Raw genomic sequence first — 144,179 nt, forward strand, 5'->3', positions numbered from 1 at the left:
TGGCAGGCGGATTCTTAACCACCGAGCCACCAGGGAAGTCCCGTTTGTACTTTTCAAGATCATAAAAACTCTCTTTATATCTCCTTCACCACGCTTCCTCTAGATTTCATGCTATAATTTTATTTGTTTAGATGTGTCAAATTCTTTTGTTAATACTCATAAGAACATGGATATCAGTAACAATAGCAGTTAAGTTTACCAGATCTTTCGGGTACTCCAGGATTTTGGATAAAATCTTTCCTTTTTATAAAAATATAAATCATTATGGGACTTCCCTGGTGGCCCAGTGGTTAACACTCAGCACTTCCAATGCAGGGGGCCCAGGTTCGATCCCTGGTCAGGGAACTAAGATCCCACATGCCATCCCACATGCCGTGCAGCATGGCCAAAAATTTTTAAAAATATACTATATATAATATATATTTATTTACATATATAAAAATCATTAAGGAACTCTTTCTTTGGAAGAAGACAGACTGTTTTGTTTTTACTTTATTGTTTACGTCCAACTTAAGCCTAAATTTAACACTGAAAATAGAATCTTCCTGGAGCATATGTAACTTTTTGTCTTTTCTAAACAAGGAATTATGGGAACATTTAATGACAAACATTCTCCTCACAATATGGTCAATAAATCTCTGGCAACATTGATTTGGTGCCCATTAGAAGCAGAGAACAGCAATAATAGGATGTGGAAAATTTCAGAGGCAAAGATACAGTTGGTACTTTTAAAATTCTTATAGTTTAATAGAGGAGACTGAATAATCCCTAATAAGTACACTGCAGCATATTCACTACTAGAGGGATTTAGCATGAAGCAGTTCTTCTTGAACATTTTTCATTGCAATTTAGCTTCTGGAGTAAGCAGAAGAAACGGGAGGGCCAGAATCAATAATATACCTAAGGTGACAGAGCCAGTAAGTCATAGAAAGGGGATTTAAACCTAGGTCTCTTAATTCCATATACGAGACAGTCTCACAACGTTTATCTTGAGGATAACATCTTTTTGAGATTCCAGAAGATCGATGACATTTGTTTTCACAATTTAAAAAAATCAGCCAGTAAGACTGATTAGAACTCAGAGGATAGCAATGCTCTAGTATTCCACCCTATTTCTCTCATTTTGGGAGAAGGCAGCAACTGTGACACCCCAAATTCAATGAGATACTTAAAAAAATGGCCTAAATAGTTAGGGTTTTATTCTTCTGAAATATCTAGGGTTGTGATTTTCTAGTATTCTTCCAGGACTTATCTATAAAGAAAATTCATAATGTCATTTTATATCATAGGTCTGGATAGACACAAGATTTTCTTTCTCTCTTTCCTTCTCTCTCTCTCTCTATCTTTGATATTTTTAATGTTTATCAAGGTAATACATGTAAATACTTTAAGTCTTGTGGTTTAAAAAAAGTCATGTGGAACTACAAGGCTCATAACAAAACACAGCAGGAGTATATTTTAACACACACACAGACTTAAAAAAAAAAAAGCAGTGGCCTCCCCAAAGCCTGAGATACCCTCCCAGACTCTTTCACTGGCTTTTTTTCTTTTCATATTTACTAACATTTTCCTAAATTAAATATTTTTACTGCTTTCTTTTTTGATTTGTAAATTTTAAACAGTACCTGATATAAAAGATAAAGATCCAACACTTTATGCTTTCCCTCCCTTCAGCCTCACAATATTGTTATATCACATTTAAATTAAATCAATGTTTCATATTAACCTTACTATGACTCTATAAGTGTGGTTTACTTCTGGATCAATTAATTGTATTATGATTACATTTCCTTTCTTATGTAACTTTTTGTTTGTCTTGCAATTAATAATTGCCTCAGTTTGTTTGCCAAATTTTCTGTATCATTATCACTAACTGTTCTAGACTAACAGAAATGTAAAAATGCCTTAACTATTTTTAGCACACCCGAACATGTCGTATACTCTAACAGTTTTACTGGAAATACTCCCCTGGAGCACTCCTTCCCCTTTAGTCTGGACTATCCCTCACAAGGTCTGCTGTACAGCTATCACCTTGGGACTTCCTTTTACCCTTCTTAGGTTGATCCCCTCTTTCCTAAAACCTCTATCTTTGTCGTTCTTGTTTCAGTAGAGCACATCCTCCAGTAGTGTCCCAGGAAAAGCTTGGGGGTTAGTAAATTTTTTTGATCCTTGCATCTTTAGTTGTGCCTCACACTTGAGTGATAACATGACTTAGTATAGAATTCTAGGTTGAAAATAATTTTCTCTCAGAATTTTGAAAGCACTGTTTCATCGTCTTCTAACCACAAGTGTCAATGTTAAGAAATATGCTATTCTTATTACCTACTCTTTTATGAATAATCCATTCCCCTTCCCTGCTCCCTCTTCACCTCCTATCAACAAGATTTTTGGATCTTCTCTTTATCCCTTGTCTTAAGAAATTTCATGATAATGTCCCATACTTCTCTTGGTTTTGGTTTTTTTCCCTTCATTATGCTGGGCACTCAGCAGGCTCTGTCAATCTGGAAACTCGTGTCCTTCAGTTATCAGAGATCTTGTAGTTTCTTTGATAATTTTCTTCCCTTCATTTCTTCTCCATTTCTAAAACTGTAGTTAGCCTAACATTGGACCTAATGGATTCATTCTCCAATTATCTTTTCTCTTTTTTTTTTTAAGTGGTAATGTATATGAAAATGATTTAAAGTTTTTTTTTTTAAATTATTTATTTATTTATTTATGGCTGTGTTGGGTCTTCGTTTCTGTGCGAGGGCTTTCTCCAGTTGCGGCAAGCGGGGGCCACTCTTCATCACGGTGCGCGGGCCTCTCACTATCGCGGCCTCTCTTGTTGTGGAGCACAGGCTCCAGACACGCAGGCTCAGTAATTGTGGCTCACGGGCCTAGTTGCTCCGCAGCATGTGGGATCTTCCCAGACCAGGGCTCGAACCCGTGTCCCCTGCATTGGCAGTCAGATTCTCAACCACTACGCCACCAGGGAAGCCCATATCTTTTCTCTTTTATTTTCAGGTCTGTCTTTTTGTTCTATTTTTCTGGGAGATTTCCTCAATTTTATACATTAATACTTCTATTATTTGTTTTTGCTATTAAAAAAATTTCCCAGAGCTATTATTCTCTGATTGCTCCTTTTTTTGGAGCAACTTGTCTTTGCTTTATGGATGCACTATTTTATACTATCAGAGGCAGAGGATGCTTATTGTTTTCAAAAAAATATTCTTCTGCTCTCTATATTGCCTCTGTTTTCCATTTCTATTTGATGCTGTCTTTCTTGGTGAAGGTTTATCTCAACTATCTGGTGATCCTTTGCTGTCCCTTCATATTTAAGAGTGAGTCATTACAAAGGTATTTGGAAGGTCTATGTTAGGCGGAAGAGTTTGTCAGTTGGTGGGTTTCATCACAGGTTGATAAAGTGGGGACCTATTTGTTTTGCTGGGAGACCCTCAAGTATCATTATCTATAGATATTTCTTCCGGGGTTATCCAATTTTAAGTTTCTCCCAAAATTAATCCTCTGCTCTCCTGCCTCGAGAATATAAGCCTTGCTGTCAGCATCCTTGGAGTGAAGTAGAGCAGGAAAGCTGGGCGAGTTTCATCATTCAGCATGTAGATATTCATCTGATCTCTGTTTTCAGTGTGGTATCCTCCTATCCCAGCCTCCTCAGCTATGACCTTTAGCTGTACCTGGTACCTCAGTCTGGAGCTTCTCTGATTCAATTTTTCACAGAATAAACCAGGGAGATAGAGGCGTAGTTGCCTAACTGAGCAGGATGAGGAAGGAGCCTGGTAGTTTAACTTCTTATATAGACTCTCCGCCAATCTCCCTCTTTTTGGCCCTTCACATATCTCTGCTGCTATAGTATCTGCTCCTTTCAATTCCTGATGTTTTAGTGTTCTGCAACATGAACCTGCTTGCCTCTCATTAGTATACCCCTCCCCAGTATTTGGAATTCAATTTTCTCGGCTCAACTTTCCATCTTCCAAAATGTTGCTGATATCCCTCATCTGCTGTTATCTTTCTTATTCCCTTTGTCCTTGTGGACTGATAACATTAAAAATATTAACTCAATGTCATTTTAGTGAATGGGGGAGAGAATAAGGATGAAGATGTGTTTAATTTGTCCATGTATACTGAGAATTGAAGGACTTTCAAGATGCTCACTCTTTCACTCCCATAAAAAAATGTCAGAACCAGAAAATTCAGAGATAAAATTCTGCTCTCATGAGGCTGATGTGGAAAACACATGGGTCTGAGAATTGCAGTACCTATTTTCAAGTCCTGCTATTATTATTTATTGGCTGGTTGATGTTGGTGTTAGGTAAGTTAAATTTTCTATCTGTTTCATCATCTGTAAAGTGGTGATAATTGTCCTTACCACAGTCTATCTTACTTGTAATGACTAAGTTAAGATAATTGATATAAATGTATGAATATATATCAAATATATAATATTTACCATTAACTCTATTACCAAGAGGCATAGTCAAATATATTTTGAGAAGCAGTGTAACAGTAGAAAGAGTATGGGCTTCAGAGTCACACAGACCTGCACTTGGTTGTATCTCTGTCATTCATTGTGTGATCCTGGGCAAGTGACAACCTCTCAGCTTTGTTTTCCCCGTTTATAAAACGAGTATGATGTTATTAACCTGACAACACTGTTGTGAGGACTAAATGAGATAATGCATGTAACACATCTGTTATAGGGCCTAACACTTATTAGGTACTCAGCAGATGTTCATTCTTCCTCTTATCCCCTTAATTTGGGACCAGCTTTATTATGTTCACATGAGAATCCTAAACTTGTATTTCCTCAATTAATGCTAAACCACATTAGTAATTAGGATCTTAGGTCATCAATAGCCCTCATAAAGGCTTTTTATTTGCTGTTTTCCCAGGACCAAATTATAAGTTGAGCAGCCCAAGTTGAAAGAGTTCAGCGTATATATCCTTTGAAGTGGTGACAGGTTATTGCTAAGACATCTTTAGGAATATTTTGTTATGAAATAAGACATAAAATTTGTAATGAATATTAAAGGAGATCAGGGACACTGGAATACTGGAACTACTACTCAAAAAAATTATCTTAAGAGTTATTCATTTTTTGGGTTTTTTTTTCTCTCTGATCCTTACATAAACCCAGAAGCTGGGAATGTTTTATTATCCTGTTTAAAGATGAAGAAATCAAGGCATGAGTGAAAAAGTGACTTGCTCAAGATTCATTAGTCATAAAGGAACAAGGAACTCCAACCTTGGTCTTTTGACTCCCTATTCAGTGGTCTTTTGAAAAAAAAATTCTGGTTAAATACACATAACATAAAATTTACCATCTTAACCATTTTTGTGTGCAACTAAGTACATTCACCACGTTGTGCAACCAGTCTCCAGAACACCTTTTATCCTGCAAAACTAAAACTCTATACCCATTAAACAACAATTCTCCATTCTCCCTCATCCCCCAGACTCTGGCAACCACCATTCTACTTTCTGTTTCTATGAACTTGACAACCCTAAGCACTTCATATAAATGGGATCATACAGTATTTACCTTTTTGTGACTGGCTTATTTCACTTAACATAATGTCCTCAAGTTTCATCCATGTTATAGCATGTCAGAATTTCCTTCTTTTTAAGGCTGAATAACATTCCATTACATGTATATACCACATTTTGTTTATCCATTCATCTATCAATGGACATTTGGGTTGCTTGCACCTGTTGGCTATTGTGAATAATGCTGCTATACATATAGGTATACAAATATCTCTTTGAGACTCTGCTTTCAATTTTTTTCAATATATACCCAGAACTGGAATTGCTGTATCATATGGTAATACTATTTTTAATTTCTTGAGGAACCACCATATTGTTTTTGGGAACAGCCATACACAGTGGCTGCACTATTTTACATTCCAACCAACAGTACACAAGGGTTCCAATTTCTCCACATCCTTGTTAACACTTGTCATTTTCTTTCTTTTTTTTTTTTCCTAATAGCCATCCAATTGGTGTGAGGTGGTATCTCATTGTGGTTTTCTTAAGAGTTTTGAAGTCTTCTGTAGAGAAGCCAAGACACTAAGTAACCCTGTAAATCACAACACAATTTACATCAAGATCCTACCAGATTTAACACACTGTAGGAGGCAACAGTACACATAGTCATTGCTTTCAAGGATTTTATAATCTAGCTGGAAAGAAAGGACATATGCACTTAAAAGTAAATAACAGGACTTCCCTGGTGGCACAGTGGTTAAGAATCTGCCTGCCAATGCAGGGGACACGGGTTCGAGCCCTGGTCCAGGAAGATCCCACATGCCGCGGAGCAACTAAGCCTGTGCACCACAACTACTGAGCCTGCGCTCTAGAGCCTGCGAGCCACAACTACTGAGCCCACGTGCTGCAACTACTGAAGCCCACGCGCCTAGAGCCTGTGCTCTGCAACAAGAGAAGCCACTACAATGAGAAGTCCACACACTGCAATGAAGAGTAGCCCCCGCTCACCACAACTAGAGAAAGCCCACATGCAGCAACGAAGACCCAACGCAGCCAAAAAAAAAGAGATAGATTTTGTACCTATCCTCAAGCACTTTATATACATTCTAGTAGTGAAGTGAGATTATTAAATCACAAGTAAGAAAAACAGACCAATAAATTAAACAAATTGTGGTAAGTGTTATGAAGTAAAGGGGAAAGAGGTGACTGTTGCAGTATCCAAGAAAGAGATGACTATCGCCTGGACCAGGCTAGTGGCAGTAGAGAAAAAAGTGGTTGGATTTGAGATTTATTTTGGACATTGAATCAATAAGACTTGATAATGAATTGGATGAAGAAAGTAAGGAAAAGGAAGGAACTGAGTTAACTCCTGAGTTTCTGACTTAAGCAACTGGGTAGAGAGCAGTGCCTTGTTAATTAAGATGAGGAAGATTTGCAGTGGGACATACCCAGAGTTCTGTTATAAACACAGTAACTTTGAGATCTCTGTAAGACAAGCAAATGAAAAGAAACAGGCACTTGGACATGTAAGGCTAGAATTCTGAGGAGAAGTTTGGATTGGAAATAATGGATTTGAGAATCATTGACATAATGATGTTATTTGGAGACAGTATTTCCATTAGACTAGATTCCTAAATCTCCCCATTGACACATTATCTCATAAGTCGTTTCTATATATGATTAAATAATTAAGAATTCATTTCTGTTGGTTTAGTTCTTAGAGGATAAACTATTCAAGACTTCTTTGGGTAAGGGGGCGGTGCTCACTATACCTCCTGTCTACCTCATCAACCCAAAGACAAATTTAATTTCAGAGTTACTAAATGCTTTTCATTAATATCTCAGTGACTTTCTCTTTTACTCATCAAAGCTAACTCGTAAAGTCCCCATGAAATGAATGAAAAGGATTGAATAGGTCTGGATTTCCCTGTGGATTAGAATTTCTTTCTTATTTATGTTTTCTGTAAGTTAAACATCACCTACAAGGATGTATGGGCTTGCTTAAGTAGACAGAGTACTGGACTAAAATCATGAGATCTGGGTTCTAGTTCAAGTACTGTCACTATTTAAAGTCATAGCCTCTATAGGCCTGTTTTTGTGGGTCAAGTGAAGAGACTAAGGAATATTTTAAAGCCTATGAAAACAAAATTCAGTAGCTTACTACTAGGAAGCTGGAGATCTGGGGTGGTGCTGAGCATCAGGAATGGCCCAGAGTGAAGATTCCAGGAGGCTGTTCCGGATTTCTCACTACTTTTTGTGGACTCCATAATTTGGCTTCTGTATCTATAAAATAGGAGAATGTCAATGATTTCCCTCACCATTATGAGAAGAAAATTAATAAATGTCTATATGTTTTACAGATTCCTGGATGAAACAGGTTAGGAAAATACAAATAACTATTGTGTTGATGTTCTTATTAGCTTAATCTAAGTACAATCTATCTCTTGGAAAACCTGGAAACACTTAGCTGCCATTGCTTTGTGACTTTTGCCAGCTCCCCAGGGAATCTTGGCTTTCCCAAGAAAACAACTACCTTGAGGGTAACCTGAAATCTCTGAAGAAAGTCTCTTGCAAGCAACCAGTTCAGGGAGGTCATATCTGGTACCATGCTGTAAAAGAAAATAAATCTTTTCACAAAAGTGGTCAACACTATTTGCTAATCAGACCAGCATTTCCCAAACAGGGAGTGGCAGTACAGCGAGGCCTCATTAAGGCTTTGTCTTTATTAATGTGAACTAACTTTGTTAGTGTGAACTAAGTAATTTAAGGGTGATTTCCTATGAGCTCCTCTCTGCCTCTATCATTTCTCTTCTACCTTTGTTTTTTCCCACTTGTCTTCTCTTTGTCTCAGTCTTCATTCTCCTAGTTGGATGGGCTTTTCAAAAACGTAGGCCACATTGTTTCCTTCTCTCCTCTTCAAGGCCTCCCCATTCAAAGTGATTTGGGGACTGTCATGCCCCAAATATTTGTTACCTCTCAGAGACCAGGAGAATACAAATGGTATTCACCAGTGGCTTTTGACCAGGGGTGATTTGGTAATGGCTGGAGACATTTTTGGTTGTCACAATTAGGGAAAGGGTGCCACTGGCATCTAGTGGATAGAGGCCAGGGATACTGCTAAACATCCTACACTGCACAGAACAGCCACCAATAACAAAGAATTATCTGGCCCCAAATGTCAAGAGTGCTGCTGTTGAGAAATCCTGGTATGCACAGATATCAGTAGCTGAAAATTACTGAGGAGGCAGTGTAGTCCCCTTAGGGATACAGATTCTCAAGGTGGTAAAGCAGCAGCCACTGGCATCAGATTGCCTGGGCTTGGATCACTCTCACTGAGCTATAAGCTCCTTGGAGGCAGGGACCTAATTTTACCTACCATATTTACATTAGGGACTAGTATACAATGGAGAGTACAAACTATTTGTGGATTGTCTCACACAGTTGTTTTGAGGCCCAAAGCAGGGAATATATACTAAGTGATATGAAGCACAGTGAGAGGGAGAAAAGCAGCTCCTGAATAGGGGGAGCTAGGCTGGTGTGATCAACTAGGATGTGCTGCCCTACTGAACATAAACAATTTCACAAAACACCAACATCAGACAAAGCCACTCTGTGACCATGATGGATAAGACAAAAACAAAACCACTCCATAAACATGTTTGAATACAAACAAACAAGAATACTGTCCCAACCACAAAAGAAAAACAAACAAACAAAAAGACCAAATATCCCCCTATCCTGGCTAACACGAGGGTTCTTCTCCCTTTTTAGATAAGAATTATTAAAATACCCCATCATAGAATTACCTTCACCTCCTAATAGCATTCAATCCAGAGAGAAGGCCCGCTTCCTGGAGCCCTCCTCCAAATTACCTAACACAAGCCCAAACCCTGTAAATTCTTTCCAGCACCCTCTTTCTGAGATGTCTCCCTGTGCCTCATGCTGTGCCTCCCCTCCTTACAAGGAGACAATAAGCTCAGGTTTTTGTTTAATTTATGGCTGTGTTGTGTCTTCGTTGCTGCGCTAGTTGCCGCGAGTGGGGGGCTACTCTTCATTGCGGTGCGCGGGCTTCTCAGTGCGGTGCCTTCTCTTGTTGCAGAGCACGGGCTCTAGGCGCCTGGGCTTCAGTAGTTGTGGCACGCAGGTTCAGTACTCGTGGCGCACAGGCTTAGTTGCTCTGCGGCATGTGGGATCTTCCTGGACCAGGGCTCGAACCCGTGTCCCCTGCATTGGCAGGCGGCTTCTTAACCACTGGACCACCAGGTAAGTCCAAGCCCAGCTTTGTTCAACTAGACAGGTGATCTCGGTGGTATTTGGCTGGAGGGCATTGACAATAGTGAGAGCCCCCTAAAGGGTAACTGCTATTATCATGCCTCAAGGGGAATTGCACCCGCAGCGTTCAAGCAGAGACTTCGCAAACAAGGATTTCGAGGTTTCGCGACAGAATGCCTCTTGCCAGGCCGCTTCTCCTCAGGGGACGTCTCCTCTCCCGTCTACAGGGAGGAGCCGACCTCCCAAGTTGAAATCCAGCCTGTTGAGTTAAATTTCTCGTGAAGTAAAACCCTTTAGTGAGGTATGCGCCTCTAGCTCCAACTTCGAGTTCCTGAAACACTAGAACACCCCAATGGGGCACGGTGGAGGGAGCAGCAGGGAAACGAGCCCCGACGGGTTCATATTACTGAGTGCCTTACCCACCGCCCTAACCCAGCAGAAACCGCCTCGAATTCACTCCGCAAGCGACGCAGAACAGCGCGGGTTCTCCACGCCTCCAAAAGCTGAGGTAAGAGCAACCCCCGGCAAAATCGAACCTTCCGTGCCGGCTTCCTCGACGTCGCGCACGCGCACGGGTCGCTGGGCGGCCGCCGCGCTAGCGCCCGCCTCTTCTAGGCGGACTACAAGTCCCGGCTTGCCTGTCGCCGCGGCGTCGCCTGGTAACTCGCGCCAGTTAGAGCGCGCTAGGTCGGCTTCGCCGCGCGCCTGCGCCTTGGTGGTCTCTGCGCAGGCGCATTTCTAACTCTTGGGAAGAGTGGGCGGGGTGTTGTTCCCTTTCGCTGATGCAAGATCCTAGTGCGGTGGTGGGAGAGGTGTCGGCAGGAGCAACGCTGAAGCCTGGGCCTGGGGCTGACCTGTCAGACTTTCCGTCCGTGCCGAGCTCACTCGAGCCGCAGCCATGTCCGGGGACGAGGTGAGGGCCTGAGGCTGGTGCTAGGTCTAGGGACGGAGGCAGTGAGGCAGACCCACCCCAGTGTGGGAGACTGGGCCTGCGGCCTAGCGGCCGGCCGCCGCCATGTGGGGCAGCCGGGCCTAGGCGACGGGGAGCGGCAGAGCCGGCGAGGGCCCCGGAGCCGCGGCTTGGCCGTGCCCCGCTCTCCTCAGGGTGGCGGCGCTGAGGCCGGCGTCCTCCCGTGGCCGGCGTTTCCGGAGTGGAGAGCACGTTGAGTCGCTCTCCAGAAGAGGCTTGAATGCCCGGTTAGTGCCCCAGCTGAACGAGATTGGGGCTGGCGGCCCCTGTATTCTTTTCGATTTGACGGTGCAGCTCCAACTCTCACTCTCTGGGCGCTGGTGGTGCCGAGAGGAGCGTCTCTTGGCTCCGGTGGAGCGCCCTAGTTTAAAACTTTGCAGGCTGGCTTGTCCTGCCCGGCACCCACCCTTGTTCTCATGTAGAGGGGGATAGGACGAGAGGAAAAGATCCTTCAGCCTGAAAAAGTGATTAACCTTTTTGGAAAGTTTTAGGGCGGGAGTCCCTGAGCCTTCCTTAGCAGAGCTCTCAGCGACGTCAGCGGGAAGTCTGAGCTGCAAAGCTGCCTGGGTCTTTTTCTGTCGTGCTTGTACCTCAGCAAATTTCCTCAGATCCCTTTTTGGCCAGATTTATCCCAGTTTATTTAAAACCAAACGACTTAAAATGAAATTTGGCTTTAAGCGATATCCGTAGGTATAAACACTGCGGGGAGAGCTACCGCTTACCGGCCAGCTCTCCCCACCAGAAAAACCCCCTTGAATTTATAATTAATTTCTGTAAGCATTCGAGTGCTTGGCCAATAGGGCCTCGGAGAGAAGGAAGAGAAAAATTCGAGGCTTTTTCGAGCTTTGGCTTTTGAGGTAGGCCCTGGAAATGCTTTGAATTTCCTCAAGTAGTGGAAAGGCCTGATCCAGGGCAAGGGAGTAGAATATTACCCACTTTGGTTAGAGTTAATCCCTTGAAATATAGGTAGTAGCTAGTTCATGGAGGGATTTGAAGACCAAGTTAAGGAATTTGGATTTTATTTTGGAGGGGATTCTGAGCTCTCATTTGATTCTCATGACAACCCTTTAAGGTGGGTATTATTGTTATGCCCATTTTAGAAATGAGAAAACCGAGGCTTTTAGAGAGTTGTATAATACCCATGATGAAATAGTAAGTGGCTGAGCCAGTAGTAGAATTCCAAATCTCCATTTAGGTGACTAGGAGGGTCTTGCTCTCTTAGGAAGGAAAGTGAGTCTAAGGGAGGTACGTGGTTCTTGCTTGGAGGTCATGGTAGACATTGCTCTAGGCCACTATTTCAAAAGTTCTGAGAGTGGCAGTGTCTCATGCTTGTTTTGTTTCTACCCATTTTCTAAGCTTTTCATAACCTTTAACAAATAAAGTACCTGTATAGTGCAAAGTTCTCTGGGGTGCTCTTCTGTATTTGGTTTTCTATGGTAAAGTACTTGCAAGTATTGTAAGAGATTTACTACTAGTTGGTACAGGAGGTAGAAATAGAGCAATTAACGGCGATTTGGAGGGCTGGAGGGTTCAGTTTTAGCAGTGGGATCAGATGTCGAAGGAAGTGGAATATTACTGAAGGGTGAAAAGGATTTCGTCAAGCAGAGATGTCAGAACTAGCATTCCAGCAGAGGACTTTGGAAGCCCATAAAGTATTAAGCAGCTTTGCATTTCTCAGATCTACCAGTCCATTTTGTAAACAGGAAATTAGGGCTCAGGGAGGTTAAGTTGCCCAAGATCACACAGCAAGTTAGTATGACTAGAATCCTGCCTTTGGCTTCCACTCTGAAGGTATGTGCAGGTTCTGGTTCCTTTAATACTGCTGGATAGATAAGTTTTCTTAGGCCAATCCTTAACTTCTGGCTACTTTACAGAATTGTAAGAATCGAGTGAAAATCTGTACATGGAAATGATTTATAAACTGTGAGGGATTCGCTTCAGTGGAAGTAGTCCTACCTGGTGGCCAGGATAGAGGGTTAAAGAACCCACTATTAAAAAGTAATTTATTTCTTTTTTCACATTTCCTTTTTTGCTTTTAATAGTTTTTTAATGTATAGTTGCCATAAACTGCACACACTTCCTTTTAAACCTGGCAAGTAAGCCCAAAACTCACATAACATAATTTCTTTTAAACTAGTGGAACCATGATCTCTAAAAAGCAGTATTCTAGAAATATAAGTGCTGTCTTGTGAGGAAAAATTCCCTAATCTGCAGGCATTAAAGTGCTGTCAATAGCTAAGATTATTGCTTATTACCAGGCCTCATTCACAAAGTATCTGAACGTCAGGTTTTCACACAACATAGTAAGGTGTTTTACAAAAGAAACTGATTAAAAATGGAATATGTGTTGTATGACATATACAAAACGCAGAAGAATACAAAGAGAAATAAAAATCTCCCAGAATCCTGTCACCCAGAGATGACGACACATTTGTTCAGAGCATTTGTTCTGCTCACCTTGCTTCTCTGGGTTCTTTTGTAACTCACTCCTGCCTTCTGGGTGGGGTGTGCTGTGGCCTTAAAGTTAACATCCTGAGTAAGGTATGATAGATGGGAGTAGGCTTCCAACTTGCTGAAGCACTTTAGGCTATTGTCAGGGTAACTTTTGCTGCTGTCCCTTTTCCTCACTTTCTTCAACCCAACCCAGTGTGGGAAGTTGAAAAGAGAAAACTTTTGAAGGCTTTGTTCTATCTAGAGTTAAAAAAAAGAAAGCTCAAAAGAGTCTGTGATTTTCCATAAGTGTACCGTGAGCAACTGTTTGCGTCTCACATCCCAGCTAGTTTCATAAACAAAACATTTGGACTGTGATAATTTGTTAAGTCAGATATGAAAGTCTTAAAAAAAAAAAACACACATTTTTTTAAAGGATTTATTTATTATTTATTTATTTTATTTTTGGCTGCATCAGGTCTTAGTTGCCGCACGCGGGATCTTCATTGGGGCATGTGGGATCTTTCATTGCGGCACGCGGGCTTCTCTCTTGTTGTGGTGTTGGGTTTTCTCTTCTGTAGCTGTGGTGCCCGGGTTCCAGAGCTCATGGGCTCTGTAATTTGCAGCATGCAGGCTCTCTAGTTGAGGTGCGCGAGCTCAGTAGTTGTTGCGCGGGCTTAGTTGCCCGATCCCCACATCCCCTGCATTGTAAGGTGGATTCTTTACCACTGGACCACCAAGGAAGTCCCAAAAACCACATTTTTAAAATTAAGACTGATGTGACCTTGTGGTTTGGGGGAGGTCTGCTTTGGGCACTATTTTGGAATCCCTATTTCCATATTTTTAAACTCTGGTTTTGCTGAGTGGTGTGAATAAAATGAGGCAATGAGTATATGTCTTAAGTATCCAGAGAGAGTAATTGAGAGAGGTGTTAATTACTTCAGTGTACAGTTCTTCCATGTTTATAACCCTTTACAAGGCTACAACCGTACTATTTCACTGTGGACCTATATGAATGTTTTTCAGAGCATAACAGGGCGGTTGTGAGGATGTCCTTTGATGATTTTAGGATCCCCCTTATCTTTAGTCTGTCTTGCTGAATAATAGTTAAAAGATAGTTAATATTCTAAGAAACTTGATACTTGAAAAAAATGCAGTAAGTGAATTGTAAGCCCTGCCAGACAACCAAATTTGTAGTGCCTGGAGTGTTGTCTGTCCTTTTGCCAGACTTCCATATTTCAGGAATAAGGATGAATTATAGCTTCTTCCGTGGAACAGATTACAACACTCCATGTAGGGTGACTCAAGACCCAGTAGGTCAGCAGTGGGGAACTCCTTCCTCCTGGCTCTTCTATCCTCTTCTCTAAGTTTGCCAGATTATGTTCCTCACACTGACTGCTTTTCAGAATTATTCATTTATACAATTAGAGCCTTCTTAAGGTTGGAGGGGATAACTTTGAAATGAGGCTGTATCAGTTTCCAGAATGTCTTGCAAATCCTTCTCTATTGGGTGAGGATGATACTTACACTACCCTACCTTATTACAGACCATAGTTTGGTTTCAGTGTAGCTCAGTTTCCTTAATGTACTTGGGACATAAAGGAATTTAAGTTAATCAGAATCAGTTTTGGGAATTTTTTTGAGTTTTGTGATATGTCTTGGAAATTAGATCACCTTGAGTTGATGAAGTTTTAGTGATAGGAATCAAGAGATACCATGTTTTGTCAACTGTAAAGCATTATATAAATTGTATAATAATTGCTAACATTTATTGAGTACTTTTGTGCCAGGCACTGCGCCAAGTGTTTTATATTTATGTACTTATTTAGTCCTCCTAATAACCTCGTGAGATTTGGTTTTGTTTCTGCTACTGATCTCCATTTTACAACTGAGGCAGGGAGAGGGCAGGAACTTACCTGGGGTAACAAAAGTAAGAACCAGAGTCAGGATTTGAATTCAATCAGTTAGGTTCTAGACTTGTGCTTTTAAAAACTTTATCTGTATTTTTTTTAATGTTCCAGAAACAAAAAGCAGAGTAAAAGGTTGTATAGAAGTTTCTTTTACTCAGAGATTTGCTACATGAAGGGTTGCTGATCGATTTCCTTAAAGGCTTGTCTGAGTTTCAGGATAAAAATATTTTTTAAGTTTTTTTTTTTTTATCAGTTCAAGTCTCCTGGTATAGCAACCCCAGGTTACCAACCTTAAATAAAACATGTATGACTTGTCTAGGCATTGGTTTTCTCATTCATAAAGTGAGGGGTGATGCATGGGTTATTGCTAAGATGCCTTTCCTAAATTCTGTTATCTTGTGATAATTTTAAATTAAAAGACATGTACATATGTTTTGGGGCAGCACCCCCTCAACTTTTAATAGTATAAGGAAGGTTGCGTGTGTGTATATATATATTTTTTTTTTTTTTTTTTTTTTTGTAAAATCCTTTTAGATACTTCAATGCGTCAGATACTCTTTCTTTTAAGAGTATGCCTTTTGAGAATACAGCATACTTGGAATGTGAGTATCATTAAAAATAATCACGTGGTCCCCTTTTCTTTTTTATTATCTTTTAAACAGATGATTTTTGATCCTACTATGAGCAAGAAGAAAAAGAAGAAGAAGAAGCCTTTTATGTTAGATGAGGAAGGGGATGCCCAGACAGAAGAAACCCAGCCCTCAGAAACAAAAGAAGTGGAGCCAGAGCCAACTGAGGACAAAGATGTAGAAGCCGATGAAGAGGACAGTAGGAAAAAAGGTAAGTGGTAGACATGAGAGAGTCACTGTTGTCCTGGGAGACCTGGTTCTCTTCCATCAGTGTGTTTTGGATTTTGTGTACACAGTGGCCTCTCAACCTGAGAGGCTATCTATTACAGTGAAGCTGAGGCCATCAACGGTCTGTGTGCATGGGACCTTGCCAGATTTCCGATAGAGTTGTTTCAGGGAAAATTCCACTGAATCCACAAGACAGAGATGACAAAACTTTGTCACTCCAGGGCTGGTTTTTCTAGTCTAGCCTTTCGGGATGTCTCTTTTCCAGTTTTAATGGTGGTAGTATTTGAGTGTAGGCAGAAAGAAATGGGACCAAGATAAACAGTTTTGTGTCTTAACAAGTTTGAAAACATACAGAAGAGATTAAAATTACAGCCTGCAATGTTTGGGTTTAGACACCAGCATGAGTTACTCACTCTGTGCTCTAACACAGACAGCATTTGACAATTAGAAATAAATGATTAAGTAAACATATTTATGCCTATTGAATAGAAGACACTGTACTAGGGATAGAGAAAATTAACATTCATTGAGCATCTACCATGTACTAAGCATCTTATACATGTTTCAAACAAACTTGGAAAGTAAATCATTCTTTTATTAAGACGAAATTAATTCATAAATAGTTCCTTGAAAAACTTTGTAGTAGGGGCATTTTAAAATATTTCTAGTGTACAATAGGGCAGAACAAATGGAAAACTTACTGAACCAAACCCATTATTACTCACTAATGGTGGATAAAATTTCATTTTATTCATATTATAGCCTCATTTTAATGAATGTGAAATACTTTATAAGGCCCTTTGTTGATTGATTGATTGATTGAATAACTCGTTGAGCTAGGCACTGGGATTTAGGTGAGAAAGGCATAGCCCCTTAGTATCTCATTGGGAGATAGACAAGCAGCTGGTAAACACCTCTGTTGGAGTGATAGAAGGTACTATCAAAGCACCTAGGGGACACCTAACCCAGTTGGGGAACAGGAGGGATAGGCTTAGAGAAGACTTCTTGGTGGAAGTAACTTCTAACAAAGATCCTGTGAGATGAAGGTAAGAGCTGTGTGGGAGGGCCCATAGGAAGGCTTGAAGGTGAGAGACGCACACCTCACTAAGAAGTGGAGGTAGTTCAGTTGAGCTGGAACTAGGAATTAAGGTGTGGGAGATGAGAGAGTAGGCAGAAGTAGAGAGAGAAAGCTGGAGAGCCTTGGAAATTATGTTAGAACCCTGACTTTGTCTTGGGAACAATGAGGCATCATATGGTCAGATTACTAAATAAATATTCCCAACATGGTCCCCTAACCAGATTTTTCCTACAAAGTTTTGAGTTGACCTGCCATTGTGTTTTCAGAACCCTAACCTTTGTGGCTGTGGAGGAATTACTGTGCTAATTAATACCAATCTCGCTATTCTGGTGACTTGATCGATTAATAGCTGAAACATTGGTTTAACTCATAATTTAATGCTTCGCCTTCTGCTATTTGTTAATAATTGATGATCTCAATTATCTTTTTAGATGCTTCTGATGATCTAGATGACTTGAACTTCTTTAATCAGAAGAAAAAGAAGAAAAAAACAAAAAAGATATTTGATATTGATGAAGCTGAAGAAGGTGTAAAGGTAGTATTGCTTTCTTATTGAAGGTAAAATTTGACCTCTTGAAAGGTTGCTAGTGGCTGATGTTTCTCCCTGTTTGTCTCATCTCTTACTAGTTTTGCTTTTGTTGTTAAGTATTTAGTCACCACTGTTAAGGTCAGTTTCTTGGGATTTTTGTCTGACCTAGGTATCTTAAAGGGATGATGGTTCAAAGGAATGTAAATTTAGGTTTTACACATTGTATTGTGTGCCGTTAAGATGATTACAAAATGCCACTTGTCATTAATCATACTGAGATTGGCTGAGGAGAGAGATTTCTGTGAGAAATCCTATAGAGCAAATATAGTTTCTTCTGTTAAACTTTTGGTAGCATGTTGAGGATACACAAATTTATGTGTATTCTTCTGAGCAGCAAAGAATGAACCCCAGCCTGTGGTGGTTGGTGGCTGATGATTTTATAGCCTGTAGGAGAACCAGAGCACTCAGGTTGGTTTTATGGAGTTCTCTGATCTTGTAGGGACTTGAAGCCCTGTAATTGTCTTATTACTGGATTGATTTCTAATACAAATATCTCAGAATTATGAGAGAGAAAGAGTGAGAATACACATACACATGCACTAAGTTGTCCCCTTTTGTGCCCTTTACCCAAATTTTTCTTTGGTAAATTATTTATTTGCTCAAATTCAAGTAAATAAGGTGTATCCCACACATAGCAGTGATTCATTGAGTTTTGGAAACAATGTCACAATTTTAATGACTTGGTTAATTCAGCAAATATGTGTTAATGATGATAGTGAGTCAGGCATTGTGTGCTAATTGTTAGGGTACTGAAACAAATAAGATATTTTTCCTGTTTTTGGAGGTTCAGGGATAATTTAGAGTTCTTTAGAACAAGATTATTTTACCTGGATTTATCCTACTCTCTCCCTGTTTAGGGATTCTCTTCTCTTCCTACTGTTATAAGGAAATTGATAAAGAGAAATGCTCAAATTATGTTGAATGAATGAGGTATAAATATCCTGGGTAACAAGGTGACACATCAGAGATGTACCACAGAAAGTCTTGGTTAACAAATTTCTCTAGTAGCTTTTGTCCTGAAGAGTCACTTGTAAGCTCTAATTTAGTGCTTGGATACTTTTTTCTCTGCTACTGAAGTCATAACGTAAGAGGTTACAAGTACCCTTATCAGGCAAGACATGGGCATTAACTTGAGGCTGAAGTGTTTTTAAGATCTTGGGTTACTCTCCCCCTGAATTTTCAGAGCACCACAGGGCTTTTGAAAAATCTTCAAAAACACTATGTGCTGTTCTCTACCTTTCACTAGGTCTTAGCCTCAGGTTGGAAATAGATCTTACTGGGATAAAATAAATAATAATATAGGACTAGAAGCTGGCTGATGTGTGCTAATTTATATTTAGCATGTCTGAGTTTCTCATTTACTGACTGTCATCTTATTAGAGAGTAGGTTAATATCAGGTTTCTTGTCTGGTGTTATCCAGCTAATACACATGGGCTGATTGGTCTTTGATGGCCAAAAGTGGCACTGAGACTACACAGCTGGATTTGGCATCTCAAGGCTGAGCTTCATTTACTCCCGGCTATTCCAGCTTTTCTGCTGATTAGATTTCTAAAATGACTATAGCCATTTACAGAGTAGTTCAGGATGTAGGTGCACAAAAATAGATATTGATGGGTAATGTGGACAGCACACTTCAGGGTAGGGAGTTGGATACACTGGTGAAAGGAGGTGAGATTAGAAGGCTGGAGACTGAAACTGGCCCTTTCTGCTCTTCTGGGGTTTTTTATGTCTCATTTCAAGGTTATGCCCTATTTACATCCATGACTATAGCAGCTAATCTTGGGATCAAGCTTTACCTTGTCTCTATGCATTCATCATAGGACCCTAATTCTCCTTGGGTTCTGCCTTCTTCCTCTTTTGTGGTTTCATCTATTGAAGTGATGCCCAAAGACCTCCTCACAGTCTGGTACCAGGCTGACTGGTATAAAAAAAAATATTTGGTCTTTGTCCCCGGTTCCTGGCACATAGCTCCTAAGACTCTTGGAATCTCTAGATATGAGTTCGGTCACCAAGAGCCAGTGATTTCATCATTCATGCCTGCATAATGAAGCCTCCACAAAAAAGCTTTCATGGGTTAGGTCCATAAAAAAACCCTTAAACAGTGGGGTTTGGAGAGCTTCAGGATTGGTGACCACACTGGGGTGTTGGGAGAGTGGTATACTTGAAAAGGGCATGGAAGCACTGCACTCCTGCCTCCCTTTCCTTGCTCTGTGCATGTCTTCCGTTTGGCTATTTCTGAGCGTATCCTTTATAATATTGTATATATATATATAATATAATAAAGTAATAGTTAAGTAAAGTGTTTTCCTGAACTCTTTGAGTCCTTCTAGCAAATTATTGAACCAGGGGTGTGTGGGAACCTCTGAATTTGAAGTAGGACATATGTATTGGAAACCTGGGGACTCCATATTTGTACCTGGCCTCTGAAATGAAGACAGTCTTATGCGACTGAGCCCTTAAACCCATGGAGTTTGTCACTAACTCTGGGTAGTGTTAGAACTGCATTGAATTGTAGGTCACCTAGTTAGTGTCAGAGAGTTGGAGAACTGAGGTGGAAAAACATCACATATTTGGTGTCAGAAGGAAAAAAAAAACCCTCCTACGAACTGCATCAGAATACTTAGAAACTTATTTAAAACATTCCTGAACCCCATTCCTGCTGAAGATTGTCACTGAGAAGATTTAAGAATCTTTGTTTCTTTGATTCTGACAGTGGCCTGGTTTAAAAACATGGACAATAATTACAGTAAGATCCCAAGGCTGATGGATAAAAGAAAGGAAAAGGTCCCACAAAAGTGTCTTAAAATTTTTCCAGTTTAAATGACAGACTCTGAACCAGTTTGGTTCACCTGTGAGAGAGAGTTCTGATCTGTAACTTCAGTTTTGAATATTTAATATATTTTTTTCCTCCAAAACCATGTCAGCCCATGTCATTTAAAAATAATGATAATAATCCTGGTAGCAAAATGTTGAGACTCTTATCTCACTTTCTTAGGACCTTAAGATTGAAAGTGATGTTCAAGAACCAGCTGAACCAGAGGATGACCTTGACATTATGCTTGGCAATAAAAAGAAGAAAAAGAAGAATGTCAAGTTCCCAGATGAGGATGAAATACTAGAGAAAGATGAAGGTAATATTGGGAGCTTAGCTCATTTCTAGGCTACACAAGCCTTTGGCCTAGTCTCTTTCATGGGTGGCCTTATATTTTTTCTTGCCCCTTATTTCCACTGCCTAATAATGGAAGCTAAAAGGAAACAGAATCTAACTTCATAATGACAGTTTAAAAGATTTCATGGGGGAAGAACTTGACAATTGTGATTACATTAAAACATACTGATTTAGACTATTGGGACAATTACTGTAACTGAATTTTAAATAATGTTTAAAAAATCTTTTACTATTTTGTTAAAAGTGCTGTTTATTGGCTTCTAAGTGCTATAGCTGCTTTAGAGAACTTTAGTATAGTCAGCAGATGGGTTTTTATGGGTGTATATGTTTCTTAAGTGCTTCAAAACAATTGGACATTTTTTTCCTCTAATTATCCCAGTGCATTATTTTATCTTATGTTTGTTAAATCAAGAAACAGTTCGATGTGTCTGTATTAACCACAAATTCCTAGAGAGGTCTCTATTAAGGGTGGTTTATGAAAATCGTAACATCCCCTTAAGGAATATGAGGTTATTTGTGAGCCTTGATGCCTTTATGCTTGAGGCTGTTGTGAATGCAGTTGTGGGAAGGAAGACAAATGTCTTTGAAGCTTTCATTTCTCTAGATCTGCTTCTCCCTTCTCCCCTTTTTGTTATTGTATCAGGCTCTACCCCTCATTCTTACAGTCTTTGTTATCTGTAGCTTTAGAAGATGAAGACAGCAAAAAAGATGATGGTATCTCATTCAGTAACCAGACAGGCCCTGCTTGGGCAGGTTCAGAAAGAGACTACACATATGAGGAGGTAAGACAAATTCTGTTATGAAAGGGGGCTAAACTGTTCAGTAGAACTCAAAACAAAAGCAGGATAAATGTTCCCTGAATTGAAAGGGCCATTGAAGTACAGGTTGATAATGAAACAGACCCAGAGAGGTCACACAGCCAACGCACAGCACTGCCTGATGCCGACGTTTGGGGCAGGCTGTCCACAATGTGGCAGTCATTATAGTACTCACTGCTCCATCTGAATCCATGGACTTCTGAGGTCATTGGAGCCCCACTGAAGGGGGACAGTAGGGAGAGGGAGTGGCTAATAGGGGGCCATAGTAGTCTGGAGTTTGCTTGTTCAGGGTAGTCTGAATTTTACTTCTCCAGGTACCATATACTTTCCCACAGAAACAGTAGAATTAGGGGCTTGTTCATTCCTTTAACTTTGAACAAGGAACTATTAAGCATCCATAATGGACCAGTTCCTGGTTGAGAATTGAGTCTTGCTTTCAGGGAGCTCCCAGAACATGTGATGTGTGTGTACATTTAGTAAGAAGTAAAGTTTGTTCTGTTTAAAGGAAAAGCACAATGACTCAAGTGGGAACGTTATACTCCTGCTATTAATAAGACTGTACATGAATACCACTTTATCTCTATAGCTACTGAATCGAGTGTTCAACATCATGAGGGAAAAGAATCCAGATATGGTTGCTGGAGAGAAAAGGAAATTTGTCATGAAACCTCCACAGGTCGTCCGAGTAGGAACCAAGAAAACTTCTTTTGTCAACTTTACAGATATCTGTAAATTGTAAGTTGGTTGATGCAGAGTCTCCATCCCAAATGCTAGATTCTCAGTGGAGTGTATGTTAAATACGCTTATTGTGGACTTTATTAAAAGTAGAAGGAATGCACAGGTGTCAGGGTTGGGTCGAGGGAGGTCACAGTTCAAGTCCGTCAGTTCTTTCGATTATGAATCGAAAGCTGCTTTAGGTTTGTTTTATTGGGCATCCAGAAGTGAGAGAAGCCCACTCATGCTGACTCATGAGAGGATCCTAACCAGATGGAGTGAGGAGTAAGAAGGCTGACTGTAGTCCTTAGACAGGGGCCTGGAGAGCCCAGGGAGGTGGAGAAGCTCATCAGCCTGGGGTGGGCCTGCCAAGCAAGTACAAGCAGTGAGCTTTGGGAAAGCAGCTGAATTTAATGTGCTTCTTCCTTGGATGGTTATTGCCAAGACACAGTTGATGAGATTTCGACTTTCTTAATTACCATCTCATTCCATGCCTGTCTCACCCCCAGGTCACTGTCTGGGGCTGGCTCTTCTCAAAGCTCCTCAGCTACACCTTTTCTGGCAGGTTCCTTAGGGCAACTGACCTTATCTCCTGTTTGTTCTTTTTAGTTTCATAAGTGATACATACTTGTTTCAGATAAAAGGGAAAAGAACAGTAAACAAAGAAAATATAATCACTAAAAATTCCCTGCCCACTTGTTTTCATTGCTTAGGCATGACTTAAAAGGTTTTAGACTTTTTTGCTGATGGCGATAGTAGTATTTGCTTATTATAGAAAAATTAGAAAATATAGACCTACTAAAGAAAAAAAAGTCATCTGTTAATAAGTCCACCATTAAGAGATAGGTAATCATAGTTTAATATTTTTATGTTTTGCTACTTTTATGCATCTATACATATTTAAATAAATTGGTATTATACTGGTTTTTAACATATTTTTCTCTTAATATATTGTGAATTTTTTACCCTTATCATTAAATAGTCTTTTAAATGTTTTTAGGAGTTAATACAACATATTCTCTTTTTATATATATAGATAAATTTTTTGCTCCCATTGTATGGATTGTCTTTTCACTTTCTTGCCATCCTTTGAAGCACAAGGCTTTAAATATTTTATTTATTTATTTATTTATTTATTTATTTATTTATGGAGGCATTGGGTCTTCGTTGCTGCGCGTGGGCTTTTCTCTAGTTGCGGCGAGTGGGGGCTACTCTTCATTGTGGTGCGCGGCCGTCTCACTGAGGTGGCTTCTCTTGTAGCAGAGCACGGGCTCTAGGTGCGTGGGCTTCAGTAGTTGTGGCTCCGCGGGCTCTAGAGCGCAGGCTCAGTAGTTGTGGCGCACGGGCTTAGTTGCTCCGTGGCATGTGGGATCTTCCCGGACCAGGGATAGAACCTGTGTCCCCTGCATTGGCAGGAGGATTCTTAACCACTGTGCCACCAGGGAAGTCTCTATACAACATATTCTGACAGTTCCTTACTTGCACATTGTTGCTCCCAATTTTTCATTATCAGAGGCAGAGCTTTAGGAAACATCCTTATACATTATCTCGGCAGAACTCAGAATAGAGCCTTAGGGCAAAAATTCCCAAAGTGGAATTGCCTAGTCACAAGGAGTGGACATTTTTATGGCAGACATTGGCAAGTTGCTTTCCAACAAGTTTACACTAGTTTATACTCCCAGTAGCAACGTGTAAGTGTCTACCTGTTTTATTATATTTTCACCAACCCTTACTCATTACATTTTTGGGAAAAAATAACTTTTTAAAGTTGTAACTTTTTAAAATTGTAATAGTAATATCTACTTATTGGAACAAGCCCAAACAGTGCCAAATGAATAGAATTAAAAAGTGAAAATACTGAGTGGCCTTGCTCTGTATTTGCTTTTTTCATTTTATGTGGATACATCTTTTTGTTTTTTCTGTATTTAGAGACCTGTATTATTTTAAAAGCAAGATAGAATGGATGTACCATAATTTATTTAACCACTTCCCAGTTGGTGAATATTTTACCTGTTTTAAATTTTCTGCTATTGTGCTGCTGTGAAATACTTCCCTTTTTTTAAATAAAAAATTGCAAACAGGAAATATATAGGAATTAGCATAACAAATACCCGAGTATTCATTGCCTCAATTTGGTGTATTTTGACCTTTTGACACATTTGCTTCAGATCTTTTTGCTTCTTTACAAAGAGGGCTTTACAGTTACAGTTTAAGGCCATCTCTGTATCTCTTTCTGATCCCTTTTACCTTCCTTCCTAGAAAAAGATTTTATCCTCTAAAGTTGGTATTTACCTTTCCTGTCCCTGTTTATAGACATTTACCAATGTGTATATGTTTGTAAATAAAATGTAATATTGTTTTATGGGCTTTGAAATGCAAACAAATGGTATCATTTATCTTCATTTCAGAATTTGATGAACTGTGCTAAAATTCACCTAATAGCTGAGTAATAACAAATTAAAACAGTGAACAGGGTGAGGTTTTTAGAAGTTTGGTTAGATTTCCATGAAAGATAAGGTTTATATTATTCCACTTTCTTTTTAGATTACATCGTCAGCCCAAACATCTCCTTGCATTTTTATTGGCTGAATTGGGTACAAGGTAAGAAACTATATTCACATTTATGTATAGTTACTTACAGTATTAATGGACATTTCATAAGAACTTCTCTTAACTTGAAAAGATATGTAACACGCTTAGAAAAAAAAATTCACTTTATTGTCAGAAGAACTTTTAGGGCAGTGAAGGAGGAAAACTTGTTCATTTCTGTGGGAGGTTGGTTACTTGGGAATAGGAAACAAAGTTCACATTGGCTCCTCTGTGAACAGGCCTGTTGGTATACCAGAGTGAGCACCATGGCTCTGCCATGTTTAGAGGGTTTCCTGTCATTAATTGGAATTCTTGGGTCTTTTTATGGAGCAAATACCAGATTTCAGAGGAAGCCATTTTCTTAGGACAGAATTTATTTTCTAAATTGTAAATAGGCTGTTGATGAAGTACAGCTTATAAATTGATGAGTGGCATGGGAGAAACATTGAAACAGGTATCCATAATTAAATAGTTACTTCCCTGTCTTTAGGGCTCTCCTGTTGAAGACACCACGCCAGTCCATCACCATTCGGGAGGGCCAGTGTCCCATGGAGCCCATCCCAGTTAGTTTGGCCATAAGTGCTAGGAAGCTGAATGTCCCTTTAAAAATAAGTAATGCAGAATTAGGGCATAATAAATATGACTAAGACATTGAGTGCCCATTGTATGCCAAGCACTTTTTTGGGTACCATCTCAATCTTTAAACAGTTATGTGAACTGTTAGTAGAAACTAGTATTACCCTTGTCTTACACATTTGGAAACAGGTTTGGTGAAGTGAAGTTGTATGGTTGGTAACATAGCTAGTTAATTGCAGTCAAGATGTAAACTCAGGTCTGCCTTTCTCAGGAGCTCGAACTCTTAAAAGCCTTAACCCTGTGCCTTGCTGGCAGTAGAGAGATAACTGAGGTGTCCTGTTCTCTTCCTACTCTTGAAACTCAGTTTGTTGGAATTGGCTGTATTTGCTTTGGGGTTAAGGAGTAATTTACTTGACCAGTGGTAGATATGTGGACTGTGTTGTGGAAGAATTGTGTTTTAAATGTAAATCTGTTACAATCATTGTTTTTAACTTGCATAAACTGATGGAGTAAAAGGTAGTGTTTTTCCTACTTTTCAGAATAATTTAGTTTTTGTAGAGGTGAGGTAAATTATAACAAGTTGTGACCAGTGAACTTATGGTCAGTGGGCTAAATATTATAGGGTTGTTGAGAAAATTCAATTTCTTTTGACAGTGAATGAAAAGAATTTCTTGCATCAAGCATTGAAGTCACTGTAGCCTAGAGATTAGGGGTTGCAGTTCATGGAGGATGATAATAAACTGTTATAGTTAAAGGAGAATCACAGGAGAGGTTCCTGCAAAAGTCAGCTTTATAATAAGATACGGAGCAAATATAAATTTAATGCTGCTTGGCTGAATTTTGTTGTTTCACTTTCTGATTCGTAATTTTTAACAAATGACGTCTAGCCGAGAGCTTTGCTTTCTCAAAAGTACTTGTCAGCAACTTCTTTTCAAAAAGTTTCTTTTTTAAGCACCATTGACAATATGAGGCCTGTGATTTCAACTGTACTTTTGGGGGAGGGTTGTAACAGCTTTACAGATAAAATTCACACATGTAAATATGTACAATCCAATGGTTTCTAATTTGTTCACATAGTTAACCATCACCACAATTTTAGAACATTTTCATCAGCTGTATGTGACTGAATCAAAAGATTTGGCCTTAGAATTTTTAAAGATATCTGTAGTTCCTTTCATATTTTTTGTATTTATAGCCTACCTCACTGCTTTGCATGTGTTTATAGCCTACCTCACTGCTTTGCATGTGGTATGCATTCAGTAAAAGTGTGATTGTCCTTTTGTTGGGTGAATGGGTCATCACACAGACAGCTAAGGAATAAATTTTTTAGACTTAAAATCAGTTACAAATCAGATTTGTTGCTGTAGACTTAATTAATTGAAAATTGAATTTAATGTTAGGAAATACGGTCATCAGGTACCAACTACTTAATAAAAAATAAATTTTGAGAAACCAGGTAGTACTGCTCCTAGAACTTATCCTGTGCCATTGAATATATTTTAAGTTCATTAAATGTAAAGGCCCTGGAATTTGATTCCTTATAGGAAAAAAAAAAATAATAATGGAGATATTTTTGTTTTCTTTCATAGTGGTTCTATAGATGGTAATAACCAACTTGTAATTAAAGGAAGATTCCAACAGAAACAGATAGAAAATGTTTTGAGAAGATATATCAGTAAGTTTATAATTTTTAACATGTCACTCTGAAATGTTCTTATTGGGCTGAAGTATTTTGGGGGACAGCCATTGGTTTTTAATGAAGCTGGAAAGGCTGGCCTTAGAAGATGAGGGAAAATGATAGTGGTGGGGAGCTGGGGTGGGAGGTGGCTCTTGGTGGCCGACTGGGGTCATGGGGAGGGATTTGGATTTCCTAAGACGACCCAGCTGATCAAGGCTGCTGGTTGGTTCCAGGCTGAAGGCCAAGTCAGAGAAATCTCTCTGCATTCAGACCTGGCCTGACCCAGTTTTGTTACCTTCCTAATCACTTAAAATTGGCAGATCTGTTCCCACCTAGGAAAGCTAGTAAGTTCTCTAACTGGCTCTCCTGTAAACACAGCCAGGAGTAGGCATTTGGCAAGTGTCACTGCTTCTTTGAACATTTGGGGTCTTTTTTCAACCCATTGTTAAGTATGTGAAGCATCACATCAGATAGCTTGTGTTTTCTTACCCCTAGAATACCTAAGTGTAGCTAAGCTAAGCTTTCCTGGTTTGGGTGCCAGCGTGGGCTTGCAGTCAGTAGAAGTGTTTCAGAAGAAAGAAACCTCTGGCTCACTGTGGCTACCAGGTAATTCCTTATGTTGCTTTTCCTGCAGAGGAATATGTCACCTGTCACACGTGCCGATCACCGGACACAATCCTGCAAAAGGACACCCGACTCTATTTCTTACAGTGTGAAACTTGTCATTCTCGATGCTCTGTTGCCAGCATCAAAACTGGCTTCCAGGCTGTCACAGGCAAGCGAGCACAGCTCCGTGCCAAAGCTAACTAATTTGCTAATCACCACTGATTTTGCAAAGTGTGTTGTGGAGATTTGGCTGGACAGGTTTACCATCAGAGTGGATATACCACTGTATTAAAAACAAGATAGAAAAGCTGCCAAGTTCTTTGGCGTGTGGCCGGTTGGTCCGAAATTCTTGCAAGATGCCGTTGCTCAAGCTGTTGACATACTCATTGCCTACTTTAACAACTGTCAAGAGAAATATGATGGGGTAAGGCGGTGCTTTTTTAAAATCGTTCATAGACTTCTGTAAAATGCAAGATAAATTAAAGTTATTATAACAGTGATTCTTTCAATTTGGTTTGTCCTTCAGTTTTCTTTTCTATAAAAAAAAATTATGCCTAATGAATTCAGCAGAACAGTTTGTGCCTAGGCTCTGGCGAGGTCTCTGTATGCTAGTCCTGAGAAACTTCAGCTGGGTAGCCATTTTCCTTCTCAGCTTCCCGGTATACCGGAAGTAGACAAGCTTCACGTGAGAGGGTGGTTGGAGGATGAGGTCTGGGAGGACAGCTTGTTTTCAGTGTCCAGAGAACGATTATATAGACTTGAATTCTTTTCATTATGTGAGGATTGTTGCCACTACCTCACTGCTAAGTCCTCCAGCTGTTACTACATAAGGGAATACAAGGTGCTAAGTACCTTTCTTAGCATTTTCTTCCTTATTGGCCACTAAGAGAAGTTTAGAGATAACAGCCTTTGGGTGTGTCTTGTAACTGGCACTCCAAGAAAAACCCCTGTTGGGCTTCTATTGGTGAGGAAGTGGTGTGGCATGTGTAGTAGAGAACTCTTGAGAGTCCAAACCATGATGCTAGAGGAAGCTTTTCTTTTTCCTCCCCAACTTGTGTTCTGGATTTGAAAAGGACCCACCACAAATGCTTTTTCTATTTTCTGTATTAAAGTAGCCTTTGAATGTGATCATGAGAAACCAAGAGGCGATATTACTTGTGTGGTGCTTCTGGGGCTTCCTTCTGGTTCTGCCTTCTGTGGTTTTGGCCGAAAAGGTATTTCTCCACTGAGCACAGGGGAAAAGATCATCTTACATGTCTGCTGTGATCTGCCTTGCACGCACTTGCCAAGGATAAGGGCATAATGCTGCTCCTCACTTTCTTGTTGCCAGACTATTCCAGGAACAGTCACTCAGCCTTGAATGTCTTGACTGTGTTGTTTTTAATCACTGTGACCCTTAATTTTAAAGTATAGGCCAAGTGTTGTAAAGCATCTTGGCCAAGAAGCAGTGGAGGGGGCAGAGCATTCCCTCAACCCAGTAGGACCTGAGGGGACTACACACTGGCTGAGCTGCCAGCACTGCCCTAATGAACTCAACTGCTGTTTATGATTTCATCTTCCTTCTTTTGTATCTATATCCACACAATTCCCAATGTCAGATGTTACTGCGTGAATAAAGCAAGGATCAGTGCCTCTTGTGGAATTAGCGCTTTTGTGCATATATATGTGTGTTTTGTTCATTTCTTTAGTGGGGAGACATGGGACTTTACAGTTTGGTGACAGGCTGGCAATTTCAACTCCAGTTCTTAACTCCATTCTCAAAACAGATTCTCTGGACTGATCCTAACTCTCTGAGATAGTCCAGTTGAGGTATTGTTTGGTTAAAATTGGATTGACTGTAGCAGACCCACTTAAAATGATGGGTTGCCCTAGGTTACCCATTCACAATAGCATCAGCCTCTCTTCTGTCTACTGTATTACCTCATACCAACCACAGCTCAGCTGGAAGGAACCTTTTATGGAGTGACAAAGCAAAGGCCATTGAGAGTTTCTGATCAAGGGCCATGGTTATAAGGGAACCAGACCACCATTTCCAAAGTGTCTTAGGAAGCAGTGTTGAAGAGTGTTCCTAATTATGCTGGGTGCGGGGTGGGATGTCCCATGGTAAAGAAGAGTTTGAGACTAGATAAACATGTTCCGTGACTGCCTAAGTCTTTTGTATGCTGATGTGCATTTTCATAAGCACATAAACATGCAGTTATATCTCTAGTCTTTATAAAACCCTCTTGACTCCATAGCTGTCCCCAGCCTCACCTACAAAAAAGCTTAAGCTTTTCCTAAGATCTCCTCCTGGCTCACTCTATACTTCAGAGGTCCCTGCCCACCGCATGTCAACTGTTGTTTCCCCTCAGGCCACTGTAAGTGCTGAAAGCTGGGAGTATGATTGTTCACTGATGTATCCCCATGCCTAGAGCAAGCAGTGCCTAGCTTGTGGGTTGTAAGTGGTAGGAGGTGTTCTAGTATCTGAGTTTCTTTAAGAGGAACATAGACTATGCAGACCTGTAGCCCCTTCTCCCCCCAAACATTTTGCAGGCTAAGTGTTCAGAAAAAATGCTGGGCTGGGCAGCCTGGAAGAAGTACCGCTGTGGTGTGTGAGGCCCCAGTTCTGACCTGGCCTCCCCAATCCAGATTCTTTGCCGTGGCAATACTCAGTTTTCACATTTGAACAGAACATTAGATTTTAAGTGTGTTTTTAGAAGTTGGGCTTTAGAGTATGTGGTATATAGTCTTTTTCTAACTGAGAAGATGAATTTATAATTTCAAAAATTTAATTCCCATAATCCTATCACCATAGAATCTTTCAGTATCAAGAACATTTTTCCAAGTTAGTATCTTTATAATTTCTAAAACTGCATAAGAGTCTATTCATGTTATGCCATAGTTTATTAAGTCAGTACCCTACTGGTGGGTTTTGCTAATTCTTGAAAATGCTATGAGTGTAGGCTTTGAGCAGTCTGGAGTGGCAGTCCTCTACCATTGATTATAGCCTGTATTCTCATCTATAAAATGAGAAAATGCCTACCTCAAAGATGATGAGATAGTGTATGTAAAGTGCTTAACCCAGGTCTGCCTTGCACTATGCACTATCTATCTTCCTTCTGTTGAATACCTACTTCCCTTAGAGTGAATTTCCCTGGTCAGAGGGGAGGAGACTTAATGGCTGATAGTACTTGTAAGCATATCCCTTTTCCCAAAGGGTGGCCCTGCCAAGTGTACAAATCCTGAAGACTATAGGTATTGCTTCTATGTTTATGATGACGGTGGGTTTACTGACCTTGTTAAAGTAAAGACTGCTGTGCTTGGGGTGGTTGCCTGTCTCAGTGATCCTGATAAACCCTGCCACCCTTGGCCATAGGAGCATCAAACTCTCCCAAGGGTTTGCAACAGAGGCATAGTCCTTCAATCTTTGTCCCATTAATGCTGGTGCTCTCCAGAGAAGAAAGGACCAAATACTGGGTCCCCTGTGATTGCCATGAGTCCTGTCCCTTCAAACCTTCCCTAATAGCAGATATTCATGAACCCTTCTAATCACTGCCCCTTGATTTAAGCTTGGCTTCTGTTGTAACACAATATTTGATGCCACTGGAGAACCAGCTATTCTAAAGGATAAGTACTAATGGACATTCTTATTGAACACCACCATTTTAATGGGCACCTTTTAAAATTATATTCATCAGCTACAGATTTTCATGAGCTTTTAAATGAGCCAGGAACCAACCTAAAGCCAAAACACTACATGGGAAGTTGGCCAAACCTAATCATATCATGCTGGGCAACATCTTCAGTATCATAAACTGTTTTGGCCTCTCAGAATTATAACTGCTTCACTTTTCAGTCCCAGATACACCAGTGCACTATGACAGATGCCTCTCATGTGGCCCAGAATCTGGGCTATTCTTCTCCTTTTTTTCGGCTGCACTAAGCGGCTTGCAGGATCTTAGTTCCCTGACCAGGGATTGAATGCAGGCCCCAGCAGTGAAAGGGCGGAGTGCTAACCACCGACCACCAGGAAATTCCCTCTGGGCTATTCTTAAATAATCATTTATATAATAAATGGCTAGTACTACCAAAGTCCCTAATTTGTGTGAGGTCCTGTTCTAGGTGCTTATATATATTTATTCATTTAATAAGCACAGCAGCCCTCTGAGGTAGGTATACTGTTATCTCCATTTTACAGATGAAATGGAGACTCAGAGGATAAGCAGCTCACCCAAGGAGTCACTTAGTTGGTAAGTGGGGAGTCAGGATGCAGTCCCAGGCACTTGGGCTCCAGACCCTGTTCGCTGCCCTCCAGGAACTTACAGTTTAGTGAAAATGACCGATGACCAAACCAGTTGTAAATATATATAATCTGTAAGAGCTGTAATAGAAGTAGCACACAGGAGGGGCAGTGCTAACTCAGGCCAGGAAGGTGTCTGAGAAGGTGACTTCTGAGCTGAGCTATAAAGGATAAATGAAGGTTAACCAGTGGGAGAAGACAACATTCCAGGTAGAAGCAACCTCATGTGTAAAGGCACAGAAATCAGACAGTTCTTTTCACAATTAGTTCTATGTGGCTTAAGAACAGAGGGCAGACTGGGGGAGGTATTGAGCTAGAGAAAGGAAGAGGGTCAGATCCTAAAGGGCTTACATGCTATGCTAAGGGGTCTGGAATTTACCCACTGAGCAGTGGATAACTGATTGGTGGTAAAGAGGAAAGACTGATGGGAAGTAAGTGGCAGGAAGGCTAGTTAAGAAGTTGTAAAAGTCTATGTAAGAGATAAAAAGGGCTTAACTATTACGGCAGTGGGATGAAAAACAGGTTAGAGCAAAGACATACCATGGAAAAGCTAACATGATTTGACAATTAGGAGTGGAAGATGTTGACATGAGCAACGGGGTAGACAAAAATGCCATTCTTCAAGATGCAGGACTCATGAAGATAAAGATGGGGCTGGGCAGGGCTCAACTGAGATCCTTGTGGACATCCAAGTGCAACTATCAGATGGGTATCTGTGTATGTCCCCTGGCACTCCTGGGGAGGATTAAGTTAAGAGTTGGAGATTGTGGAGGCCTGAAAGTGGAGTCTGAAGCCATAGGTTTGGTCAGCCAGGAATTTATACACAAAAATTAAAGCGGATGAAGAGGTGCTGGCATAAGAGGAGGAGTCAGCAAAGGAAATTGAGTATGCAGAGGAGGAGAGCCAAGAGAGACTGCTGTCACAAGAATCGGGAGAGGACTTTCAGAGTCATTTATGACAGGGGCATGTGGTGAGCGACTGCCCAGGTTTGCAACCTGCCTCCACCCCTTCCAAGTGACAAGATTTGGGGCAAATTATTCAACCCAGAGTCTCAATTTCCCAACCTGTAACAAGGGATGAGTATCTCCAACTCTGGGGGATTGATGTGAGGGTTAAATAAGATAATGCAATCTATGTTAACTCAGCAGAGCACCCAGGAAATGCTAACATATATATGTTAACGTATATATGTTATATGCCTTTCTATAGATTCTGCAGAGGTAGAATATAATTAAGAAGACAAAGGTAGATGCTGGATTGGATTGTTTGTATTTGCTCCATAATTATGTCGTTGACCCAGTCACATGTTCCTTTTTAAAACCCTTATGTGCAAGGATGAATGAGACAGTCTCTCACCTTAGGCAGCTCCCTGTGTGGTCAGGGAGCTGGACATTGGGGTGTGCAGGGCAGGGCACAGAGGAGACAGACACTGAAGGTGGGGTTTGAGGAATAAGGGGGCTTATTATTAAAAGGGACTGGAGAGTTGAGGGAAAGATGGCGTCCAGGTCAGAAAGTAAGAATGGGTAACCCTGTCAGTTTCTGTTCAGTCTACAGAAGAGCCAAACCCATGCACTTGGCCAAACAAGACCTGGCTGCTGTACTTTTGTGGAAGGACACCCTGATCATCTGGGCTCCCACAGAGGTACACTGAGGTGGAGGTGCAGAGCATGTGTGCACCAGGAGTCCACTGACCAGTCAGAGAAGAGATGTATCCATTCGTTCATACAAGCAGGATGGCTAACTGGGCTGCCCCATGGCCTAGTCACTAGACCAACGCACTCCTCTTGACTGCAGTGACTCACAAGAGTTATTACACCAAAAAAGGCCTCCTTGCTGTTATCTTCCTTTGCCTCATTTTTATAATATTCTATTGACTTTTTCTTTGTGAGCTGCCTGAAGTAACATTTTGAAACAAGGTGAGTATAAAAATAAGTAGGAAAAAAAATAGAACAGGAAATTATGGTCTGTTATTTTTTAAGAGAAAATCACCTGAATCTGGATTAGGTAATAATAAGTGCTCTCATTTAGTAAGTACTGTCATAAAAAGAATGTGTTTTTTTCTTTTTTCAGATGAGGAAGATGAGGCTCACAGAGGTTAAGTGACTTGCCTAAGGTCACACAACAAAAAGTCTAGATAGGAACTCAATTCAACAGAAGGTCTTTACTCCTAACCCAGTCCCCCGAAGTAGAGCAAGCTACTTAACCTTTGAGTCTCAGTTTGTGTTCTGGTTATCAACTGATATATAGCAAATCACTCCAAAATTTAGTGGCTTAAAGCAACAACAGTCATTTGATTATTATCACTCATGGTGCTGGGCTTTGACTAGGTCAGCTGGGCAGTTCTTACTCAGCTCTCCAGACAATGGCTGGGCTGGAGCCATCTTGAAGGCTTCCTCACTCATGTCTGACAGTTGATACTGGCTGTCAGCCGGAACATGTACACACGGCCTCTTCACAGCATGGTGGCTGGGTCCCAACACAGAAGAAGTAGAAACTGCTAGTTCTTAAGAACAGGACTGGGAGACTGGCATAATAGCATCACCATCACTGTATTCTACTGATAAAATAGAGTCCAGATAAAGGGGAGAGGATATAGAGACCACCTGTCAATGGGGCCATGTTCTAGAACATCCACATTTATAAAATCTATAAAATGGTCATAATCACACAATGAAGACCTGTTTTTGTCAGCCCAAGCCCCCTTTCTTCTAGCTGTAGAACTCATATTTTCCATTTGGGGATTTTCTCCTCCCTCCACCCTTCACAGGCCCTGTGGCCATGCTCTGCCACCACTTAGAAGCTGCCTGAGAACACCACCAACAGAAGAAGCAGAGCTGGGGAATAGAGAAAAAGATTCCTGATGGCAGCTCCTGAACCCCCGGGTCCCACTGGGTCTGAAAATCTACCCCTGGGCTTTTAAATTTGTGAAACAGTAAACTTCCTCCTGCTTAAGCAGGTTTAAGTTCAGTTTCTATAACCTGTAACCAAAAGTTCACACTACATCCACCTAAAAGGGTGGTTGTGGAGATTAACTAAGTGTAAAATGTGCCTTTTATACAGCAGATATTCAGGAAGTGGCCACAGGTAGAGGGATTTTGATATGCCCAAAGCCAGTCAATGGCCCAGCTGGGATTCAAACCCAGGACACCTGGCTCAGAATCTTTTGCCCTGCTCTACCGTCTGTATTTTTGTGGTCTCATCAGATGGCCCACTGCATAGTATATATATTATGGGACAAGATGTAACCTGGCCAGGGTTGGCTAATACCTGACACATACCCATATTTCAATTCCTTGCCCATAAAAAACATGACCAAACTATCATGTTACTATTTCCTAATAGTCTAAAAACTGCTCCAAATCTTCAAAAAGCATTCCAGCAGCTGCTACTAAATGTTTTGAATTGGCAAGTGAAATGAGGCCTGAGATAGGTTAAAAACAAATTACGGTCATAATGAGGAATTGGGCTTAGCCATACGACTTGCTTTGGCCAACAGACCCTTAACAAGCATGACACAAGCAAGGAGCTTGAAGAGCACCTGCATATCAGGGCTTACCCTGTCTTGCCTGCCAGATGCTAGGAACATGTGGCCCAGTTGCCCCCACTGCCCAACCACTTGACAAGTGGGTGGTTATCTGAGACCAATCAGCTTCCAGACAATCTGCCAGCTCACTTCAGCCACATGAGAGCCCAGATGAGATAAGCAGAAGAACCACCCAGCTGGTTCACAGCCCAAACTGCCCAGCTACAGAATCAGAAGCTAATAAATGTTCACTAAAGGCACTAAATTTCAGAGTGGTTTGTTATACAACTGAAATAAGGCCCATTTACTATCCCTATCTAGGCCAACCCCTCACACAGATAAGGAAACTGAGACCTGGCAAGGAAAAAGACCTGCCAGGGTCACAAACCTTACTGGCAGCAGTAAAAGGGGGAAAGCATTAGCTCACAATCCAGGAAACCCACTGGCTATGACAGTCCTTCAAGAGGGCTGCTAGGATCACAACTGATACTTAAGATCTTGAAAGTATGTAGAGAATATCAGTGCTTTGGGCAGAATCTGGTATCACATTTCTTCATGATCTCCTTTTGTTTTTCAGAGGTTGGAAAGAAAAATGAAAACTATTGAGCAATGCAATGGGAAGTGTCTTTTCTGGTCCCAGACACAGGGAGGACGAGCAGGTATATGCAGGGTCTTGTGGATCTGAACCTCTTAACTCAAGGGCCCAACTGTGAGCTTTCTTAGCAGCTGAAGTAGTTCAGGGGCTTTTCCGGGGCGCCAGGTTGGGGAATCCCATTTTTACTCTGTCCAGGATATTTCCTGGTGCCAGGGTGATAAGACAGGACCTCTGGGTAGGGCAGGTGCTTCCAACTCTGGAAAGGGTCTTCCCTGCTCTTCTCATGGCCTCTATGCCTGGCATACTAAGGAAGCCCATGGCCCATGCTGTTGTACCTGTACCCCCAGCTCTGAAAAGTGAGTGCCTCAGTAAAGCATACTGAGTAGTCCTTGTAGAGTCTAGGAGTGTTATTACAGTACAATGGGCGCACAGCACTAAGCTCTGAGGACACAGAACACAGTGCCAGCCCTCAGTGTGATATTTACCAGGCGCCAAAACCCCTTTGGACTTTGCCCAAGTTCCAGTCCAGGGCAGCAGTTCCCCACCTTGTACAGAGGGGAACATGAAGACCTACCCAGGTGTGCAAGTGGGTCAGCTAGAGCTGGGCTCTGATGTCCTGGGTGCAAGGACAGATTGTAGGTTCAGGGATTGTAGTGGTAGGTTCAGGGATTGTAGTGGTATGTGCCACCAAGGGCTCTTCAAGGGGATGAGACACTCCCTGTGGACCTAGCCCCTTCCTCTAGACACCCTCTTCAACTCTCCAACTCTCCAGATTGAAGTCTTTTGACCAGTTCCAAGGGGCTACTTTTCACTCCAGGTCTGGGTCTCTTACTGAAGGCCTCAGCCTCTAGCCTCTTTCCCCTTGCTGCCCAAGATCCCTGTGAAAAAACAGTGTCCTAAACCAAGACACAGAAGGGGAGGAAGTGGCGAGTTCTAGAACCATTTTAGAGCTGGGAAACACCAGACTTAGAAACTGAGGCCTGGACCTACCACTGCCTGACCAAGTGGATCAAAATCGCTTGGCACTTCTACCACGAATGCTCTCGTGGGCACTGGCACATCTGACCCTCCCGAACAACCCTACTGGCCATTTTAATCCCCATTTTAGCCATGGAAACTAAGGCCCAGACAGATCAGTTTCAGGCACCCTAGACAATGCTCTCTGGCGGAGAGGAGTGAAGGAGGGAACAGAAGCAGGTGTAGCAGACCTGCCTTCTGGTTGGACAGGAGGGCCAGGGCACCTTCATGAGAAAACGCAAACCATTCCATCTCAGAGCAAACTGGGATCCAATCTCTTTATTGTCAGGGTCCCCTCCCTGTGGGTCCCACCCCCCTCCAAACCTATAGAAAAAACCCCAAGCCTGGGAGTGTCCTGGGGAGGGGAGGCAAGAGTATAGGGAAACTCTGTGCTCTGCCCTCTGGCCTGGGCAGTGCCAACAGGGAGGGAGGGTACATGAGAAGGGGATGCCGATAACTCCACCTGCAGAGAATGTGGCACTGGCTGGGACGCGTGAGGGAGGTGGTGCCTGCTGCCAGCTCTCCTCTGGGACCCGCTGGGGGTGGTTATCCAGGGGTGGGTGCCCAGCTTGAGGCCTGGTACGGTGTACGCCCTTCTCCTGCCGGTGGCCATTGCTCCTGTCAGACTGAGAAAGAGACACAAAAGAGAGACTAAGGCTGAGAGGAAGAGCCCCTTCGTGCTCTTGATAACAGGGGGTGGGAAGAAGAAAGAGTGGAATGGTGTTTGCTGTTTGCAAACAAGAGATATGCCTGCGCTCTGGCTCTGGCCTCATAACTTTCTGGCCATGAAACCTTGGGTAAATCTCCCCCTTCCCTAAGCCTCAGTTTCCTCACCTGAGTCCCCAGCACTTCTCCTGCAAACTGGCTTAACAAGGTAAAACTGAGCCTCCCAGGTAAAACAAACCACGAAGATTGCCTAAACTTAAATGTGTGGTGGAGCATCTCACAGCATGAATGTGTCATGCGTACAGACACCTCTGTTGTTTGAGGCCCTCCTCTGCCCAAGCCTGTCTTACTCTGGCAACGGCCCCCAAAGGAATGGGGCAGAGTATGGGCAGAGCTGCTGTGGCCTGGTTTCCCTCCAGGGTGGGGTAGAGCAGGGTGGTAAATACCAACCAGAGAGTGAGCTTTGAGGCCCACACCACTGGGTTCAAATCTAGGCTCCACCAATTACCACCTGGGGATCTTGTGAGATACGTGGTATCTCCCTGCCCCCTTCAGTGCCTCAGTTTCTACATCTGTTACACTGGCACAATCACAACCTTGTAGGGCTGGGGTGCACGGGGCATTTCCTCCAGACAGCATCAAATCCCAGCCCCTAAGTCTGGCATAATCATCACCCTCTGATGATGAGCAGCTGCCTCTCCCCACTGTGCAGAGCTGGGACTGCAGCCACAGGAGGCTCCTGGCCACTTCTCACACACCGAGGACTGCCAGCGTTCTGTGCCTGTGATAAGGGTGCTCCCTCAGACGCTTCCCCCTCAATCCTCAACAGGCTCAGCTACACATCACCTCTTCCACCACACCCCTCTCTGAGCCCCTGGCTCTCCAGTCCCTGTCATCCTGCTCACACTGGGTGGTAACAGTTTGTCTTCCTCCACTAGACTCGGAGCTCTTTACAAGTGGAGACAGGCAATGTGGCTCAGAGTATTCTGAGGGAACTCCTGTTGGGCGGACCTGGCTAGCCCATCCACGGCTCCCTGCTCTGCAACCCACCAAGCCCCTACCACAAATGGGCGTGGCAGGATGTCTAGGGACAACAGAGCCTTCATTGCTGGGCACAGCACTACCCTGCCAGGTCTACTCCACCCCTCCCCACCAGGACCCCCGTACCTGCTTACTGCAAGGCCCCATCCTCCGCATCTGTGTCCTGGCTGTGCTCCTGATAGGGAGGAGACAACAAAGGACCACACATCACTCACTGCAAGCTCTGTCCTACCCTGGGGGCCCAGAGCACATATGGAGACCACACTCAGAAAGGGGGAGGGATAGCCAAAGGGAATAACTATGGGACCAGTCTAACTAAAGGCTGGCTTGGGATCCCAACAGGGTAGTCTGAAGGCTCCTCAGGAGAGAGAAAGGACCAGTCAAGGAAGTTCTAGGTGTGCCAGGGGGCACATTCTGCATAGAAAGACCTTCTTAGGTTGGAGCAGACCGAAAGCCTAGTAGACTGGTGAGCTAGCTCCCATCTTAGGAGCATCGAAGCCGTCATTAGGGCCTCTATGGAGACGACTATGCCTGAAAGAGTAAGATGGGGTATCAGGCTAGGTTTAAATAAGAAGAGACAAGCTGGGCATGAGGAAGACCTCCAACTGTTATGGCCATAAGCCCATCTGTCCTCACACCAGAACCCAGCCACGTGGAGAAAGTTCACAGACCCGCTGAAGTCCAGGCTCCAATCCTGGCTCAACCCTTATTAGCTACAACGCCCTGGGCAAGCTACTTGACTCCTCTTGAGTCTCAGTTTCTTCATGGTGTAAAATGTGACAAGAGTAATACTTTGCAGAGTTCAGGGCTGCTGTTAAGGTTAAATAAAGTTAAAAAGCGTGAACTACGGGGCCTGGTGCTCAGTGTTAGGTAACTGAGTACGAGGCACACAACAGACATCTTATAGACTCAGAATCTGGTCTACTTTCCCACTTAATATGAGCTCCTTGCCTCAATCTGAAGAATTCCAATAACAAACAGAGAGCTCACTCCCTCTTGAGACAGCCTGTTTTCATTCTGAGGCAACAATGGCTTTTAGAAAATCCTCAGGTGGAGTAGATACCCACACTCCCTGTGGCTTCCCCAGGCAATCCCCCTCGTGCTCCCTGGAACTCTGCAGACTGTGTGTGTTTCCTTGAGTCCGTGACTCTTCCCTTCTCCGACTCACGTGGAAGACAGAGTCTAGAATGGGCCTTAGGCTAGAGAGAGGTCTGCCCCAGTCCTCAGTGGGATTTCTGACTGGCAGCTGAAATAGCTAAGTACTCCCTGTTCGTTCCCCCCTCTTCCTCACAGGACTAGAATCCCTGGGAAGGAAGGAGGGAGCTCATAGGGCAGCCAACCGGCTCAGAGGTTCCCCCTCCCCCTGCAGCCCTCCTGCAACCAAGGGTGCAAAGTCCAGTCCCAGTCCCAATTCCCCCTGCGCCCCCGCATGCCCTCACCAGCTCTTCCTCGCTGTGTGTTAGCAGCCCCTCCTCATCACCGTCGTCTCGAGCCTGTGCTTCTCCCTGGGGCGTGCCTGCCTCAGAAGCTGTGTCCTCTTGGGGGGCCGGTGGCCGGCTGCCGCCACCACTACTGCCACTGCCACTGCCGATGCCGATGCCACTGCCACTGCCGCTGCCGCTCTCGCCCTTCTTTTTGCCATCTTCAGGCGGAAGTGGGGAACGAGGGGAATAAAAATCAACCTGGGGCAGCTGCCCAGGGTAGCACCTTAGCAGAAGCTAGGCCTCAGCACAGTGGGTCCAGGTGGGATTGGAGGCCACAGTCCCCCTCTGCCCCATGCACTGTCCTCCCCACACTCTGCCCTGTGCCCCCTGGCCACTGATCTGGGCAGGGACCCTTGGAAGCTGACCTGGATTGGCCTTCTGCTCCTCGGCAATCTGCTCCAAGCGACCCAGCAAGGCATCGATGTTGGACTTGATCTGGGTCAGCTCTGTCTTGATGGTCTGCAGCTCACTGCTCTTTACTGAGAGTGGAGGGAGTACAGGGATGTCACCTAAGGGCTGGGAGCTTGACACTAACACAAGACCCTAGCCCCATTCTGTCAACTAGGAAGACAGGCCAGTGGCAGAAACTATCCTTGTCCACAGTCTTTTTCTGGCCAGGGAAAAGGCCAGAGCTGCCTGTGGCTTCCCCCTGAGACTTCCTGGAGGCCCCTCTGAACCTGGATCTCCCCCACCATCCCCGACCCCTCCAACTCTGAAAGGGACTGGGGATGGATAAAAATGGAGGTGTGTGGTGTGTACCTCTGTGTGCACCTGAGCAAGCATGTGACTTTGCTTATGTTAGAGAGTGGTATCTGTCTTTCAAGGTGTGTAAATGTGTTTTACAATCAGATTTCCTGAGTGCCTGACCACGTGTGCACACCAGAATGAATGTGGAGTAGCGAGGCTGTGTGGACCTGTCCTTGTGCTTACTAAAGGAAAGATGACACCATTTCCTCACTGGGCTCCATGTCACAGCACTGGACTCTGTGCCTAACCCAAGACCCTCCTCCACAAATGTCGGTCTTTCCTCTTAGAAATGCATGAAAATACTCACTTGGTTGTATTAGAGCTGCAGAACTGTGGGAGATTTGTTCCTTTATCTATTTTCCAATGTAAAAAAATGTGATTCTATTATTTTGCTAATGACAAAAATAAAAATTACCTAGGAAGAAGATATAGTCACTCACACTTGATCTTGGCTGAGCCGGTGGTGGTGATGGCTGTGGAACGGGCAAAGAGCTTGACAGGTATGGTGGTTTTGACACGTCGGACCAAGGGGACTGTGACCCGGGGTCGCTTCACAGGGACTGCCCTGGGCACTGGCACTGGTGACAGGCGGCCCCGATAGTCGAAGAGCCTGTGAGAGCAAACGGGCCAGAGGCTGCAGCATGGCCTGTGGCCACCAGGGGGCACTGTGACCCTAGAGCAACACATGTAGGGCTGGTGAAGGGCTGGGTAGCCTGCACTCCATACCTCATCCTTCCCAGTTATAGTCCTGAGGGTGAAGAGGAAGGGCTTTCTGGACCTCAGTGACCTTACGACATCCACCTTTCCTACCATTCAAGCTGGGTAGGAGCAGGGGAGGTGACAGGTGGTAATGGTTACCACCATTCAATGGTTAGCCCCATTCAACAGAGGAGCAAACTGACAGCCCCAGAAAGGAGACTTCCCTAGATCACCCTGACACCCAGTCCTGTTCTATTACCTGACCTACTTCTGCTCGGTCAACTGTACCCCAAGCTCTGGTCAGAGTTTGCAAATCTCCCTAAAGCAGTACAAATCCCCAGGCGGAAACAGAGGTGAGGGAGTGAGAGTCAATCCCTAAGCCTGCCTAACCCTCAGTTTTCCCATCTGCCTAGTGAGGATGGCTACCCCGAACTCTGTGCCCCCCACATCCCCCAAGGCTGCTGTGAGGGTAGAGCGTGAGAGAACTTGGTTAAAAACACACGTTAGAAGGTGTGATAGGTGAAGGGCCAGGGTACCGAGACCCTCAACTCAGGGGCCTATGACCTCAGAGGCATGAGGCTGGAGTCCAAGCCCCTTTCCTCACTCTGGGCCCCCAGTCACCCCATCCTTCTCACTCGACTTTGGAGATGGAGGGGCAGGGGGCCCAGTGGAGTATCAAGGTTAGGCAGCTCGGTCAGACCCTCTATACCAGACAGTATGCTGCACCCCCGACGCCATCACCCAGCCCCTTCCAGGAGGGCTTCTCTTCCTGATCAGGCAGAAACTCAGTAAGCCAAGTAGGGGTTTCTCCCACCGCTGCTGCTGCTACCACCTTTTTGCACGGAACAGCAGCCACAGGGGTATACTATGGGGTCACTTTCCTGATGACAGCCAGGTAACCTGCCATCACTAGGCAATTCAATGCCCCATGCCTTGGTACTCCTTTGTTTAGGGAGCCCCTGCCCTAGGGTGGTGATGGCTGGAGATGGAGAGTCTCTGGGAATGGACCCAGTCCCAGACCCTGCATTTCTGCCCCTAAGGGGAGGGGGCGGCTCTGGCCTTGGTCAGAATCACTGAACCACAGAATCCCAGAGCTGGAAGAGCCCTGAGGGATCACTTGGTGCAAGCCCATTTCAGACTGGGAGGGGATTTGCCCAAAGTTGTGTAATCTATTCAGTGGCAGAGCTGAGATTAGCACCCAGGTCTTCTGACTCCCAGGCTAGGGCACTTTCCACTACATTGCACTGTCGCCTGAAACCACTCACAGGTGAGAAAACTGAGGCTCAGAGAGGTCTGTTCTTCCTGGACAGCCTGGGGCAGGCTGAGAGGGAGGGAGGGAGGGAGAGAAGCAGGAAGGAGGAGAAGCTTGGGCCAGCCCCCACCATGATTTCCACAAGAATGTGGCTGGTGCCATGGACGCTGGGGTCTGGGTAGGCTTGGGGGTGGGCCACAGCCTACCAGGGACTAATTCAGACCTCCAAAGGACTGCTGGCCTCTTGGCTATAAATATAAGGCTAAGAAGCTCAGACTGAGCTCTGAGGTTCCTTCAGCTGGCTGGGCACCTCAGAGAGGTAAGGAAACGGAACAGCAGAAGCGTGAGGGCTCAAATTCCCTGCACCTGGCCCTGCACCTGTTTTGTATTCCAACTTGCTACATTTATAGGTCCCCTGGCTGTCCAGTCCCATTGAGTCCCACCCCAGGATTAGGAGGGGGAGGGGCGGTCAGAGAGTTGGGAGACACTGTGGGCTGGGGAGAGCTCTGGCCTGGGCACCTATAGAACTGGACCCTAGTCCCAGCTCTGCCACTAACTTGCGGAGCAGCCTTGGGCAGATGCCTGTCCACAACTCTGGGCTTCAGTTCCCACTTGGAGGACTGAGTGGGCTGCACCAGCAATCTCTCAGGACGCTTCCAGCTTGGCTGTTTCATGCCTGGGCACGCCCCTCCCCCGCTCACCTGTCGTAGAAGTCGTCCCGGTAGTAATCATAGTCAAAGCTGTAGCCACTGGGGAAACAAAGGGGAGAGGGCCGGGGCTTAGAGACGGCCACTCAGCCCACTCTTCGCAGGCCCTCATCTCCAAACACCTCCCCAGATTCTAGGCTTGGCATACCGTCACCACCAGTGTTCACTCCCTCTGTGGAAAGAGGAACCAATCCCACCCAGAGACAGACAAACAAGACAGAGCGCCCCACCTGTATATGGCAGATGCTGCTCTCTTTAGCCCCTTGGGTCTGTTGGGCTTTGGCTCTCCAGCCATGTTGATGTCTGTATGGAGGGAGGAGGCAGAGTCAGATGCTGACAGGATATCAGCAGCCATACACATATCACCCTCATGCACGTGTGCAGCAATTTATGTGTTTACATGAGATACACATGGACTTCACTCACTAACATGGACAACAGAGGTCTTCATAAATTAGACTCATACCCACACGTCACATGCATATAGTTGTTTATATATTCATATACATTCAGATACATGCATGCATGCTCACAATCACACACACACACACACGCCACATACATCAAATTATATGCTTTCTCAAGTACACTCACATAAACACATACATCAGACACACACCCTCACACATACGTTCACATATGCAGGAAATAAGATCACACACTCTCAACTACACTCAGACGTGGCTCCAACATCCTATACTTAACTGCCCATATGCAAATGAGCCAATGCACATTTACACAAACCTTCTACCAAACATCTTTATGCCTAGAGCAGAGTTCAGCAAATGTTAGGACCTCAATAAATATTTGGTAAATGAATACACGAATATCTGCTTACACACTCAAGTATATTCTGATACACACATAACTCTACATATATACATAGTAAGTAAGGTATGTGTCCACATATTCTCCACATGTTCAGTTACATCCACATACCACATATTCAGGAATACATATCCTTCTCAAACATACACAAATACACCGAAGTATGTGAACATATACAAACACTATACAGGCTCCAAGGTAGGCCTCCAACACGGCCACATCTCATGTACGTAACACCGAGACCAAGAGCACCTGCTTCACCTTATGCTCCCAGCCCCTCCTCCTGGCTCTCAGAAAGGGTTCTAACCTAAGCCAAATGCAGCCCAATGTAAGAGGCTGTGCTAGTCCACTCTGCTCCCTTTCTCTGGGGAATCTGCATTTTAACTGGAACCCTTACACTGTGAAAGCAGGGACAGAACAGAAGTGTTTTCCTGAAACTTCTAAAATTTTCCCATACAGGCACTGATCTTATAGTGGGTGACAGCTGGAGAAGACAGAAAAGAGGATAAGAGGGAAGCTAAAGAATGCAGGTCAGCACCTGCCCAGGAGAAATCCAGGGGCAGGGCCATGGAGAGATGCTTACCCAGGGTCTGCCCAGCCAGCACCCGCCCATTCTCTCCCAGCACAGCTGCCCGGGCATGGCGCTCATTGGCATACTGGACAAAGGCATAGCCCTTGTGCACAGAACAGCCGGCCACACGGCCATACTTGGAGAAGATGGTCTCCACATCAGACTTCTTCACCACAGCTGTGTTGAGGTTTCCAATGAAAACCCGAGAGTTGATGGATTTGGGGTCATTCTTGTTGGTTACGTTGCTTGTCTGGATCTTCAAGGACATGGTGGCCACCTGAAAAAAGAAAGCTACTGTGAGGCTGGGAACCCGGGTTGGGCTCAAGGGCTGCCCATGGCCCACAACCTGACTAAACTGGATTGCTTTGTGCCTTCCTACACACACGCCCCTACAGCATCCAGCCTCCCCATTTTTGTTCATTTCACTGGCTGCTCACCTCATATAGGTGCTTTACATATGTTCCGTCATTTGGTACTGACATGATAAGCAGAATTAGGACATTTTATAAGGGAGGAAATGCAAAGTCAGAGGTCACAATGCTAGTGAATAACAGGACAGGGATTTGAACCCTGGTCTGCTTGACTCAATTCTTCTCTTTTAATTGAGGTTACACGTTGGTTTATAACATTACTTAAGTTTCATATTGACTCCAGTTCTTTCAAATCCACTCTTTCTTTAATGTTCATCTCAAATGCTACCCCTTGCAGGATCTAAACTTGAAGATTTTCCACAGCTTTTCTTCTGTTCCTTCAATGTAGAACCATGGTAAAGAGGTCACATCGTAAATGCAAGTAATGTTTGCTCTAAAACAACATCATATTAAGAAAACTGCTCAGTCTGATCCAGACATGGACCATGGCTGTCTTTATTAGAACCAGCCATTTCGAAAAAAGTGAGCTAAACCTCACTGAGCACTCACTGTGAGCTAAGGGTGGCATGCGATATTGAATAATTCCAAGACTCCATGAGTTCGACAGATGAGTGGATAAATTAGACGTGGCTCATATGGATATTCAATATGGATATATCAATATTCAATGGAATATTACTCAGCCATAAAAAGGAACGAAATTGAGTTATTTGTAGTGAGGTGGATGGACCTACAGTCTCTCATACAGAGTGAAGTAAGTCAGAAAGAGAAAAACAAATACTGTATGCTAACGCATATATATGGAATCTAGAAAAATGGTACTGATAAACCTAGTGGCAAGGCAGGAATAAAGATGCAGACTTAAGAGAATGGACTTGAGGACACAGTGGGGAAGGGGAGGCTGGGACGAAGTGAGAGAGTAGCACTGACATACATACACTACCAGATGTAAAATAGATAGCTAGTGGGGAGCTGCTGCATAGCACAGGGAGATCAGCTCGGTGCTCTGTGATGACCTAGAGGGAGGGGAGATGGGGATATATGTATACTTATAGCTGATTTACCTTGTTGTACAGCAGAAACTAACACAACATTGTAAAGCAATTATACGCCAATAAAGATGTAAAAAAAAAAAAAAAAAAAGACTCCATGAGTGTTATCATTATCCTTCATATTTTACCAAAACCAGACTCCAACAAGTTCATTAACTTGCCAGGAACAGGCATTCAAACCCAGGTCGTTGGTCCCTAAAGCCCATTTCTATCAAATTTATCACTCTCCTTCCCAGAGCTAAACCCACTTTAAATACAGTTGACCCTTGAACAACACAGGTTTCAACTGCATGGGTCCACTTTTATGCAAATACTTTTCAACAGTAAATACAATACTGCATGGTTCCCATGGTTGGTTGAATCCACGGATGCTGAAGAACTGTGGATGTGGAGGGGGCTGACTGTAAGTTGTACACGAATTAACCCCTGCATTGTTCAAGGGTCAACTGTACTACAGTAAGTCAGCATATTTATCTGAGAATTTTTTTAATAAATTAATTTTTTAGAGTTATCCATTTTACACTTACTATTCAAGTTCTGTCCTCTTTGCTTAGAGATGATACTATACCTGTTCTTTGCTCTCTATACTCAGGCAACGTTTTTTACCCCAAAGGGCTGTACAACTCTCTCCTACTCCCCTTCCTGGACAGGTTATAATCTGGGCACAGACTCCAACAGGAAAGGGAAAAGGAGGCTCAATTTCAGTAGGAAAGGCCTATGTAAGCCCTGGCATTTATACTTCCTGGCCATCTTCTGCTCACTGGCATAGGTTGGTTGCAACTCCCTTTTGGAACACTCCTATCTTAAAACCTGACCCTAGAGCTATTGCAGAAGGTGCTGAAGAACCACCAGGCAGTATGCATAAAAACTCTCATCAGCTTAGGCTAACCATAAACACCTGCCTATTTACCTAATATTTTAGGGCAGAGGGGGTTTCTTTTTAGTGAATTAGAGAAGAGCTGAGTATAAGCTGGGATATCTGTATCTTTTTTCCCATTAGGGTAAAAAGACCCTTTTCTCCTCAATCCTCCCAGCTTAGAAGTTATTAGCACTTTCTGACCAGCAGATGGTACTGTTTGCAAAGAAACCATACGCTGGACCTGAGAACGATTCTGCGGAAGAACCTGCTCCTATTATGGGCTTGCAGTAGCAAGGATATACTGGGGTCAAGTGTGTGTCATCGCAGGTAAAGGCTGAGGGCTGAGAGGGCACTGCTGCTGATGAAGGGGCTGGTGCCAGTTTTGGAGCTGGCGTGGGAAGATGGACTCTTCTGTTACTCAGTTTGCCTTTGAATCCAATCATCAACATTTATAAAGCAGTGAGGGACACAAAAGAGATTGCCCGTGAAAACACTTAACACACTGCCCATATGCAGAAAGAAATGCTCGATGTATGTGGGTTCCCCATGCCTCACAGTTCTCTGACAATCCCTCTCCTACCTGGATGACAAGCCATTCAAAGGTTAATTCCTTGTGTGTCCATGGGTATACAAGAAATTTGTGGGGCTCCTCCATGGGCATCAGATAACTCTCTCCTTTGAGCTATCTCCAGGGCTATCTCCTGGAGACAGCACAAAGTCATGAAGTTTTGGCCCAGGGAGATGCCACCTGCTTTGGTTGGAGGGAGCCAACCAGGTCAGGTGTGTGGACCAAGACAGAAAGAAAAGAAGGGGGGATGACGGTTCAGAGATCTACTGATGACTGCTGGCTCTGCCACTGCCCTGGCAGGGCCATGACCATCGCTGGGTTCCCTCAGACCGCTTCCTGTTCAGTAGTGTTAGTAAGCTCTAACACTACTGAACAGGAAGCACTGCTGAGCACCTGTGCTTGGTGCTATAGTGGGATCAGCATTCACTCCTTGGCTGGTGAGCAAAGTCCTTTGGGTTTGCCTCTACCCAGTCTTTTCTCTCATCACCTGGGGTTTGGGACGATGTATATAAAAGGCCTGTGCAAACTGTGAAGCTCTTTATAAGATCTAGAAGTTACTCTAACTAGTTGAACGTCTCTGTTCTACTAATACTGCCATTTCTGGGCCCATTCTAGATGAGGGTCAAGGTCGGACTGGAGCACACTCTGTACAATGCCAGGGAAAGGCAGTCAGAAGCCATGTCACACGGGGGCCAGTTTTCTGATCTGTAGAGAAGACACTGAGGAAATATCTGTATGTGGCTGCCCTGCACTGTCAAGGAGAAATGGCTGCCTGAAGCATATGCCCCGGGAACCTAACCGCTGTAGTCCCCAACCAAATAGCCCCCAATCTGCTTTCAAGGCCTGCATACTCTTCAGAGGGCAGGCCGTGCTGCTGTTGTGCATAAGCTCAAGGGGTAGGTCTCTCTGGGGGTTCAGAAAAGCTTAAGTATCCACTCACATGTCCATGAAGCTCCTCAAACTGAGGAATGGAGTTGGGGGTGCAAAATGAAAAGAAAGCGTGCTCAGACTAGCTCTCCTAGAACTGCTAGGTTCAGGTACAGAATCCCTAATTCAGATACGGTCTTCCAGGTTGTTATGAAAATACCAATTTGTTAGCCTCACTTATAAGTTATAACCTTCGAATATTTAGACACAGGGTATGTGGGTCTCCATCTATACTCCTGTTCTGCCCTGCAAATGTTAGAGGCAAGCTCGACAAAGTTGCTCAATAAACAGTAAATGCTCAATAAACATTAGGGAGGAAGCAGTGAGGATAATATCCCAGAAGGTGGTGAGAAGGGCTAGCTGTGGCCCTTAAGTAGGGGTACGGAGGAGTTGGGGGGACTACTAGAGGCTAGGGTTCCAGGCACCTTTTTCTAGCCTCTGACCCAAACACCCCCGTCTGCACACCAACCATCCCCAACTCAATCCTCTCCACACAATTCTATCTTGGCTCTTCCGGGATTCCCACCAGGTCAGAGCGGGAGCCCTAGAAAATACTGACATCCTATTCAGCAGAAGCTAGTTGACTTGATAAGCTATTTCCCCCCCTGGGCCAAGCTCTGCCTCACAGATTAGCTGTGTAATTGAGAGCAAGGTGTTTGTAGCCCCCAGAGGCCCCATGCTTGGCAATGAGCTAAGGAGAGGTGGGTAGAGGGATTGTTCTTGCAGAGATGGGGGGGGGGGGCCGGGATTCAAGAACCCAACTTGTTCCCAGAGACTTGTGCAATGTCAGATTAGCAGGGACCTTAGTGAGCATGGAGCTTATATGCCCCCTACTCTCTGAGGAACAGAGGGGAATGGACATGGCCAGGATGCCGTAGCCAGTGAGTAGCAGGGCCAAGAACCCCACGGGTCCTCAGACTCTACGTCTAGGGTTCTTATATCTCATTTTTCCTTCTGGGCTGCTAAGAGACAAGCCCTCAGGACAGTGAGAAGCTTGGAGGAGGCAGTCTAGATACGCTGTGTTTGAGAAAACTGGGGACTGGCTCCCAAATAAATATCTTCACTTTTACCTGCTAAAACAACTGCTGCATAAAAGCTGGGACCTTGGGCTTCCCTGGTGGCGCAGTGGTTGAGAGTCTGCCTGCCGATGCAGGGGACATGGGTTCAAGCCCTGGTCCGGGAAGATCCCACATGCTGTGGAGCAACTAAGCCCGTGCGCCACAACTACTGAGCCTGCACGTCTGGAGCCGTGCTCCACAACAAGAGGCCGCAACAGTGAGAGGCCCACGCACCGCGATGAAGAGTGGCCCCCGCTCTCCACAACTGGAGAAAGCCCTCGCACAGAAACGAAGAACCAACACTGTCAAAAATAAATAAATAAATTTATTTAAAAAAAAAAAAAAGCTGGGACCTTAAGCTAATTAAAACCCACCAGGAACACAGGCTTTGAAATGCAATTTACAGCTGAAAGGGATGGGCTGGCTCCTCCAGGCTAATAAGAAAAGAAGAAATTTGGCAAAAAACAAATCGTTTTCCCCAGATGAAACATTTCAGATGGAAGCTATGTTTTGGAAGAGCCAAGCCTGAACATGTGGTAAAGTGACAGGGCTTTGTCAAGGCAGAAAAGCCCTAAAAGGTACCTGAACCCCTGAACTTTGAGTAAATGAGCCTCCCAGAGGGGCATCACAATAAGAATAGCCTCTAATTACTGACTGCCAACTATGTGTTAAGAGACTTTACAAACCTCACCTTATTTAATTCTCACAACAGCCTTATAAGGAGGTAATTTAGATAGGGAAAGAAAGCTCAGAGAGACCAAGTTACTGGTTAACAGAGCAAAACCAGAACTGGAACCCAGGTCTGTTTGACTCCAAAAACCTAAGCATAGAGACGCCTTGGGTACTGATTCCCATGGTGAGAGTGTGTCACCCTGAGCCAGCCACACCCTCTCCTTGGTCCTCCTCGCCCCTTTCCCTTTTCTACTACAATGCCTCATATTTGCACAAGATTTTAGCAAAGAAAGCCCCAGTTTATTTTTCTTGAGCCTGACATTGTTAATCCCATTTTACAGATGAAAAAGCTGAGGATCATCAGCAAAGATATGTGACTAACTTAAGGTCCCCCAGTTGGTTAAGGGAGTAGCTAGGGGACTTGAATCCAGGCTTCTTGTTTGACGCTCTACATGTCACTGTCTCAACTATTCTAAACCTATGACTCTGCCTTACCAAACCTCATGCCCTTCCAATGCTGCCTATCAGGACCTAGTCTTCAGCCTGACCTCTGAGGCACTCAACCATCAGAACACCCACTTCCCCAACTCTGTGAATCCTCCTCAGCACTGGACCTCTGCTGCTCTTGGTCCTCATCCCCCCCAACCAGTGCTATCCAGAGCCTCTGTCTGGGCCAGTTCTGCTGGACATCTCCAACCTTATTCCCAAGCACGGGGATGAGTGGTCATACCAGCCTGTGGCCAGACCTCTGCCCTTAGATAACCCTGGAGCCATTTGGGTGACTTTAAAGGAAAGTAGCTATCAGTGATGGGGAGAAGCCAAGCAATTATACTGATCAGTACCCAGGGCCTCCTTGGTCCAGAGACTCCTGGTTACCAGGCAGCTAGGGATGACAGAACATCTGTTAATCTCATTAAACTCTCCAGGCCCCAGCTCATTATCACTGCCCAAATGATCATTACTGGCCAGACAGGACTAATTTCCCAAGGAATGCTCTTTAGTTCTTGACCATTCCCACCTCCAAGAGAAATCCTAGTTCCCATCAAGCTGAACACTGAGGGCTCCTGGGATGGGTGGAGAGTTTAAGGGGTCTAGGCTACAGGTCCAGGAGGCTTGGCTCTGCTGCTCTTAGTCATGTGACCTGAAACAAGTCTTGTAATTTCTCTGAGTCTTATCATCCTATTCTGAAAACAGAAATAATCTTTTTCCTGATTACCTCTCAAATCTGATATAAAAATCAAATAGGCTGATTGATGTGAAAGTTCTGTGTACATCTGTAACATATTATAAATGAATAGGGGATTATACCTATTTCTATTATTACCCAACTCCTATCCCCTTCACTCATTCAACAAACATTTTTGAGTATTCTCCTCCGTGCTGGCACTGTGGAGGTGCTGGGGAACAGTGTTCACGGGCCTTGCCCTCCACTTGTTTTTAAGAAAGCCTTCTCTCCAGGAACCTGTTTCTTGACTGTTTCCTAATAACAAAAGAATGCACATGGAATAGCAGAAACAGCACAGGCTCTGCAGTCAGACAGGACTGAGTTCTAATCCCAGTCCTACCACTTATGAGATATAACCCTGGACATGTCTCTTATCCTCACTGGGCCTCAGGTTCCTCAATTGCAAAATGGGAATTATACCAACCTCCCAGGATTAGTGATAATATTTGTAAAGAGCCCAGTATAATGGCTGAGACCAGTAGATATTTACATAAGAAACTCAAATGCCCAATGCCCTATGCAAAGAGATGAATCTAGCCTGGCAGTCTAGATCCTCCACATTCCAGTCCTAATCCTCTTTACCCAGGTTGTCTCCCAATGCTCCAACGTTTCACCTGAGAATAAGGGAGTCAGGGGTAGGGGGCCTATGCATGCTCTCTCCCTTGTCCTAGTATGTGGTACCACACCTAAAAACTTCGTAACAGTGCCCCCTCCCCATGCCTGTCAAATCACTACTGTATGGGACTGACAGAGGAAAGAACACTGGCTGGGAGGAGTTCCAGGCTTTGCTGAGCCACTGACTCACCTCTCCGCCACACCATGAGGTCTCTAGTCCTATACTCTAACACTGGTATCAGCATCTGTTAGGCCCTGAGGGGAGACCCCAAAGCAGAAACAGAAGGTAGAGCTGGAGCCTCAGCCATCTCTTCCCACAGTGTGGTTTGAGTATATACTCTACCCTCCCTGCATCTTGCACTCTTGACTATGGCCTTAGGCTGAGGTTTAGCATCTGTGACAAGCAGCACTTATAGCTATGGAGGGAAAGGCAACAAAGGGTAGGTAGGTACAAACTTGGGCTTACAATCCCCAGTACTGAGTTAGAGTTGGGGAACTACAAATGATTGTCAGCATCTTTACTTTTGCCAGACGTCATCCCCTCCATCCCCCAATAGGAAGACTGGTCCTGGCTTTGCTGCTGATGTACCACATGACCATGAGTTTGGGAGCATGTGACCACGAAGGGCCCTTCCAGGGTTAACATTTCCAATACTTGCTGAGCACTTACTACATGCCAGGAACTGTACTATGTCTTCTGCTATGAGGTAGGTGGTGGTATATATAGTGTCCTTTTCACAAATGAGGAAACTAAGCTTAGTTGGAGCTTAGTCCTACACAAGCTAGGAAATGGGACCTACACAAGCAGAGCTGGGACCAGGCTGTATGAGACAAGAGCTAGTGCTCTTAACCTTGGCCCAGAATGGCTTTGTGCTAGGCATGCACTCTACCTGCCAGGAGATCAGTTTCTAACACTTTCTGATCCTTTGGGAAAAAACTCATGGAGCCTTGCTGAGTGCATACTCTCAAGTCCAAGAGCCAATAAGTACTTGCTGTGAGCCTGGGGGATGGACTTCTCCCCTTTCCCATAACTCAAGGCTCCTCACAGTGATAATGTGGCAAGATTAGTCACTGCTTGCTGTTGGTTGATTACAGCTATTCTTTTCTGTAAATGAAGTTTAAAAGTCATCAAAGGGTTTGTCAGCTGTGACTTATGAGCCTCTTTCCCCGCAGGGAAGTCAGGCAGTGACAAATGCCCCTCTTGTTCTGCCATCCATTACAAGGCAGAAGGTGCCATGTTCCAATTACTGGAGACCCCGATGAAGTTCATGGAAAACCCTGCTCGAGGCTGCAGCCATTAGTCAGGCCTGGCAGGGCTGCCAGCAGAGCTGCCCTAGGCCCAGGCCCCACTGGCTAAGAATGGAGTAAGAGCACATTTCTGACTTTGTGAGTCAGCCCCTTCCACCCCATACTTGTGTTATCTCTGGTGGGTTTATTCTAGACACATTTCAAAAACGAGTAAAAACATGGGCATCATGTGGGCTGTCTCAAAGTACCCAGAATCAAGACTGCTTAAGACAAACAGACATGCGGAAATAAGGTCATGCTGCCGGTAGAGTAGGTGGGGAATATGATGCTCAAGAGGGAAGAGGATAAAGTACCTATGATGTTCAGAGTAGAGACTGAAAGAACCCTTAGAGATCATCCAGTGTAATCAACTGCCTCAGTACTCAATACCCATTATATGCCAAGCCCTGTCCACCTAAATGCTGGGGAACCAAAAATGAATAAAACATAGTCCCTACCACTGAGGGTAGATGAGATCATTAAGGTTTAAAGAAGTGACTTGCCCAAGATCACAAAATAAGTTAGGATCAGTGACAGAATGAGAAAGCAGGTCTCCAGACCTCTAGTGAAGTAGAGAAAGTGGAGTGACAGGGAGCCCTCCTGCACGCCAGGCTCTTTACACAGAACATGGCATAACAGTCAAGAGCACTAGTTCCCATTCAAATCCCACCTACACACTTATTACAGGGTTTGACTTCTGCAAAGTCCCTCAACCTATCCAAGCCTCAGAACAAAATTTATTTCAGAGTTGTGGGGAGAATTAAATAAGATAATACATGTACAATGCACAGTGGCAGGCACATATTAAGTATGCCAAAATATTATTTAACATCAATTTGAGGTAGGTATTATTAATCTTGTTTTACAGACAAGAAGACTGAAGCTCTTTTTCACTTTGTCACACTGAGCCAGTACTTCTCAAAACTACTTGTGGTGAAGAAGCAGTTTTTTGTTGTTTTGCTTTTTAAACTTCCAATCCATTACAGACAAATACATTTGTAAAATACAAATGTCAAATTACTGTAAAGGTCTCTAAGCGCTTAGTCTCAATTTCTGTACTCATCACAAACCAGCAAGTTTGCGAACTAGCATCCATCTACTCAGTTGGCTATAATTTGAGTAGCACAGCTCTAAACCACTCTCACCCATCCCTGTCAACCTCTATAAAAAGCAAAGCAAACAAAAAATAGAGTTTATTTCATTTCTTTCGAGTCCTTTAACCTGATTTCTTGTAGACTTTGGTGTTAGACTATGAAAAACTATCTTAGTCTTTTTCCTTTCTTCTCAAGAAAGAGAGAAGAGGATGCAGGCCAAGGATGAGTTCAAGGATTTGCCACCAAATGCTTTAGGAGGTGATTTATCTTGGTCATCTGCTCTAGGTCATGCTATATCCTGCAAGCCAAGACGATCTAGGCTTAATGAGGACTAACACCTTCCTGAAGCCTGGTGATCTGAAAGGAAGGCATGTGCCTGAAGAGGCTAGTACTTCTAGACCCTCTCTCCCCAGACTAGAGGACATGAGGAAACCAGCCAGGAAGGGGAAGCATGTTGTAACTCTTCTTTTTGGTATTTCTAATTTTCAGTCTTGTATCACAGCTATTTACACAGTATTCTTCTCTCTCCCTCTAGGGAGTTTATTGACAGCAAGATAGATATCAGATTCATTCTTGAATGCCACTGTACACCCAAGAGTGTGACTGGCTGGGGCAGATGAGTAGCTCTTAACCAGTGTGCCAAGACATAATAATGTACCTTGAATCTTCCAGGTGCATGGCTAAATTTTCATCAGTGTACAAAACTTCTTTTTGTTCTGAGCTAATGGGGTAGTACTATTTTTCAGCACAACCCAGAGCTGAGTGGGTCATATGACACGGTGTATAGAGAGGTACAACCTGCTGCTGTGAACAGGGTGCTGCCATCAAGCAGGAATCAAAGCCTAAATGTTTACTGCCATGTGAGAGGCCACGTAATATGGTCAAGAGAGTAACCTCTGAAGCCAAATGCCTTCATTCTGCCACTGAACTAGCTGTGCGAGAGGACCCTCAGTAAGTGTCTTAAGTTCTTTATGCTTCAGTTATCTCACCTATAAAATGGGGGTAGTGATACATATCTCTAGGGTTGCTGGAGGATAAAACAATCTAATTCATGTTTAAAACAATGTCTGGCACATTAGAAAGTATGCTACTGTTATTAGTATTGTTATTGTTAGAACCCAGAAGAACTTTTTCTTGTGAGTATGAAAGGTAGTGAGTTCTACTGTAACATTAATCTAGAGCTGAACTATGATCAAGGGAAGAATACTATCACTGTGGATGCAATAAATTTTAGTATCTGGAAATGTGCCTTGAACATAAAAGGAAGCACGGGAGTAGGCACTCATTAAGTGTTAAATGAATAAAGAAACGAGTATCAAGAGTAAAGCAGTCTCCAGAGAGTACAACTTGAGAAGGCGGGCACCAAGAGGCCCCTAAGTGAAGGTTCCCAGAAAGGCCTCTTGTACCTTGAGGACCCAGAAGGCAGGTTGTTCTCCCCTTCCAGGCAACAGGGCTGCAAGGGCTGATACTGCAAGAAACCTCTGCTTGCTCACTGTTCGGTATCTCCGATGGAACCTCCACATTCTGTGGCTACTCTATTCTGAATAAGGCTGCAGCAGGTTGTGCCACGGTAGTGTACACGTCCCCATTTTCCTATTGGAGGAACACAGAGAGGGCGGCCTAACCCCTCCCAAGACAGACCTTGCCCCAAATTAAAATAGTAACAGGGGATTATTAGCTTTGAATTCCTGCTTGCCTGTGGAGTCCCAGGTCCTGAACCCCACTTCCACTAGCTGTGTGAACTTGGGAAGGCACTTCACTTCTCTGAGGTTCAGGCTCCCCATCTGTGAAATGGGGATGAAAATCCCTGCCCTGCCCACTTGCAGTGCAGGTTGTTGTGAGGGTCAAAGGAGATAACATATGGGAGTGTACTGTTACCTGAGATTGCTACAAAAATGTGGACAGGGATATTCCCTGGGATGGACAGCTCCTGCAGGTCTTCCTAGACAGAGGCACCCTGGCAGTGGGCCAGTTGGCTGGAAGTAGGCGGTAGATGGTACACAACTTGGCACTGCAGCCAAGCACTGTGCCCTTCAGGTGTAAGGGCAGTTGATTAAAATCCTTTCCTGTGAAATCAGTATTTTCCTCATTACAACAATCCTTCTCCTTGAAAACACCTAATGCTACCCCTCACAGTCCCACTAAGGCTTGATCCCGCCGAAAGCATATGCACTGGCATATAAATATATATATTTAATTTCCCACATTCAGACAGGAGAAAAGAAAGCTGACCTCTCTCCAAGGTGCTGATCTAAACACAACTCAGGGCTGTAAGCACCACCCCACAGTGCTGTATGTCTGGCCCAAAGAGGACCACTGAGAATATGTCACTGTCATAGCCACTCTGTCCCTCTGGTAACAACATTAATTCCACAAATATTACTAAGCTCTGCCTCTTGAGTGAACCACTGAGCAAGTGTGTCCTTGTCTCCTGTTTAAGACCCTTCAGCAGCTTCCCACCACCAAGAATCAAGTCCAACTCCTTAAACGTGGTTTACAAGCCCCTTCACTAGTTAAAGCTACCAAATTCATACACAACAATCCTCTAAGAGATTATAAGTCACACCCGCTTTACAGATGAGTAAACCCTAGTGCAGAAAGACAAAGGCAGTTGCCCAAGGTCACATAGTGAGCACGTTGGTATGAATTGAGTTCTTCCTGAAGGGCTAGGTATCAGACCCCAAGGTATAGACTCAAATTTACAACCGCCTTTTCTTGGACTAGTCTATATGATGCAATGTGGGGATGGGGCATTTATTGCTCAGGTGACCCCTTCAGGGAGCTGCTTAGATAAATGTCCCTTGTTGGAAGCTGCCAATCTGAACTCTCTCACTCCCATAGCTGCAGCATCATTGATAAACTTGGCGTAATGACCAAAATGTTCATTTGCATGTAATATGGTACACATTTGCATACCTAAGTTCAGGAGGCCCAGCCACCACGAGCATCAAATAAAAGTAAACCAATGAGGGCTTCCCTGGTGGCACAGTGCTTAAGAATCTGCCTGCCAGTGCAGAGGACACGGGTTCGAGCCCTGGTGTGGGAGGATCCCACATGCCGTGGAGCAACTAAGCCCGTGCACCATAACTACTGAGCTTGCACTCTAGAGCTGGCGAGCCACAACTACTGAAGCCTGTGCACCTAGAGCCCGTGCTCTGCAACAAGAGAAGCCACCACAATGAGAAGCCCGTGCACTGCAACGAAGAGTAGACCCCGCTCGGCACAATAGAGAAAGCCCGCGCGCAGCAACGAAGACCCAACGCAGCCATAAATAAATAAATAAATAAAATAAATTTTTAAAAACCAAAAAAGTAAACCAATGAACCATAACAACTTAGGGGGGAAAAAAAGCCAGCCCCCAAAACAATAAGCATAACATGCCCAATACCTAATGAACTTCTAAACTAATTTATTCAACTGATCATGACAGAAGCAGCTGTGGTCTCTACGGTCTTTTCCCCCCATCATCCTCTTAGAAAGAATTAACTAACCCTTTCTGGTCCCCTTTCCCCTCAAAAAGGACACTACACTAAACATGTTTCTATACTGCAATAGCTGGTTTTAAAAAAAAAAAGTTTCTCCCAAACTTTAATATACAGATGTCTCAGCTGCAGGAGCATGAGCTTTGGACAGAGACAGACCAGGATCAATCAATCATTTACTTACTAACTGTGTGACCCTGGACAAGTCATTAAACTCCCTGAGCTGATGTTCTCTACTAGGCATACTTCCATATACTTCTTCCCTCCACACAGTGAATCATTTCCTGATTCACATACTAAAACCAAGCCCTGCTGATTTGGCCTCCTAAATATTTTTAGAATGTAGTCCTTCTTTCTCCATTCATATTACCACTCAATTCATCCTCCACACCGTCACAATATCACTACATGCCTCCTTTGCTTAAAACCAAAATTAAAGTTTTGCTTTATTATTTCAAAATTCTTGGCCATTAATTTGGGTGTTTGTACTTGTGTGTTTATTTTTTGAAATTACCATAAGTAATCACCTAAACCCCAACCCCTCTATAGGACATAACTATTGTTAGCATCTTGGTATACTGCCTTCCAGTGTTTTTTCTTGTGCATTATATTTGGATTACATAGTTAGATCATTCATTCAATTCTGTAACATAATTTTTTCAACTAATATTATAACACAGTATATATAACGTATCTGTCCTTATTGCTGCATAGCTTTCAATAAGCACCATTTTAAAATAATTATCATTTTTAATAACTCATAGTTTCCCCATGAGTGAATTTATAATTTAGACTGGTCATAGTTTAGGTGGTCATTTAAGCTTTTTCCAATTTCTCAATATTATAAATAATAGCATCTGAGGGAAAGTTCATTCTATATATTGGATTATTTCCTTAGGACAGAGTGTCCCAGAAGTGGAATTACTGTGTCAAAATGTATGAATATTTTTATGGTTCTTGAGATACACTCTGCCTAATTGTTGTCCAAAAGTGCTATACCAATTTACACTGCTATCACCAATGAATGCCACTTTCATGGCAACCTCACCAGAATCATGTACTGTATTAGTATGTGTGGTGGTGGGGGGATGGGGGGTGGGGGTAGTTAACAGGGGAAAAGCAAATCCTCATTGTTGTTTTCATGTATACATGAAAATAACAGTCTCCCACGATTGTTACACTAAGTTTTGAGTCTACAGAGTTTTTGATTGCCACGAAGTTATTGTAGGTTCTTAGAGGAATAATATGCTGAAAATTTATTTACTCATTTATCAAAAAATCATTGAGTACCTGTTTCTGCCAGACACTGTACAAAGTATGGAAGTGAACAAAAAGTATTTACAATCCCTGCCCCAGAGGAGTTCACAGTCCACACAGTCCAGTGATGAAAACCAGAAACTATGTTTCATCCCTTTCACCTGGATAAGGGCTATGAGAGGAACACGTGGGAACTCAGAGGCATGTCACTTACCAAAGGGACAGGACAGAAGGAAGAGGAGGCAGTCAGCAAGAGGAGTCATCAAGAAGTTCTGATCTTGTCCATAGGGATAAGCTGAAGTTGATCCACACATAGATGAGAGAAAACATTTAGGAAAGAGGAAATAGCATGAGCAAAGTTGTGGAAGCTGGACAGTGCTTCCACACTGAGTGAATAATAGTATGTATTGTGGTTTTACTGGAGTGTAGAGTCTAAGACTGGATGTTGCAAGAGATGACAGCAGAGAGCCTGGAAAAGGCCAGATCAGAAAGCCCTTGTGGACTGTTGAAGAGCTTGGACTTCATGGGAGCCAGGACCCAGTCCTATGTCATACGCAGAAGAGTGCTCAGTAAGAAGGGACTCAGAAGTCCCTATAGGTGTTGAGCGTCTGAACTACACAAGTCAAACCCCGATCACAACATCCCGCTGTGTCAACTCTTTTTGTCTCATATGTTAGTCTTCTCTTGCCAAGCAGTGCAGAACTTTTGGGGTATTTTTCACAGCACCTAGCACATTGGTAGGCACATGGCAGGGGCTCCAATAATGCTCATGGATCAACCAACTGGAGGTACCTCCTGCAATAATACATATACTCAAGAAACCCTTACTGCCCTGGCATAGCGCCAGCCAATCTCAGCAGGAGCTCAGTCACTGCCTCTCTAGGCAGATGTACTGCCTCAGAAAGCTACCTCCCCACTTCTTGCTCCTTCTGCCAAATAAAAAAATGTGCCTGGGTACAAGAAACTATAAAGTATGTGATAACTAAGCAGCACATCAGGTGGCCATCGGGGAGGCCTGAGGGACATAAATCCTTCCCCACAGTACATTGCTCAAGCCAAGGACTCCCTCAGCTCCACTGGCAGTTTAGGAGTGCCACCACGACCCCCCCATAAAAATAAAATAGGTTTTTCCAATTGAGCATGTTAAAAGTCTCCTTTGAGTAGCTGCTGACCTTCTCTGAAGTATTACAACTTTCTACATTAATAATATCTGCTTTAATGATGACAAGGATATTAACAGGATGATTATTTCAACAATTAATATAGTAGCAAGTCATTCATGCCCTGCTAGTAGTGGTATGGGCTGTGGGCAATGGGATCTGATGTGCTGCCTAAGATCCATCCGAGGAGGCAGTATTAAAATGATTTGTTTCTGTGTCATCTCCCCTCCCAGATTGTGAATTCCTGGATGGCAGAGACCACAATCTATTTAATATCGGCATTCCTCCTGCCTTTCAGGATAGACCCTGGCCCAGACTGGTGCTCAGGGAGTACCTGCGGAAGTGAACTCCAGGTACCACTGTCCCCACCCCCTTCCTCATTCATGCTTTTTAAGAAACAAAGAAGCAGGCGGTATAGAAAACGAAGCCAGGAGACTTGGGAGACAGAAAGGAGACATCTTTGCAGGAGCCCAATCCACTCCAGCCTTTAGGAAAGGCTGTTTTGTAATATAAAAAATGATCATTATGATTCATTAATTGCTTATTTTGTGGTAGATGCATTGCTAAGTATTTTACTTCTCATTCTTACAACAACTCTTTGAGGTTAAGAATTATATCAAGGTCACAATGGCCCTGAGACTCTTTTAGGACAACGACTCTGGAGTCAGACTACCTGGGTTCAAATCCCAGCTCTGCCATGTATCAGCTGTATGATGCTGGGTAAATGCCTTAACTCCTCTGTGCCTTAGTTTTCTCAGTTGTAAAATGAGAATAATATTACAGCACCTTCTCCATAAGGTTGTGAAAATTCGGTGAGATAACATACCAGCAAGTGAAGCATTCAGGAGCTTTCTAAATGAAATTATTATTACTACTGGTCCCATTTAATAGATGGCTCCAAATATCACACTCTTAACATTGCGTAAGGTTAAGAGAGATTGCTTCATCAATAAAGCAGGACCAGAACCAATTTCTGATTTGGTGATGGAGGCTGGAGCCAGAAGGGTTTTCAGTGCACAAAGCCACCTATGTCATAACCTTGATGAAAACTCTTCAGGATAGCCTTTGTTTTCCATCCCCCAGGAAGACAGTCACTGTCTCCTCTGGACCCCGATATTCTCTACAGACTTCTGTCACAGCAACATTTGCTGCACCTTTGTGATTTACACATCTGTCTTTCTCCATTAGACTCTGAACTCCTAGAAGGCAGAGACTTTTATTAATCTTTGCAATCCCAGCCTCCAGCACTGCCCTGGCAACAAGCAGATGCAACAGGTGAAAGAATCCTAGGTGGGCACTGTTTCAGTAAATGGTTTCCCAGTGTTCCTGACATGGCAGCTCCTTAAAAGTGAACTGTATATTTGAAGTTCATGGGATGAACCCAAGTTCCTCATCCATCAGTAGGGCAGAAGGACAGGCAAAACAGTGATGAGAGAGACAACAAAGGAGGATCAGAGCGAGAAGCTGGGGACCAGTGGTGTCTTTGTTCAGTAGACTCCAAGGAGCAGAGGCTCAAAAGAGAGGTTGAATCTTCAGCCCAGAAACTGCTGAATCTAAGCTTTCTATGGTGGGGAAGATGTACAAGGTCCTCACCAAGCAGAGAGCAACAACGGCTAGAAACGGCCATTCTCGTTGGAAATCAACACAGCAAGGGAGACCCAGTCTACTCTCTCTGAATTATCTGGTGACCCTGAGATGAGCCCAACCACTGGGCCCTACCATGCTGGCTTAAAGGAAAGAACACTGGGCAAAGGGTTCGAAGACCGAAGTTCAGTCCTGGAAATGTACCAATTTTTCAATTAATAAATACTTGAGGATCTACTATATGTCAGGATTGCACTAGGCACCTGTAATACAACAATGAACATATCACTAATCTGCTGTCAGCCCCTGGAAAAGTCACTACCCCTTCTCTGAGCCTCAGTGTCCTCATAACGACACATGGAAGATAACCTCTATGTCACAGGAAGGAGTGTTTTGTGTTATCAGATGTGTTTTGGAAAGTTTACTGCACAACTTGGCAAAGGTAAAGGTTGTATTTTTTACTAGATCTAAACTAGAAGGCTTAGTAAAAGCAAGGACAGCCCCCACCAAATAAATGCCAAGGACAACTCCCTCTGCCAGGTCTGGATAGAAACCAGCGGCACATTCCTAACCACTGAATTCCATGGAAGATGGTGATGGAAGAGCAGAAATCTGACACGTTCTCTTCAAATTCCTCTCAGGATCTTTCCCATAGTTACTGGTATCAGTGTTCATCGCTGGGAACTGCACTATGGGCCTCTTGGATGAGGCCCCTGGATGCAACTGAAACTTCTTAAAACAAGAACAGACTTAAAACTTTGTGGTTTAGAGGCACCTTTCCAGACACTGAGCTAAAATTACCTGACCCCTGGTCTTTCAACTGTTTGGAAACATTTGGTGGCCATTAAGCCTGTTGTCTCCTCATTTTCCTGCTTACTGGCACAAACACAACAGAACAGAAAGCTTGATGCTCTAACAATGCTCTCTGATTAGTGGTTTGCAGAATCCTCTGTAATTTTATGATTTGCCGGCTAGAAGAGTAAGAACAATGGAGTGCAAATAGTGGTGTGGCCCAAGGGGGAGTCAGGCACCCTGAACCTTAGACTTTGTTCTACTGTGGACTGGCTCTGTCAACTTGATTACAGACCTTAATTGCCTCATCCAAAAAATGGAGGAACTGAACCATATCAGTGTTACCTGAACTCTTCCATAAAAAACCAGTGTTCCTCAAGATGTTAATGAGAGCTCCTCAGAAAAGGGGCTCCAAGATCAAATAAAAACAGGAAACTTGGCATACTCCATCCCTTCCTCCCCACCCTCCCCAGTCACATGCACGCTAAGGCTCTAAGAAGTCAACAATAAAGAAATGTACTTTGCATTATTCAGTCTGACTTTTCCTAGATTATTAACATCTCTTCTGAGGAAGACACATTGGAATAGATCTCTTGGGTCCCTGGTCAGCTCTAACCCACTGTGATTTGTATCAGAAGTACTTAACCAGTGCCTGGAGCACCCCTGCTTCCAACCCAGTGAGGCACTTAAACGATACTCTGGCTTACAGAAATTCATTACATGTAGTTCACTTTACTGTAGTGAGAGTACTAATTTTTTTTATGACATCTTTACTGGAGTATAATTGCTCTACAATGGTGTGTTAGTTTCTGCTTTATAACAAAGTGAATCAGCCATACATATACAAATATCCCCATATCTCCTCCCTCTTGCGTCTCCCTCCCACCTGCCCTATCCCACCCCTCTAGGTGGTCACAAACCACCGAGCTGATCTCCCGGTGCTATGTGGCTGCTTCCCACTAGCTATCTATTTTACATTTGGTAGTGTATATATGCCCATGCCACTCTCTCACTTCGTCCCAGCTTACCCTTCCCCTTCCCCGTGTCCTCATGTCCATTCTCTACATCTGTGTCTTTATTCCTGCCCCGCCCCTAGGCTCTTCAGAACCATTTTTTTTTAGATTCCATATATATGTGTTAGCATACGGTACTTGTTTTTCTCTTTCTGACTTACTTCACTCTGTGTGACAGACTCCAACTCCATCCACCTCACTACAAATAACTCAATTTCGTTTCTTTTTATGGCTGAGTAATATTCCATTGTATATATTGCCACATCTCCTTCATCCATTCATCTGTCGATGGACACTTAGGTTGATTCCATGTCCTGGCTATTGTAAATAGAGCTGCAATGAACATTGTGGTACATGACTCTTTGAATTATGGTTTTCTCAGGGTATATGCCCAGTAGTGGAATTGCTGGGTCGTATGGTAATTCTATTTTTAGTTGTCTAAGGAACCTCCATACCGTTTCCATGGTGGCTGTATCAATTTACATTCCCACCAACAGGGCAAGAGGGTTCCCTTTTCTCCACACCCTCTCCAGCATTTATTGTTTGTAGATTTTTTGATGATGGCCATTCTGACCGGTGTGAGGTGATACCTCATTGTAGTTTTGATTTGCATTTCTCTAATGATTAGTGTTGTTGAGCATCCTTTCATGTGTTCGTTGGCGATCTGTATATCTTCTTTGGAGAAATGTCTATTTAGGTCTTCTGCCCATTTTTGGATTGGGTTGTTGGTTTTTTTGATATTGAGCTGCATGAGCTGCTTGTAAATTTTGGAGGTTAATCCTTTGTCAGTTGCTTCGTTTGCAAATATTTTCTCCCATTCTGAGGGTGAGAGTACTAATTCTTAAAGACTCAGAATACAAGACACTTAAAACACTAAGATGGGAAACCTGCAGTTACTAAGCTCCTAATATTTGTTCCATACTGTGCTCGCATTTGTCCATACATTATATTAGTTAATGCTTTGACAACCGTAAGAGATAGTTATCCTTTTACTACAGAGAAGAAAACTGAGGCTTGAAGAGGCTAAGTAACTTGCCCAAGGTCATTCAGCTAGAATATGATGAGCACCAGATTTCAAACCTAGGACTACCTGTCTCCCAATTCTTGGTTCTGTTTGGGGCTCTGCCACCATAATTACCAGAAGGTCGATCACTAACCTTCTTCCCTAACCTTCCCTGGTCTCAACTGTCAAGTGGGAATAGTAATCCTTGCACTGCTGCCCTCAAAGAGTTGCTCTGAGACTCAAAGGCAATAATAGGTATGAAAGGGCTCTGTAATATATAAAGATATGAATATAAGGGGCACTTGAAATATTGTGAACAAATGTTGTTATTTCCTTTCATGACTTTTTAAGGTACTTGAGGTTCTTGTAGGCTTCCCATGAAGTCAACTGTCCTTATCCCAGTCACCCCACCTCCCTGCCCCGCTCCAAAATAGTGTTCCTTAAACTTTCCATTTAGAACTTTGGATAAACAGAAAACATGTCAACTTCTCAGTATTGAGTACTCTTTAGGCTAATTGTCAGAGTCACACTAAGCAGCCAATCTGCTTAAGGAGTCAGAAGTAAAAACAGCAGTGAGGGTGGGAGTGTTGGGAGGCCTGTAGATATAGGAGACTCTTTAAATAGTGCAACATGCCTGGGAAATAGGTCCAAAGGGTCATTTGGGACAGCAGATCATAGAAGCCTTTGTATGAAATCTATCCAGAAGATCAACAAGTACGTTGTGTATAGGAGTAGGAGGGGGCAGGGTTGGCCAGCTTCAATTTGTTCTGGGATGGAAAACACCTTGGCAGGGCCCTGACCGTAGAAACAGTAGTAGATGAGTAGGGCTCTCAACTCATTCTCTAGCCCAGCCTGGGATCACACCCTCATGATCCACACTGCTGTGGCCATCTGCTCCCTTCAGCTTCTGACAGAGTAAGGCCAAAAACAATAGCAAAGCATTCTTGGAACCAGGCCCTAGTCAGGGACAGATAAATAAATAGCAAAGTCCCTCCTCTTAGAGAGGAAGGCACTGCACCAACATAGTTTGAGCCTAACCAGAGGTTCTCTTGTAAAACAAAGTCTCTGGCTCATGGGGTATATTCAAGAATTGTGTGAACTGAATGAATCAAAGGAGCATTCTTCTATGACATAAGAGCACCTGTGGTGTCAGGAGCCCTGGATTCCAGTCCTCATTCTGGCATGAATAATTCAGTGAATCTGGGCAAATTACTTAACTTCTGTGGACCTCAGTTTACCCACCTGTAAAGCAGGCTCTGTCTACCCTACAAGTTGCTATTTGTAGCCAGTGACATAATAGTTGAGACATTTACTCTGTAAATGGCATGAGATGGAATAGTGGGAGCTGACAGAGCACTGGGACACATGGTCTTAAAAGTTCAGAGCCCAGTCTGGGGAAGACTTGAAATAAGCTCCTTTTCTTTCTCCCCAGGCAATTTAAGTCTGCTTTTCTCACACTGAAGTCATTCTTTGCATTTCTATTGAAGGGAGAGGGAAATGTGCCACTCAAGTATGGAACAGAAAGCCTGCCATCTTTCTACTTTTCAAAGTTTGTTCAGATTCACTGTAATGCAAAAGAGAGCAAAAGATTTGGATTTCTAATCCTAGCTTTTGTTAATCAAAAATTGTAAAACCATAAACAAGCCTCAACCTCTCTCAGCCTTAGTTTCCGCATCTGTAAATTGGTGGAAGATTTCCTAAGTCATAAGATTATAGTTAAGATTCAATTAATTAATGATGAAAGAGTGTTTTGTAACCCACAAAATGCCACACAAACATCAGTCATTACAGAGCTGTCTTCCCATCAGCTCATGAGCTACACAGGACAGTGGTTATCACTAAATTGACAGGTGAGATAATCGAAGCCCAGAGAAAATACTGATGGTGACACACAGCTCAACTCTGACTTCCTCCATCAAAGGTAATTATTCCTTTTATTTGTTATAGGAGTTATTTATTAGTTTGTTAGCCTCATTAAACTAACAGATCTCTGGGGGACAGAGCTACATATATTTTATGCATTTTTGTACCTCAATGCCCAGCACTGGCACACCAGAAAGATGTTAAAGAAATACTGGCAGTAGAAACAAATCTAGAACACCCAGGACTCCTAATCCCAGGTATAGAGTTCTTATAACAGGAAGTGGCCCAAACCTCATAGACTGACTCATCATAACTTATCTCTTCCTCAATTCCTCCACCCTAGCAAGACTTTCCATTACTGGAGAGAGTCTCTAAGCCTTTGTAGGTGCTGATCCCTCAGCCTTGAACACTACTCATATGTTTCTTTGCTGAGCTAATTCCTATTCACCCCTCAGACTTGGAGGCCTTTCTAATCTCCCCTAATACTGGGTCAGGTATTCCCTCTCCACCACCCCCCCATGTCTGTTTTATCATAGAATCCTAGCACACAGCATGTGTCGAAAGTATCTGTTGATGGTTGAATGACTGAAATAGTGGATCTAGAAATCCAAAGGAGATTCTTGGCCTGGAAGTCAGGAGGGCTGACTGTTTCTAATTCTAGCTCCACCACTGCTGTGCTCAGTGATCTTGGGCAAGCCCCAGTTCTTCCTGGACCATCCATAAATGAGCTATCACCTATGAATGAACTCAAAAGCACTGACAATATATGAGACTTAGACTCATGCTAAGTCCTAAGGGTGAGGAACTTCTGAAGCCAGTTGTGTGCTCCAGAGTATGGGAGGCCCAATATCCTCACCCCACGAGCAGCACCAGGTACACTGAACTATGCTGTCAGCAGCCTCCCAGCCTGTTGGTTTACTTAATTTCTCCTGATGAAGTGCCAAGAATAAATCGTAGGTGAGCAGCAGAACACTTTAATGAGACCAGAGCCTAATGAATCTTTTCCTTCCTGTGTCAATTAGAATTTCAAAGCTAGGATCCCCAAGGACCAATTTATTGGGAACAGAGAGAAGCCTTTTGTTCATCAGCTGCTGCCTGAGCTACATTCCCTGGTCCTGTATGTCTGCTATGTAACAATCTTGCTTACTCAGATATGCCACCTGGTGAGACAGACAATACTTCTGGGGTCTGAACTTGAGGAAGGAAAGGAGGGGTCTAGGGTGTTTCTGGGGGTGAGTGGGGAGGTGGTAAGAGAATCAGAGCAGCCCTGACTTGAAAGGCACCTCCCAAGGATACTGGTCTTCAAAAAGCTAACAGCAGCAGATCAACTTGCCATTCACCCAACTAAGTATCAGGTATTGTGTGACACCTATTTGCCTAAGGTATTTTGAATCCTCCCAACAACCCCCAAAGTAGGTATCAACAGCACTATTTTTTTTTTTCGGCCGCACGGCGAGGCTTGCAGGATGGGCTCTCAGTTCCCCGACCAGGGATTGAACCCAGGCCGCGGCAGTGAAAACCTGGAATCCTAACCACTAGGCCACCAGGGAACTCCCTCAACAGCACTATTTCACAGACAGAGAAACTGTGGCTCTGAGAGATAAAGTAAGAATTTTCAGGAACTAAGGAACTAGTTGAGGAACTAGCTGAAGAACACAACCAGTAGTTGGTAGACAGGGATTTGAACTCACAATCGGAACTTGCAATTTCAGAGACTGGGCTCTTTCTATGAAACCACAGCAACCTTGCCCCAGGGCTGGCAGGGCCAGCGGCTGATGTCCTGAATGGCAGAGATGGCCTGTGGGCCGCCGTGGCCATGTTGGACACTTGCCACCAACACGCTGTCTTTTGCCCAGGCACAAGCTAGAGTGCCTGTGCATTGCTGGTCCTTCCATTCAATGAAGTTGGCAATCTCACCCCGAGAACATAATCCAAGTAGAGTCACCATCGACATTACCCCCAGACTCCTACCCCAGAAATCTTTTGATTTATGACGAGTTGCTAATCCTTGATCTAATAGCTCCCAGGTGCCTAGTTCTCTTGCCTCCCATACTGTCCTCTCCAAGTCACACAGGGCCAGCCCAGTTGCCACTGCAATGTCATCAATAGAGGCAAATTCCAAGGTGAGAAGGTAAGCAAGTCAGGTTTCCAAATGGTTATGAAATGGAATTTTAGGACTCTGGTGGGAAAAACACTTAAGAGTGAGGTCAAGAGGTTTGTCCAAAATTTACAGAACTAGAAAATAGCAAGAACTGGAACACAGGCATATATTGAATCCTAACCTGGCATCTATCTACCAAGAGCAAGAATAATAAATACAGAAAAAATGAGATCAGTGGTTCAAATTTTTTTTTAAACTTTTAATTTTGAGATAATTATAGATTCACATGTAGTAATAAATACTTTTTTTGGGTGGGGGTAGGGGGGCGCTGCACCTCACGGCTTGCAGGATCTTAGTTCCCCAACCAGTGATTGAACCCAGGTCCTCGGCAGTGAAAGCTCAGAGTCCTAACTGCTGGATCGCCAAGGAATTTCCCAATAAATACTTTTTTAAAAGCACTTAGCACAGTGTCTGGCACATAGAAACCCACCCAAGAAGTGTTGGCTATTAGATGATTAGGAAAAAGGGAGAGGGCATTCAGGATGGGCTTTTGAGGAAGAATTACTAAGTTTCTCTTTACAGAATGCTGAGGTATACCCATATAACACTTTAAATAATCTTTCCAATGATCCCATCAAGCAGGTATTAACATCTGCATTTTACAGATGAGAAAACTGCTCTCAGAAGTCAACTAACTTATCCAAGATTACTTTGTCCCAGTACATGCCAAAGCTGGGATTCAAATCCAGATATATCCAACTCCAAACGCTATGCTCTTTCTACATTGCTTCTCTCAAGATAATACGGGCTGGGCTTAAAAGACAAGCCTGGATGTAGACTGGAGGTTAAGAGCAGGCTGCCAGTTAAGGAGGGGGGATAGCATGAACTAGGATGCGAAATTTAGCAACATACTGTCTTTGCAAAGAGTGGTAGTTCAAAGACATTGGCCAGAATAAAACAGTAAACTCACATGACAAAGACAAAATAAAAAGCTAAGGGGCAGATGGCAGAGGGTCACTGAATGCTAGCTGCTCTTGCCAACTATGTGTATCACAACTTGACTCCCTTTTGCTGGACACTAAAGAAAGAGAGGTAGCATGCCAAAACTGAAGAGCCAGAGACTGGGAGGCAAAGGAAATCAAGTTCTACCACTAACTAGTTAAGTGGCCTTGGGCAAGTCACTCGTCCTCTCTGGGTTTCTAATACCAGAGAATCAAACTAAAAGATGTCCAGGGACCTCTCTAACTTTGACCTTCCAGGAATCACTCTATTACCAGGTCATGTGTACAAATGTGAGTCTGGGAAATGCTAATGCTGTGATTAAGCAAAGAAGCTTGAAATGAAACAGAGTAATGGTATGACAGGAACCTTGGGTACAGGGATAGAGAAAGAGAGCTAAGTGAGGGAGAGGAGAATAAAGGAATTAAATGGGATCCAAGTTAATCTTGGATAAAAGCCAGAAGCCAGCAGGCAGGCAAGGGAAGGGAGGCTGAACCAGGATAGTTACCAATCCTGGCCTTCCTACTAACTTGCTATGTGGCCCTGGATATTAGCCTCATTTTCCCATTGGCCAAATGCAGGGTCCTATATGTTCTGGCCTCAGCTGTCTCCTCTCCAACCTTAACCCTGCTTCTTTCTCTTTGGTGCTGTTCCAACCACACTGTCTGCCTCCTAGTTTCTCTACAAACATGCTCTTATCTTGGGGCCTAGCCTGCATATCTTTCTTCATAACACATATGAAATAATCTAATAATTAATGATTTACTCGTTTTCTGTCTCCCCCACTGAAACAAGTTCCATGAAGGCAGTCTTTGTTTTGTTCACTACCATATCTCAGCTACAAGAATAGTATCAGGCATTTGTTGAATGGATCCCTAAGGTCCCTTCCAATTCTGGCATGCTATGATTAACTTATGGGCTTATGGAACTGGTGAAAATCTCAGAAGTTCAAAGTTCAAGCCTGGGTGAACTTAGGTTTAACCTGTCCTTTTGGCTCCAATTTTTGATATTTGCTTTGCCTCAGAGGGTCTTCAAAAATCATCTCCAAATGTAACAATGACATCCTAACACACAAGTACACACGTGCACAAACAGACAAATATGTACCACTTAATTCAAGAATTATTATCGTATACTAGATGTGAAACACAGCATTTCCTTAACCTGGAAAATGAGGCCTTACGCAGTTTAGTCCCAACTTACTTTGATAACTTTAACCCTAACCACACTCCATTCCTGAAATCCTATGCTCTGGCTACAATGGACTGTTTACTCTTCTCTGAGACACACATGTAAGCTTCTGTGCCTTTGCCCTCACTGGTCTCTTTGCTTGGAAGCTACAGACTCCCCTTCTCAACTGCCAAATACTTCATCTTTCACGACTGTCAAATGTCTCATCTTTGAAGTCCAACTCAAATATCAGCTCTTTTGTGAAGCCTTCCTTGATCTCTCAGGCAGTTAGTATCCCCCCCTCCTCCAAGTTCCCAAAGCACTCCACATGCTTCCATTATAGTGATCATCACTGCCACCTACTTACTTTATCTACCTCTTCTCCTTGATCAGCTATGGGCTCCAAAGGCCTTGACCATGTGTTTGCCTTCTCCTTATCCCTAAGGACCTATCTCTGTGCCTGGCACAAATGTTTATCATATTGGATGTTAACATGGTACCACAACTAATAACACTTCTTAACCTTCACTGGCAGACTTGATCAGATAGTTCATCCAACCAAAAGTTGGTTTCCCTCATACTTCTACTCACTAATATGAACTCCTATGGGACTGGAGAAGAAGCTGGAAAGAAAGAGGAGAAATAGTATTTGCAGAGCCTTGAATGTCATGCTAAGGACACTGGATTTTATTCTAGAGGTTTTATGAGCAGGAAAGTGATAGGAATAAGATCTGTATCTTAAAACCTATGGAGAGAAAAAGGAGGTTATATTTCAGGGGCAAAGACTGGAGATGGGGAGACAGGCTAGTTGACAATGAAAAAGTCTCAGTGAGAGAGGATTAATATCTGGCCTTGGATGGTAGCACTGGGGATAAGAAGATGGGCAAAACATTTCAGAGACAAAACCACATAATGAAAGCAGTTGCTTACTTTACCTGAGTAAACTCTGCTCAAAACAAACTTCCTCCAGGTGGAACTTTGGGACCTCTTTGCATCCAAGATGGCCCTGAGGGTAACCAGAGCAGGGAAAAAGCCTCCATGACTAGGTGAAGGGGAAGAAGCAAGTCTAGGATTCGCAAAGGCCAAGCTCCACGCCAGTGAGTAGGGCTGTAGGAGACAGCTCAAGGTCCTGCTAATAGCTGCTACCTGCAGAAGCTTCAGCAAAGAAGTCGGGTCTGTGCCCTGAGCAGAAAGATGCCCTCCTGACTTGGGAGAGCTCTAGCCAGCTTTAATACCAGAGACTCTGATGATTTTCAGCAGTGCTTTGTTAAGGAAAATTATCCAAAAACTGGAAGTAAGGGAAAAAGACAACTGTGTGAACTTTTAAAGTCATGTTAGGACATTTTTTTTAGTATGTATCTGAGAGTCATCTGATACTCTTGGAGAATGGAATTTTGTTTGACTTACTGTTCACAAACAGTTGGGGCCCAAATATTTTAAAACTCTGCAAAGTTAGAGTTTAACATATAGCAAACTAAGAAGCAGAAAAGATAACATGAAATGTTACATTTTCATTAGGACATTAATCAATTTTGGATCTAATTTAGCAATCTCATTTCAGCAATCCTTTTTCCACTAAGAACATAAATCCAGTTTCTCAGCTATTCTCTTTCTGCTGGTTCCCCCACTGAGTTAAACAAAACTTGACACATGCTCACCACATGGATGAGAATTATGCCCTGACATAGCACACACATCCACAGGCCTGCCTACCTACCTCACAGGAACCAGATGCCAGGAGGCAAAAGAAGCCTGATATCCAGGCACAGGATGTTAGTGAAGTGAAACAGGTGGTCACTTATGAAATGACATAAAGCTCAGTGTAGCAGAAAGGGCACAAAGCTGAGAGTCAGACCTGCCACTAATTCATTGTGTGACCTTGGGCCTGTTACTTACTGCCCCTTGCTGGGCCTCAATTTCACAATTATAAAATGGGTAAGTTGATCTAGGTCAGTGTTGTTTTATAGACTGTGTTCCTGGCAACTCTGCAGGTTTAAGGCAGATGCCTCAGAGCCTGTCTTTGATGAGGGTAAGGGGGGGAGGCTGGACTGGTGGACTCTGGGCCCACCACTGCCACTTCTAACAGAGCAGCTCTGTTTGAGATGTTTAATTATATGTTTAAATAAAGGGCTCCTCCATAAACTTGATAACTGTTAGTTAAGATCTCTTCCCACTCTGACATCCTAAAATTCCATCATTTTATGGCAAATGATCCTGAGGACAATACAGAGCCAAAAATATCTCCTCTTACCCTATACTTAAAAACGTATCATTAGAAGAGGGTCTCATTAAGAAGGCCCTAGCAGTTGAGTAGGAAGGGCTGAGGAAGGGGACAAGTGGGCAGAGGAGGGCTCAGAAAAGGGCAGAGACTAAAGGCCTGCCCCTTTTGCAAATGAAGATTGAGTGGAACCCAAGGCCAGGGACAGAACCCTTTCAGGGAGGGCTTAGATTCACTGGCCTTATCAAGACTAAGGAGTTGGACTCTAGCTCCTGACTCTGCCACATAAAGGCAGATGCCTTCAGTTTCCTTAAACTAAAATCTCTACAAGTAAGGTGCTTTGTAAACTGAAAAATGATTACAGATTTGAAGACCTATTAGAGCAATCTTATTCTTAAATCTTTCATATTATTCTCCTCTCCTGCCAGGTCCCTGAAGGAGGCTCATCACACTTGAGATGTGTAGACCCTCTCTCTTCCTTCCTTACATTTCAGAGTTGGGCATACAAGGGGCTTATTGCTTGGAATATTCCCCTCATTCAACTTTGAAAATGACAAGTGCACTTCTTACTAGAGAGTCCATGTTCCATGTTGAAGATGGAAACCTGGCCGCTCGCTTAGTGACTGGACCTCTGGGCCACACACGTGGATCCTAGAGAAGTTGGTTGGAGGCAGGAGAGCAGAAGAAACTCATGGGAAAATGCACTGAAGGCATGGAGATGTTCCCATTATACTAAAGCCACTGCATACCCCTTCCTGGGCACTCTTGAACACTCTACCCTCCTGGAAGGGCAGAGGCCAGAGGCAGTATGATACTCAGGAAAGAGCTTACTATACTAAATGCATGGGGTCTATGGAAGCAGGAGGACCTGAGTTCAAAACCCAGCTCTTTCACAGGCTAAGTATATGACCTCTGGCAAATTCATTTACTTCACTGAGCCTCAGCTTTTCCCTCTGGAGCTATTAATAACTTAATGAGTTATAAAGATTAACGAAGATAATTTTAACTTAAAACACCTATGACAATACCTGGCACATAGTAGGCACTTGATAAATGTGACTTCCATCAACAGGGAAAGGGCAAATAACAAAAGATGACTGAACGTGATTCATATGACAGGTAGGGAGGACTAGGGGATGAACCCCAGTGAGCAGATCAGAGCCGTGAGTGGCTCAGAATGGGAATGGGCTGATTTGGAGAGCCTGTTGTGCTATTCTAAGAGCATCTGGATCCTGTACCAGCCAAAGCAAATCAAACAGGAGTGCTTATGAAGAGCTTGTTTCTAAAACAAGTACGGGCTGTGTTATTGACACACGCCACAGGGGAATTGAGAAGACTGTTGGCAGAGATGTTAAGCTGACATGCTTTCAGTTCCAATCTTTGCTACTACCTACGTATGGGTACAGCTGACCTTGACTCCAGAGGAGAAAACCCTGAACTGAGTCACAAGAGACCTAGGTTCTGGTCTGAGCGTGACTCTGAGCAGGCGACATCATCTCTCAGGCCTCAGTTTTTTCTTTCTCCTCCAAATAATAACAATTCTTTACATGCCTACTCTATTATCACTATCCTCATTTTCTATGGCTCAGAGAAATTAAGCTAATACAGGCTGGCATCTGAATTCCAGGCCTGCTGTTAAAGCCAGTATAGTCTTTCCACTCTATTGCATCATCTCTCAGTGTTAACTGACGGGGTGAAACCAGGTGGACCAAGGCATTTCTGGACTTGAAAATTTTATGATTCTTAGCAGCCTGAAATTGTGGTTTCAAGAGCATTCTAAATATATACTGTAGTGCTAACCTGCTAGTTAAGAAGCCTTCTCCTATAAATGAAATCCTCAACACCAAGGGCAAAAGCTGAGTACAAGCCAACTTGAGAGCCAGAGGAGAGCGGACAATGAAATTTTAGGAAGCCCTGAAGAGGCCCCTGGAGAATACATTGCCTAATTCATTTTACAGATGGGGATATGGAGGCTGCAAAAAGAGAAACAGCTTGACTGGGAAAACCCAGAAAGTGGGTGACAGAGCACAAACTGGATTCTATGCCTCATGGACTCTCTCATACTCGTTATCTACTCAGTCTCCAACATTCCAGGCCATTCTGATTTCCTCATTGATATTTTTTTTCCAAATGCTGAGTGACAGGCAGGTCACTGCCCCTGCAGCTGACTCCCAAACACTTCTCGTTGTAGGTAATGGCTCTTTCTTTCTGTCTCTGCTGCAGCGTTAAGCAGGACTGAATCTGAGTCTTCTCTTTTGGCCCCCTCCTCTTTTTTTCCTTTGAACGACAGACCAAGTGCCTTTGGAGGCACAGAACTGGAAGAGACATACCAGCAATTATAGAACAACTTTCTACTTCATTCCCTCTTTTTGGAGCTGAGGAAACTGAGGCCCAGAGATATTAAATGCTTTCCCAAGGTTGAGTTAGTAGAACAGGCTTAAGAGCCTGGGCCACAATACTCACCTTCTACTACAATCTGACACTGAACACAGGGTATCAGAATTTATTTCAACCACTAGTGGCTGAACACCAATCCAGGCCAGGCATTTTTTTCATCATCTCCTATTAGCATCACAATAACTGTATAGGCATTATTGTTCCCATTTTGCAGAGGAGGAAACTACAGCTTGGAGAGGTTAGTCACAAAGGAAATGAATGTCACAGCAAGGATTCAAATCTTTGGCTTTAAAGCTTCCTCCCTTTCCCCAGCAGCATATAGCCTGAGGTTTTTAAGAATATATACAATGGTGAGAAAGATGGAGTTAATTAATCTTCCTAAAGACAAGTTATCCTGTAGATAACTTTGTCTCTTGCCCTATGCACTTAAGTACACTAACTCTTGATATATTATGCTAACTGAGGAGATGGGGAGGGAGACGAAGGTACGGGAGACCAGTAGAGACTCCTAATACAAAATGACAGATAACTCAAAAGCAGCAATTTCTGCTTTTGTGTTAACGTGATCTTTTGTAGGATAGTTTTGGGGCTTTTTTCTGCATCTGCCCCATTAGGTCATAAGTCCCCCTTATTCATGTCCTACTCATCTTATGATTCTGGTATCAAACTTGCTGATGGACCTTGGTTTCCTGATTTATGGTTTCCCAGCTTGGGTTTTTGATCTCTTGGCCTTATTCTTAAGCTCAGATCCCTACCTCTCTGCCACAGTCAACGGCCTTAAAACTGCCCTCTAAGAGCTCTCAGTCACTCTTCTGTCAGGCTTGCTGCTCCAGTGGGACACAAACATGCCTCATGAATACAGGCAAAACTCTTCAACAAAATATTAGTAAACCAAAACCAACACCATACAAAAGGATTATACACTATAACCAAGTGGGATTTATTCTAGGAATGAGGTTGGTTTAAAATCCAAAAATCAATAACATAGTGCCATGTTAGTAGAATAAAGGATAAAAACTACACAAACAAAATCCAACATCCATCCATAATAAAACCTCTGAGTAAACTAGAAATAGAAGAGAACTTACTTGCCCTGATAAAAGAAGTCTACCAAAAAACCCTACAGCTAACATCATACTTAATGGTGAAAGACTGAATACTTTCTTCTTAAAATTGGGAACAAGGTAAGAGTGTCTGCTTTCACCAATTCTGTTCAACATTGTACCGGAGGTCCTAGCCGGTAGAGTCACGCAGAGCGATTTTATGGACGTAAGATTATGTCATTCCTCTACTCAAAACTCTCCAGTGGCTTCCTATTTCACTCAGAATAAAGCCCTACATGATCTGAGTCCCTGTCTACCCTTGTGACTTCTTCTCCATAATCCACTCTCCCTATTGCTCACTTCATCTCTAGCTACACTGACCTCCTTTTGTTCCTCAAGACACTAAGCATGCTCCCGTTTTAGGGCTTCTGAACTTGCTGAACTCTATGCCTGGAATGTTATTCCCCAAGATATACGCATAACTCATACTACTTCAGCTCGTGCATATTTCTGAACAGAGTTTATTTTCTCACAGAAGCCTTCTTTCATCACACAGTCCCTCCCTATTCCCTTACCTTGCTTTATTTTTATTCCTATGTATTCATTTGTTTATCCTCCACTAGAATTTAGGATACAAGAGAGAAAACTATTTTCTTCACTGCTACGTTTCAAACACTTAAAACTGTGCCTGGCACATGGTGGACACTCAATACATACACACTGAATGAATGGACGTCTTTAAAAAGATATTCATATATAGGAGAATGAATAAAGGCTGGGTTGGGAGGGTGGGAACCACTGTCCCAAGAGTCTGAGAAGGACCAGGGTTTTAGGTCATGGAGAAAGAGCCAGTGTAGAATAGAAAAAACTTGGTTCTCTAAAGCCAGATTCTAAGTTCTAAGCTTAGGTCTTCCAGTCACTGCCTGTGTATCCCTCTCTAAGTCTCCGTAATTTATAAAATGAGAATATCACCACCTACCTCCCAAGCTGTTATGAAAATGAAATCAATTTATGTAGAGCATTCAATATAGCACCTGATAGTATAGTAGATACTACAAATAATTAAACATTCTCTGATACCTCTGTCCCTCAAGAAGAACCTAGAACTACCTTAAAAATTACCTAGCTCCACCTTAGTGAAATGCATAGATGTCTATAGGGCTGTTGTCCCTGAAGTATGACCTTGATACCCATTTTAACTTCTCTTTCTTATCATTCTTCTTTTACCTCTCCCTTACTGTTAGCTTTCAGCTCTCACCTCTAGCTGCTGCTAATATAGCAGCTCCTCCTCCCCTTTTTATACACCGCTCTTAATCTTATGGAGGTTTAGAAACCAGATTGCTAAGCTTGTTACAACAACACGTAAAAATAGGAATAAATAAGTGCTGTGCAAGGTCTTAAGGATGACAATGCTTTGTTACCTTCTTGTTTTCAGTTGCACTCTGGAAAATTGAGGATGTTAGATAAATAAGATACTATATGGATATCAGTATATTATACAATATTTTACATAGAATCGTTCATATTTTAAAATAGTCAGTAGTGGAACTTCTTCACAGGGCAGTTGTCACGAAAACAATAAAAGCCAAGCTTGATGCCCAGGCCATGTAAAGGCCAGAAGCTATAGAACATTAGATTAACCAATACAGAAAGAGAGGACAGGAAGAGTCCGGAGATTCAGAATAGGAGGGAAGGTTGGCCAGTGTGGATTCCAGGAGCATCAGGTTGGAGGACAGATCCCTCTGTGCATCCTCAGGCAGGCAGAGGGAAGAACAGAATGCCCCTTGTTACAGAGTGTGAAGAGAGTGACCTATATCACTGGCCAAGAGAGAGAGAACCGGTGGGAAAACTGGAATGCCCATGGCCTCTGATAAGATATGAGGCTGCAGTACAAGTGCCTTTTTCACTAGCAGCTGGAGGGTGGGGGTTGGGGGAAGGCAGGGAACCTAGGGCCAGAAGAGGAATAGCCCTCCTGTTCTAACATGCTGGGGATGGACTCTTGAAACCAACTATAATATCTGTACTGGCAGTGGCCTCGGAGCCAGGCTGTGTGAGTGCATCTAAACCTGCACTCTGCAGCCCACATGCTGCAAATCATGGCTGCCAATGCTGCCTGGTTTTGTCTCTGTGCCCTGGAAAGACTGAACTTGTGGAAAGACTGAACTTCCGGTAGGGCCTGCAGAAGGAGAGGAGGAGAAGGGCATGGGAGAAAATTTACAGTGTAAATTTCCAAGGCAAAACCTTCCCTTTTACCGTTGGGGAGTGGGGTGGCAAATAGGTCAGGGACTGAGATGCCAAGGATACTTATAACACTTTCTTCTCACCTCTCATTTCAGTCATGCTGTTCTACAGTTCACAAAGCTTTCCAACTTGCATCTCCCATTTGATTGTCTACAATATCCTGTATGGTTGGTGCACACAAAATAGACGTGTGGGTGCAGTGAGGCACTCCAATTTACAAATAGGGAAATGGAGATTATCCAAGGGCAAATACTGAGCAAGAAGATAAAAACCCAGGTTTTCCAACTGCAACTCAGCTCTCCAAGTCCCCATCTGTGCTGGCCCAAGTGCTTATGGAATCCCACGTGTTACAGATGTTTTCTTCTCCTTCCAGCCATATTTAGCCTTGGCCTCCGCCTGCTTGAAGGTTCTTCCTTTCCCCCTCACTAAAAATGCCATTGCTCAGAAAGGACCCCCAACTCTTGCCTGCCCTGCTGGGCCCTTCAAATAACTAGACCTCCTTCCTAAATCCCTAAGGAGGTCTGTTTTCTTGAACTTTTTAAGAAAAATCATGATTCCAGGGAGATTAGCATTCCAAGGAAAGCCTGCCAAGGCAGAGAGAACAATGGTATTCACAGTTAGACTGACCTGGGTTCTAATATCAGCTTTACGGATTCCCAGGTGTAAACCTGGGCAAGTTACTTCAGTTTCCTGAGTCTCAATTCTCTCATCTATAAGATGGGGTTTTGTCTAGTTTAAATGGGATCCATAACACTATTGGTTCTTAATATGTTGATTTCCCTTCCTGTTTCACCATCTGCAGTCTTCCTTCTAAGATTCCATGGACTTCCCTCTTCACACAGCCCCACTCTAATCACTCCGTCCTCACCTCCACTGATGATCACATTCTGCAGGACTGATAAAACCACAGGATTTTCTGAAGCTGACTCTGGGCTTGGTAGGTCACAATCAAGACTGAAATCAGGAAAAGTCTCTAAGGGCTATGAAGTCACGTTAAGAGAGCTTATGGGAGAAGGGGTTTAGCTGCCAGGTCCAGAATACCCCCCAGCAGAAAGCAGCTGGCAGAAGCCAGAAGGAATTGAGCATACTTTGCTTTATTCATGGCAAACGATCCCAGCCTGTCTCATGGCAGCTCCAGGAAAGCAAGTTCAATTCTCCTCCCAGTACAAAAGACTGCCTATGACAATCTCTTAGGCATGGAGTAGGAGAGTAATTATCTGTAAGTTATCTGTCCTAAGGGTAAAAATAAGCCCCAAACTAGTTACCTTGTATCTTGGCCCAAGTTTGCCCAGAGTTTACCTAGGCACCCTCACTCACCAGTACCAAGGCTGAGCTCAGCCAGCAATTTCCTCTTTTGCGTTACAGGGTCAGCACCAACTGTCTCAGGGAAGAGGGCTCACCTATAACAGAGAGAAATCAGTCAGGGTCTTGCTCAGAACAGGCATGGACTTAGGTCAATGAAGGCATGCAAAGTTCCTGCCCTTACAAGTCTTGCATCCTAGCAAAAGATAGGGTAATAATTAAATATATGGTTTCAGGTTGTGCTATAAAGAAAAATAAGCAGAGTCAGGAAAGAAAGAATGACAAGGAGTGAGAATGAGGTCTGTTTTAGATAAATCGGTCAAGGAAGACTTCTCCAAGAAGCAATTGCTAGACAGAGACCTGAATAAAGTAAGGGGGTAAGACCTGCAAAGATCAAAGGGAAGAGTATTTCAGAGAGGGGAAATAAGTGCAAAAGCCCTGAGGCAACAATAGGCAAGAGTAAGCTTGTTATGCTAAAGAACAAGAAAGTCAACATAGAATACAGTGATGGGAAGAATGAGGTTCCTCCAGGCTTCAGTAACCTGGAACCCAGCTGGGACAAACTTTCAAGCACTCTGAGATTGATTTCAGGTTTCTCTGCTCACCTCCTCGTCTGTTGGGTAAGGGACAGAGAAACTCCTATATATTACTTGGAATGTGGGGTAGAGAGAAAACAGAGAAACTCCTATGTATTACTTGGAATGTGGGGTAGAAATGACTGGGGTAAGGAGAACAGTAGCACGTGCCAGGCACTGTTGTAAACCCTTTATTTGTATTAACTCATTTAATCTTTACAAACTCTTGTAAGGTTGGTGTGTTATTACATTTCCCCATTTTACTAATGGGGAAACAGACAGAGAAGTTAAGTAAATTTGCCCCAAGTCACACAGCTAATAGATGGTAGACCTGGGACTTTAACCCTGGAAATCCAACCTCCAGGGCTTGCCTTCTTAACCACACACTATACCACTTCTCACAAACAGAAGAAAAAACACAGGAAACGCATTCTCTAGTCCTAGCTGACATGGCTCACAGTCCCCATTTATACCTAAGTCTGAGATCCTCTCCATTTACTTGCAGTCCAAGCTTTTTACTGAATACCAGTTGAATAACTCCGGAGTCCTTCAGCCAGGTGGTTCCAGAGGATACTGTGATCACAAAGCTATGATGATAACCACAACAATAGCCATTTAATAGCCACTAACATTTAATGCACACTTTGAAATAGACTAGGTACTGGGCTAAGCACCTTACATGTACTATTTTATTTCAGAGAAGGAATGACAGTTGCTATAAGGCCTGGGTAGAGGGATCTGTGGGGGGCTCCACGCCTGGAACAAAGCAGCAAACACAAGGAACTAAAGGATCCCTGAGGGCCAGGGTCAAAGCACAAAGGCAGAGGCACTAATGGGTGGGTGGTAAGAGGAAAGGCCTATCAGCACCTCCAATTAACATGTCAACAAACTGAACTCATCTTCCATTTCCCAGTCCCCATGTTTCACCAAATGGTATAACAATTCTCCGAAGTACATATATTTTTTAACATCTTTATTGGAGTATAATTGCTTTACAATGTTGTGTTGGTTTCTGCTGTATAACAAGGTGAATCAGCTATATGCATACATATACCCCCATATCCCCTTCCCTCTTGCGCCTCCCTCCCACCCTTCCTATCCCACCCCTCTAGGTGGTCACAAAGCACCGAGTTGATCTCCCTGTGCTATGCGGCTGCTTCCCACTAGCTATCTATTTACATTTGGTAGTGTATATATGTCAATGCTACTCTCTCACCAAGTACATATTTGGACTCCAAAATGTTCACTCATGCTCTCCAACCCCTTCTTCCCTCATTCCCACAATTGCCAAGTCCTTGTAGGGGTTTTTTTTGTTTTTGTTTTTGTTTTCAGTCTCTAACAGCTCTACATCCAAATCATCTTCTTTATTCCCTACTGTGTCAACTTCCTCTTGGTTCAGGATCTCATTATCTCCTGCCTGCACTGCTGGAATAATTCTTAGAATTTATTGACATTACAAGGACAGGCTGTTACAGCAGCCTCTTCCCTGGTCTCTCTTTCACTAGTCTCCCCCGACCCTTCCTGTTCCAATCTATTGAGCCCACACTGCCAGACTAATGTTCCTAATGCCACTCCCCTGCTCAAAAAAATGTCATGGCTCCCAATCACCTCAGCCTTGCTCTCTAGACTCTCATACCATGGGTCTGGTCATCATCTACCTTACCTCTACTGTGGGCTTTCCAGCTCCCATACTTTTATCCATGTTGTTGCCTCACCTGGAATGCCTCTCTTCATTTGTACATATTCAAATCCTTCTTAATTTTCAAGGCCTAGCAATTCAGTGAAGTTATCCTGAACCCTTTCTTACCTCTCTGTCATGTTCTTGAAACATCTCTGGCTGTGACTACTATCTGGCTCTGGCGTCACCATCCACTAAGGCTTCAGAACACATCCCCTGTTGTTCTTCCTTGTAAAGATTCCTACTGCTTCCAGACAAGGAAAACCTCGTCAGTTAAGATTTCTGTTCCAATTCCTACTACATACATACATTCATTTACTTATTTATTCATTCATTCATTCATTTATTTATGGCTGCCTTGGGTCTTTGCTGCTGCGTGGGGTTCATTCATTCATTCATTCATGTATTTATTTATGGCTGCGTTGGGTCTTTGCTGCTGCACGGGGGCTTTCTCTATTTGCAGCGAGCGGGGGCTGCTCTTCCTTGCGGAGCACAGGCTCTAGGCACACGGGCTTTAGGTGTGGCTCGCAGGCTCAGTAGTTGTGGTGCACCGGCTTAGTTGCTCCGCAACATGTGGGATCTTCCTGGACCAGGGCTCAAACCCGTGTCCCCTGCATTGGCAGGCGGATTCTTAACCACTGTGCCATCAGGGTAGTCCCCTACTACTCTTATCTTACTCTGGATCTATCTCTTAACAAAAGACCTGAGTTTTAATCTGAGCCTCAGATTCCTTAACTACAAAATGGGGATATAATTCCCATCCAGCCTACAATATAGGGAGTTTGTAAGAATCAATGTGACAACAGGAGAGGAAAGGGGAAGGGTTGAGATGGGAGACCCAGCCAAATCTTTAACAGCTCTTTTTGTCAGCTGCAAAACCCCAAGTCTTCTACCCAATTAATCGAAAACAATTCCTGGGCCTTCTTAGCCATGGTCACAACTCTGGGTTAGGGGTTATAGAGGATGCAGCGATGAATGAGAACAAATCTTATCCTTAGGCTCCTGGCAAGAACTGTGGAGTAAAGTCCTGGTAGGACTGTGTCAGCTTCCTACAAAGGATGACTAAGACTATTAGGCAGACTATGGAAAACAGTATGGAGGTTCCTTTAAAAACTAAAAACAGAGTTACCACATGATCCAGCAATCCCACTCCTGGGCATATTATCTGGAGAAAACTCTATTCGAAAAGATACATGCACCCCAATGTTCACAGCAGCACTATTTATAATACCCAAGACATAGAAGTAACCTAAATGTCCACCAACAGATGAATGGATAAAGATGTGGTGTGTACACACATACATACACACACACACACACACACACACACACGAAATATTATCAGCCATAAAAAAGAATGAAACAGGGCTTCCCTGGTGGCACAGTGGTTGGGAGTACACCTGCCAATGCAGAGGACACAGGTTCAAGCCCTGGTCCAGGAAGATCCTACATGCCACGGAGCAACTAAGCCCGTGTGCCACAACTACTTAGCCTGCGCTCTAGAGCCCACGAGCCACAACTACTGAACCTGTGTGCCACAACTGCTGAAGCCCTGCAATGAGAAGCCCATGCACCGCAATGAAGAGTGGCCCCCACTCACCGCAACTAGAGAAAGCCCACGCCCAGCATAGGAAACCCAACGCAGCCAATGAATGAATGAATGAATGAATGAATGAAACAATGCCATTTGCACCAACATGGATGGACCTGGAAACTATCATACTAAATGAAATAAGTCAGAAAGAGAAAGACAAATACCATACGATATCACTTATATGTGGAATCTAAAATATGATACAAATGAATATTTACAAAATAGAAACAGACTCAGAGACACAGAAAACAACTTATGGTTACCAAAGAGGGAGGGGGGTGGGAGAGGGATAAATTAGGAGTTTAGGATTAGCAGATACAAACTACATATAAAATAAACAACAAGGTCCTACTATATAGCACAGGGACCTATGTTCAATATCCTGTAATAAACCATATTGGAAAAGAATAGGAAAAAGCATGCACACGCACACACACACACACACACACATATAACTGAATCACTTTGTTGTACACCAGAAACTAACACAACATTGTAAATCAACTATACTTCAATTTTTTTAAAAATTTGAAAAAAAAAGAACATTAGGCAGGACCTAACAGTTTCAAGAGTGCTATGTATTATAAAAGTGGAAAAAGAAATCAGTCTGGGGCTTCCCTGGTGGTGCAGTGGTTAAGAATCCACCTGGCAATGCAGGAGACACGGGTTTGAGCCCTGGTCCGGGAAGATACCACATGCCGTGGAGCAACTAAGCCCGTGCGCCACAACTACTGAGCCTGCGCTCTAGAGCCCATGAGCCACAACTACTGAGCCCGTGTGCCACAACTACTGAGCCTGTGTGCCTACAGCCCATGCTCCACAACAAGAGAAGCCACCACAATGAGAAGCCTACGCACCGCAACGAAGAGTAGCCCCTGCTTGCCACAACTAGAGAAAGCCCATGCGCAGCAACAAAGACCCAATGCAGACAAAAATAAATAAATAATAAATTAATTTTTTAAAAAAAAGAAAGAAATCAGTATGACTAGAAGTGGCCTCAGAAGCTTCATTAGAGCAAGGGCTTAGGCCAGGCCTTGATGCAGGGTGACAGGAAGACATGGGCTACTATGCACCAGGCACTGGGCTAGGTGTTATGCTGGTAACCCTTGTAATACCTGTGAAGCAAGTGATGGCATGCCCATTTTACAGCCAAGGTAACTGAAGATGGGGGAGGAGGCTAAGTGTGTCATTCAAGGTCAAACAGCTGGTAAGTAGCAGAGCTAAGATTTGAACCTAGGTCTGCTTTACTCCAAAGCCTACTGTGCTTGCTTACTTACTTCATGGTCTGCCTTACTCATCATGTAGCAACATGAAAAGGGACCAGGTAAACTCTGAAGTTCTTTCTACCTCAAAAATCCAATGATTTGAATGGGGGTGGGGGAGAGAAGAGAGGAGCGAAGAGGAGGTTTACTGCTGCTATGTCTTTCCCATAAGACTGTGACCTTACAGCAGGTTTAGGGTCTTATTAACTAGAATGCCGAAGTATCTGACACAGCCTGGCACGTACAAGACACTAAGTATTTAGGGAACCTGTGAGTCAATAAAACACCAGCTCTATCAACCTTTGTTCTAAGGTCTAGAAGTAAGGTCCAAAATCTCAAGCTGCATGTTCTGACTCTCAGCCCCAATATCTATATCAACTATCTACTAGTCTCTCAGCTGAAGGTACCCTTTTCCCATTCTTGTTTTCAGGAGTTAGGGAAGAGGTGAGAAGAGAAAAGGATAAGAAAGGAAGTTAGGTGGTTAACACAGAAAGGAGAGGTAGAAGAAAGGGGTGAAAGGAGAGAAGGTAAGGAAGGAAACAAAAAGGAAGGGGGTGCCAGGGCAGGATTAAAATGTCTGACACCTAGACTTTGAGAAAGGTTTCTTTTTCCTTCTGATTCCAGAAACAAAATTGTTTTTGTTTTTTTTTTTTAAGAGCAGTAGTAGGAATTCCTCTTTATATATTTTAAATGAAGGGAAATTGCTTGTCCAAACCCCAGACAAAATCTGTCAGCAGGAGGTAAAGTGAAATTCCTCAGGGCTCCCATCCTCAGTTCTCACCACCGTCCTGCCCCAGCCTAACCCTTGCTCACCTGGTTTAGGCTGAGGCCTGCAGAGATCAGAAGACATGAAAGTTCTTCCTCTATTCCTCTGCTCCTTCTACAAAGGTTGCTCCAGGCTAATAAGCCCTGGGAGTCTAACCTTCTTTAGAGATAAGGGGATACTGATACCCTCTGGACCCATCCCCAAAGCTCCCTGTCAGGAAAGCTTTGTTGATTCCTAAGGGAAAAGTGTTTCTCCCTTTCTGCTTAATTTCTCAAATGTGTGTGAACGTACTGAGGTAAAAATGGGATGGAGGAGGCAAGGTCCCTTCAGGACTCTCTAGATCCTGGGTCCTAATACAGCTCAACCCTCTTTAGGTCTGATCTACATATTATATACAGGTATCTCTCTTTCTTACTAAATCAAGAGAGAGCCCTGGGCTGAGAGAAAACCTAAAGGCTAGTTCCAGCTCTACCTATAATGCACTGTGTGACCTTGTCAGGTCATTTCACCTTCCTGGACCTTTTTTCCATATCTGTAAAATGAGGGTGATAGTATCTACTAGTCTGGAGGATTTTCTGATGGATCAAACAAGATTGTCAAGAAACAGTTGAACTGTTTAAATCTATTTAGTTTGATATAAAGGTAAAGAAAGAATGAGGGGATGGTCCCTTTAAAAAATGAAATAAAATAAAAAGAGGGCTGTACCACCTTTCACTTGAAGAGATCTGCTCTGAGTGAAAAGACTTAGGAAGAGCTGTGGCAGAGACTGTCACTGTCTGTACCTCCATCAAAAGACAGTAAAGCACCAACTGAGACTGAAAAAGCTCAAGAGCTACATGTATGCAAATACCAACAGTTCCAAGCACAAAGAAGGTAAGAACCAGCAGAAGTCACGTATTACTCAGGGAAAGTAACAAAAAGTAGTAATGACCAATTTAGTGGTGAAGAGCTCAGGCTCTAGAATCACACACCTGGGTTTGAATCCCAGCTCTGTCTCTTACTAGCTTTGTGACCTTAGGCAAGGTATTTACCTTCTGTGCCTCAGTTTCCTACATTTGTTTTAAAAGGTTCCTGCTTCATAAATGTGTTATTGGGAGAAATAAATTAAATAGTATGGGAAAGCCCTTACCTCAGGGCCTGGCATAAGTGACTTAACGATAGATATTGTTTTTCCATTTAAATACCACAAAGGATGAATCAAGCAATAAAAAAGGCCTAGGAGAAAAGAAAGAAATGTACATTTGCTATTATCTTATTATGTACCATTAAGACCCAAAGCCTTAATTATTCTCATTTATTCCTAATAACCTCTTGAAATCCATAGAATTATCCCCATTTTACAGGAGGAAATTGAGCCTCAGAGAAGTAATTTGTCTAAAACCACACAACTGGGAAAAAGAACTTATTTCAAAAGGTCTGACTGCAAAACTGTGTTCTTTCTACTACATATATACCTTGCACTTTCTCATGCTCAAAAACAAGGAGCCCCCCACATACCAAAATAGGCTCCAATAATAAAGTGTTAGGGAATGGACCAACTTCTCCCATTTTGTACTCAATGAAGCAACTATTGGTTTTGTATGCCTGGGGAAAAGATGGGCAGGGGTGAAATGCAAGTGCACCATCAAGTTCCAGAGTTGCAGACTGGACTTACCAGGCCTTCCCAAGGGGCTCTCACATTTGTCGCAGTAAAAGAGGAGACAGGGCCTTTTGCCAAACTGAATACCACACCCTAAAGGACAAGATGTTCTAATGTTGTAACAAACAGGCAAAAAGCCATGAGAGGTGCCAGGGCAGAACTCAAATATCTGATCAAAACACCTTATACCGGGAGGGAATACAATGCTATGTATGAACACTTTTGCAAGAGTCAGCATGTACTGTGTCCTGAGTGTGCACACTGTCCCTATTTCTGGGAAGCACTTTACTATGGCCCACATGACTGGAAGTTTACTCTTAAGACAAGCACTCCTTCCCTTGGGCCAGACTATTATTTTGGAGCACTCCGTTAAAAAATAATAATAATTTAAAAAAAAAAAAGGGGAACAGGTTCTTACAGGAGTATATGGAAACCAGGAATCTACAGCTGGCGAGTAGGGGAAAGAAGCCAGGAAGTAAATTAAGAAAAATTTGAGAGAAGAACTGGGGCCTGGATATCAAAGGCTTTGGGTAGGGTGGGGAATCAAGCAAAAGACCTAAGACAAGAGAAAGGGAGTGCTTCAGGGGGCTAAGAAGATATTTTGACAGAAGAAATTATTTTCTACATTTGTAAAACAAATTTTTAAAAAAAATAGTACGTCCCTGGGACTTCCCTGGTGGTGCAGTGGTTAAGAATCCGCCTGCCAATGCAGGGGACACGGGTTCGAGCCCTAGTTCGGGAAGATCCCACATGCCGTGGAGCAACTAAGCCCGTGCGCCACAAGTACTGAGCCTGTGCTCTGGAGCCCACGAGCCACAACTACTGAGCCCATGTGCCACAACTACTGAAGCCCGCACGCCTAGAGCCCGTGCTCCGCAACAAGAGAAGACACTGCAGTGAGAAGCCTGCGCACCACAACAAAGTGTAGCCCCCACTTGTTGCAACTAGAGAAAGCCCGCGCGCAGCAACAAAGATCCAACACAGCCAAAAATAAATAAATAAAAATAAATAAATTTAAAAAAAAAATAGTACATCCCTATAAAACCTCTGGTGTTTAGAGTAGAGCAATCTCCAGGGCATACAGGAAGACTGATTGAAAGAGGTGTTTCGTTTTCTTTTTATTTTTTTTGGCTGTGTCGCGTCTTACTTGTGGCATGCCGGATCTTTCATTGCGGTGCGCGGGCTCCAGAGCACGCAGGCTCTCTAGTTGAGGTGCGTGAGCTCAGTAGTTGAGGCACGCAGGCTTAGTTGCCCCACGGCATGTGGGATCTTAGTTCCCTGTCCAGGGATTGAACCCGTGTCCCCTGCATTGTAAGGCAGATTCTTTACCCCTGGGCCACCCGGGAAGTCCCTGAAAGAGGTGTTTCTGAAGTGATATCTTCCTCAGGAGAGGGGAAGGAAAATAGAAGCTAGGTTCTCTAGGCCTCCGGGGTGACAACCAAGGCACGAGTGAGCAGACACAGGACATAATCTTAGCATAACAGCTCCAGGTTCAATCAGGCAGGGCTCACCTGCAGGTAGTCTCAGACCCATTTCTGCTATAGTCAGTACTTGAAGGTGCACAACTGCCCATAGACAGTAGGGAGTACAAGACTGGCCATAGAGCAAATAGTCCTTGTCCCAGGAGCCACGCTTGCCAATCTGTTTTAGTTCTGTCCAGCTTGCCCCCTAACCTCTTGGCCTCAGAACTCTAACTGCTTCAATCTTCGTGAGGCCTGCTTTTCCCAGCCTGGATCAAACGCCATGGTGCTGCAGTTCTAGACTCCTTCCAATCACAAGAATACCTGACCTTGACTCTTATGACTGGCTCTATTGTGTGTTGCCTATGCCCTGGCATAATAAACCAACTGGCTGTGTTGCCATGGGGGTTAAAAAAATGACCTCACAACATAATAAAAATGCAGCCAAGTCACAAAATGGCTCAGTAAAACCCTCTTCTACTCCCCAACAAAGACAGGTGTCAGGATGCCCAGCATATCGCGAAAAGAGGCCCTGGAGGGCAGCTGGTTTCTTAATGACAGGTGACATTAGGGCTCCTGAGCCCAATCCATGTCCACGTATGAGAACACTATACATGCCATAAATAGATGAAACTCAATCCAGGCAGTCTCTAGGCTGCCTGGAAGAACGTCCACAGAATACAACAGACCTGCAAGACAATCATTCTTGCCTCTGCCTTTTCTGGGCAGCTAACAGCATTTCTCCTTCCTCAGCTGAATCTGCCTCCAGTTTCCCCCTTCTCCTTCCCTGAAAAACCAACCCCGCAGGAATCATCAAGGGAGGCACAAGTAATTACTGTTTTCTTTTCTCCATGCTAATGAGACAGTTGGATGGTTCCCCTTCCCCCTCTTGAGCTGGAAGCGAGAATCCAAGGCTTTATAATCTGTAACCAACAGACCAAAGCTGGGGCCAGACAGTGCTCTGCAACTGAACTGTACAGAAGATGGCTTTTTGTCCCTGATGAGACCAGAGCTGGAAGAGGCCCCACCATTTTACAGAAGGAGTGGTAAGACCAGAGTGAGAGGATCTGTCCAAAGTCACAGAAGGAAGGCAGTGGCATGGCCAGAATCAGTCTCCTTACTCCCAATCAGGGCACTTCCCAAATCATCCAGACTTCCTCTAGTACAGAATAAATTTGGAGGTGTCCTCAATGTACCTGGAAACTGGAACTACAAATTTCAAGTTTACATATCAGTTTTTGAATAGGTATTTAAAAAGCAATGACAATGCTCTGCAGAAGTGGACTCAGTCCCAGAACTGGGGTTCTGGGGCAGAAAGCCAGGATCTGAGAGACAATGCCAATTTTACCCCAAAATTTAAATCACAAGTAGATGGTCAGGCAAAAAAACAATCTGCTAATTTTAGTTGGGATTCAGCTCAGTTACGTGAAGACTGTAGATACCAAGGGTGGGATCAGAACTAGCCTTAAGAATGAATTTCAGGTCTGGCGGATAAAAGACCAGTTTAGTATAGAACACTAGGACCTCATATTTCACAGATGAAGAAGTCGAAATCTAGCACTATTTTTTTTTTTTTTTAATACATGTGTTGTTTAGAAGGCACCCAGTCTCGGGTGTTTTTGTTCTAGCAGCCCAAACGGACTAAGACACATGGCTTTATCCTAAATGTCAGAGGACTGTCTGCTAAGAAGACTGACCAGTGATTACCTTACTTAATTTTCTGGCCAACTGTCCATGTCATTGCTTCTTATCTCAGGGTAACACAAAGTTTTGTCCAGAAAACTAATTTTGGGGGGGAACTTCTCTCTTTCGCTTGGTGGGGAATATTTGTCCTCATTTTTATTGGGGTTGCCCCATTTATCTGTTTTTATCTCATCTTTCAGGAATTCCTCATTGTTTCATCTATTGGGAGTATTTCTCCTAGTCTTCCAACTATGTCACAGATCTCTAGCAGACGATCACTTATGCCAAAAACCAAATCTGGAAACTGGATTAAGACAATTTCCGTAGTTTAAATAACAACACCAAAAGGGAGACATGTCTTTAAAAAGAATTTAACAACCGACAGATATTTGCAAAATCGCAGTTCAGTACTTTATACAATGGTTATCCTTCAAAACATACAAACTGGGATCTGCCGTAACTTGTGCTGTGATATCCCCAAGTGACATCTCCCCTTGTTGCAGGAAAGACAGTGGGGCACGAGAGGATGCTCACATCCCAGGTCTTAGGTGAGTCCCTGGGATGGCTGCCGAGTGTGGGTTCTTGAACAGGAAAGAATTCAAGAGCGAGCCAAACTAAAATGAAAGATGGTTTACTCAAGGAGAAACAGACTCCACAGACAAGAGTGTGGGCCATCTCAGAAGGCGAGAAAGGCCTCGAATCTAGCACTATTGGCGGCATCCAGGGAAAGACCCAGGGTGAAGCAGCAGACTGAAGGATGCTATGGCTCAGAGCTAGCCATGACCTGCCTGCCTAGCCATGGTCAGAGAAAAAGGAAGACAGAGCCTCTGGGAAAAGGAGCCAGCATATGCAAAGGCTGTGCTGAGAAGAAAATGGTTCAAGTTTTTAAACTGGACTAATTTGTAGACTCTAACACAATTTTTTAATCTTTTTTATTTTTTTAACCTGAAGACAGACTGTCAGCCTCTAAAATCTCTTCCCTTCCCTCTCACTTCTATCCTAGCTCTATCACTTCAGGTTGGAGTCAGCAACTCAAATCCAGTCCTCAAACAATTCTGACTCCAGGCAGGAAATATTTAAAACAGTCTTCGCCCTAACTCCCATCTCCTACCCATACGGCCTGGATGTCAACCCTTCCTCTCTGTTCTGCCGTACCACAGAGTTGATTGTGGGGTTCCTTGTGGTATTCCAGGATATTGCCAGTGCTGACCACGAGGCTTCAGCTTCTAGAGGGCACAAAATCATGTACAGTATTCTACAAATGGCCCCAGGTCCATGTGAGAACGCCTGCCTCAGGTCACCTGCCTAACATCTCAGGCCCTCCTAGGACTAAAGCCCAGCTCTGAATCCAAGACTAGGCCTTTCCACCAGTGGCCATTCCTCAGAGACTGCCTGCCAGCCTAGACTTACTCTTGAGTTTGCCACTCTCCCCATCCTTCTGCAGGGAAGGCAGCATGGTATAGTAGAAATAGCACGCATACAGATCTGGGTTTGAGCCCTGGATCTGGCCACCTAAACTGGGTATCCTTAAGCATTATTATTTACCTGCTCCCCTATATCCTCTTAAGAGCTTTGATTACTGTCTGTTTTTTCCACCACTCTCCCCTATGGGAAGAGGGAATATTTAGGTATTTCCCTGTATCCTCAATGAGTCAGTCTCTGTCTACTGAATGATCCTCTAAAACTAAGTTCCCACATCTGTAAAATGATATCTGTGATGATATCACCTGTCTCAGAGTTATGAGATAAAGGAACAAAAAAAATGTAAATTGCCTGGATCAGTGCCTGGCCCTTATTCTTATACTCTATCAAGGATACCAGGGCCAAATGTTTACCTGTACTGAACTAGACTGCCCATCCTAGAGACACCATGCCTTGCTGAACCCTAGGGTCAGCTGGACCTGACCTCCAGTGTCTGTTCCACTCCAGTAATTAGACTGAGTGCCAGTTCCTAGAACCTTGCCAGTACAAACAGCTAGAGATATGACTATTCTCCTCACAGTCAAAGGCAGTGAATTTGAAGCAAATGAGGTACATATATACACAAATACTCTAGATTGAAAGGAGGGGGGAACAGAGGATAAAAGAAAAAAAGGGAAAAGGCTGTGCTCTGAAGTTGAGGTCTTAAAGAAGAAAGCCCAGATCCTAAGAGGTGACTAAAGTCACTTGAAGGGCCAGCAACATGAAACAAATTGGCTGAGGTCACATAGTAAACTGAAGGGAGAAATGAGTTTGGAACCCACCACTGCGGTCTCCCATCTAGTGATTTTTCCTATCCTCCAGGGTAGATGCACAACATTCTAGGAAAAAGGGAGTGAGTCATAGGGGATTCAGTGTAGTGGCAGGGAGAGACGCATAAGGGATATCAAGTGGTACTTAGATAGTTTCCTGCTTTGAAAGGTGACTGAGAAAGAAATCAATCCAGCCTTTAGCTTTGCAGGGGGCTAATATGCTCTGGAAGTTAAAGGGCAGAAATAAAATCAATCTGGCCAGAACAAGTGCCAGCAGTTAGGGAAGGGGAAGGGCACAGGATGTCCTCAAACTATCATGAGCCCTTCTCCCACAACACCAGCGGCTCCAGGAGATCAAAACCCTCTGCCCACCCATCCCCAACTTCACAACTCAAACTGTAAATTATGTTCCAGGTTTTCTAGGATATCTGATCTTCCCAACAGCGGGCCCTCAGATTTATAAAATGGGGGGTGGAGTATAGAGAAGTAGCAGAATAAGAGTTCTGTGCCATGAGGAAAAATCTGATTGATTCTTTTCTTTGTTCTATTCACAATATTCACCTGAACTTCTGGGAAGGTAAGTGATTTGCCCAAGGTCACACAGCTAATAAGGGCAAATCAGGACTCGCCTGCATCCTGTGTCCTTTGTGATATGGTGACTTTCAGCAAATTTGACCTTTACAAAGTTTTGAGAGGTAGGTAGGGCAGGTGTTCTCTGTTAAATCATGCTGTCCCTTCTTCTGAAAAGTCTCATTTGACACCTCCAATTCATTTCCGGCTTAGTCCTGACATTTATCTCCTCTTCCAGAACTTTCATAATTACCTTCTAACTCAGAGGTCAGCAAACTTTTTCTGTATAGGGCTAGCAGTCTCTGTAGTATTCAACTTTGCCAAGGTAATATGAAAGCAGTCATAGACGAACAAATGAGTGTGGCTGTATTCTAGTACAACTTTACAAAAAGAGGCAGCAGACTGATTCAGCCCACAGGTCAGTTTGCCTGACATCTGTTCTAACTAATCTCCTGTCTCCAATCACCCTGTCCCTCAGTCCACCACACACACTCATATCACAATCCTACACCCTCAATGGATCCCCTTTGCCTACAGGATAGTTTAAACTCTACCTCATCCTCTATCATATCCTTCCCTGCACACTGTACTCCAATCACAGCAGGATGTCACCTGGCAACTTCTTACCTTCCACCATGCTCTTCCCTAACACCTGCAATGCCCTTCTCCATTCCTCTGCTAATATTACCTATTTCAGGGACAAGCTCAAATGCCAACACCTGTGAGAAGTCTTTTCTTGCTCTGCCTTACATAATTAGTCACTATATGGCTGTCCCTCACCCACTACTGTTTCCCTACTCCCCCCACAATTCTAAGCTTCGCAGGGGCATGGAGTGTGTCTTATTCAACTCTGTATCCCTTGCAGTACCTAATGTTAACACTCAGTGTCCACTGACTGAACAGGCTTCTGGGCTAAGAGAAAGTCATTAGAACATGGGAATCTTTGGTTCTAACAGAACCATGAGATGACTCACAGCATCAACAGATCCTTCAGGCTGCTTCAGGGGCTGCCTCCCTCCCTCCCCATCATGTTCCCTGTCTGGCCAGGTAACTAGTTAAGGTAGGGGCCAAGACCAGGCATTTCATTAGGTGGCTTCTAGCCTACGCTGATATATGTGAAGAGAAGAGGGATCCTATTTTCAGAGCTCCTTGTCCCTGACCTCAAACTGTATCCTTAATATCAGCCATAAACTGATCCCAGATACAGATTTAGCCCTAGATCAGCAGACAGCCTTCTATCAAGTGCAGATCCCCCAAAGACAGGAGATTTCACCCAGGGAAAGGCTCAGGGCATTCAAACCAACCTCAACTGAAATGAGAACTCAAAGGTATGTGCTAAGAATCATCAGGAGCATCTCCTCTGGATGCAAAGGGACCTCTACTGAGATTAAGGGGTCCTGAACAAGCCTGTAGCCCACAAGTAAGACTATCCTAGCTTGAGCAAGCTGTGAGGTCAAAGACTAAATTGCTCATGGGGAAAAACAAAACAAACATACAAAAGAATTTTTCTCCTAAGCCCAGAACAGAACAACATTCCATCTGGGTAAGTAAGCTTGTCACAGGCATGGGGTACTTAGCATATCTGCCATTCCAGGATTACAGCTGTCAAGTTTTAATTAGGGTAATTAGAGTTAAAAATGTAATTTCATTTCAGGGATACTTTGAACAGATTCCATTAATTTCTTTTTAAAAGAAAGGAGGGGAAGGCAAGTAGAGGATTTTGCCATCAGAGAAGCAAAGCCCTGTGCCTGAGCCAACGAACTTTCAAACCACTGCCAAGAACCCCCAGCATCTCTGCAGGCTTGGCCCAGAGTGCAGAGGGCTGCTGCTCTTCAGCTTTCCTCCCTAGTTTCCTCCCTGAAACTAAGTTTCAGTCGGCATCTACTAATAAACCCACCTTCTTCTCCCTACCTGCTCCTGTGTTACTACCATTCAGTGACTACTATTACAGCCCTAAGTCTAGTAAGGGGCAAGGGCTGTCAATCTGATTGGCTACATGTTAGGGACTACTCTAATGTCCACCCCTTTATCAACTGTTCCTGGACACATCTTTATGCTTTCCTTTGCGCTAGTTCCCTGGTCTGGAGTGCCCTCCTTGCCTTGCCTGCCTTTACCCTTACTCTTCCTTCAAAGCCAGATCAAAGTTATCTCCCCCAGAAAAACCCACTTCCATGCCTCTATGATCCCAGAGAACCCTGCATATGCCTCTATTAAGGCACATACAGAATACTATGGTCTGTTTCCCTGTTTGGCTCTGATGTTAGATTGTGAGGTCTTTCAGGGCAGGGACTGGGTCTTTATCGAGGAATCCTTAGCTAGCACTAGCACAAGCCCTGACACATAGGAGAGACTCAACAAATATTTGTTGAATGACCAACTGTAGGGGGAATTTGGTCTGAGCACACTGGTAGCTGAGCATATTAAGCCCTCGGGCTCTACAACGCATAGAAATATCTGGTCGTGAGTCCCTTCCCCCTCCTTGCACAGGGCCAGTTCAGAAACCTGACTCAGCCCTCCCACTGATCCCCAATGATGATTGATCTCTCCCACCAGAGCGCGCTCATTCCTTAGGGACCTGGGAAAGGAGATGAGAAAGCCTAAGCAAGCAGAGCATCTCCCCCCATCCTCCTCAACCACTGGTTTTAAGGGATTTCCTCCAGTCTTTGAAGGGTTCCAGGGAGAGGGCCTCAGTTCCAGTTCAGTCTGTAGGAGGGTAAGGGATGGCCCTGGTTTTTTTAAAAAAAAAAAAAAAAAAAAAAAAGGGACTTCCCTGGCCGTCCAGTGGTTAAGACTCCAAGCTTCCAATGCAGGGGGCGCGGGTTCGATCCCTAGTCAGGGAACCAAGATTCCACATGCCATGTGGCGTGGCCAAAAAAAAATGAGAAAATTCTGAACAGAAGAAGATTCCAAAGTAAAAAAAAAAAAAGTTCATTGGCTTGGAATCAAAGTGTTGCAAATGCTCAGAAATGTTGTAGTGCAGTACAACAGAGAACATGCTATGTGACATAGGGCAGCCAAGTCACTTCACTTCTCTGAGCTCCAGATTCCTTTTCAACCTATCCCGGTAAGTTGTTAGGGGAAATGAACATACAAAGAGGCTTAACCCAATATTAACACTAAATGATGTTGCCATCTGAGGAGGGGGCCTGTATTATGTACCTAGCACTATATTATATATGAGTTTATAAAGGTGAGGAAAACATATCGATTTCATAGTAATCAGATTCTCCCCAGCTAGGAGTACTCCTCCAGCTTCCTCCCAGGCTCCCCAGGCCTGGCTGCAGGCCCATATCGATCCACTTCTAATTAGGAACTGTGTCAGTGCTTCTGACAGAAGATCAGGGCCTAGGCTGCCTCTGCTGGCCTCTGGCCAAAGCCTGAAATGCCTTGCCCAGGGTAGACAGAGAATGGACACTTTTATGGTAGAAAAGTATCCCAGATTGAACTCATCATAAAGCAGCATGAAATTTTAGAGCTGAAAAGGTCCTTTATGAGCATGAGCTTTGTTATATTACAGTTGAGAAAGCTAAGGTCCAAAAAAAGATAACTTGTCCAAGGTAGTACAGAAAGATAACGCAGATCTTCTCACTTCTAGTTCTTTCCTCTACATCAGTGTTTCCTAACCTGGCTACACAACAGAAGGACTCTGGGAACTTGTTAAAAATACAGTTTTCCAGGCCCCACCCTAGAAAGTCTGATTTGGAACATCTACAGTGGCTCTGGCTCTTTTGCCAGTATATGATCACCTTCCAATAGAAGTGAACCCTGAAATCACAGGATCCAGTTTGGAACTAGGTTCAAATACACCTTGGCGGGCTTCCCTGGTGGCGCAGTGGTTGAGAGTCTGCCTGCCAATGCAGGGGACACGGGTTTGAGCCCTGGTCTGGGAAGATCCCACATGCCACAGAGCGACTAGGCCCGTGAGCCACAATTACTGAGCCTGCACTTCTGGAGCCTGTGCTCCGCAACAGGAGAAGCCACGAGAGTGAGAGGCCCGCGCACCGCGATGATGAGTGGCCCCCGCCTGCTGCAACTGGAGAGAGCCCTCGCACAGAAACGAAGACCCAACACAGCCAAAAATGAATAAATAAATAAAAGTTAAATCTTTAAAAAAAAAATAATACACCTTGGCTCATAACAGTGCCATTTAGAAGCAATCCGCTATTGTTTGAGCCAGCCCTCCCCCACCTCCACAATAACAGGGTTACTCTAGAGGCCTTAGTCAAAGGATCTGTCATAAATGGTTCAGACTCCCTAATGGTCCACTAGCTTGGCTGTCGACAAAGACATTTCCTTTCAAAACTAGTCTGAAACTAAAATGTTTCTATAAAGATTAGAAATAATTAAGGAGGGAGATTTAAGGAATAGTGGGAGATGGTGTGGTATTGAGTGTATGGGACTGGGGCATGGGCAGATGTCAGTGTCTGTATGTAGGGGAGTACTTGTGTGGATACGTAAGGGAGAGGACAGTGTGGTGTCTGTAAGACAGGCTTGCAGATACTTTCGTGGCACACACAATTCTGTGTATCTAGGTAGAAAACAGTGGGACAAGGGTATAGGAGGATAAATGTGTGGGTATAAGGTATAAGGGAGATAAGTATGGATGTGTACAGAAGAGAAGAAATATGTGCACCTTTGTAACTCAGTTGTGTGTGTATGTGTTGCAAAGCATACAAACCTGTAGGGACAGAAGGGAGTGTGTATGTATCTGTGTGACCCAGACACCTGTATGCATGAGAAAACAGACCAATGAGCATTTCTGACTCATCCAGCCCTAGCTTTGCCTGAAGGCTCACACCACTCAAGGGCAGGCCTGTCTGCAGAAATTTCTCATTAAAATTGACATTTTGACAACTACTAAAAAAAATAAGATGATAACAACACCCCCACCATCGTGGGAGGTTAAAAAAAAGTCAATGCCAATAAAACGTAAGAGACAGATGAGAAGCAATTATGCCATGATTACTTCTCAGCTTCACAAGAGGAGGTGGTATTTGGAGTTAAATACTGTGTAGCTGATTCACATCTCAACCCAAAGGCCTGGATTTCCTGGGTTGCCTGGGGAAGAGGGCAAGAAAGAAGAAAGTAGGTAGAGAAAGGTAAACAATAAAGTTAAAAAAACAAAAAACATAAAACTGGAGCACTGGGGGGACTTCCATGGTGGTGCAGTGGATAAGAATCCACCTGCCAAGGCAGGGGACACGGGTTCGAGCCCTAGTCCGGGAAGATCCCACATGCCGTGAAGCAACTAAGCCCATGCGTCATAACTACTGAGCCTGTGCTCTAGAGCCCGTGAGCCACAACTACTGAGCCCGCGTGCCACAACTACTAAAGCCCGCGTGCCTAGAGCCCATGCTCAGCAACAAGAGAAGCCACCGCAAGAAGAAGCCCAGGCATCGCAACGAAGAGTAGCCCCCGCTTGCCACAACTAGAGGAAGCCCACGTGCAGCAATGAAGACCCAACGCAGACAAAAAAAAAATTAAAAAAAGAACAACAAAAAACTGGAGCATTGGGAAGATGAAAGGAAGGGAAAGGACTGAGAAGAAAAAGTAAAAGACAAGTGGGTCACGAGAGAGGGAGAAGGGAAGGAAAGAACAGAAAGAAAAAAAGGTAGAAAAGACAGGAGAAAAGAGAATTTCCTTTAGGCTGGCCTAAAAATTTAGCACACATTCTAGAAAGAATTCTAGCTTAGGGCAAGAGTAAATTAGTAGGTGGGGCCTGACCTCTGTGTTTTCTCATTGTTTTTACTCTAACCATTCCCTCCACCTGGAATGTTCTTCCCACCATCTTTGCCAACTGAACTTCCCCTAAATCTCAAAAGAAATATTCAAATGCTACCAGCTTCTAGAAGCTTCCAAGATTTCTCTCAGAAGTTCTCTCTCAAGAACTTCCATAAACTGCCAGAGCACTTTATCATATTGCACCTATAGCATTTATCGCTCAACCGAATACCACAGGTATCTATGTACATATATTTCTGTCATTCATTCTGCAAGTACTATTTGCGCCAGGCCTGTTACAGAGACACACGGGAAACAGAGATAAACAGCACACTGTCTCTTGGCTCATAAGGTCTCAATTTCAGGAATGAAAGCAGATTCAGGTGTGATACAGCACCAGAGTACAACTATAGAAGTAGAAGCAAAGTAGAAAGAAGATCAAAATTAATTCTGCTCATGGAGTGATCAGGGAAAGCTTCACTGAGGAGGTAGCATTTGAACTGGTACGAAAAGATGAGTAGGAGTTTGTCAGGTAAAGACAACAAGGAGCCGAAAGAGTTTCTACTCAGAGGGAATAGTCAAAACAGTCATTCTACTGAACAGGAGCACAGGGAACAGTGGGTGTTAAAAACTGTGCTGCTGACAGAAGGCAGCAAAGTGAGGTGACACCAGACTATATGAGCCTTATAGTCAAGTCCATAGTTGAGATTTTATCCTTTCCAACCTGGGGTGGAGGTGGGGAAGGAGAAGGGACATTTTAAATACATATAATCTCCTTTATTTAGTTGCCCTACTTTAGAGCAAGTCCTCTCAAAACTCCTGGAAAACAGGTCCAATCCCAGGCTCTGCCTACTGCAGTGGCATCACAAGAATTTCGCATGGAGGAGAAGGGCAACAGTGAGAGAAAAAGAAAGGACGGGGTGGGGGGGGGGGTGCAGAAGGGAGGTAGCAGGGTTCAAGGAGGAAGGAGCCGAAAGGGAAGAAAAAGAAGAGGAAGAGAAGAGGCAAGGAAGTCACAGGAGGGAATGGATCTATCTTGGCACTGAGGCTCTTTGTTGCTGAGCTGTCCTCTACATCTTTCTAGGTAGAAAAAATAAGGTCAATATGATGCTAGTCACAGAAATAGACCCTTTGCACCAAGATGAGGCTGAGCATATTACTGCCACCTCAACCCTCCCTTTGCTTAGGATGATAGGGCTGTACTAAGAAGTGGAGTTTGCCCAGCTCTACCAACCATCCCAAAGTATTCCAGAAGCCCCTAGCCCCATGCCCTAAGAGCATGAGGCAGGAGCACCAAACAAAGGTCTAGAGTTTGAAGCAGGTGCCTGCCCAAGACCTAAGGCTGCTGCTTAGGATCCTAGAGGAAAGCTCTGTTACCTTCTCTGGACTTTATTTCAATCTGCAAAACAAGGGGAGTAAATGTGATGCTCTCTAAGAGCTAAGATATTACAGAAGCTGCTACCCACAGAGGATGATATTTAATGTGGGAATTTTCCTAACCTATCAAGTCTTAACTTCTTTCCACTCCGACCTATGGCCAGTTTGAATCCAAGCCAGACTCAGAATGGAAGCCATCCCTGACACCATCATCCATTTGGCTCTGTCCAAAGTCTTGTTCTTACCCAGACCTGTTTACCTCATAGGTCACAAAGGGATGCTTAGGCCCAAGGATGTGTTTTGTCTGACCCACACATTTGTTTAAAAAACAAACAAACAAACAAACAAACAAACCTGAGTTATCTGCCAACATTTAAAGTCAGACCTCTTTTTTCTAATTAGATTTCTAGCTCCTCTTAAATATATCAGAGATCTGGCAACACTAGACCCTCTGGGGTAAAGGTCAAAGGGCCTACTATAATCCTGTAATTTATTTAATGCCTTCTCATTTTATCTAAAAAATTTATGTTAACTTATTATCCAATCCATAACATGACTTAATGTAAGAGTAAACTTTTAAACTACTAGTAATAATACTTAAAGTAATCCAACTACAAAAAAAAGATTTGCGTACACTTCAGGAAGGCATATAGTTTATCCTGTGATTTCATGTGTCCCAGTCTGAGAACTCCAACATAGTTTATCCATTCACTCAAAAAATACTTAGGGGGGCTTCCCTGATGGTGCAGTGGTTGAGAATCTGCCTGCCAATGCAGGGGACATGGGTTCAAGCCCTGGTCTGGGAAGATCCCACATGCCATGGAGCAACTAGGCCCGTGAGCCACAATTACTGAGCCTGCGCTTCTGGAGCCTGTGCTCCGCAACAAGAGAGGCCGCAATAGTGAGAGGCCCACGCACCGCGATGAAGAGTGGCCCCCGCTTGCCGCAACTAGAGAAAGCCCTCGCACAGAAACGAAGACCCAACACAGCCATAAATTAATTAATTAATTAATTTTAAAAAAATACTTAGGTCCTGTGGTAAGTGCTGGGAAAACATTAATTAACAAGACAGATGTGGATCCTGCCTTGGTGGAGCTCATGGTCCAGTGGGACATAATGGAAAGAAGCCATACAGAATAGAAGGCACAAAGAAACACTAGACTGAGGATCTCAAGCGTATTACACAACCTAGGGACCCCTTAGGCAAGTTGTTTAACCTCTCTAGACCTCTGTTTCCTTGTCTATAAATGGGGAAGGTTTAATTAGGCAGTTGCTGCTGAAAAGTCATTCCCAGCTCCAAATTCTACTAGTATCACAAGAACTTAGCCCAATACCCTTTTCAAGTTCCTAACACTTATTAGCTTCCTCCCTTTATCTGGGAAATCATGATCAGTTGTCATGGAAATTACCATGGTGCTCCACATATTGGATGATGATGTTACAGTAATTACAAGAAGCCAAAGGGAACAGGCAGCAAGAACAGTCACTTACTCAGAAAGCCACCTACTTTCAACACACAGGAGCTGCTCTCACTGCAGCTAGGGGGAAAGAAAGACCAGTTACTAACTTATAAGTAAAACAGCTTTGATTTATATTGTATATTTAGATGTTGTGGTTTCTTCCATGAGACGGCAGACTTCACCCCAGCTTGTGAGTTGTTAGATGCAAAAAATTCCAATTTTACAAGGACAAGGTTCACTGAGACTTGACTACTTTGCTGTACTTATGAAGTCCTAAGACAAGCCAGGAGACAGACTTCCTAGGCAACAGAGGCACCAAAAGTTCCTGGTAAAATAAGATAATTCATCTAGTCCCAGGGACTAAGAGCACTGTAACTGGGTTAAGTCCCTTCAATATTAGAGTTCCATCTAGTGCTGAGCTGACCCAGAGGCACCAAGCAGGTAGCAAAAATAAGTACAGCTGACCAAGTGTTTCAAAGAAAAAAGTGCTAGCCTGGTGATAAATGGCAACGGACACTGGGCTTGGGTAGCAAAGAAACAACAGGAAATGGTGTGGGCTTTGACAAACTTGAGAATAAATATGTTCTATCTAGAAGAGTCAGCCAATAAGGAAGTAGCATGCGGAATGAGGGAGAGAAATGAAAAACATGATTCTGTAAACTCAAGCATTTTGCCAAATTGGCCTGGTGCCAATTATGATACAAAGAGTCCCTGGTGGCAGGCTCAAGGAGTGAAGCCTGTAGAATAACTGGGGACTATTCCCACTCCTGTGAATAGGAAAATGCTCATGGTCAGCATCAGGATCCAGCCCCTTCTTCTTCCCCAAAAATCCTACTCCCTCTTCAGGAGAAATCACTCACCCTCATAGCCCACATGCCCGGGCCTCTGATCTCATACATAGTATCTCCACTGAAAACCCTAATCTTCCCAGGCTGGGGTCCAACTCAAAATAAATACACTTCAGGCTAGACACAATCCAAGACCTGCCAGTCTGCAACCTCTGATCCAGAGCATAAGATCCTCTGAAAAGATCTGGAACAGAAAGGACTTAGGAGTCCCCTAAGTACTCTTAACTTTTGTCAGAGGAACTGCTTTTCCAAGGAGCTATCCAGGGTCCTAGATCACTTGGCTCCTGAGCTTTAGAATCCATGATTTCACAGCCTTCTCCTCTGGCTTGATCCACTGTCAAAGTATTTTTTTTAAAGACTTTAAAAAGATATTAGGTAACTATTATATGCAAGGCACTCCAGTGATACAAATGCCCTAAACTTTACTTCTCCTGACTTTTGACTTCACTACCTATATCATCAGTTGTACGTCAACCTGGACCCCAATGGCACCTGTCTGCCACCCAAATTACTACAGACCGAAAACACTGCTCTGCTTGACTCTACTCCTATATAACACATTCATTTTAATGGCTTGGTTAGCCAATAAGATGAAGGTTCATCAATGAGATGAAGGTATCTCAAAAGGATACCTTTAAGACTCTTCTCCCTGGACTCCACAACTAAAAGTTCCTTTTCTTTGCAAAACAGCACAATTGCCCCATTACGGTCGGATGTCCTTGGGAGTAAACAGTACAGTGCTAAATGTATGCACTCCCCTGAATCAAGATGGCATTCCCTATGCTTCACTCCATCATTATTCTATCATCTCCAGATTCTATTTCCATAAAAGCAATAACACCTTTGCCAAATAGAAAAGAAAAAAGACTAGCTGCCCTTGAAACAGTAACTCAATCCAAGGAGGGAAGGTTTATTGCTGGAAAAACTTTTCTTATTTACCAGATCCCTCAAGCTGGATTTATGAGCAGGGAGAACACAACAAAAATGGTTTTTAGGAAAAGGCAACTGGCAGCAGAGAGGAGCATGGCTTGAAAGAGGGCAAGACAGGATGTAGGGAGGTTAGTTAGGAATCCTATGGGGGATTAATGATCCTATAGACCCGCAATTGCCAAAACAGGCTCCATGTCTGAAACAGGGTATGGTCCTCAGTCCCTGGCTGACTACGTGCTCCTTGAAAACAGTCTTATTCATATGAGTATCACCCACAGCATCTAGTATCATGCCGTCAAATGGTGGGCACTAAAATGGTCACAGGGACACAGAACACTACTTCTGTAAAAGCTCTCAATGCACACAAAGAAACTAATGCCCAGAGAACTGAAAATGATTTGCTCAAGCTCACAGAATGGGTGAACGGTGAAAACAAAAGAGCATAGGTTTTGAAGGCAAGAAGGTCTGTTCAAATCCAAGGTTACTGTGAGGCCCTGGGCAAGTTACCCAACCTTTCTCAGTCTGTTTTCTCATCTGCAAAATAAGAATACCTATTTTTGTAGGGCTGCTATGAGGATTAAGAGATATTGCCCCCTAGATACAACCACAAATTTACAGGAAATACAAAGGACAGAGAAACATATTAAACACACCACAGATCTGCAATGAGCAAATTTCTACAGGAAAAACAATCCAACTCCTTCAACAAATAAAAGGGGAAAAAGGTGAACTTATAATTAAAAAAGACTTAAAAGACATAACAACCAATTACAATGTATGGAACTTATGTAAATCCTAAATCAAACTGTAAAAATAAGATTGTGACATTTATAAGACAATGGGAAATTTGAACACAATCTGGATTTTGATGGTATTAAGGAATTGTTAAATTTTATTATGTGATAATGGTTGTGTTTTTTAAAATCATCTTTTAGAAATATATTGTGGGACTTCCTTCGTGGCGCAGTGGTTAAGAATCCGCCTGCCAATGCAGGGGACACGGGTTCGAGCCCTGGTCCAGGAAGATCCCACATGCTGGAGAGCAACTGAGCCCGTGCGCCACAACTACTGAGCCTGCGCTCTAGAGCCTGCGAGCCACAAGTACCAAGCCCGCATGCCACAACTACTGAAGCCCACGTGCTAGAGCCCATGCTCCACAACGAGAAGCCACCGCAATGAGAGCCCCCGCTCGCCACACAGCAGCAAAGACCCAACACAGCCAAAATATAAATAAATAAATAATTTTAAAAATACATTGTGAAAGCTTTTTAACAAAAGAAGTATCTAGAGTGGTGATGGTTGCACAATGATGTGAACATACTGAATGCCACTGAACTATATGACTAATATGGTAACTTTTATATTACATATACTTTACGACAATAAAAAAAAGTTCAAAAATTAAAAAAAAATACATTGTGAAATACTTAAGGACAAAATATGATACCCACATTTCAAAGCACAGGATGAGAAGTATGTAAGGGTATAAATGCAATAAGATTGACCATGAATAGATAACTACTGAGGCTGAACGATGGGTACATCATGCTTCATTAACCTATTCTGTCTACTTTGTATATGTTTGAAATTTTCCATATTAAAAAAGAAGATTTGGTTAGGTTTAAATCCTGGCAACTACATTTACTAGCAGTGTGACTGTGGGCGTATTTCTTAACCTACTGGTACCTCAGTTTCTTACCTATACGATGTGGAACAACAGAATCTACTTTTTACGGTTGAGGTGAGAATATTTTTAATATATACTTAGGTATATTATATTTAAATTATATACAATATATATACAATTGTATATGTATATACAACATATACAATATGTTGAAACTTTATATGAAATATGTTTATGTTTTTTTTTTTTAAAGAATTTCACTTTTATTTATTTATTTATTTATTTTTGGCTGTGTTGGGTCTTCGTTTCTGTGCGAGGGCTTTCTCTAGTTGCGGCGAGCAGGGGCCACTCTTCATCGCGGTGCACGGGCCTCTCACTATTGCGGCCTCTCTTATTGCAGAGCACAGGCTCCAGACGCGCAGGCTCAGTAGTTGTGGCACACGGGCTTAGTTGTTCCGCGGCATGTGGGATCTTCCCAGACCAGGGCTCGAACCCGTGTCCCCTGCACTGGCAGGCAGATTCTCAACCACTGCGCCACCAGGGAAGCCCATGTCTATGTCTTATACATTAATTTTACATATAAGATATGCCTTAAGATTATATATAAATTTATATTATAAAGATTACACACACACACACACACACAAAGAGCTCTCAGCGCATAGTAACCACCAGTAGATATCAGCTCTATTAGTATGAACACAAGGCACCAACATGGTATCTCACCACAGTGGGCACCCAAGTCATGGCAGCTTTTTTTTTTTTTTTTTTTGTGGCTGCGTTGGGTCTTTGTTGCTGCGCGCGGGCTTCCTCTAGTTGTGGTGAGCAGGGGCTACTCTTCATTGCAGTGCACGGGCTCCTCATTGTGGTGGCTTCTCTTGTTGTGGAGCACAGGCTCTAGGCACACGGGCTTCAGTAGTTGTGGCACACGGGCTCAGTAGTTGTGGTTCGCGAGCTCTAGAGTGTAGGCTCAGTAGTTGTGGCATATGGGCTTAGTTGCTCCGCAGCATGTGGGATCTTCCCAGACCAGGGCTTGAACCCGTGTCCCCTGCATTGGCAGGCGGATTCTTAACCACTGCACCACCAGGGAAGTCCCATGGCAGCTATTATTAATATAAATGGCAGAGTTAGGTCTAGAACCCAGGTCAGATTTTTAATCAAGTACTTGACAAGTCTCCTTGACAGAAGGCCTAAATACCCTCTGGTCAATGTCCCCACTGGCAGCTCTAACACCCCCAGTGTCCCCTGACAAATACCCCAGGACCTAACACAGGATCAGGAGCTGACTAATGTTTAACATGCCTCTCTGGGAGCAGGCAGGGCCACCTTGTTTCCCCAAAACAGGTAATTTAAGGTACATTTTCTAGTATTTGCTGACAGAACAAAGAAGAAAGACTCTAAGACATGATCAATGTTCACACCAGCCTTCAAAGTGATTTGGTAAAACTACAGAAAATAAACACCCAGCTAGAGTCCACCAGGCAGGATAAAAGCTGACAAAGAAATGGTAATTCTTCCGAGCAAATATACAAGTAATAGATGAGTGCTGAGAGACTAAGCTCTTTAGGTCCTGGCGTTCCCCTTCCTCCCCCTCCATTTTAAGAGAAGACAAACTCTCTTTCGACATACTTCAAGTATGACTGTCTGCTGGATTAATTTCTTCCCCGAAATGATGTAATTATAGGCAAAGAGGTCATTCTCATCCTTCTATCAATTTAAATACAAATTGGCTTGGGAACATTATTACCTTTTCCACCTGCTCCAGGAGACTATGAGAAGGTATCACCAACCCCCAAATTATGGGACATGCCCTCCCCACTCTGCTCATTAGCTGGAATATGGATGCCGCTTGATCTAGTTGCTCATCTGTGTTTCTGCTCAAGTTGTTCCCACTGCACAGAATGTCTTCTCTCCATCCCTGGAGCCTAAATCTCCTGTGATCATACTTTCTGGAAACAAAGGGGGAGGAGAGAGAAGCACTGCAACTGAGAAAAGATATCCGGGTGCTGCTTCTGGGTGTACTGGGAGATTTGGCCCAGACATAGAAATATTAGTGTTTCATAATTTATAAGCGCAGCAAGACAGAATATTAGACATTGGGATGGTCCTAGATAATACATGGTCACTATCCTTATCCTACAAGGTCCAGCTCAAATGCTCACTCCTCCATAGGTGTTCCCTGGGCACCACACACCCACAAATGAAGCAATCTCTCCCTCCTCTGAACTTACCAATCATTTTACCCCTGTATGGTACTACCTGAGAGTTCCTATCGTGGTTCTTACAATTCACTTCTATAACTACACTCCAACAAGAATGACATAAAATAAAAAGATAATGCTAAGTGTTGACAAGGACATGGAGCAACAGGAATTCTCTCATACACAGCTGATGAGAGTTTGATCTGGTATGCAGTCTGAAAACTGTTTGTCAATAACTACTAAAGCTAAAACACTCACTGCTGCCCCTTAACAGTTCTGCCTATAGTCCTTTGCTCCATCATTGCCTCTGTCTAAATGCTTCCAGCATTCTTTCTCCCCATCCCAAGACTGGTCCAGACCACTCTTCCTGATCACCCCAGCCCAAAGAGATCTCCCTTTCTATAGGAAACTCTGCTATTTACCTATTACCTCTGACAAATGACTCATGAATTCTTCACATATAAATTGCATCATCTGGTTTTATAATGCACTTTTAGTAACATCTAACTTGCTCCTCACAATAACACTGTGAGGAAGGCAAGATACAGATTATTAACCTCATTTTATAGATGAGAAAATGGAGGTTCAGAGAGGGGGAAATGACTTATTCCAGTTTTCCTGGCCAAATTAGTTCCAGGGAACAAGAGTAAGACCTTAGTCTTCCAAACCAAGCTCTCTACACCAAACTGCCTTATTATCAGCTACAACTTCATGATTACCTTATCTCCCCAAAGAGACCACAGGTTCCCTGAAGACAAGAGTATGCTTTACACATTTTCATCCCTCACAGCACCAAGGGAGGACTCAATGGGCTCCATACAGTTTGGCCAAATTGATTTCAATATTGTCCCCAACCTCTGAGGACGAACACAGGCATATTTCCCCTTCTTCTAGACCTCCCAGGCAATGCTAAATTGTTGGAAGAAATCATGAACACAACACAGCATCCCAAATAACACTTTTTTTTTGAGAATAGGGACAAGGGAAGATGAAGAGCCCTTCAAGACAGGGTAACCTCAACGTTCCCTCCATTTCCTAGGGCTCCATGCTGCAAAGTGTTCAAAGAAGGCTGGCAGAGATAGCAGCAATGGGCTTCAAGAACCACAGTTTAGTCATAATTAGTAAGTCAACAACTGATCAAATGGGAAATCCCTGGTGGTCCAGTGGTTAGGACTCCGTGCTGGTACTGCTGAGGGCCCGGGTTCAATAACTGCTCGGGGAACTAAGATCCCACAGGCTGTGCAGCACAGCCAAAAAAATGCCAGAAACCACACCTCAAATAATTCCATTTGCAAGCAAAATAGCTATTTTATTTCAAAACTGAGTATAAAACTTAATTCAATATGAAACAATTTTCTTCATTCCTAAATAAGAAACTAGACAATATCAACTTTTTCTGGAAACCAGCCAAAGAACTGATGTGAGAAGAATAGGGAAAGCACTAGGCAGATGTCTGGACACCCAAACCTGAAGGACAATGTTGTCCCCTACCCTAAGGTTCTTGACTTTACACACTGGCTGCTGGACACCTCAGCAATAGAGAAGAAAATCTAGATAACAGGCAGAAGAAAGGAAGAGAAGAAGGGAAGGCCAAAACCAAATTGGAACACTGGAAGTCAGATACTCAAATAGGTCTCCTTGCCTAGTGATACATCCATCAATTCTGCTATTTCCAGTCTAAAGCCTCAACCAAAATATCCAGGCCAAGGAAGCACGGGTAAGAATAAGCTAGGACCTGTTGTACTTATCTGTCTCTCTCTCCAGACTGAATGTAATCTGGGGGCAGGAATCATGTATTGTTTGGTTTTTATGTTCTCCATAGGGAGAACACATAGTAGGTACTCCAAATTCCTAGAACAAATGGTTGAACTTAGGGATGGAAAGCAGTTGGACTTCCAAGCATAATCTTACTACAGCAGCTAGGTAACCTACTTAACACCCTAATTTTAGTAAGAGTTAACTTTAATTGGTGTGAAAAATCAATTTAGGGTGAGTCTTTAAGGTATGAAGAAAAGTTATTCTTGTGTTCAACTGATTCAGGCACAGCTATCATTACTATATTGAGAGCACCATTCCTCAGTGCCAGCTTACAACTATCTGGAAGAACAAAGTCCCAAAGCCTTAACACGGTCTGTGTAAGCAGCGAACAACATTTGACTTCTCAGTGTAGCATGATCATACCTTCCAGAAAGGAAACCCAGACCTAGAGGAATAATGAGTTATGGAAATGATTCTTTTAAATCTACTGCTCAGCTTGCTTTCACTAGCACAAAGAATTACAAAGGAAACTAGACAAACAGATCAACAGACACCATGCAAACACTACCGTTAACTAGGCTTAGTGAAATCCTTAATAAAACAAACAAACAGGAGATAGCTAAATACCAGATAAATGCCTCTGGAATGAAGAAAACCTGGCCAACAATAGGTTGACCAGGTTGTAAATGTGACCTTGTAAATGAGACCTTGTAAATGAGAATACTTACTTGGAATAAGGCAATGATTCTTACCTTGACAAATAAACAGAACTCTTCAGTCTCTACAGATGGCATTTCAAGGGCCAGGTAACCACAGCAGAGGTATCTACCTCAGAAAGCCAAAGCTCTAAGGAAATGCAAATTTCTGGTCTAGTGTTTTTCCAGTCCTAGTGGTGTTTGGGAATCTTATAGTGTTTTTTTTTTATTTTCCTTTTATCCTATGATTTTAAACAGTTTGCTACATATTTAAATATAACTTTTTAGTCTTGGACTCCAAGTTTGTCCCATGGGACAACAGCTCCAAGTTTATAATGGAACTCAGTAGACAATTTGGTAAATTCACCTCACAAGCAATTTTTCAGCACTCTGTCCACTCTAAAAAGCAATATCCATCTGTTTATATACTGAAAGGTATCTGCGAACCCAGAATTTAACCCTGTGAGATACTCTCAATACTCTAACAAAGCCCCTTCTTCTTCCAGAAATGAATTCTCAAGCCACTCCCTTAAAACCAGACATCAGCCCAACCCCCTTGTTTTACAGACAGGAAGACTGAGATCCCAGGGAGTATTAGGTAATTACAATTAACATGAGTTTGGCAAGCATCAAAGGCCCACCGAATGCTATTCCCCCTCAGTGGAACTGCACTGGGCATGTTGGGAGGATGGCCAGATTGGCACTTTAGTCAGTGGAGCACTCCAAATACATGTGTCTGAGCCTAAGAAAACCTGAGTATTCAACCAAAAACTCCCAACCCCTACCCCAGCATAGAGAGCAGGGGCCAGCAGGCAGCCTGAACGGCTCGTTGGGGATGTAGACCAGAACCTAGAGATAATATCCCAACCTTCCTCCCCTCCTCCCAGGAGGCACAGCAGATTTATTCATATGGAGGCCATTATGAAGTGACAAAAAGACTGAGGAAAAAAGAAGGGCTGTAGAAACAGTCAGAAGAGATAACTAGCAATACTTGGGCAGATGCCTGTCTCCAGTTATTCGATAATTATTCCTCATTAGAGAGGAACTTCCAATCCTTTTTCTGTCCCCAGGGCTCACCCTTTGGCCCCCTGATTATTTTATGAAGCAATAGGGCCAGAGAAGCAAAGGGGCTTGGCCAAGCCCATACACTGAATTATTAGTAGCAGGGACCAGACCAAATATCCTCAGGCTCATGACTAGGCTCCCAATTTATCCCACGGCCCCTTTCTCTCTAGTCCTGAGAGTCTGTGAGCTGCATCCATCATGGGTCTGAAACTTTCCTTACAGTACCCAGGGGTCAGTTGTAGGACAGCAAGCTAACATTACTACTGCCATCGTCTCTCCGCCAGTTGTACGTTTTATACATAAAGCTAAAACTGAATAAAACTAGGTTTTTAATAGACACTCATGTGAAAACCCTATCTCCACCCCGACATCCCTACTACTGCCTAAGGAAGAAAGGGGAGGAAGAGGAAGCGGGAGGGAAGAGAAAGGAAGAAAGAAAATACCTCTCCAAGAGATATACTGTCTGAATCATCACTAGAATCATAAAATATTATTGCTAGAAGGGACCCTGGGGGTCATCTAGTCATTATTTTTCATCATTATTCAAATGAATAAACCTGGCCCTTTGAGTAAGTGTAGACTTTTGCCACCTGAGGAAAAGACTGGCACACAGAGCAGTCTCCTGACTCCTGCCCCTAATAAGAATCCTTCTTAGTCCCTCCCCATCCTGTCCCGCCCCACTCTCTCCCCTCCACTACAGTATCTAAGCTACTGAGATCTGCTGCCCTTTTGAATACAAGCTTCTCAAGCTATGTTTTATTCATCTTTGCTTTCCCAGCGCCTAGCAGAGTAAGCAGAGGTGAATTAGAGAGGGACACTGGCACATGGGGAGAGCAATGCCAAAGAATGTTGTCTGGAGAAAACATAAGCTTTCCTTGGCTTTAACATAAGCAGTCTTCAGAGCTGTGCAAGGTCTGGAATGTCTAGGTTCTAATTATTTCCTCCTTTCCAAAACTAGTGTCTACAACAGTTTAGCCAGGGATAGTTATCAAATTTGCTGTGCCGTACTCTCCCTCACCCCAGTTTCCCCTCCCCTCCCCTTGGATAACTATGATCAATACTGGATGAAGGTAAATGAAAGCAGATGTAATAAGACCCTGCATGAGAAATCTTCCCCCCACCTTCTTCTCCTGTGTCCTCACCTCAATAAACTGCATCCCCATCTATACAACCGCACCAGGTAGAAATCTAGAAGTCTTCCTTGATTTCTTCCTTGCCCTCCACACCAACAATCTTTGACAGTGTCTCACAACTCAATTCCATCTTCTTTTCTCTACACACACTCACACACACACACACACCCTTCATTGGAAACACCATCACCTCTTGCCTGCATTACTGCAAAATCCTCCTAACTGGTCTCTTTGCCCATGGTGCTCTAGCCCTCCAATTCACTCCCCAAAGAGCCACTGATATCCTTCTAAAATGCATACAGGATCATGGTCCCCTCACCAAAATGAAGTCCAAACTCTTCAACCTGGGCAATAAGCTCCTTTCATGACTTGGCCTCTGCTCTGCCCACCTTGCCAGTCTCATCTCTTGCTACATCCACCCATCTCATGCTTTATGCTCCACCCAGAAATCTTGAGAAACTTACTTAACCCCTCTGGGTTTGTTTCCTCACCTACAGAATGGGAATTGTAACAGTATGTACCTCTCAAGATGGTTATGGAAAGAAATGAGTTAACACATGTTAAATGCTTAAAATGGCATCTGGTAGATATAGTAAATGGCCAAAAGTCTCACCTGTTACCACCACCATATCTAGACTTGCTATTCCCTTCTGCCTAGAACAGTCTTACCTGTCTCCTCCTCAGCTCCCCAAATCTCTTCTTTTCCTAGCTTAGTCTTTTTTCTGAGGTCTAGGCCTAGCCAATTTCTCCGACGAACCCCCCCCACCCTGACCCTCCAAGGTTGGGTTAGTTCCATTCCTCCGTGCTCTCATGGTGCTTGTCCCTGTCACAACACTTCTCACACTGCCTGTTTCCTTGCCTGTCTTCCCCCTGAGACACCCAAATTTCCAAGCTTAGTACACTGCGGAGCAGATGTTTAATAACTGTTCTGTAAATGGAAAACTTTCCAATAATGAGGTGCCCAATGAAACAGAATCTCAATGGGTAGCCTATTCAAATGTTGGCTGGGTGGCTGGCTGGTCTACATGATTTTAAGTCCCTCAACTACAAGATTCTATCCAATAAACATTTCAACACACTCTGACCTTATTATCACACTCAGGGGTTTAGACTTTAATAGGTAGGCAATGTTGGGCCATCAGATTTTTGAGGAAAGTGCAACATGCTCAGATCTGTGTTTGTTGCCCTATTATCCATCTCTGGAACACCTCCCATCCCAACCCCTGCTGGCATCATGACAAAATTCCAACTACACTTCACAAACATAAACACCACATCCCACCACCACACCACCCAAAACACACAAAGACACAGAAGTAGTAAAAACAAAGGGAATTTTGAAAGACTAAATGCAGCATTTAATTCCATCTTAACCACCTGCAAGCAATGAGGAGCCATAAATACCCTCTAGGAACCCAAAAGCTAATCCCTCTTGTGTGCCTTTATGGAAAGAGGAGGGCACAAAGAGGGAGCATTTCATAAAGATAATCCGTTTAATCGTCCTGAGTAGTTCTGATCCGAGCTGCTGTCACAGCACTGCTATTGTTGATCACAACAGCCCCATATGCCCAAACCCAGGACAGCCAGAAAGGAAGATGCAAACAAAGCAAGGGTGGGGAGTCCTCTGGGTTCTATTTTAAGAGCAGGAGTTCCCTTTGGAAGATACAGAAGGGGCAAGCAGAGATCTCCAAAAAAGGCTTCAGTGATAAAGAATTTTAATCTATGGAGCTGGGGTGGAGTGGGGGAAGCTTAACCAGAGTGGTACAGCCAGGCCTAGGTTCTTGCTCTGGAGCTGCATGCCACACCTTACTGCAGATGAGAACTAATAATCATTTTGCATTTTCAGAGCACCTTGGGCTTAAGGGAGGCACTAAGAGTGCCAGCTTTGCCAGTCACAAAAGGACAAATATTGTATAATTCCATTTATATGAAGTACCTAGAGTAGTCAAATTCACAAGGACAGAAAATAGAATGATGGTTGCCAGGAAGGAGAGGAGAGGAAGTGTTTATACAGTTTCAGCTGAGGTAGATGAAAAAGTTCTAGACACGGATGGTAGTGATGGTTGCAACACAGTGTGAATATATTTAACGCCACAGAACTGTACATTTAAAAATAGTTAAAATAGTAAATTTGATCTTACATGTATTTTTACAAAAAAATAAATAAAAAGCATACCAGCTTTAAAGTTATATTGTCTGCAGTTATCAATTACATGATCCTGAGCAAGTCATGTAACCTCTCTAATCCTGTTTCTTCTTCTGCAAAAGGAGTTTAATAATATACCTAATTCATACAGTAGCTCTGAGGACTAAATGAGATGCTCTACAGAAAGTCCTTAATCCAGTGACTGGTACATGGAAAGTACTTAATAAATGTTAGCCTACTACTACAATGCACTTTCATAGCCATTTTTCATAGTCCCCACCCAACCCTGTGATAGTTTACAGATAAGGAAACTGAGGCTCAGAGAGCCACAATGAGTGACTGAGTTCATGATGCCACATCAAATCAAATCCTTTGTCCATGAGAGATCCCCTGTACTCACCACTTGTTAATCCAGTGATCTAAGTAAGGCAAGTGCCCTAACCTTGCTATGTCTCCATTCTCAATTAGAGTTGTAAAAAGGAGATATAAACCAAACTCTGAGAGCTCCCTCACAGAACTGGATGAGAAATGAAATCAGGTAACAGTTATAAAAGAGAACTATAAACCATAAATAAAGTACTATAAAATAACAGTGGTGACTTACGAGAACTGGTACTCCTGTGCACAAAACCTGGCCTCCTTTTAATGCTGGGACTAAACAACTTTGTGATTTCAAGTTACTTGGGATTCTTGGTCTTCAGACCTGAATAAGTAGTTTAGTGCCCTTTCAAAAGGTGGCAGAGTACGGTAGAAATAAAAATATTACTGCACTGGGAGTCAGAAGACTGGAATTCCAGTTGTGATTCTGTCACTAAAGCAGTCTGTGAATTTAGACAACTTACTTCCCCTTTCCAAGGTTCAGTTAACAGGAAAGAGGGAAAAGGCAGATAAAAAAAGTTAGACCAGATAAGACCCCTTCCAGGTCCTATATACCACTACTCTTAAATCCAGAATCTTGGAAAGGGGAGACTACAGCAGACCTCCAGACTCCAAAGAACTAAAGCACACATCAGGAGACATCGCAAGACCTGGCCTAGGAACTCCCCTGCCTGATCTTTAGACACCAGGGATCAAACACACTGGAAAACTAGAACACTTGCCAAAGTTAATTTTAGTTCACTTTTACCCCTCTGGGCCTTATCTGAAAATAAGAGAAATAAATCTCTATTTGAAGGCAGGGAGTTGAAGCAATTGACTTGAACCACTTTCTGCTCCCCCTCCCCCAACCAGGAGCTATAAATCTAAACACTATGGAGAACAAGCAAGGTTTGGTGGGAGGAACAAGCCACAAAAAACAAAAAACGGATGGACCTCACTGCTTTAAACGACTTACACCTTCCCTGAGCCAAAACCCCAGGGAACTTCAGTTGTGCTTGAGATCTGGAGTCCTCTGCATCCATCAGCTTCTAACGGGCAAGGAATCAGGGAGAACGGAGTTAGGTCTCCCAACTAACGATGTGACTCAAAATCCGTTCTGCACTAAGAGATTACACAAGTTCACACTAAGAAATAAATAACAGGTACCAGCACCACGGCTTTACACTTCTGTGGCTCCTAACTGTGATTTGGAACACATTACTTAACCTCTCTGCGCCTTGATTGCTGCTTTTGTAAATGGGGATAACCTCAGAAGGCCGTCGTGAGCATTCTATGAAATAAGGCTTGCGAAGTTCCTGAGTCAAGTCCATTAAATGTTACCTGTTGGTAGTAAACACTTCTCTCACACATTAGTTTCCTCCCTGAATCCACAAACACCCTGCGAGGCGACTTTCTTTCTCCCTGTTCACTGAAAGGCAAACTGAGACTCGGCGGCGAAAAGGCTGCGTGAAGCGCGGAACACGGCCCCAGCTCAAGGGCCTGCTGTTGTTCCTCTATAAGCCCAAGGTGTGCAACATGCCCAGGACCGGGAAAGGGGGGCCGAGGAGGCGCTCAGGCCCGTGGGGAGCGAGGCGGGACCAGTTTTGATCGCCTCCGGGAACCCGCAGACCCAGCCCGAGAGGGAGAGTCGGAAGAAGCCCGGGGCCGAGGCCAGAGCCGGGGCCCGGCCCGCCCGAGGCCTCCCCAGCGCGGCCTCCACTCCCCCCTCCTCCCCTCGCCAGGCGGGGCGGGGCGGGGCGGGGCGCGAACACAAAAGACTCCAACTTCCGAGCGGGCGCGGGCCCACCCCGCCAACTCCGGGCCCAGGTCCGACCCGCGGGGAGGAGGCGGGCAGGGAACGCCAGGGCTGCCGGGACCCAGGGCGGCAGGCCCGGGTGGAGGGAAGGTGCGGGGGGAGGGGGCCGGGAGTTACTCCGGCTCCCGGGACTCCCCGCATGGCCAAAAAAAAGAGTTTCTAAAAATAGGCAGCGACCGGCGCGAAGAGGTGGGTGACCGAAAAGGAGCAAGGAGCACCCCCTCCCCGTACCTTTAAGGAGACGCCCGCGGCCCCCACTCACCCGCGCTGAGAGGTCTGGAGGAAGCCGCGCGGCGCGGAAGGAGGCGGTGCCGCCGCACTCGGGGGCGGATGGGAGGGAGCGAGGGAGGGAGGAAGAAGGCGGCCCCGGCCGCAGCGTGAGGAACTGATCACACGCGCGGGAGTCGCCGCCGCCGCTACCGCCCCCTCAGCTTCTCTCTGCTTTGCCCACCCTGCGCCGCGCTGCTCGCGCACCCCGCCGCACTGACAGCGGCGCGAGCCCCGCAGTCGCGAGTCCTTCCCTTGGCCGGCACCACTGAGGCGCGCCGGGGTGGGGGCGTCCGGAGTGGCTTCCCTCAACTCGGCCCCGCCCGCCACTCCGGCCCTGGCCCTGCTACCCCCTGTCCCCGCCTCTGTCTCCAGAGACGGGCCCGGCGACTCAAGCGCGAGGAGTCCGCAGCCCCGCCATGACACAGCCGGGCCCCCGAGGCGCAGGGGCTCTTCCTACCCCCTCAACCTAGCTTTGGAAAGGTCCAGAGCTACGGCGGGGAGAAGAGGAAGGAGGGGCCGGGGAGGGGCCTGACAGGGAGGAAGGACTGAGGTGGGACCCTGAGGAGGCGGGGCTAGGGCGGGAAGAGAGACTGGTTTACACTGGAACCGAGCGTAAGGAGGGGCGGGGCTGAGAGAGTGATGATGCAGTGAAGAGAGGCGCGCGAGACAAGTATGGAAGACTTTGGCGCCCTCGCAGAGACGGGCTTGAAAGGAGGGGGGTGTGGGCGGGGCTAAAGGGAGGCCTGCCCAGAGGAGGAGTCAAGGGTGGAGGGAGGACCCGGCGAGGTTGGGGGAGGAGGGGCCCTTAACGGGGCGTGTTGGAGGCGGGGCTGAAGAGAAGCCCCAAACGGAGGAAAGACTGAAGCGGGACAGAAAGAGGCGGGCCCGGAAGCTGAGACGGGAGGAGGGGGCCCAAAGGTGGCCACTCTGGGGAGGAGCCGGAAGGAGGCGTGACCCAAAGGCGATGGGGTTCGGGAGGGGGCTGGAGGTGGGAGGGGGCTGGAGGTGGGCGGGGCCTGGAGGTGGGGCCCAAACTAGTTGGCGGTGGGCGGTGCCCGAGGGATGCGGAAGAGAAGAAGTGGGACGGAGCGCCAGGGCCTTTCGCTTTGAAGGGAACGTGGTGAGTAGAGAAGGCGAAGATCCACGCTGCCCTTTGGGAGTGGGCGGAGACGCCGCCGTGAGGGCGGGGCTGGGGAGGAGATGCCACTTTCACATAAAAAAAAAAGTTAAATTCAAGCAGCTTTACCCTTTTGGGGTGCGAGAAATGTTTTATAATTTGATCTGGATCTGGATGTTTGTCCTCACTACTGAATAGAGTTCTCCTGTCGAAAACTCTCAACTAAATCAGTGTTCCAGCCTCCACGGAACAGCCGGAGGTGTCTTACCAGAGCACACGAGGATGGTAAGCCCTTCAGTCCTCAGATGTAGTCTTCCCTGGACTCTGGGAAGACAAATTCTCCATGCACCGTACGACCTGTGATTCTGTGATTGTATTTTTCACATCACTTCCCCCAGAACCTGCCTAAGAGACTGGATTCCTGAGCACGAAGCAGAGTTTGAAATGAATCCTGCCTGGCTCTGCCAGACCAGCAGTTATAGCTACACTTGTGTTGTTTGATGACCTGTCGCTGCTTCAAAAGGAAGAAAAATCAAATTAGAGAGATGGTGACAACTGAGACCAAGGCCAGGAACGTTCTTCCCCCACCTCTTCTAATGCCTCAGGTCTCTGCTTAAATATCACCTCCTCAGAAAGGCCTTCCCTGAACACCCAGCTTAAAGATGTTCTCTAGTTTGACCTCTTGTTCATTTCCTTCATGGCATTTCTTAGTCTTGTCATTTACTGATCTGTTTATGTGTTTTTGCCCATGTTCCTCACTAGAAGGTAAGTTCCATGAGACCAGGAATCTTTGACTGTTGTGTACGGCACTGTGTCACCAGACTTAGTGTTCAATAAAAACTTGAGTGGATGAATGAGTCAGTCAACCAATTAATGAATCTGGCCCTGGGCTTCCCTGATGGCGCAGTGGTTAAGAATCCGCCTGCCAATGCAGGGGACACAGGTTCGAGCCCTAGTCCGGGAAGATCCCACATGCTGGGGAGCAACTAAGCCCGTGTGCCACAACTACTTAGCCTGCGCTCTAGAGCCCACGAGCCACAACTACTGAGCCCACGCACCACAACTATTGAAGCCCGCATGCCTAGAGCCCGTGCTCCGCAACAAGAGAGGCCACTGCAATGAGAAGCCCGCACACTGCAATGAAGAGCAGCCCCCACTAGCTGCAACTAGAGAAAGCCCGCGGGCAGCAACAAAGACCCAACGCAGCCAATAAATAAATAAATAAATAAATAAATCTATTTTTTAAAAAAAATGAATCTGGCCCCTCCCAACCTCCTCTGCCCTGTTTCTGGCCACTCCTTGGCTCCTCACCTCCCTCTCTGTGTACCAGCCTTACCATGTTTGCTTGAATACACCACAATCTCTCAGTACCCTCTGATAAGGCACTTGGATTGCTCCTTCCCTTCTGCCTAGATGCTTCCTGTTCATCCTTCAACACTCAGCTCAAGAACCACCTCCTCTGAGAGGCCTTCTCTGACCTCCCGTCAACACCCCCACCCCACCAGGAAAGTTGAAGCACTCATCCCTTCCTGTTCATGGCCTCAGTTATAAAACTTCCCTGTGCAGGTGACATCGTCTTCCCTACCGGCATCCTGCTGACACTGAAGATTATGTTCATGCCCTATAAGGTCCTGTGTGACCTGCCTCCTACTCTTCTTATCCCCTATTGTATTGCTCTCACCACCTCTCACTCTACTCCAGCCACATTGGCCTCCCTCCTGTTCTTCTGACATACCAAGCATACGGCTAACCTTAGGGCCTTTGCACTTGCTCTTGTGTCTGCCTCAAATGCTCTCCTCCCAGGTATTGGCATGGCTCACTCCTCTTTCAGGTCTCTGCTCAAATGTCACTTCCTCAGGCCTCTCTGAGGAAGTGACCCACATTTAAAATAGCAACGCTCCACTCCTCTGCACTTCCTCACACACTTCCTTGTTGAATTTTTCTCCATAGCACTTATCGCCACCTGAAATATTACATGTTTATTGTTTCTCTCCCATCCCTACCTTCCACTACAGTGTGATCACCACAAAGATAGGATTTTGTCTGTTTTGCTCATTCCTCAGTACCCAAAACAGTGGTTCCTCATTTAATATCTGTTGAATGAATGACTATGTATTCAACAAAGAAATGCTAGGAATACTCTGCATCGTCCAGAAGAATCCCTGAAGATTAGAGTATAAAGGGAGATGTTTCTGAGGAAACGTGCTGGCAACACTAGCTAACATGGAGCATTTACTAGTTGCCAGGCAATCTGCTAAGCACTTTTCAAGCTGATTCCCACAACAGCCCTATGAGGTAGGTACTATTATAATCCCTATTGTACAGAAGCTCTGGCACGGAGATTAACTTTCCCAAGGTCACACAGTTAATAAGTGGTGGGGTCCAACTTTAGAACCTGCATGCTGAATCACTATACTCTCCTACCTTCTAATTGTTAAAGATCTACCACTATTGGTCCAATAAAGGCGAAGAATGAGGATGAGACATCCTTTTGCCTTCTGAGCAGTGTGGTATATAGGGTCTGATGCCTAGAGTTGTGGCAGAATTTTTCCTTAGCCACCATATTAGTCAGGTTCTCCAAAGAAACAGAACCAATAATATATATTTAGATATATAGAAGAGATTTATTACAGGAATTGGTTAACAGTTGTGTGGGCTTGAGAAGTTCCATGATCTACCGTCTGCAAGCAAGAGAATGAGGAAAGCCGATAGTATAATTCAGTCCAGGTCCAAAAGCCCAAGAACCAGGAACACCGATGTCCAATGTCCTGGGCAAGAGAAAATGGATGTCTCAGCTCAAGCAAAGGAGCAAATTCACCCTTCTGTCTTTTTGTTCTATTCAGGCTTCACCAGATTGGATGATGCCCACCCACATTGCCTTTCTTTACTTAGTCTACCAATTCAGATGCTAATCTCTTCCAGAAACACCCTCAAAGACACACCCAGAAATGTTTTACCAGCTATCTGGGCTAAGGCCCATCAAGTTAACACATAAAATTAACCATCACAGCCACCGTGAGGGAAGTCAGCTAGAGAACAAAGCCATCACATAGAGGAGGGTAGGACTGAGAAAATATTGCAGAAAAAATGAGCCAGAGACCTGATAAAACCATACCTGAAGCTTGACCCACCTCTGGACTTTTCTATGGACCAATACCTCTTTAGAGTTTGAGTATTTTGAGTTGGGATTTTTTGTGTGTGTGTAATTTACAATAAAAACAGACCTCCTAACAAAAAGAGATGAGAAGGGTTCAACAGGTGGAGGTATTAATGCCTCACATTTTTATGAGGTATTTGTTTACAGAATGCTGGAGGGGATTCCAGACAGAGGGAATAGCAAATATGAAGACAGGAATGTAAGAGCTAAGTGTTTCTGCAGTGCAAGGTATGAGTTGAGTTGAGAAAGATGAGATATAAAAGGTAGGGTAGAACTAGTATCTGGAGGAACTGGTTTCTCCACTCAACTTCGTAGATGGTGGGAATCATTGAAAGGTTCTGAGCAGAAGTTGCTTTGAAATGATAAAGTGTCAAGTTTGGAAGAACCTTTAAAAGCAATCTGGTTCAACTCTAGGATCTGTTTTTGTCCACATTTCATGGATGAGGAAATGTGACAGGCCAATATCTCACAAATGGTAGGTGAAAGAGCAAGGATTTGAACCCAGGGCCATCTGAGCCCCAACACATGCTATCAGTGACCTCCTCTGTCCACCATTGGAATTAATTCTGCCTTCTGAGCTCACCCTGAATGGGCAAGTCCTTTTTCAGAGATTTGACAATGATATTTGTAGAGCTACCCAGATTAGGATTAAGAAGATGGATTCAGGGGAGAGAAGAGTAGAGGGACCCAACAGGTGTCTTCATTGGAGGCAAAGAAAAAAGGAGATGAGGAAAGCAGGCGAATGAAGAGGAGGGAGCAGACAACCGAGAGGTGATGGGGAGAATCAGCAGGACCTGAAGAAGGAGCAGATGGAGATGGAGGGATGCAAGAAGGAAGAATTCATTAAGGAAGACACAGGCTTGTCATTAGAACAGGGATTGCAAAATCAGATACCAACAGAGCCAAGTAAGTACCATAAATGAGCAAAGTGGGTCAGGTATAATAGGGAGTTGGGACTTCCCTGGTGGCGCAGTGGTTAAGAATCCGCCTGCCAATGCAGGGGACGCGGGTTTGAGCCCTGGTCCGGGAAGATCCCACATGCAGCTGAACAACTAAGCCTGTGCACCACAACTACTGAGCCTGCGCTCTAGAGCCCGCGAGCCACAACTAATGAGCCCACGTGCCACAACTACTGAAGCCCGTGCGCCTAGAGCCCGTGCTCTGCCACAAGTGAAACCACTGCAACGAGAAGCCCGCGCACCACAACAAAGAGTAGCCGCTGCTCGCCACGACTGGAGAAAGCCCGTGCACAGCAACAAAGACCCAACGCAGCCAAAAATAAATAAATAAATAATAAAATAAATTAAAAAAAAAAAGATAATAGGGAGTCATGGGGTCTGCAGCAAGCTGGGAGTTCATGCTCCTTCTAAAGAAGGCACCTACTACTCATGTGAGAGTGTGGGCTCCCAGTGTGGGCAGCTGCCAGGTCTGAGAAGAAAAATAAGCTCTAAATTCAAATTCTTATACAAAAATCTTCTGGTTTTTAAATGCTGGAAACTAATTCAAATTTTAAAAAGAATAAAAACACTGTGCTGGCCAAAAGACACACATCTTAAGGCTGGGTTTGGCCTGTGGGCTGCCAGTTCATGCCTTCTAATCAGTTTGGATCCAAACTCCTGTTCACTGCTTAACAACACTGTGTGCTCTCGAACAAGTTACTTCACCTTTGAAGTCCCAGGTTCTTTTTTATTTCCCCTGATTTAATTTTTTTTTAATTTTATTGAAGTATAGTTGATTTACAATGTTGTGTTAATTTCTGCTGTACAGAAAAGTGATTCAGTTATACATATTTTTTCTTTTTCATATTCTTTTCCATTATGGTCTATCATAGAATATTGAATATATTTCCCTGTGCTATACAGTAGGACCTTGTTTATCCATCCTATATATAATAGTTTGCAACTGCTAGTCCCAAACTCCCAATCTTTCCCTCTCCCACTCCTCTTGCCGTTGGCAACCACAAGTCTGTTCTCTATGTCTGTGAGTCTGTTTCTGTTTCATAGATATGTTCATTTATGTCATATTTTAGATTCTACATATAAATGATATCATATGGTATTTGTCTTTCTCTTTATGACTTCACTTAGTATGATAATCTCTAGGTCCATCCATGTTGCTGCAAATGGCATTATTTCATTCTTTTTTATGGTTGAGTAACATTCCATTATATATGTGTGTGTATGTGTGTGTGTGTGTATCCCACATCTTCTTTATCCATTCATCTGTCAATGGACATTTAGTTTGTTTCTTGGCTATTGTGAATAGTGCTGCTATGAACACAGGGGTGCATGTATCTTTTCAAACTATAGTATTGTCTGGATATATGCCCTGGAGTGAGATTGCTGGATCGTATGGCAACTTTATTTTTAGTTTTTTGAGGAACCTCCATACTGTTTTCCATAGTGGCTGCACCAATAAGTCCCACGTTCTTATTTGACCCCACATCATAGGGTTGCTGTAGGATTTTTTAATTTATTTTTTAAATATTTTACTTGTTTATTTATTTATATGGCTGCACCGGGTCTTAGTTGTGGCACGTGGGATCTTTGTTGCGGTGTGCAGGGTCTTTAGTTGCAGCATGTGGGATCTAGTTCCCCGACCAGTGATCAAACCCGGGCGCCCTGCATTGGGAGCACGGAGTCTTAACCACTGGACCACCAGGGAAGTCCTAAGGGCTTTTCATTTATTTGTTTGTTTGTTTATTAATTAACAGTAAAGTTATTTTTTTTTAATTTATTTTATTTATTTATTTTTGGCTGTGTTGGGTCTTTGTTGCTGAGCGTGGGCTTTCTCTAGTTGCGGCGGGAGGGGGCTACTCTTCATTGCAGTGTGCGGGCTTCTCATTGCGATGGCTTCTCTTGTTGCAGAGCACGGGCTCTAGGCACGTGGGCTTCAGTAGTTGTGGCTTGTAGGCTCAGTAGTTGTGGTGCACGGGCTTAGTTGCTCGGCAGCATGTGGGATCTTCCCAGACCAGGGCTCAAACCCATGTCCCCTGTATTGGCAGGCAGATTCTTAACCACTACACCACCAGGGAAGCCCCAGGACTTTTAAAAATAAGACAAATGTATGTAGAGCACTTAGCATTCAGTGCCTGACATAGAGCAAAACACTCAGAATGGTTTTATCATCAGTGTGAAAGTTATTCTTTCTCCTATAATCCATAAACTCATGAACTATTAGAAAAGAAAATGTCCCCAAAGACATCTCATCCAGGGGTTTTAAACCTGTTAAGCTAGAGACCTCTTTTAAGGCAGACCTTTCACAGAAAGGCAATGTATAATTAGATGGGGGAGGGGAGTGGCTTTGTTTGAAATGAGGGAGGGGAACCCAGAGTCCTGCCTAGTAGGCTTCCCCACCCCAGCCACAAACCACCCTCAAACAGTGGTCCCTCCACAGGGTGTTGCAGAACACGGCTTTGAGAATCACCATTCTATTCCAGGTGATAAGGAAACAGATAGGAAACTGAGGCTCAGAAAGGAAAGGAAACTGAGGCTCAGAAAGGTACAGAGACTTGCCTAAGGTTCAGTGACAGGGAGGGATTCCTGCTTCCCAAGCTAATGCACTTCCCAGCTGGAATGACACACCCTCCTTCCTGTCGACCTGCTTGAGAATAAACCCTCTTTTGGCCCCTCCTTGACTGGGGTGAGGAGTAGCCCCACTAGCATTGCCCCAGAGCCCCAGGATATAGCCAGGGTTCTCAGTTGCAAATTGAAAAAAAAAAAAAAAAAAACCAAAAACTCAGGCTAACAGAAACAGAAAAGGAACTTATTAAAAGGGTATTGGGGAGCTCCAAGAAATGATGGGAAGGCTGGACAACCAGGCTCAGAGAATTGAAATGATGGGATCAGGGACTTGGACGTGGCTAGGACTCTTTTTCCTCAGTCCTTGTCTTTCATTCTCTGTGTGTGAGCTTTTCTCCTCAAGGCTGGACACTTGGCTGCAGCAGCTCTCAGCACTCAACAACTCTCAGCTGCTCCACTAGTGAGACAGAGGCTTTCTGCTTCTAGTCTTGACAGAAATTTAAGCCTTCCTTAAGGGAAGGACTTAGATTGGTCCAACATGAGTAGGTGCTCATCCCTAGACCAGTTATCCATGGGTGCGGGGCCAGGTACTGTGACCGGCCCACCTTGAGCCAGGTGCCTACTCTTTAACCAATCATTGTGAATAGAGAGGTTGGGTGAATAAGTAGATGGCAGTGCCTGTTGGAACCATATGGTCAAAGGGGAAGGAGACTTTCTCTCCTCCAAGAAGCCTATCTTATCTCCCTTGCCACACACATTTGCAATCAGCTAAGTATAAATGAAATGCTTCACTCTCCAAGATTTGTTGCCCTTGGTTTATAACTATTAAAGCATGCATCCAACTCAACTAGAGCATGGAAGCCTGTCTTGTCCACTTTTGTAGCCTTCCAGCACAGTCAAACAAGAAGCCCGCATGAGTGCTCTCAGGTTAGACTGGATTGAGCTGACCTTTGGAGACATTTAGTCCACCTTGCCCATTTTACAGATAGAGAAGTAGGCCTAGAGAGGGGAACTCACACGTCACATATGCTGAAAGCAGGAGAGTTGCAGAACTAGGGCTAGAGCCTTCTCAACTTCTACTCCAGGGCAGGTTAAATTCTGTGTTTAACATTTGGATGCACCTGTTGGCAAGTCTTAGGAGCCTGGAGCTCCCAAGTGTTCAATCATTGGTGACATCAGAGCCAGAAATCAAATGATCAGGCCTTAGTTCCAACCCCAAACCTGTCTCTTACTGGACAAGCTCCTGAAGCTAAGCCCCAAATTGCACCTCTGTAAAGTGGGCATAAGTTATGTTTACCTTGACAGTTGCTGGGAAGACTAGAAATAATGTGTATAGTATCCCCTGACACATAGAAGTTCCTCAAGAAATGGTAATGTCTTCTAATGATTGTTATTGATGATAAAGAAGATGAAAAACAAGAGCCCTGACTTCTCAAAGGGAAGAGAATCATTCCTGAGGTTGGTCTCTTGGAAAACATGAATCCATATCTTCTCTATCCCAAACAAATTCCCTCTGGCAGGGAACAAAGGAAATCCCTTTGTTAGGAAGGAAGGAAGGAAGAGAAGGAAGAAGAGTTGGCAGACTGTGATTGTCTCTGCCTCTCTATGAACCTTGCTCTGCTTCCCCTACCCCAAACTGCTCCATCCCACTTCCATGCTGAATTCAGGTCACACTCACACTAGTGTGAGACCACCAGCTTTGTGGCAGAATTAGGGGATCCCCATGATAGTAGATAGCAGGCTAGGAGCACCTGCTCCTGGCAGTTCTAGGTTATGCGGGAAGCTCTCATAGGTCAATGCAAGGTTGTGTGTGTCACATTTCTCACCGGCTCAGCCCTCAGAGCCTTGTCTCTCCTCTCTACCTTACTACTAGGTCTCCAAATTAGTTTTTTTTATCAAACAATAGACAGGCTAGCATCTTTAAAGTATGGCCTTCATTAAGTAGGGAGAAAATCATTCCACACCTTCCCTCCCAATGCCTCCCTCGCCAGGGCCTTCCAGTCACCTAACAAGAGGGGACACCTCCCCCCACTTCCCAGTGAACTTCGCTCCACCCCCAACCCCACCCATTGCATCCATAAGAAGCAACACCAAGATCAGATGCTGCGACATTAATTGAAATTGACATTAAGGGCTCGCTTGCTCAAGCAGAAGCACATTAGAAGAAATATAAACAAGGAAAGCTTTGCGTCTGTGGCATCTGTTCTAATGAGAAAAACCATCTCTAGAGCATCTTATTCAAAAAGGATTGAGTGCCCAGGAAATAACAGATACGCAAGGCCTTCCACCCCCTCCCCACCCCCAATATTCAGAAGAATCACACACACTTCCTGAGATTTTTCACTCTATCTTGCTTCTGTCCTGGCCTCCCAGATGCATTTCTGCAATTGTCCACCACATTCCCCTTTATGTTCTCCATCTGCTTCTCCAAATCCACTTCTCCATATTTTAACAGTTCTCAGTCAGATGTTCTTTTTGCTGTTGTACCTCAAGAGTTCTTGACCATGTGGCCCAAAAACTTAGCTTTGGATCCAATCAGGAGACCCTAAGACTAAAAGAGTCCTAGCTGGAATAGAGAGGAAGATGCACAATTATGCAGGTTTCTGCATAAAGAACAAAACATTGTTCTTCAAATTGTGCTCTAAGTGATACATCATGTTTTTAAAGGGTGTTAATGGGTGGCTGTCAGTTACAGATACTGTTTTTGCCTGCACAGTATCATGTCCCCCTCTTATTGACATCAGTTCCTGACTTTCCTATGAACATCCACTCCCATTCTTGGTCCAGCCCATAAAGAGTGTGGATGCCAAAGTTAGACTGCCTGAGTTTGAATCCTAGCTCTGCCTTTTACTAGCTGTGTGAACCAGGGCAAGTTCCTTAACCTCTCTATGCCTCATATAAGTAATATGGGGAATTGTCAAAGTTAGTAGAAGGAAAGAAATCATAAAGATCAGAGCAGAAATAAATGAAATAGAAACAAAGAAAACAATAGCAAAGAGCAATAAAACTAAAAGCTGGTTCTTGGAGAAGATAAACAAAATTGATAAACCTTTAGCCAGACTCATCAAGAAAAAGAGGGAGAGGACTCAAATCAATAAAATTAGAAATGAAAAAGGAGAAGTTACAACAGACACCGCAGAAATACAAAGCATCCTAAGAGACTACTACAAGCAACTCTATGCTAATAAAATGGACAACCTGGAAGAAATGAACAAATTCTTAGAAAGGTATAACCTTCCAAGACTGAACCAGGAAGAAACAGAAAATACGAACAGACCAATCACAAGTAATGAAATTGAAACTGTGATTAAAAATCTTCCAACAAACAAAAGCCCAGGACCAGATGGCTTCACAGGTGAATTCTATCAAACATTTAGAGAAGAGCTAACACCCATCCTTCTCAAACTCTTCCAAAAAATTGCAGAAGAAGAAACACTCCCAAACTCATTCAATGAGGCCACCATCACCCCGATACCAAAACCAGACAAAGATACTACAAAAAAAGAAAATTACAGACCAATATCACTGATGAATATAGATGCAAAAATCCTCAACAAAATACTAGCAAACAGAATCCAACAACACATTAAAGGGATCACACACCATGGATTTATCCCAGGGATGCAAGGATTCTTCAGTATATGCAAGTCAATCAATGTGATACACCATGTTAAACCAAAGAATAAAAACCATGTGATCATCTCGATAGATGTTGAAAAAGCTTTTGACAAAATTCAACACCCATTTATGATAAAAACTCTCCAGAAAGTGGGCATAGAGGGAACCTACCTCAACATAATAAAGGCCATATACGACAAACCCACAGCAAACATCATTCTCAATGGTGAAACACTGAAAGCATTTCCTCTAAGGTCAGGAACAAGACAAGGATGTCCACCTCGCCACTATTAGTCAACATAGTTTTGGAAGTCCTAGCCACAGTAATCAGAGAAGAAAAAGAAATAAAAGGAATACAAATTGGAAAAGAAGATGTAAAACTGTCATTGTTTGCAGATGACATGATACTATACATAGAGAATCCTAAAGATGCCACCAGAAAACTACTAGAGCTAATCAGTGAATTTGGTAAAGTTGCAGGATACAAAATTAATGCACAGAAATCTCTTGCATTCCTATACACTAACAATGAAAGATCAGAAAGAGAAATTAAGGAAACAATCCCATTCACCATTGCAACAAAAAGAATAAAACACTTAGGAATAAACCTCCCTAAGGAGGTAAAAGACCTGTACTCAGAAAACTATAAGACACTGATGAAAGAAGTCAAAGATGACACAAACAGATGGAAAGATATACCATGTTCTTGGATTAGAAGACTCAATATTGTGAAAATGACTATACTACCCAAAGCAATCTACAGATTCAATTCAATCCCTATCAAATTACCAGTGGCATTTTTTACAGAACTAGAACTAAAAATCTTAAAATTTGTATGGAGACACAAAAGACCCCAAATAGCCAAAGCAGTCTTGAGGGAAAAAAACAGAGCTGGAGGAATCAGACTCCCTGACTTCAGACTATACTACAAAGCTACAGTAATCAAGACAATAATGGTACTGGCACAAAAACAGAAATATAGGTCAATGGAAGAGGATAGAAAGCCCAGAGATAAACCCACGCACCTATGGTCAACTAATCTATGAGAAAGGATGCAAGGATATACAATGGAGAAAAGACAGTCTCTTCAATAAGTGGTGCTGGGAAAACTGGACAGCTACATGTAAAAGAAGGAAATTAGAACACTCCCTAACACCATACACAAAAATAAAATCAAAATGGATTAGAGACATAATGTAAGACCAGATACTATAAAACTCTTAGAGGAAAACATAGGAAGAACACTCTTTGACATAAATCACAGCAAGATCTTTTTTGACCCACCTCCTAGAGCAATGGAAATAAAAACAAAAATAAACAAATGGGACCTAATGAAACTTCAAAGCTTTTGCAAAGCAAAGGAAACTACAAACGAGACAAAAAGAAAACCCTCAGAATGGGAGAAAATATTTGCAAATGAATCAACAGACAAAGGATTAATCTCAAAAATATATAAACAGCTCATGCAACTCAATATTATTTTTTTTTTATTTTTTTTAATTTATTTATTTATTTTTGGCTGTGCTGGGTCTTCGGTTCGTGCGAGGGCTTTCTCCAGTTGCGGCAAGTGGGGGCCACTCTTCATCGCGGTGTGGGGACCGCTCTTCATCGCGATGCGCGGGCCTTTCACTATCGCGGCCCCTCCCGTTGCGGGGCACAGGCTCCAGATGCGCAGGCTCAGTAGCCGTGGCTCACGGGCCCAGCCGCTCTACGGCATGTGGGATCTTCCCAGACCAGGGCTCGAACCCGTGTCCCCTGCATTAGCAGGCAGATTCTCAACCACTGCGCCACCAGGGAAGCCCGCAACTCAATATTAAAAAAACAAACAACCCAATCAAAAAATAGGCAGAAGACCTAAATAGACATTTCTCCAAAGAAGACATACAGATGGCCAAGAAGCACATGAAAAGCTGCTCAACATCACTAATTATTAGAGAAATGCAAATCAAAACTACAATGAGGTATCACCTCACACCAGTTAGAATAGCTATCATCAGAAAATCTACAAACAACAAATGCTGGAGAGGGTGTGGAGAAAAGGGAACCCTCTTGCACTGTTGGTGGGAATATAAATTGATACAGCCACTATGGAGAACACTATGGAGGTTCCTTAGACAACTAAAAATAGAATTACCATATGACCCAGCAATCCCACTACTGGGCATATACCCAGAGAAAACCATAATTCAAAAGGACACATGCATCCCAATGTTCATTGCAGCACTATTTACAATAGCCTGGTCATGGAAGCAACCTAAATGCCCATTGACAGACGAATGGATAAAGAAGATGTGGTACATATATACAATGGAATATTACTCAGCCATAAAAAGGAACGAAATTGGGTCACCTGTAGAGACGTGGATGGATCTAGAGACTGTCTAGAGTGAAGTAAGTCAGAAAGAGAAAAACAAATATCATATATTAACGCATATATGTGGAACCTAGAAAAATGGTATAGATGAACTGGTTTGCAGGGCAGAAATAGAGACACAGATGTAGAGAACAAACATATGGACACCAAGAGGGGAAAGTGGTGTGGGGCGGGGGTGGTGCTGTGATGAATTGGGAGATTGGGATTGACATATATACACTAATATGTATAAAATAGATAACTAATAAGAACCTGCTGTATAAAAAAATAAATAAAATAAAACTCAAAAAAAGAAAAAAAGGAATTGTGGGGAGGATTATATGAGTTAATTCACATAAGGTGTGGCTGGTGCTTAGCAAACACTTACTAAATCTCATCTGTTATTACTATTCCTATTTAGTTCAGAATGGGCTGACCCCATTGCCCCTAGCTCTGGTGATAGCACTTGACTCAGTCCTGGCCAATCAGGACATTCCCCCCACCTCACTATGGAAGGCAGCCATATCAATCATTTGGACTGAGGGACTTCCCTGGTGGTGCAGTTGTTAAGACTCTGCACTCCCAATGCAGGGGGCCCAGGTTCAATCCCTGGTCAGGGAACTAGATCCCACATGCATGCCTCAACTAAGAGTTCACATGCCACAACTAAGGAGCCCATGTGCTGCAACTAAGGAGCCCGCCTGCTGCAACTAAGACCCAGTGCAACCAAATAAATAAAAATAAAAAAATAAAAGAGCTAGAAAATGCATGGAATAATTATTTCTTTGAAAAAAAAATCATTTGGATTGGTACCATGGGTTGAAACCTAATCTGGTTTCTGAAAACCTGGTCTTGCCAGTCCAAAGCTGTAAAGCAAAAGGTAGCATCGGGTTCTGGGCTGGTTCATCAGGAGAGATAATTCTGAGTAGGGAGACTCAGGGACTATCAAATGTCATCCTGCAGGCGAGGTGCACTCTCTCTACTCTAGCCATTGGTCAGACACCATGAAAATACTTGTGTTATACCATTATTTTGGTGGACCCCAATGAACCATGCTTCCCATTAGCCATGCTCTTTTTTTTTTTTTTTTTTTGGCCGCGTTGGGTCTTTGTTGCTGTGCGCGGGCTTCCTCTAGTTGCCATAAGTGGGGGCGACTCTTCGTTGTGGTGCGCGGGCTTCTCATTGCAGTGGCTTCTCTTTGTTGCAGAGCCCAGGCTCTAGGCACGTGCACTTCAGTAGTTGTGGCTCAGCGGCTCTAGAGCACAGGCTCAGTAGTTGTGGTGCATGGGCTTAGCTGCTCAGCAGCATGTGGGATCTTCCCAGACCAGGGCTCAAACCCGTGTCCCCTGCATTGGCAGGCGGATTCTTAACCACTGCCCCACCAGGGAAGTCCCTAGCCATGCTCTTATGTAATCTCCTCTTGGGCTTGGCCATGTGACACACTTTGGCCAATAGGACATCAGCAAGCATGACGCAAGCAGAGACAATAAATGCGTGCATGCTGGCTTGTCCTCTTGGAGTGCTCGTTCTTGGGAGCCCTGAACAACCATCTATGAAGTGTGGCTGGAGAGACCACATGGAGAGAATCAGAATCCCAGCCATCCACCTACCTGCCAGCTGAATGCAACCACAAGAGTGATCACCAGCAATATCAGTAGAAAAACCACTCACCTAAACCCAGCCCAGATTGCACAATCACAAGCAAATTAAATGGTTGTTTTAAACCATTAAGTTTTGGGGTGCTTTTTAACTTAGCAATAGACAATCAAAACAGCAATCATGGGAATTCCTTGGCAGTCAAGTGGTTAGGACTCCACACTTTCACTGCTGAGGGCGAGGGCTCGATCCCTGGTCCGGGAACTAGGATCCGGCAAGCTGCGGGGCGTAGCCAACAAAACAAAACAAAACAGCAATCATGTTTAATAAACTCTCCTAGCTCCACAGAGTTCTCAAAGCCTTCCCACATCTAAGAGAGTGTGATTCTTGTTCTCCTGTTGGGAAAGCTGAAGCCCAAGGAGAAAAGCGACAGCCCCAGCCAAGCAGAGGCAGAGTTGCCACGCTCATCCGCTTCGTAATCAGCTCCTTCTACAGTATTTCCCACTGCGCATGAAAAAAACTTATAAACAGCAGCAGAAGGGAGTGTTGTGTAGAAGGAGCATTGGCCTGGGAGTCACAGTGGCCCAGTTTGAAGTTGGCTGTTGCTTCGCTGTATGAGCTTAGACAACTCAAACTGCTTCTGCTTCCCCCTCTGAGCCTCAGTCTTTCCAATGGTTCAGTGAGAGAGAAACAAACTCAGAAGTTCACAGGACCTGGGAGATAACAGACAAGGGAAACAGGCAGGGGGGTGCGGGGGGGAGCTGTGTTAGTGGGTGAGCGCATGCCCATCTAAGGGAGGTCGTGGCTACCCAGCTCCAGCTGGGCCCAGCATGGCCAGATCGCCTGGTTATGTTTTCCTTAGAGAGACAGGAAATATAGGTTATGAAGCAAAGTTTTCCAACGTTAAAATATTATGAATTCAATTGAATTTTTTTTAATGTTGTGTAGGACCAAAAATTACATCCATTTAGCCTTCAGGCTGCTGTTTTGAAACCTTTTGACCACATAATTTCAAAATGTCCTTCCAGAGTTTACACTGGCATCAAAGAAGTATTCCTACCTATCCTCCTCTGCCCTACACACACAGAGCAGCTCCTTCTATCCCACTCAGGTCATAGAGGCTGAGTAACAGGGAAACCTTGGGTGTGGCCACCATCTTTCTCTCCATGGACTCCAGCCCTCTCACCCTTCTGACTATAGGGAAAGGGGTGCAGAGATCCAGCCTCAAATGCCTGAAGTTGACAGGGCCTCATGGAGGGCCAAAAGTGGAAGGGAAGTAACACATATTAAGCCCTACTTTATGTCAGGCATTGTAGTAGACTCTTTATAGCATCACCTAGTGGTGAAGAGCCCAGACCCTCCAGTCATACACACCTGGGTTTGAATCCTGGCTCTGACACTTGTAAGCTATGTATCCTTGGGCTTGTCCCTCTCCTGGCCTCAGTTTACTCATCTGTAAAACAGAAATCATAATGTTTCCAGTTTCTCAAGGCTTTGGTGGGGATTAAATAAGAAAATTTATATTTGGCAGATACTGTGAATTGGCTACCCCCAAATTCTTTACAACCTCCCTTGCCATGAAGGCTGGCTTGGTGTTCTAGGCTTCCTAGCAGGTAAGGTTGCACGAACAACCCAGATGACAGAGTTTTGGCCAATGATATGCAAGTGGAAGTTGCTTGGTGTTACTTACCAGAAAAGTTTTTTTTAATATTTATTTATTTGGCTGCGTCGGGTCTTAGCTGCAGCATGCAGGATCTAGTTCCCTGACCAGGGATCAAACCCAGGGCCCCTGCATTGGGAGCGTGGAGTCTTAGCCACTGGACTGCCAGGGAAGTCCCAGAAAAGTTTTTTTAAAAAGACAGGCTCAACTGACATTCTTCAGCCTTTTGCGCTTCCCCTCATGTTCTGCCTGGAACAGAGACGTGATGGACAGAGGAACAGCAGCCATCTTGAAATCTTGGGAACAGAGGTTGACTTGATAAGAATGTTAAAGCAGAAAGATGGAAAGAGCCTGGATTTCTCCAGACTTCTAATGTTAGATAAATAAAGCTCCATAAAATGTATGTGCCACAGTTACTTTTCATCTATGCTACTTGCTGTCAAGCACATTTCTGACTCACACAGTATAATACCTGGTTCACTGCAATACTCAATAAATATTAGCTATTGTTATTTTGCCTATGTTACTTTTCATAATCATAACCATGGGTGGTTATGCTGCGGGTGTTATCACCCTCAGTTTAGAAGTGGAGAAATTCAAACTTCTTCCCAGAATGGGTTGTAAAATTTCAGCGAGATGGGTAGCCATAATAACAGCAAACATTTATCCTTGCTCGCTATGTTGCTGGCAGAGTTCTAAGCACTTCACATATATAAACTCAGTTACTTCCTACAGCAAACCTGGAGGAAAACACTTTTATTCCCACATGAAAGATGAGGAAACAGGGTCAGAGAGGTTAAGAGATTTGCAAGGTCATATAGCTAGCCAGCACTAGATTCAGGATTCGAACTCTGCAGTCTTAGGACAGTGTCTGGCATCTGTGTGTGTGTGTGTGTGTTTAATTAGAAAAAAAGAGTGCAGCTCATAGATGTTAAGTGACTTGTCTAAAGCCATACAGACAGAAAGAGGTAGCTGAACCTAGGATTTGGACCCAAGTCTGGCTGACTCCAGACCCACATCATTAAGGGAATCCCTGTGGGTGAAGAAGTGTGTGGCCTGCCTGCCATGTTGGGTTTTTTTGTTTTTCTTACTGGAATTTTTCTTTCTTTTTTGTCTTTGAATTTTATTTTATTTATTTTTTATACAGCAGGTTCTTATTAGTTATCTATTTTATACATATTAGTGTGTACATGTCAATCCCGATCTCCCAGTTCATCACACCACCACCCCTCCCCGCCACTTTCCCCCCTTGGTGTCCATACGTTTGTTCTCTAGTGGTCTGCCATGTTGAAGAGTCACATATGTTTTCACTATGAGGCAAGGCTTTGCAGAAGGAAAAGCCTAGAGCCATCCTCAAGGCCGCTGCCCTATCCAGATGAAGAATCTGAGGCTCAGAGAGGGAACACAACTCACCCAAGTTCATCCAGCTGAGAGGGCAGTGATGGGCCAGGAATCCAGCTCTACTCCATGACTGTGGGGACTAAGGGGTCTGAGGAGATCTGTTCATCCCTGATCGCAATGAGCCTTGGAGACAGAAATGTAGCGGCAGCAAGGGACAACCCAGACATTACTTGTATTAAGTAAGAGGGCATTAAATTGAAGGGACACACGCAGGCCATCAGTTACCAGCCTGTGCTCTGACAGCCTCACCATTCTCTATGAGTCCAGCTGGGCTTGTGTGGGGTGCAGAGAGCTACCCCTCATACCCTGGCTCTCTACTAAAGTGCTTAACTGTCTGAGAGAAAATACCAGCACTCCTGCCCAGCTCTGGGTGAAGTTGCAATAAAATAATTGAAATTAAATGGCTTGGATCTCAGAAGGGAAGGGGCCACTGGTAGGGAAATATAGAGCACACATTCATTCAACAAATATTTGTTCAGCATCTTATATGCCAGGCACAGTGCTATGAGCTATGAATATGGCAACGATCAAAGCAGGTAAAGGCCCCGTCCTCATGGAGATCATATTTGTGGGAGGATTGAAATCTACTCTCTACAACTCATAGGTGCAATAAAAGTATAGGTTCTTTATTTTTTATAAGTGACAGGTTTTTTTTTTCTTGTGCCTCCCCTATCTATTATTGAGAGAGAAAAATATAAACCTGATTATTAACAGTAACTTAGTCTCTTCCCGTTTAAAACCATCTCACATAAGTTAGTGCTTAGTATCTTTTGAGAAAAATGTTCATCTTTCTGTGCCTTCACCCCTTCCTCTACTCAGGATGGTGTCTGGGTGTTGGCCAGTCCACATATGGATCCTTGTGCTGTCCTTGGACTGTTACCTAAGAGGCCAGGGGACAGCACATGGACCTATATGTGGACCACCCTCCCCTCCCCACTGATTCAGTGGTAGGGTGGGAAACCCCAGGATATCTTGGTTTAGAGGAAGGAAAACCCTTCTGTAGCCAACTGCCAGAGCCCCACCCATATCTCCTCAGCACCCCACCCATGCTCCAAGAATGATTACTGCAGCTATGACCCAAAAGACCTGGCCACAGGAGCATGCTTGGCCTGTGCACTGGACAAGGCAGAAGTACTAGTGATGTAATGTCCACAAAAATACCCTTAAACCAATGACCAATGGGGAGTTGATGGCTACACAATTGTCCTCACCCATTGTATGGAATAACTCTGAGGGGTGTTCTTAATTGCCTCCCAGAGTTCCCCAGTGGGATAAGGCTTCAGTTGCCCACAGTGGTAAATTATTTGATCACACATGATTTATTCACAGGCTTTCCTTCTCTGCCTCCCTCCCCACTCCACTATCGGTATTTCCAGGGATCATCCCCCAAATAAACTAGTTGGTCTCAAATTCTGGACCCAAGGTCTGCATCTCAGGGAACCCTAAGACATCATCCATTTAATATTTTTTAAATGTCATATCCATTATATATTTTATTGGGGGATGATAGATAATAAACAAATATAGTAGAAGCTCTTTTATCTCATGTTATCGAAACAGATATTTGATCAGTGCATCAAAAATATTAGTTCAAATGTGGATTAATCATAACATATGATGCATACGTACCTTAAGCATTTTAGTCTAATTTAAAATAAATAAATGTATAGTTAAGTGCCAATCTTTTGACAGAGGGCTAATCTTCAGAATATTCTGCATTGCTCACTAAGGCTTCTGGGTAAGTGGAGATATGCTTGGGGAGAGCTTGAAGAAGAGGCAAAGGGATGACAGAAGGGAACTGATCAGTGAGAGCCAGCTCTAGAACTCAAGGCTTGTGAGTCCCAAGGCTTGTAAGACCAAGGCTTGTCAAGGTTGGAATGCCCCACGCTTTAAATGGAGTCAAAATTGCAGTGAAGCCACTGGTCTCCAGCCCTTCCAGGGGCCCAGGGACAGTGGGCGATCATGTTTCCCAGCAACACTGCTCCAAAGATATGGGCAACTGCTGTCCAGTTTCACATCCCAGGCCAGCTACCCTGGAGGAATTGAACCTGACCTACCCACTGACCCACAGAGACAAAACCTAGAGGGCCCCCAAAGAGAGCGTGAGAGGGAGCTGCCTCCTGGGATAGTGTGTTGCTTTATGGCAAGGTCACAGGGCATCTATGTGGGAAGTTTTCCCAGATTGCCCCACCCCCAGCCATTATACAGTTGGGCCTTCTAAGGAGCAGATTGGAGAAAGGGCTTAGAACCAACTTTATAATTCTCATAAGGAGCACTGCACTTCATACAAATTAATGTGGTTTCATGGTTCCTAATGATTTTCCCAATGGCCATGCTAGTGTTCCCCACTTTTATTCTGGAAATGGAGCCATGAGCCAGACCAGTTAGAGACATCTGGAATTTTTCACACCAGAGCTGAGGAAATGTTCTCTATCCTCCAGGAGTTGCTAAAGCTGGAAGGCTATGATTCTGGAGTTGCCAGAGGCCACATTCCCCTCCATATAGAGAACGACCATCTGTGAGAGGCAGGGATGACTCCAACGAGCAAGAGAGAAGAGAGAGAGAAAAGCCTGACGGCATTTTAGACTGGATGTCTAAATCCAGTCATTGCTGGGGTCAGCTCCACTCTGTACGATCCATGATTTGGTTATGTGAGCCAATAAATCCCCTTTTCATGCTCAAAGTAGTTAGAGTTGGGTTTCTATCACTTCTAGCAAAGAATCTTTGACTAATACAGATATCCTCAGCAATGGAAAAGATGAGGAGTTTTCAAAGGGCCTCCCAGGCAACAGATGTTCACAGGCAGGGGCTGGAGAGAGAGGAAGAGGAACACAGAGATGACTGCATATAGGAAATACCTTCCGGGGACTCCTAGGAATACATATACCCCTGCTTAATTCTTCTTTTCTCTCACACACACACACACCAGGGATAAAGGGGAAAAAGACCTTGAGGAAAATATATTGTTATAACACAATACTCTGTGTCAGATACTTATTATTTAACCTCTTTGTAAAGCCCAGACCCTCGGTGTATTCTCTTTCACTATATAAGGCAGCAAAGAAAATATACACTTTAGCTATTATTCTGACTCTTATTCTCTCTCTCTTTCCTGAATCATTTCTAAATTAATTTATTACCTTTTATAACCTTATATAACCATAAAAACTAGAACAGATCCATTCTTTATGAGGAATTGCACAATTCGTATCTCCTCTCAAACAGAAGGCCTCATGTGCATGTAAAAGCTCGAACATAAAGCACTGGGGTTATTTGTCAATCCAAGAGCAGGCCCCAGCCTGGTGGGCAGAGGAGGGAGCTTAGAGAAGTAAACTTGGAATCAATGTTTTATTTCTTTTTTATTATTGGGAAGAAATGTTAGTTAATTGAGAAAAAGGAGTGTAAGTTTTTCTAAAGCTCTGTTCTGGGAGGTGGGGGAGGAGTTCATTGTATGAATAGTCATCATTTGAGGGTTAATTGTTCTTTAATACTTTGGGATTGAAGGGAAATTATGGAGGAGGGCTTGAGGGCTTGAGGTCCTATATGAGTAAAAAATGCTGAGAAGAGATACCACGGGCTTTTGATAGATGATAGATTAGACTGTTGTCAGGAGTATCTCCCTCCCTCCCCTCTACCTCTGTGGATGGAGTATACTTCCTCACCCCTTGACTCTGGGCTTGGCCATGCGACTTGCTTTGGCCAATGGGCTTAAAATATGCTTGTGCAGTTGGGCACCCTCTCTTGCCATTCAGCCATCATCAGGAGAGAAAAAAGTTCTGGTTAGCCCGCTGGTTCTAGGAGGAGAATGAGACATACATGCAGCAGAACCACCCAGCTACCAGGAAACTCATAACCCAAAGCTAAATGCTGTTGTATACCGCCTAGATTTTAAGGTTGATTGTTATGTGGCATTACTAGAGCAATAACTAATTGATAGAACACAATGTGATTTCCCTTGAACAGGCAAACTAGTGAAGACTGGCAACATTTGGGTTGTTTTACTAATAAAAGTTAAACTCCTGATGTGAGCAAATCTTTTACCATTTATTATTACTGGTTTAAGTGGAATCAGGAGTTGGGGAGAGAATGGTGAAGTTTTAGCTCTGGGACCTCACAGCACAACTAAGCCTATCTGATCCAGGGCATGGAGTTTGTGGTCAGCATATCCATGGATGTGGTTTGTTGGGAGAGGCAATCCACTTCTCCCAACAAACCGTGGGCCCTAAGCTTCCATGCACATTCTTGCTGGATATGCCAAGAACGCAAGGCCCTGACTGCCTTCTACTCAGGCCATTTCTCAGGACTGTGTTTGTAGCAAGCAACCTTAACGGATGAAGTAATGTCTTCCCCAGACAAAGAGCTGACTAGTTACTGCTCAGCGTAGAAGCGGTAGATTCTCCAAGCTCAGTATTCTTCTCCTATAACACAACTCACTGTGTGTGCAGGCCCACCTGTATCACCTCCTTGGGACTTGGGAGACATGGGAAATCAGAGTATGCCTGACAATCTGGCTGCTCTTTCTCTGTAAGTAATATAGTCCCTGGTTCTGCCCCAGAACTCTGTCTTCTGCTAGCACCCATGAAGCAGTCTAGCTTCTCAGCTTGTAAGCAGGGTAAACTCTCAGACCCTTCACAGCTCCTGACATGAGTCATCTCTCATGAATGTTAGTTGTCCCAATGCACTACACAGGAATGAAGTCTGTGAACTCCTTTATATTTAAACAAAAAAATAGATTAACATAAAAATATAAGTAAACAAGGCTAAAAGTATGTATAAGTTAGGCTGGGATTATTCAAAGGCTGGGCTCAGTAAGGACTTGACCACAGCACCTACACATGGCTCCTCTATGTTGCTTGGGCTTCCTTATAGCATGGCAGATTCAAGGTAGTCAAACTTCTTACACAGTGGCTCAGGGCTCCAAGAGCAACCCCTAGGAGAGGTCATTAGGATGGGTCCTAATCCAATATGATTGGTGTCCTTATAAGAAGAGGAGATTAGGACACATGCTCACACAGAGGAGAGACCATGTGAAGACACAGGGAGAAGATGGCCACCTATAAGCCAAGGAGAGAGTCCTCAGAAGAAATTAATCCTGCCAACACCTTGATTTCATACTTCTAGCCTCCAGAATTATGAGAAAATAAATTTCTGTTGTTTAAACCACCTAGTTTGTGGTACTTTGTTGTGACAGCCCTAGCAAACTAATACAGGGGTCTAGAGCTAAGCAAAGAGTTCTTAGATGTGACACTAACAGCATGATCCATAAAAGGTAAAACTGATAAATTGGACATTAAAAACTTTTGCTCTGCTCCTTTTAACAATAAGAGGATGAAGGGGGCTTCCCTGGTGGTGCAGTGGTTGAGAATCTGCCTGCCAATGCAGGGGACACAGGTTCGAGCCCTGGTCTGGGAAGATCCCACATGCCGCGGAGCAACTGGGCCCGTGAGCCACAATTACTGAGCCTGCACGTCTGGAGCCTGTGCTCCGCAACAAGAGAGGCCATGATAGTGAGAGGCCCGCGCACCGCGATGAAGAGTGGCCCCCACTTGCCACAACTAGAGAAAGCCCTCTTGCAGAAACGAAGACCCAACACGGTCATAAATAAAAAATTAATTAATTAATTAATTAAATTAAAAACAACAAAAAAGAGGATGAAGGGACAAGCTACAGACTGGGAGAAACTTGTTGCAATCCACATATCTGACAAGGGATTATCTAGAACATATAAATAATCTCAATACACAACAGTAAAAAAAAAAAAAACCCAATTAGAAAATGGGCAAAAGTCATGAATAAACTTTTCACCAAAGAAGATAAACAGAAGGCAAATAAGCACACGAAAGATGTTCAACATCATTAGCCATAAGGAACTGTAAGTCAAAACCATAATGAGATAATACTACATGCCTATCAGAATAGCTAAAATGAAAAATAGTGACAATGGCAAATGCTGGTGAGGATGCAGAGAAACCGGATCATTCCTACATTGTTGGTGGAAATGTAAAATGGTACAGCTACTCGGAAAATCATTTTGGTAGTTGCTTATCAAACTAAACATGCAGGGACCTCCCTGGCAGTCCAGTGGTTAAGACTTCGCCTTCCATTGCGGGTGGTGCGGGTTCGATCCCTGGTTGGGGAAGCTAGGATCCCACATGCCTTGTGACCAAAAAACCAAAACATAAAACAGAAGCAATATTGTAACAAATTAAATAAAGACTTAAAAAAAAAGAGGTCCACATCAAAAAAAAAAAAACTAAACACGCAACTATCATACAATCCAAACTGTTTGTAAGAGCCCCAAACTGGAAACAGCCCAGATGCCTTTCAATGGGTGAATGATCAAAAGAGCTGTGGTATGTCCATTTCATGGCATACTAGTCAGCGAAGGAACAGACTATTGATACACGCATCAGCCTGGATGAATCTCCAGGAATTAAGCTGAGTTAAAAGGTCAATCCCAATAGGTTACATACTGTATGATTCCTTTTGTACAGCATTCTTCAAATGACAAAATTATAGATGTGAGGAACAGATTAGTGTTTGCCAGGAGCAAGGGAAGATGAGGAGAAGGAGGTGGTGTGACTGTAAAAGGGCAACACACACGATCATTGTGGAGGTGGAACTGTTCTATATGTTAACTGCGTCAATGTCAATATGCTGGTTGTGATATTGCACCACAGTTTTGCAAGATGTCACCATTTGGGGAAACTGGACAAATGGAACATGGAATCTCTCAGTATTATTTCTTATACTTCCATGTAAATCTATAAATGTTTTATATTAAAAGAGAGAGAGAGAATGCGAAAGCTTTCTTTACTGATGTGAAAAGATCTCACTGTTAAGTGAAAGAAAAAAAGGATCAGAAGAGAGTATTTGCATGCATAGAGAAATCTGGAAGGATACACACAGAACTAATTCAAGTGATTCCCTGAGGAATCCCTGAGGGTGGGGAGAGGTGGATGGGGAAGGGGGAGGGTGGGAGAAGTATAGACATTTTGATAATGTTGGCTTTTTTAGCTTTTGAACCATATGAAAAACAAGAAAAACAAACAACAAAAAAGATCCTTCTAGGGATTTCCCTGGTGGTCCAGTGGGTAAGACTCCGCACTCCCAGTGCAGGGGGCCTGGGTTCGATCCCAGGTTGGGGAACCCGCATGTGTGCTGCAACTAAGAAGCCCGCATGCCTCAACTATGAGCCCACATGCTGCAATGAAGATCCCACGTGTCACAACTAAGACCCAGCACAGCCAAAATAAATGAATAAATAAATATTTTTAAAAAAGAAGATTCTTCTAGCTGCTGTGTGGAGAGTGGATTAGAAGGGCCAAAGGTAGAATTGGAGAGACTGGAAAGACTTTGCCCATCTAGAGAACAGCAGAACTCCACATTCTTCAGTGCAGCATAACCTGCCTTCTGAAACAAATCTAACTGTTCATCTCTGCTGAGAAAGCTTTTTCACCCCTAGATAAAGAACAGCAGCCCAGGGGCTTCCCTGGTGGCGCAGTGGTTGAGAATCTGCCTGCCAATGCAGGAGACACGGGTTCGAGCCCTGGTCTGGGAAGATCCCATATGCCGCGGAGCAACTGGGCCCGTGAGCCACAACTACTGAGCCTGCGTGTCTGGAGCCTGTTCTCCGCAACAACAGAGGCCGCGATGGTGAGAGGCCCGCGCACCGCGATGAAGAGTGGCCCCCGCTTGCCGCAACTAGAGAAAGCCCTCACACAGAAACGAAGACCCAACACAGCCAAAAATAAATAAATAAATAAATTTATAAAAAAAAAAAAAAAAAAAAGAACAGCAGCCCAGCATGACATTTAAGACATTTCACAATGTGGTCCCCAGCTGATCTTCCCAGGCTCATCCTCTCTCACCATCCCTTGAATCATGATGTTCTCTTTTATCTGAACACTTGAAGTACTGTCACACCTCTGTGCCTTTGCTCATGCTGTTCCTTCTGGCTGGAATGCCCTTCCTGCACAATTCATCCTTACAATCTCCAACCCCTTAAGACCAAATTCAAGGTTCCCTTCCTTTGGATGCTTTTCTGACCAATCCATCTCCTAAAGCCCCATACACAATTAATTGCTCTCTGTTGAGGGTTCCCAAGGCACTTTCTCTAACTGCCATTTTATCATTTGTGACATTGGCATACACTCAGGTGTGAGTTTAATTAATTGTTATTACATAATTAATTGAGTGGTCATTTGCTTAATATCCTTCTCCCCCACTAGACTGCCAATTCCAGGAGGGTAGGGACCATGATTGTTATATTATCTTACTGACTGGGACAGTGTCTAGGATCCTGGAGCTTACAGCTAAGGGGCTCTCTGGAAGGCTTGGGATCTTGAGCCCCCATTCTCTTAAAGGAGCAGTGTTATGAATGGTGACGCC

The 144,179-nt window shown here is 43.9% G+C and overlaps 2 protein-coding genes and 1 long non-coding RNA gene across 9 annotated transcripts; 1 reads left to right on the forward strand and 2 right to left on the reverse strand.

The window, feature by feature from the left end:
- Window positions 1-5,940: 5,940 nt before the first annotated feature.
- LOC132349584 (uncharacterized) lies at window positions 5,941-10,308 on the reverse strand. The gene is made up of 4 exons (XR_009497707.1): window positions 10,176-10,308; window positions 8,018-8,093; window positions 7,646-7,767; window positions 5,941-6,076 (listed from the first exon to the last, which is right to left on the reverse strand). It is a non-coding gene; the product is annotated as an uncharacterized LOC132349584 (long non-coding RNA).
- A 204-nt stretch (window positions 10,309-10,512) lies between these two features.
- Window positions 10,513-29,383, forward strand: EIF2S2 (eukaryotic translation initiation factor 2 subunit beta). Its single transcript, XM_059897245.1, has 9 exons — window positions 10,513-10,669; window positions 15,729-15,906; window positions 17,433-17,536; window positions 20,587-20,722; window positions 21,442-21,542; window positions 22,165-22,313; window positions 24,837-24,893; window positions 27,047-27,132; window positions 27,770-29,383. Exons 1-9 carry the CDS (start codon window positions 10,655-10,657, stop codon window positions 27,943-27,945), a joined length of 1,002 nt encoding a protein of 333 aa, XP_059753228.1. The 5' UTR covers window positions 10,513-10,654; the 3' UTR covers window positions 27,946-29,383.
- Window positions 29,384-37,419: 8,036 nt separating this feature from the next.
- Window positions 37,420-117,846, reverse strand: RALY (RALY heterogeneous nuclear ribonucleoprotein). Of its 7 annotated transcripts, none has more exons than XM_059895943.1 (10): window positions 117,358-117,846; window positions 80,519-80,601; window positions 45,163-45,427; window positions 43,982-44,054; window positions 43,746-43,793; window positions 41,534-41,703; window positions 40,712-40,825; window positions 40,302-40,504; window positions 38,989-39,037; window positions 37,420-37,781 (listed from the first exon to the last, which is right to left on the reverse strand). In XM_059895943.1, exons 3-9 carry the CDS (start codon window positions 45,416-45,418, stop codon window positions 38,993-38,995), a joined length of 909 nt encoding a protein of 302 aa, XP_059751926.1. In that variant the 5' UTR covers window positions 45,419-45,427; window positions 80,519-80,601; window positions 117,358-117,846; the 3' UTR covers window positions 37,420-37,781; window positions 38,989-38,992. The 7 variants fall into 7 exon arrangements, with proteins under 7 accessions (XP_059751926.1, XP_059751927.1, XP_059751928.1 ...); XM_059895944.1 differs by having other exon boundaries at window positions 117,327-117,846; XM_059895945.1 differs by lacking the exon at window positions 117,358-117,846 and adding an exon at window positions 116,621-116,747.
- Between the last annotated feature and the right edge of the window lie 26,333 nt (window positions 117,847-144,179).

Source organism: Balaenoptera ricei, chromosome 15 (genome assembly GCF_028023285.1).
Source record: "Balaenoptera ricei isolate mBalRic1 chromosome 15, mBalRic1.hap2, whole genome shotgun sequence".
Classification (NCBI taxonomy): domain Eukaryota; kingdom Metazoa; phylum Chordata; class Mammalia; order Artiodactyla; family Balaenopteridae; genus Balaenoptera; species Balaenoptera ricei.

Excerpts from the sequence above, each read along its gene's own strand:
- EIF2S2 (XM_059897245.1), top strand. Across the intron at positions 15,907-17,432 it reads AGAGGACAGTAGGAAAAAAG|ATGCTTCTGATGATCTAGAT; the intron begins GTAAGTGGTAGA and ends TTATCTTTTTAG. Across the intron at positions 20,723-21,441 it reads AATACTAGAGAAAGATGAAG|CTTTAGAAGATGAAGACAGC; the intron begins GTAATATTGGGA and ends TGTTATCTGTAG.
- RALY (XM_059895947.1), bottom strand. The coding sequence starts at position 45,418 with ATGTCCTTGAAGATCCAGACAAGCAACGTAACCAACAAGAATGACCCC. Across the intron at positions 41,704-43,745 it reads CGGGACGACTTCTACGACAG|GCTCTTCGACTATCGGGGCC; the intron begins GTGAGCGGGGGA and ends TTGCTCTCACAG. Across the intron at positions 39,038-40,301 it reads CACACAGCGAGGAAGAGCTG|GAGCACAGCCAGGACACAGA; the intron begins GTGAGGGCATGC and ends CCTCCCTATCAG.